At 47.1% G+C, this 121368-nt stretch overlaps 1 pseudogene; it reads left to right on the top strand.

Annotated features, from left to right (window-relative positions):
- The first annotated feature begins 4124 nt into the window (after nt 1-4124).
- On the top strand, nt 4125-81222 carry LOC118913589 (calpain-8-like; annotated as a pseudogene).
- The last annotated feature ends 40146 nt before the right edge of the window (nt 81223-121368 follow it).

Genomic DNA, 121368 nt, shown 5'->3' with positions numbered 1-121368 from the left:
ACTGAGGGGGGGGCAAAGTTCCCACCTTGGGGGACATGGTAGGGACCAGAGGCCACATGTAGTATTAGCAACTCATTGGTCCCCTGTGAATGTACAATGTTTCCTGGTGCTGGTGGATACAGAAACTAAGTGTTCTCTGATTTATGGCAACCCTGACCGTTTTCCTGGGACTCCTGCTGTGATAGATGGCTATGGGGGTAAGGCAATTAGACTGAAGAAAGCCCCAGTCCCATTGGGTATAGGGCATTTACCCCCAACGGAGTATACTGTGTACATTTCTCTCATTCCTGAATATATTTTGGGGGTAGATATCCTACAGGGCCTGTGGTTACAGACCACTGCAGGTGAGTTCAGACTGAGGGTACATGTGGTAAAGGCAGTTCTGAGGGGACATGCTAAGCACCCACCTGTAGTTCTGCCTATACCTTGATGAATGACATACTAAGCAGTATAAATTGCCTGGGGGTCACAAGGAAATTGGAGAAACTCTGCAGAAGTTGGAGAAGGCAGGCATCATAAAGCCCACTTGTAGTCCTTTTAGTTCTCCAGCGTGGCCAGTGAAAAAGCTGGACAGCTCCTGGCGTATGACCATGGACTACAGGGAATTGATCGAATAAAGTCACACCCCCTTTGCATGCTGCCATTCCATCTATAGCAGACATTCTGGACACCCTCAGCCATGATCTCAGAATGTATTGCTATGTAGTAGACCTTGCTAATTATTTCTTCTCTATTGTCATAGCACAGGAAAGTCAGGAACAGTTTGCCTTTACTTGGGAAGGCTGGCAATGGACATTCACTGTCCTTCCACAGGAATACATCCACAGTCCCACCATCTGTCATGGACTTGTAGCCCAGGACTTGGCCACATGGAAGAAACTGCAAGTTGTGTGGTTGTATCACTACATTGATGATATTACGCTCACATCTGATTCTCTTTCAGATTTAGAAGGGGCAGTTCCTAGGCTGTTGCAACATCTACAGGAAAAAGGATGGGCTGTGAACAGCACCAAGGTTCAGGGACCTGGCTTGTCTGTAAAATTCTTGGGGACTGTCTGGTCGGGTAAAACTAAAGTTGTTCCTGAAACAGTCATAGACAATTTACAGGCTTTCCACACCCCTACCACTGTGGTAGTCTTACAAGAGTTTTTGGGTCTTTTGAGCTCCTGAGGCATGTTCATCTCACACTTGGCACAAATTCTGAAGCCCTTATACTGGTTGGTATGAAAGGGCATCAGGTGGGACTGGGATGAGACATGTGCAGCCGCTTTTACTGCTGCTAAGCAAGCTGTCAAGGCCATGCAGGCCTGAGTGTAATGGACTCATCAAGGCCCTGTGAGCTAGATGTTTACGTAACTGAAGATGGTTATGGATGGGGTCTTTGGCAGTGGCTTGAACAGACACGCCAAACTATTGGATTCTGATCACAACTATGGAAAGGTGCAGAGGTCCGGTACACCTTGATAGAGAAGCCAGTGCTGTGTACCATGCCTTGTTGGCTACGGAGCCCATTGCTGAAACAGCTCTGACCAAGGTAATAACCACCTATCCCATTGTGGGGTGGGTGAGAGACTGGACCCAAAGGCCACGGAGTGGCATGGCACAGATGCCTACATTGGCCAAATGGGGTGCATATTTACAGCAGCACAGTGCTCTCTCTACTAGCCCCTTAAGTGGAGAACTCCAACACTTATTGGGGCCAGTGACCTATACTAGTGGAAAGCAGGAAGAACTTGTTTTTGAGCCACTGGAAGCTGAGAGTCCTTATCAGGAGGGAAAAGCCCTTATACCTGAAGATGCTTGGTATACAGACAGCTCCAACTGTGGGCAGCCCCTGAGGTGGAGGGCTATGGCTTTCCATCCTAAGACTGAGACAATGTGGATGAAGGATGGAGAGGGGAAGAGCAGCCAGTGGGCTGAGTTGTGGGCAGCATGGCTCGTGATCACCCAGAAGCCTTCTCCCATAGTTGTCTGTATGGACAGCTGGGCTGTCTATCGGGGCTTGGTAGACATGGTATCATGCCAACTGGATGGTTGGTCACTGGCCCTTTGGGAGCAAGAGTTGTGGCAAGATCTATGGGCCTCTGGTCAGACTAAGACTGTTACTGTATATCATGTGACTGGCCATTTGCCTTTGGCATCCGCAGGGAATGATGAAGCAGACACATTGGCCCAGGTGCATGGCTAGAAGGAAAGCCTGCCTCTGATGTGGCCCAGTGGCTACACCAGCGTTTGTTGCACACAGGGCAAAAGACAATGTGGGCTGTAGCACATCAGTGGGGCTTGCCATTGACCTTTGAAGAAGTCAGCAGAGCCCGGAAGGAGTGCCTTGTGTGCTCTAAGAGAGACTTATACTGAGTCCCGCAGCAACATGGGACAATAGTAAGGGGACCAATAGCCCTTGTCAACTCATGGACATTTCGACTCAGTGGAACAGACTATACTGAGCCTCTACCCATATCAGAAGGTAAGCCATGACTTGTGTGGACATGGCCATTGATTGCTTTTCCTGCATTTCATGAAGATCAGCAAACCACCAAGAGGGGCCTAGAGCATCTCTTTGCAGCCTATGGCTATTCGCAGGTGATTGAGAGTGATCAAGACACCCACTTTACTGGACATGAATTGCAAGGATGGGTGCAGCAATTAGAAATAAAGTGGAAATTTCATGTACCATATAACCCTACCAGGGCAGGCATGATAGAGAGGTACAATGGTTTGCTGAAATCTGGCCTGTAATCAGGCACTAATAGTCTACAGGGCTGGTCAGTTAGCCTATGGGCAGTGCTGCGGCATTTGAATGAGAAGCCACGTAGAGGAGCTTTGAGCCCTGTGGATATGCTAACACACCATGCTGCCTCTCCTATACAACTGTATGTGCAAACCAATGAAGAGTTATTGAAGCCAGGACATGGCTAGCAGAGCAACATCCTGCTGCCAGCCCCTACTGCATTAAACCCTGGAGACACTGTTGAATGGATGTGGCCCTGGACATTTTGACTCATGGACTGGTGATGGCTGGCCCTTCTGGCACCTTGGGGAAAGGGCCTGGAAGCTGGTCTCCTGTGTATTCCCGGAATAACAGCAAAGTTATTTGCTTCTACAGTCCTTGTTTCCTGGATTTGCCCCCTGGCTGCAGGTGCTGCATGACAGCTGGAATGAACATGCTTTGGACTTAACCTGCGGGACTTTGAACCTAGCTGAATCCTCTGGCTTGAGAATTATGATTGTGTTGCTGTTGCCAAAAAATAAATGCTTAAAGAGAGGCTTGACTTTGTCTAATATTCAGTAAAAGTTTTGTGAGTAATCTAGCATGGTTGTTAGGAATGAGTAAACAAGTGTAGAAACACATTTTGTGCTTAATGAGATTGTGCTGTAAAGTACATTTATTTAATCTGCCTAGGATGAATCCTCTGGCTGGAGGATTATCATGATTTTATTGCTGTTGCTATTGTATGTCATTAGTTTGGTCAGAAGAGGGGGAACGAGTAAATTGTAAGGTGAGATTTCTGGAGGGGTGGACTGTAGGTAAAATCGTAATATTTCCAGAATATCTCACCTGGCTTTAGTACATCTGCATATCAACAGGCGCTCAAGGGTGGAGAGAAGTATGGCTTTAGTGCATTTGCATCATTCTTCAGGGGTGGAGAGAAGTTCATCTCCATTTCAACAGGTAATTACCTGGGCAATGGAGAGCTCTGAGAGGTGAGGGGAAGGGCTGGTTTTGCTTCTGTTGGAGCAGGAAAGAGAGAAGGACCCAGTCTGCAGTTTGTAAACAATAAACAGATTTTAAACTTTATTGTTCCCTTTGACTAATTTCAGTTTCTAGAAGTATTTTGCCCTGGATTTCCTCTGCCCGGACTTACACCCACCTGCTCAGGACCATGTCCGATTCCTGGGTACATACTTGCCACCAGTTGCATGACAAGCCCTCTGTCTTGACTGTAGGGCTAATGGGAGGTAGTCAGGGCTTGCAGAGGGAGGGGATAGTAAAATGGCAGGGGCATTTGTCTGGCTAAGAGCCTGGGAGAGGCTTGGGAAGGCTCCCTGCCTCCTCCAGTTGTCTGCAGAAGGGGGTGGTGGGGCAGATTCACAGAAACTTGGGTACCTATCTGTTTCTGACTATGACTCATGTCCCCCTGGAGCCTCAGGTAAAGAGCTTGGTGCCTTCTCCCCTCCTTGTGGCCTTATAACTTCTATCCCAGCGGGCAGGCCTCCCAGAGCACAGAGCACCTCTGCCCTCTGGTGTACGCCATGGAGCCCATGCCACAGCAGCCCAGGTGGTGGGGGTGTCCCAGCAGAGGGCAGGAGTAGGAGGGCTTAGCTACAATTGGAGGGCTGTGAAGTACCTGGGCCAGGACTTCAAGACCTTGAGGCAACAGTGCTTGGATTCTGGGGCCCTGTTTAAGGACCCAGAGTTCCCAGCATGCCTATTGGCCTTGAACTACAGGGATCTTGGACCATGCTCCCCCCAAACTCAAGGTGTTATCTGGAAGTGGCTCATGGTAAGGGGCAGGGTGTGCTGCTGAGTGTCACGCAGGACAGTACGACTTTGCTTCTGCTCATGGACAGGGAGAAGTTATGGCTCCAGGTCCTAAGTTCCTGGAGCCCATATTTGGGAGCCTGTCTCTCCCCCCACTTTAAAAATCTTCCCAGAGGTGGTAAGGTAGAGAAGGAAGAGGGCTGTGGGCTTGGGAACCAGAAGTGTTAGGTTTGAAGCCTGGCTCTGCCTGTATGGACCCAGGCAGGTCAACTCTATGCGCCTGTTTTCTCTTCTGTAAAATGGTGCTGCCAGCACCTCCTTTTTAGGGTTGGTGTTGAGGACTAGAGACAAAGCTCAGAGCATAGTGCCTGGCGCAGAATGCAGGTGGTTATCGTGTAGGCCCCCAGCCAGTGTACAATGGAACAGATTAGTGCCAGATGGGATCAGCCTTGGGGTGCACTGTAACGTCATTGCTCAGAGGTGCTGGGCTGCTTGGGTCATGACTGTCACTGTTCTGTCAGGGCTGGTGTGGAGAGGTGGCATGGTGGGTCTGTGAATGCCGCAGGACTCGTGGGTGCTGGCCCTGACATCACCCACTGCTTGGACAAGATGGAGAAACACCTCCCGAAGCCTGGGCCCATGGCCTCCTACACATGACTCTGCCAAGAGATTTAACTGCAGGGAAGGAGCCCACCCTCAGAAAGTGGGTGTGAGCTTTGACAGAATCCCACAGTGTGTGCTGTTCTATATCTGCACACAAAGTCTCATGACAGAACATGCTCTGAAAGAACATGCTCACTGGCCCTTGGCTAGGGTGCCTTTAGTCTTTTAGAACAGGCTGGAAAATCAAGTCATGGTACCTATTTTCTTGGCAGTGGTTGAAAAGGGAGGATAAGGGGAGAGCAATTCTTTTGACATGGTCCCAGCCATCCCTTCACCCCAGCTATCTCTACTCCTTCTTCCTGGCCTACCAATTTTACACAGCCATTTCCACCACTGAAAATAACTCCTCTGCCTGGCCACCCTCCCTCCCACCAGAGCCCGCCTTGCCATCCCCCAGAACCCTGTGGGGTTACTCTGGGTGCAGGCAAAATCAAGGCTGGGAATCATGGTTTCATATTCTGATTTCAAGAGTTGACAGCCATGGTTCTGACAGACAGCCTTTTTGGCCTATGTTTGCACCACGTTCTGGCTACTCCCTGTGGGAAGGCGACTGGAGGGAAACTGAAGAAGAAGCAGAGGTCTTGGCTCTGAGGCAGGTGCCGGGAGGCAGATGCATGAGCACTGGCCCAAGGCTTGGACAGGATGCAGGAGGCTCTGGCAGGGACCCTGCCTCAGCCAGGGCTGAGGACAGAGGGGGCGATCCAGTGGGATTGGGGGATCCCAAGAAGATTGGGCAGAGGGATCTGGACATAGCTGAGGAGGTTCCGCTCTGTGACCAAGTTAGCTGTCTGCCCATGTTGCATTACTTTCCTTCTTCTGGGGCATGTGAAGTCCTTGCTCCTCAACTAGGTTGCCTGTTCTCCCTAAACGGTGCCTCCTGGCATCGCCATCCTGGAAAGCAGGTCATTTTAGCAGGTGTGCCAACTTGTGCCCAGCTGGGCTTGTGCATCACAGTACATTAGAGGATGCAGTTTTACCCTCTAAGATCTTACAGATTATTAAATGAAATCCTGAGCTGGCGAGGATCCGACTCAGGGGAGCCCCTTGGGACTGGGGGAGACAGCCTGTTCTCAAATGCTTCATTCTCTCCCAAGAGGCTCTTGGGGGACTGCAAGAAGGTTGGGGCACCCAGAAATGAGGCACCTTAGGGCGTTCACTTGCTGCTTTCTTCCTGCCCTTCCCCCTTCCTGCCCACTCTCCCCTCTTCCCTCTCTCCCTCTCTCCCTTTCTTTCTTTAATTATGGTACAATATACAAGACATAAAATCTACCATCTTAACCATTTTTCCCTTTTTAAAAATTAAGGTGTTGATATACACTCTTATGAATGTTTCACAAGAAAAACATTGTGGTTATTACATTTACCCTTAATAATGAGTCCCTCCCCATACGCCATTGCAGTCACTGTCCATCAGTGTAGTAGATGCCACAGAGTCCATATTTGTCTTCCCTGAGCTACACTGTCTTCCCCGTGACCCCACACACAACATGTGCACCAATCACGTACCATCTTAACCACTTTTAAGTGTACAGCCCAGTGCTGTTAAGAACATTGACACTGTCCTCTCCAGACTCCATCTTGCAAGACTGTCCCCCATCCTGCAATACTAACTCCCCACACCCAGCCCCTGGTAACCACCTTCTTTCGCTTCTGTGAGGGGGACCCCTCTAGGGGCCTCATATAAGTGGAATCATGCAGTATTTGTCCTTTTGTCTCATTTCACTTAACATAATGCCCTCGAGGTTCATCCATGTTGTACATGTGTCATGATTTCTGCCCTTCTCAAGGCTACTATCCCCCTGTACATACACATATATGGTATCTTTTTCTCTGCTCATCCATCAGTGGGCAGACAGGTTACTTCCTCCTTTTGGCTATTATGGGTCATGCTTCTATGAGCACGGCTGCACACGTGTCTCCTTGAGTCCCTACATTCAGTTTTGGGTGTGTACCCAGAAGTGGAGTGCTGGATCATATGGTAATTCTCTTTTTGATTTTTTGATGACCCACCGTACTGTTTTCCACAGCAGCTGCACCATTTTATACTCCCCCCCACCCCCAGTGCATGAAGCTTCCAATTTCTGCACATCCTCACCAGCATTTGTTATTTTCTGTTTTTTGTCGGTGGCCATCCTACAGTGTGTGAAGCCATAACTCACTGTGGTTTGCTGTGTGTTTCCCTGATGACTAGTGACATGGGGCATCTTTCCATGTGCTTCTTGACCATTCATATATCACTGGAGAAATGTCCACTTTAAAATTGGGTTGTTTGCCTTTTTACTTCACTTGCTGCTTTTGAGGGTGATTTCTCTCTTCTGTAGTGTTAGGGGCTCTAAGCTGCTGCCCAGGTGTGGCTTTTCTGCTCCTGCTTCTGACAAAGGTGTGAGTTCCTACCTGCCTCTGGGGAAGGGAGATGAGATGGCTGCAGTCACAGGTATGTTTGTTGCCACCTCAACTATCCATAGAGCCTGATAATTAGATGTTTTCTGAAATCATAAAATCTGGCACACTGCTTCTGCTGGGGTTTCTGCCTGTTTTTAAGCTGCTGAGTGAAAGATGGGACTGGGGTCTTGCTCCAGGGATTAGAAGACAAGTTTCCCGGCTGGAAGATCTCAAGGTCAGTCTGGGGTTCTCAGGATAAACTTTTGGCTGTTTACCATCCTGAGCATTTTTTTCTGATAGCATTGGACAAGAACAAGGATCCTCTCACACACAGAATGACCAGAGTTTGGGGCTGGCTGGGCTCTTAGCAGCCTTCTGTACTTGTTCCTGCTTCCCTGTTGTGCTTGGTCAACACCCAGCCCAGGTGCTGTGCTTTAAGGACGCCTGGTGCATGCAGGCCCTGGTGTGGCCCAGTCCATGACATTCTTCTCTGTCCACCTTTTGGCAGTTAAGCCATCTAGTGATCTTAAGGAGAGACACAGAGAGGAGTGAGGCAAGTCCACTGCGTGGTAAGGACTCACAGGACAGCCAACCCAAGCCGGGAGACAGGTCAGGGGCTGAGTGGTTGGGAGGACAAGGAGCGAGGCCTCCACTTGGGGCTTCTGCACTTTCTTCAGCCACTGCCTCTTGGATTAATGAATGTGGAATTTTCAATTTGCCCTTGATTACTGAGTGCAGGTCCTGTAAAGATGCAGCTTGGAGCCTTCGTGGAGTTTGGCTGGTTGGGGAGAGAGACAGGTGGGCCTGGGACAGGTGGCACAGTGGCTGAGCACTTGGCTTCGGGGTCAGGTGGGTCAGGGTCCTGGCTCCTCTGCCATTTACTAGCTGTGTAACCCATGGGTTAGTCACCAACCTCCCAGGACTCAGTTTCCTCATCTAGAAGTGGGAATAATCATTTTTCACCTTCTTGGGTTATTGGGAGGCTCAAGTGAGAGAAAGGGTGTGGCACAGTGCCTGGACCCTTATCAAAGCCCAGTCCTGCCAGCTGCCTGTTACATGAGGCAGACATGCAGAGGGCACAAATCAATATGAACAAAATGTATGGCAACTCAGGGGACAGCTAGGTTTGCCTGGAATTGGGGTGGGTTTGTTACTGCAGACGTCCAACCTGGGCTTGGTGAAAGGAGAGGTCATGATAGAGACCAAGGGGCGCCATGTGGAAGTGTGTTCAGAGTGGCAGTAGTCCAGTGGGATTAGAGAGAGGGAAACTTGTGGAAACAGAGATGAGGCTGGAAACGCCAAAGGGGCCAGAACTAGTGGGACAGGGTGCTGGGCAGAGGCACATAAGTCCTCGGCGGTGACGATGATGTGGGAGGCCAGCCAGACCTCCTGAAAGGCCAGCCAGACCCTCAGACATGTTCCACACCCTGGGAGCAGTGTTTCCTTTCCCGTTGCTGATGTCACTGAGAATGTGGGGCTAAGCCACTTCCTAACCGGGATTCTTTACGGATTCTGGGTTTCCCTGGTGCTGGTTCATCACAGGCTGATACAAGGCTTACGTAATGGTTTATAAAGAGTTTTGGGATCCTTGTCTGAGTAAAAAGCATTATACAGAAAAGACTTGATTGTCATTAAGAAAGAAAACAATAGTGTTTCGAGTGTGGGGGAGCCTGCTTTTCACAGAGGTCTGCCTCCTTTGAACCTTGTGGGCTGTCAATTCCCCAGTGTCTCCAATCTGACTTCCCCTGCAGAAGACTTTGGGAATGTTCCTTGGGCTCAATGCTGAGATGCCTTCTCCTCATAAAGCTGAGAACTTTCTGGGGTCCCTGAAAGATTCATACAACAGATTACTCTTGACATTTCTTGGCTGTTTTTCTTGGGAGGGCATTTTGAGTTATGTTAAAGAATAACAGGTTATAATGCTTTAAATAGTCTCTAGCCTTTACAAACCACTCTGTCTTCCAAACCATGCTCAAAACAAGTAGAACTTGGCAGACCTATTAGATCTGGGTCTAATGAGTTTGTATCACACAAACAGGGTGGCAGCTTGACTGAATTATGTAGCTTAGGGGAGTAATTTGGGAACATCATCATAGTCTAAAGTTGGTAATTGAAGCCATGGGTTAGATGTTGTCACCAGGAGAGAATGCTGAGGGCCGGTCATTGCTGTTATGGACTCAGCCAGGGTCTTGGGGGCTAGTAGAGTGGAGGAACCCTCAAAGAAGACTGGGAATGAGTATTTAGAGATGAGAAAGTTAGGAGCGAGTAAGGGTGCAGAAACTGAGAGGAGGGTTTCTAGGAGGGATGAGGAGACAGGATCAATGCAGAACAGCCAAGAAGATTGGAACAGAGCAAGCCTTGTTTGGCAGACAAGGAGCTAGGGAGGTAGAAGCCAGTCTAGAGCTGATGGAAGGATGGGTGATGAGGAACGGAAGAACAGAAATGGTGAGAGGGCTTTTACTGTGATTCTGCCAAACCCTGATGCAGTGTGCCCTCTCTCCTTCCTTCTCAATGAAGCAACTTTCTCCTTCCTTCCTCAAATAAAAGTCAATTGATTCTTTTTGTCTTTCCCATTTTACTGATTACTTTTCCAAATCTCTCTACCTTTTGTTCAGCAAGAGATGCCAGTTTGGAGTCTGGGAGCCCTGGAGCACCTGGTGTTAGAATTTGCAGATGCCACTTTGGAACACCTAGTTAGGCTGATGTGCTTCTATCTCAGTTTCCACCAGATTGCAAGAGATTGAAACAAACAGAGCTGAGGGTCCCTCACTAGAGGACCAACTCGACAACTCATGGGACTTGCAGGGAAATTATAAAGCTCTGTATGTGCTGAGAAAAGATGTGTGAGATGTGATAAAAATGAAGATACACATCAATGTGTTCTTATATCAAAAGCTTCTGGAGGATATGTAAGAAATGTTGACCTGAGAAATCTGAAGTGGAAGGAATTTTGGTTTTATGGCATTATTCACTGTTAGATTTTTAAAAACCATGTACATGTATTAGTTTTTCAATTAAAAACAAGTTAGTGAATTTGCACAAACGTACCGTTCCTGCACGTTTAGGTAGCACGTTTAGGCCGCTCTGGGTGGGTCTGCCACTGCCACAGGTCCAGGATCTGGTCTCAGGACCCCCAGCAGCTCACATGCCTTTAGCTGTCCTCCCACTCCCCATCCCCTGCTCTGGACCTGCCATCTCTTCACCTCTGGGGCGAAGGTGGAAATGTGCCTCCATTTTTGTGGTTGGATGGTCCTTGAAGTACCAGCCAGGGTATCAGCTAGCTTCCTCTTTGTCCTCGAGGTCATATCTTGTCCTCCAACAGTGTGGTGGCTGGGCAGATCCACCTCTCCTCTGAGCCCCAATCCTCGATCCACCTCAAGTCCTGCCTTTCCAGCAGACCTGTGTGGTCTCTAATAAGCCTTTGGGCATACTCCCCTTGGCTCCTGTGTATGTAGCCCATGTCCCACTGTCACGTGCTGGATTTTTTTTCTCTGGGTTTGCATGAATGTCGGTCCTGGTTTCCCAGGTAGTCTGACAGCACTTTGAGGCCAGAAACTATCCGTCCCCTGCCTCCATTTCACCTGCTGCCTTCCTTCCCCTGCTGCCATGCAAGTTGTCCAGTGTTTAGAAGGGGCCAAGAAATGCTGGCTCATGAACAAGACAGCACATCTAAAGAGTGCCTCACTGTGCCCAAGTGGCCAGTGAGCACATGCCACCTTGAGGCAGGTGGGGGGAGGGAGCATGGGTGGGATATACCATGGTGAGTTCTCTGTGGCCACCACACTTTCCGCCACTGTGGTTCCATCAGCTGTAGCTCAGCGGCATTCGGTGATTCACTTGCTGAGTGCCCGGAGTGCATTTTCTCAGAGTGCTTGGCCTCACTCCCACCCCGTTAGTGGGATGCTGTCTGAGTGGGGGGCTCACATCTTACATTCTCCTGCTACCTTCACCTTCCCTCTGCCCTCCATGCCACGTGCATAGGGATAGAGTGCTGGTCCCAGGGCCCCAGCTCTTGCTCCCCATCCTGATACAGAGCATGCCTGGGCCTCAGCCTCCCTCCAGGTCTGAAGTCTATGTGCTAAGGTTCCTGTGCCCTGATGCCACCTGCCAGAGGCACCGCCTGACTTGTGTTTTGTCTCAGATTGCCTTCAGGAGCCATGTCCCAGCCCTCAGTTTGTCGCTGGTGGAGCCACACACACATACATTTGCCAGGGAGGTCTGGGTGAATAACGGGGAGAGTCCTGTTTGTCTTAGGCGTGGGTGTGTGTGGTGAGTGACACAAGATCACATCGTTAGACCTCACGGACCCAACAGGAGACACCATGGTCCTTGGGCTCCCCCCCGGGAGATTTTCCACAGACTCCTTTACCCCCTTTTAATGCTGGAGTAAGGAGCCAGGGTTACAGGCATGTAGCAGATAAGTGGGCTTGCGATGTGCGACAGCCACATCCAGGTGGACATAGTGTGCCCTGTGGAATGGCCACTTTTATGTAATTATGGGCTGTAATAACAGATGTTTTTATAATTAGTAAGAAAACAGAATCTTATCTTCCTAACCAAGCTTCCTTTCACAGGCCCAGAGTCCTGGGAATTAGAACCTTTACCTCACGACCTTTCAGCTTCCCTCTGGTTATACTTAGGAAATAACTTGCTTTGTTTTGTTTTGTTTTGTGAGTTCTGCCTCAGATTTCAGAAACTGAGGCTCTCCTTGATAGCACCTTGGTGTCCATCTCATAAGCTGTCCTGGTCCCAGGGCTTCCCAGTTGAGTCAGTCAATGCTGATGTTTTAGGGGGCAACATGGCCTAAATCGAATCTGCTGGGCTTCCAAACCCCAGTGGCAGCTGCAAACAGAGCTGGAGACGCAGGCAACGGGGAGCAAATCCTCCTTGGGGAAAATCAGACAAAGAAACCAAATCTCAGTTGATGTTGACTCTCAGGAGCATCCCTCCTTCTTTTTCTTGCTGGGTCCAGCCAGGAAAACTTTTTCTCTTTGGCCTGCTGGAAACCCTTATGGTTTAGAGAATCACAGGGCATTTTATTTTAAATGCTTTCAGTGTTCTTTCCTATAATGAGTATAGCAAATATCCCCTTAACCAGAGTTCGTGGGGTGTGAGCATAAAGCAGCAAGAATTACTTGGGGTGCCACACGAGCATGCACCCTGTTCCCTGGGAACCTAAGCCTTTGTGTCAGGGCTCACAGAGGGGAAGTATCCTGACCTTTCTGTTCTCTGGCTCTGTGTACTCTGCCTTTTTATTCCAATCTGAATGTTTAACCCAATTTAGTATGTTTCAGGAAAACACAATTTTGAATCTATGCTTTTGATAGCTTCCTGTCACAGATGTTTTAACTTTGAAAAAGGTATTTAATAAGTGCCTTTAAATTGACCACCTTGGATAGATCTTCATTTGAGTCATTTTAAGCAAGGAGAGAGAGGGTTTCCAAAAAGAGGCTTGAGAGTTACCATGGTGAGTGTGGGCTACCAACAGGCAGGAGACCAGAAGTGCAGGAAACGAACCCAACTGACGCTCAGGGTCCAACTCACATAGGAGCAGTGGGGCCTCCTGTGGAGGCCACCAGGTTAGCCTGGGAGGGGGTCTTCAACGAACAGAGGGGAAGGGGCTGCAGAGCCCACCCTCTGAAGCTTACCTTGCACAGGCCGGAGGGCCTACTGGGACAGAGCCTCAGCGAGTACAAGGAGAGGCCTTGCAGCGCCAGGCCTGCAAGTCCGTGCAGAGGGGGAGGTGGGGGCGGGGGGCTGGGTCTTGACAGCCTGGTGGCCTGTGAGGTTTGACCAGGGCTGAGATTTGAGCAACGGGTGGATCATGGCCAGATCAGGAAAGATTCCTTCCCACAAACAGTGTCTTGTGGAACTTGTGGATCAGTGGGCGGCATGGAGTAAAGCTTGCTAAGCACTTTGTTGGTTTTTCTGAGTCCAACATAGAGCACTGGGGTCTACTCTAGGCTTAAAAATTTAATATTATTATTTTTTAATGTTGGTCCATGTAATGAAAATGACATCTCTTCCATAGCTTTGTGCTGCTACTCTTTTATTATTATTTTGAACACTCACTGTTCAAAATGAAAATGACTGAAGGGCGGGCAGGGAGAGATAGGTTCCCATCTGTCCCATTCATGCCATGTCACTGCCCTGTAACCATTAAAAAAAACCCTTTTGTTCATGCAAAGTCAAGCAAACCTAGATACATAGTCTACTTTTTATCCTTTCTTGCATGGAAGGCAGCATGCTGTTAACACTCCTTGGCACCTTGCCATGATTTGCTGTTATTTTGCTTAAGAAACTGTTTGGGGACCTTCCCATGCCAGCATATCAGGAGCTTTGTCCTTGCTCGGTGTACCATGCTCCTTGTGTGGGCCCCACAGCCATTGTTGTTGAGGGCACCTGAGCTATTTTCTCCCTTGCTGTTGTAGTGTTGCAGTGACTGCCCCCCATTGTCATACCGTGTGTGTGCGTGGTGGGCTCTACCGGGTTCACAGGCTCTTGTGACGGTGAGACCACCCCCCACCCCCAGTCCAGGGGAGCCTCCAAAAAGGAGGAGCAGTGGGACTGAGTGGCAGAAAGAAGGAGGTGTATCTCAGTGTGGGGCCAGGGGCTCACATTGGGCCACCCTATCCTCTGCTCTTTGACCTCAGGGGCTGTGCCACCTGTCTCCCACACCCACTACTTGTGGTGCTCTGGGAAACACCTTCCCAGAGCCCCTTTTCCCTCTGGGATCACCATTAGCAGTGTGCAGTTCAGCATCCCACCTGGAAGGGTGCACAGAAGGCCCCTGGGTCTTCAGCTGGCTGGTGACTCTTTACTTCACTTTTCACAGCTGCAAAGTGGATGTGATCAACCCCAGCTTGCCAGGTGGTTTTGATGAGTTGACACTCAGTTTTCTGTCCTCTGGGCAGTGGGTGGAGGTGGAGTGCAGAGCTATGGGGTCCTGACCGGGCACCTCTCTTGCCCTGTGATCCACGCTGTCAGGGGCAGAGCAGAGCTCCAGGAATGTCTGTGGAATCTTTACTCTGCCCTCCTAAGCCCTCTCCCTGTGGCATTACTTAGTCATCTGAAAGTGGAAGTGTAAATCTAAGGATCCAGGCAATTAAAGACGGTGGCGTGAGAGGTGAGACAGAGGCTTCCTCCTAAAATCATATATAATATGAAAATATAATCAATACAACGAAACCTCAGAGAGCAACAGGAAAGAGGACTGTGCCAGACAGCATACACCTGGAGAAAAGAGCAGAACTCACAGAACAGGGTAACGTACCAAAGCTGTGACCTGGCAGGACCCAAGCCCTTCTCCCACCCCAGCTCACTGGTGGGAGGAAGAAAAATGGAGCAGAGAGGAAGTGGAGGCCTGGGACTGCTGAATACCTAACTCCAGAGATCTGCTCTGGGAGCACAAACCTACATTTCCTGGTGCTTTCATGATACTCTGTTGATTAAGGGGTTGGAAAGCTAAGACAGGCAGAATTCCTGGAGAGACTGAGATTCCACCCACTTGTGGAAAGCAGGGATCCATATCCGGATGCTCTGGGAAAAAAGCTTATACCTGTGTGCTCGGCCCATTGGTTCAGGCAGTGGAGACAGGCATAGCAGCTGGGAAGCAGGAAACAGCTCTTTCCTCCCCCCAGGCACCAATACCACTCCCCTGTGACACCTGACATTGCTTCAGGGGCTGAGAAAATCTAGAGAGTAGAGCTTCTGGACACTAGAGGGTGCCATACACAAATATGAAATGCCAAAGGAACCTGGTCCAGAGTAAAATTAATATAACTCCTGAGAAAGATTTAAATGACATGGACCTTGTGACTCTTCCTGAAATGCTGTTCAAAATAAAAATCATCAACATGCTAATGGAGGTATGGAAAGATATCCAAGAACTCAGGAATGAATTCAGGTTGGAGATCCAATCACTGAAGAGCACAATGGAGGGTATTAAAAGCAGGTTGGATATGGTGGAGGAGACAATAAATGAAATGGAAACTAGAGAAGAGGAATACAAAGAAGCTGAGGCCCAGAGAGAAAAAGGAATCTGTAAGAATGAAAGAATACTGAGAAACTGTGACCAATCCAAACAGAACAATATTTGCATTATATGGGTACAAGAAGAAGAAGAAGAGAGAGAAAGGGATAGAAAGTGTCTTTGAGGAGGTAATTGCTGAAAACTTCCCCAGTCTGGGGAAGGAGATGGTCTCTCAGGCCATGGATATCCACAGATCTCCCAACACAAGGGACCCAAGGAAGACAAAACCAAGACACATAGTAATTAAAACAGAAAATATCAACAATAAGGACAGACTATTAAAAGCAGCCAGAGAGAAATAAGATACAAAAGAAAGCCCGTCAGGCTAACAAGAGACTTCTCAGCAGAAACCTTACAGGCCAGAAGGCAGTGGCATGATGTATTTAATGCAATGAAGCAGAAGGACCTCGAACCAAGATTACTTTATCTGACAAGATTATCATTTAAATTTGAAGGAGGGATTAAATGATTTCCAGATAAGCAAAAGCTGAGAGAATTAATCTCCCACAAACCATCTCTACAGTCTACATTGGAGGGATTGCTATAGATGGAAGTGTTCCTAAGGTTTAATAGCTGTCACCAAAGGTAATAAAATCACAGTAAAGAAAGTAGAACAGCTAATTACTAAGCAAATGCAAAATTAAATTAACTATCCCCAAAGTCAATCAAGGGATAGACAAAGAATACAGAATATGATACCTAATATATAAAGAATAGAGGAGGAAGAAAAAGGAGGAGAAAAAGAAAAGAATCTTTAGATTGTGTTTGTAACAGCATATTAAGTGAGTTAAGTTAGATGATTAGATAGCAAGAAAGTTAATCTTGAACATTTGGTAACCACGAATCTAAAGCCTGCAATGGCAATAAGTACATACCTATCAAAATCACCCTAAATGTAAATGGACTGAATGCACCAATCAAAAGACATAGAGTCACTGAATGGATACTAAACAAGACCCATCTATATGCTGCCTTCAAGAGACTCACTTTAAACTCAAAGACATACACAGACTAAAAGTGAAGGAATGGAAAAAGGTATTTCATGCAACTAATAGAGAGAAAAAAGCAGGAGTTGCAGTACTTGTAGCAGACAAAATAGACTTCAAAACAAAGAAAGTAGCAAGAGACAAAAAAAGACATTACATAATGATAAGGGGGTAAATCCAACAAGAAGATATAACCATCATAAATATCTATGTGCCCAACAGAGGAACACCTACATATGTGAAACAAATACTAACAGATTTAAAAGGGGAAATAGAATGCAATGCATTCATTCTAGGAGACTTCAACACTCCACCCACTCTGAAGGCCAGATCAACCAGACAGAAAATAAGTAAGGAGACAGAGGCACTGTACAACACATTAGAACAGATGGACCTAATAGACATCTACAGAACTCTGCACCCAAAAGCAGAAGAATACACATTCTTCTCAAGGGCACATGGAACATTTTCAAGAATAGATCATATACTGGGCTACAAAAAGAACCTCAGTAGATTAAAAAAGATTGAAATTGTACCTACCAGTTTCTCAGACCACAGAGGTATGAAGCTAGAAATAAATTACACAAAGAAAATGAAAAATACCACAAACACATGGAGGCTTCACAACATGCTCCTAAATAACCAATAGATCAATGACCAAATATAAAAACAGAGATCAAGCAATATATGGAGACAAGCGACAACAATAATTCAGCAGCGCAAAATCTGTGGGATGCAGCCAAGGCTGTGCTAAGAGGAAAGTATATTGCAATGCAGCCCTACTTCAAGTAGGAAGAACAATCCTGTATAAGCAGTCTAAACTCACAATTAATGAAACTAGACAAAGAAGAACAAATGAGGCCCAAAGTCAGTAGAAGGAGGGACATAATAAAGATTAGAGCAGAAATAAATAAAATTGAGAAGAATAAAACAATAGAAAGAGTCAATGAAAGCAAGAGCTGGTTCTTTGAGAAAATAAACAAAATAGATAAACCATTAGCCAGACTTATTAATAAAAAAAGAGAGTCTACTCACATAAACAGAATCAGAAATGAGAAAGGAAAAATCAGTATGGACATCACAGAAATACAAAGAATTATTAGAGAATACTATGAAAAATTATATGCTTACAAACTGGATAACCTAGAATAAATGGACACCTTTCTAGAAAACTACAACCTTCCAAGGCTGACCCAGGAAGAAACAGAAAATCTGAACAGACCAATTACCAGCAACGAAATTGAACTGGTAATCAAAAACCTACCTAAGAAAAAAACTCCTGGACCAGATGGCTTCACTGCTGAATTTGATCAAACATTTAGTGAAAACCTAATACCCATTCTCTTTAAAGTTTTCCAAAAAATAGAAGAGGAGGGAATACTTCCAAACTCATTCTATGAGGCCAGCATCACTCTAATACCAAAACCAGGCAAAGACACCACGAAAAAAGAAAATTACAGACCAGTATTCCTGATGAACATAGATGCAAAGATACTCAACAAAATATTAGCAAACCAAATTCAAAAATACATAGAAAAGATCACTCATTGTGATCAAGTAGGATTTATTCGAGGGATGCAAGGATGGTAAAACATTAGAGAATCCATCAACATCATCCACCACATCAATACAAAGATGGACAAAAACCACATCATCATCTCCATAGATGCTGAAAAAGCATTTGACAAAATTCAACATCCTTCCATGATAAAATCTCTCAACAAAATGCGTATAGAGGGCAAGTACCTCAACATAACAAAGGCCATATATGACAAGCCCACAGCCAGCATTATACTTAACAGTCAGAAGCTGAAAGTTTTTCCTTTAAGATCAGGAACAAGACAAGGATGCCCACTTTATCCACTTCTATTCAACATAGTACTGGAGATCCTAGCCACAGCAATCAGACAACACAAAGAAATAAAAGGTATCCAGATTGGTAAGGAAGAACTTAAACTGTCCCTGTTTGCAGGTGACATGATATTGTACATAAAAAATCCTAAAGACTCCACTCCAAAACTACTAGATCTAATATCTGAATTCAGCAAAGTTGCAGGATACAAAATTAATATGCAGAACTCAGTGGCATTCCTATACACTAATAATGAACTAGTAGAAAGAGAAATCAGGAAAACAATTCCATTCACAGTTGCATCAAAAAGAATAAAATACCTAGGAATAAACCTAACCAAGGAAGTGAAAGACCTATACCCTGAAAACTGCAAGACACTCATGAGAGAAATTAAAGAAGATACCAATAAATGGAAACATATCCCATGCTCATGGATAGGAAGAATTAATTTTGTCATAATGACTATCATGCCTAAAGCAGTCTATAGATTCAACGCAATTCCTATCAAAATGCCAATAGCATTGTTCAATGAACTAGAGAAAATCATCCTAAAATTCATATGGAACCACAAAAGACCTCGAATAGCCAAAGCAATTCTGAGAAGGAAGAATAAAGCTGAGGGCATTATGCTCCCCAACTTCAAGCTCTACTACAAAGCCACAGTAATCAAGACAATTTGGTACTGGCACTAGAACAGCTCATAGACTGGTGGAACAGACTAGAGAGCCCTGATATAAACCCAACCATATATAGTCAATTAATATATGATAAAGGAGCCATGGACATGCAGTGGGGAAATGACAGTCTTTTCAACAGATGGTTTTGGCAAAAGTGGACAGCTACATGCAAGAGAATGAAACTGGATTATTGTTTAACCCCATACACAAAAGTAAACTCGAAATGGATGAAAGACCTGAACGTAAGTCATGAAACCATGAAACTCTTAAAGGACAACCAGGCAAACATCTCCTGAATATAAGCATGAGCAACTTCTTCCTGAATGCATGTCCTCGAGAAAGGGAAACAAAAGCAAAAATGAACTCATAGGACCACATCAAACTAAAACGTTTTCATATGGCAAAGGACACCATCAACAGCACAAAAAGGCATCCCACAGTATGGGAGAATATATTTGTAAATGACGTATCCAACAGGGGTTAACATTCAAAATATATAAAGAACTTACACACCTCAACATCCAAAAAGCAAATAACCTGATTAACAAATGGGCAGAGGATATAGAGAGACAGTTCTCCAAAGAAGAAATTCAGATGGCCAACAGACACATGAAAGTATGCTGCACATCACTAATCATAAGGGAAATGCAAATTAAAACCACAATGAGATATCACCTCACACTAGTAAGGATGGCCAGCATTGAAAAGACTAAGAACAAGAAATGCTGGCGAGGATGAGGAGAAAGCTGGTGGGAATGTAAGCTAGTTCAACCATTGTGGAAAACAATATGGAGGTTCCTCAAAAAACTAAAAATAGAAATACCCTTTGACCTGGGAATCCCACCCCTTGGAATTTACCCAAAGAATACAATTTCTCAGATTCAAAAAGACATATGCACCCCTATGTGTATTGCAGCACTTTTTACAGTAGCCAAGATATGGAAACAACCTAAGTGTCCTTCAGTAGATGAATGGATGAAGAAGATGTGGTACTTATACACAATGGAATACTATTCAGCCATAAGAAAGAAACAGATCCTACCATTTGCAACAACATGGATGGAGATGGAGAATATTATGCTCAGTGAAATAAGCCAGGCAGAGAAAGACAAATGCCAAATGATTTCCCTCATTTGTGGAGTATAACAATGAAGCAAAACAGAAGGAACGAAAGAGCAGCAGACTCAGAGACTCCATGAATGAACTAGTGGTTACCAAAGGGTGTGTGCATGGGAGGGCAGGTGGGGGGCAAGGGAGAAGGGGATTGAGGAGTATTATGTTTAGTACACATGGTGTGGGGGGTCATGGGGAGAACAGTGTAGCACAGAGAAGGCAAATAGTGAATCTGTGGCATGTTGCTGCACTGATGGACTGTGACTGCATTGGGGTATGGGTGGGGACCTGATAGTATGGGTAAACGTAGTAACCACATTTTTTTTTCATGTAAAACCTTCATAAGAGTGTATATCAATCATACCTTAATAAAAATTTTTTTTAAAATCTGAGGATTCAAGCACTGAGACCATGGGACCACCAGGCTTGATATGGCATTTAGAACAATATCCCATCCTGAAGTTGTCTACAGGTCTTTATTGTCAAAGGACTTCAAAGTTTCATGGAAACCAGCCTGTCTTCTTCAGCTCCCTGACGCTGAGGAGTAGGCACACAGGTGTTTGAAGGCACTTGCAGATCCTTGGTAAGGAAACATGTCCTAGGGACAGACGGGGAGGTATTGTCCTGAGACTCTGATGGTGGCTTTGCACAAAGGGACCCAGGCAGGAGCCTCCACTCTGCTCCAGATCCTGTGGCCTGGGGACTCTGCTCTGAGGCCATGGCCCATTTTACCTGTGTAGCAGTTCCTGGTAACCTCACCTGCCACACAGGGCCACCGGTTAATCATGTGTGGGGTGACAGTAGCTAAGCATAAGGTTTGCCCAGGGCTTTGCCACAGGCCCAAAGCTAAGCGCTTTACGCAAGTCTCATTTTTATCTTCATAACAATTTTGACCAGTAGGGATTGTTATATCAACTTGCAGTGTAAATGGATTTTGCTAATGGCAGGAGGCAGTTCACAGGTGACCAATGTTAACAAGAGGCATGGGTGAAGGCAACGGAGCATGAGGATGGGAGGTCCGTGTGGCCTGAGGGCAGGAGAGGTTTCCTGGACTTGCTTGTGCGTCCCTCCAGCTGGTGGGGGGCACACATATGTAGGGTGGGGTTGAGGTGGCAGACCATTCACCCTGCTGCCTGTTCCTGGCTCTGACCATGTCTGCCCTTGAGAGATTACCTCACTGTTCAGGGCCTCAACCTTTCTCATCAGGAAAGTGGGGAATAAAACAGCCCTTTACAAGGTACAAAGCCTGAAAGATCAAACACAGGAAAGCCCAGTCTGTGCAGTGCGCTGTCCCAGCGGGGCTGTTGGCATGTCAGGGGCTCTCTTGGAGGGGAGCCTGGGGCCTGGACTGCATTGCCTCTCCTCTTTGTTTTGTAGCACTCACCCTGCCCAGAAGCCATTGGGTTACCTATGTAGTATTTAGCAGGGTTCTCTATGGACAATTCAAGATGTGCAAGGTCTGCAAGCCTGGAGTACACGTGGAGGAAGAGGCAGAGAGCTGAGGGTGGTTAGCAGAGCAGACTGACTGGGCTCATGGTTGCACCTGTGGGACTGTGGCCCCGGGTGCATTTCCTTTGGCTCAGAGCTGTCTGCCCAGGAGACGGTCAGGAGACCTGGGACAGCAGTGAAAACCCCTTCCAGGAGGCATTGCAGCTCCTGCTCTGAACTGGATATGGGAAGGCCGCTGGACCTGTCCCTTATCAGCAGAGATGTCACTTTCTGTAGGAGGCGTGCTGAGCGCTGGTCTCAGCCACTCCTCCAGCCTTGGGGCTTTGGCGCCGTCTGTGCTCTGAAGCCGCCTGGACCTTCCTCAGGGGCTCTGCCTAGGGAAGTGGGGAGCTAAATTTATTCCACTTCAGTTTAAAGCTTTGTCTGGTCCAATGAAGGAAGCAGTCCCATTAGGCATAACTTGGGCCATCTGTGTAACTGCCTGGTCTTCCACCCTCTCCTCTGGCTCCTTCCCAGCCTGGCACCCCCTGTGTTGTGTCGCCCTGACCCTGGCTGAGGTTCACTGCTGCACTGCACTGGGGCCTCTTGTCTTTCACTTGTTGAGGCCATAGGGGACCTGGGGGGGCTTCCGGAGAGCTGGGTGAATGTGTGTCCTGCATGGCTGCTGCTTCAGTCCCTGGAGGCTGCATGGTGCATGGCTTCTCATGACCAGAGTTTTCTCTGCATCCCAGGGGGAGGTCCTGAAGGCCCTTGGTCCTCTGTGCTCACTCAGCCTGTGCTTGCTCAGTACCTCTCCCTTGCTCTGGAGTTTTGAAGCCCATGTTTACTGCTTATCCCCACTTGTCTTCCCTGAAGCTGTGTTGGCAAGTGGGTCCAGGGAAGAGAGAACCTGGATTGCCCAAAGGGGAGCAATACTCAGGAAGTGCTCTAAAAATACATGTCTGATCTGCTGTTACATGCATACCCATGAATGTCCTCTATATCTTTTATGTCCTGATGTCCTCTCCACCCAATGGAGATTGAGATTTCTATACATTCTTATACACTCCTCTTTTTATAAATAAAAATTTGCCCAGAACCAAATGATTCTGTACAACAAACCATGAGGTACAGAGCCATTTTACAGATTGGGAAACTGAGGATCATAGGAATTAAGTGGCTGTAGGCCACCCAGCAGACAAGCAGGGGCCTGAGGTTCTAGACCAGGTTTTATGAGTCCTGAGCCTGTATCATGTCTGCTTCTCTAAGCTTGTGGTATCTCAAGGGCAGGGACCCCATCCAGCACATCTCTCTGGGCCCAGAGTCCTTGCTACATGCTGACGAGTTTGCTGACACACGAGGGCTGCCCCTAAACCTGGAGCAGAGAGTTCCAGGGAGGAGTGGGGGTCTGCAGGAGGTAGGGATTTGCTAAATGGTTCCAAGGGGACCAGGACGTAAGTGGAGGCTCCTGTCCAGGCTGTGAACATAACCAGTTTATTTCCTCCCCTGGGCGCCACCTGCAGGCACTGCTACTGGGTGGCGGTGAGGCAGCTTGTGGGGCACAGGTAACAAGGATCTCAGAGCAAACAGGAGCCCTGAAAATGCCAAGGGGCCATGTCAGAGCTGGAGCAGGAGCAGGTGTCTCCAGGGCTGAGCCTGGGAGTAGGCAGGGGTGTTTTGGGACGGAAGCTGGCCTGCTCATGTGGAGATCGATGGCTGTTCCTGCCATGTCATTGTGTGCCTTCCCTGCCTGAGCGCTGGGCTGCCATTTTTTTCTGCTTGCAGAGTCCCCTGTGGAAAGTGGGGCATGAATCCTCTTTGCTTTGCATTCCTCTCTGACTCTGCTGTTCTGCCAGTGTCCTGCCTTAGCAGGGCTCCTGCAGGCCTCCAGCGTCTGACCTCCACCTTCATTCTGTCCCCCACCTCCTACACTTCCTCCTGGGAGTTTGAGAAATTCCCTTAGGAATTATATATATATATGCACACACAAAGCCTGCGTTCGTGCTGGCTGTGGCTTATAATAGCACTCGTGTGTTTGGACCTTTAAGCTTTGACGTTGCCAAGTAAAGGGAATTTTTGAATTTAGAGATTTCTTTTTCTAATGAAGCCTCACTCAGCATTTTTGTCTCTTGGTGCACTTAAACTTTTCTCGGCAGAGCAGTGATGATTTATTATTGTAGTTGGGGTCTGTTTGCTCTTAAGCCCTGAGCCTATGTATGGATGCAATGGGTGGGGGTATTTTAGGAGGTTGTTATTTGAGTGGAATAAAAATCAGGTTATAATTTTAATAAATATTAAACCCGTTACATAGATAACTTGAATGAGGAGTCGGAAGAACAAAGCTCAGGTGGGTCCGTGACTAGTAGCCTCCCCGCTGAGTTCACTGGTTGGCTGAAGCCCTGAGCTACACAGTCCTCGCTGGAGGGTGGCTGGGCCGAGGCACTTGTCCAGCAGGATTAGTTCCCAAGTTTTTCTTATTTCCCATCAAATCTGCACCCAAAAGCCTCTTGGTTGCTTCTGGAAATTAAAATCATGCTAAAAAATCAAAGCTGTGTCCCCACTGAAAAGAGACCAATGCAGGAGCCACAGGCTTCAAGGCAGGTCGTCCAGACAAAGTGAGATATTTTGAGCAGTATTAGAAATGTCCTCCTGTGAGGACTCTGATGGGGAACACCCTTGTCTGGATCTGCTCCTTAGAGAGAGCAGCTTCATCTGGCAGCCCCTCACACCTTATGGGTCTGCATACCCACCCACCTCCTTGGACTCTGCTCCAGGAGAGTCGAGTGGACCCCACGGGATGTCAGGACTGAGGCAGGTGAAGAGAAAGCTCAGTTCTCCTCCAGCTGGACAGCCTTGTTTGACCTCAGTGGCCGAGGGACATCTCATTTCTGTGCCTTGAAGTATAATGGCTGACGAGCCTCCCAGGTGGGTTTGGAAGCAGCTTGGGCTGGGAGCAAGGCCATCCAGAGGGGCCAGGCTGCACCTTGTGACCAGGGCTGTGTGGCTCTGCACCAAGAGGCCACCTGCCTCAGGGTAGGCTGCTGAGCGGTCACCCTGTCAGCCCCGAGGCCTGTACCTCTGTGATTTGTCCCTTTTACCCTCTGCCTGGGAGGCAAAGGCCCCTGATGCTGGTGCAGGTGGAATGTGTCAGGTTCAGTGTGTGTCCTCGTTGGGCCCAATATCCCCACAGAGCAGGGAGATGCAGGTGCGACTGGGGAAATGCACAAGGACAGAATATGCTTCATGATTCTTCCTGTTGAATGCTTGTGTATTTCTATTCATTGGATGGCCACAGAGCGTCTCCTCTGTGTCAGCTACCTGCTGGAGCTGCTGCTGAAGGAATCCACATCCCACAGGAAGAGGTAGGGAGAAAGGGGAAGGGACAGGCATGCTTGGGTGTCCAGGCTGTGAGGAGGGGGAGGCTGGTGCGGGTTAGAAGCTGTGACCCAAATGAAGCTCAGGTCCAGTGTGGGCAGTGACTGAGGGTTTGGACCAAGGCACAGATGGTGCAGACAGCCCTTAGGACACACCCAGGGGAAGGGAACAGGGCCATCTGGGAGACCTCATGGAGAAGGGGAAGGAGTCAGTAGGTGGCACTGCACTGGGACTTTGCAGGCAGGTACACTAATGAGCAGAAGCTGGTGGGGGCAGGCAGATGGGACTTGGGCTCAGGAAAAGGCTGGGGAGGGGTGGGTTCACATTATGAGGGGTCTGGGTGCCCCGCCTGCAGCTTTTAGTTCATTCTTAGGCAATGGAGGAAATTGGAAATTTTGAAACAGAGGAAAGACATGGTCACAGGTGTTAAGGGGAGAAAGGCTGGAGGAGAGGCGCAAACCGTGTTATGTTGTTAACTCCTTGGAAACTGCCTCTTAATGAGATGCAGCAAACCCCGGTTGGTGTTCCACCTCACCCCCCTCACTACCAGGGGCCCATCACCTCTGGGCAGGTGTGTGTCAGTGAAGTGCAGCCTGGTAAGGGGGGCCAGGCCAGGCCGTTGCTGGGTTAGAGGTGTCTTCAGAAGTAAATGTGGGTGGGAATACAGGAGAGGGATGAGAACAAATTCGGGACAAGTGGTGAACCTCATTGCTGTGAGAGGCAAAGGCAGAGCAGAGGGCTTTCTGGGAGACCTGGTGACATCCTTTTGCAGCTGTTTGCAGCAGGTACTCAGAGGGCCGCATCTACCGTCAGACCACCTGAGTCTGGGAAAACCACAGGTGTGCACACCTGGGCAAGGTTCGTAGCTGCAGCCAGTGTCCAAAGAAAACAGACAAGGTCCTCACAGTGTCTCTAAAAGGTGAAAGAGCTTCCATCGGAAGACAGAGAAGAGATGCAGAAGTCTTTATGTGGAAAAGGAGAAGGCTGGGATGCACAGGCAGATTCTGGGGCCATTTGAATGGAGCGAATGGGAGAAACTCGTCACCACTCAGGCTCTGGGACCTTGGACTGTGGTGATACCGAGAGAGAGGCTGCTGTGGGACCAGTGAGATGCAGTTGTCACGGTGGGAGCTTCAAGGACCAGAAGACCTGGAGACAGGTGTACAGCATGCCTATAAGTGCATGTGAGCAGAGTGCATACCAGCCCTAGGATGCTAGAGCCACCGCGGCGGTTAAGGGAAGCAGGGGGTCTGGACCTGTGCTCAGTCTTGTGAGGTTGACACCATGAGGGACGATGCCTTCCAGGAAGCTCCACCCTGTGTCTTGGGCCTGGGAGGTCCTGACTTGCACAGAAAGGGGTTTCCTGTTTTCTTCTGCATTTGCTTGGACATCCAACATGACCATAACCAAGCCCGAGAATTTTTCTTCTGCTGCAAATTATGAATGCTAATCAATATCTCAAGAGTGTTGTAAATAAGCAGCGAAGTATCAAGGCTGCTGTGGTGAGGTGTAAAAGGGCCCCCTTAAACAGACACATGGAGTTGGCTCTTCAGGGCCATGTGGGGCAAGGAGCATGCACACACATGCACACGCTCACACTCACATGCACACAGACCGGTCTGCCAGACAGACTCACTGTTTCTCCCAACCAAGGGTTTAATCAGGGACCAAAGAGACAGATTTTGTTTCTTTTTCCCTTTCTTTCCATCTTCTGCTCTGCTGGCTGGGTGTTTGGAGATGTGAAATGGTCAGTGTCTGGAGAGTCAGGGGGAGCAGAGAACTTGGGGCTCATGCACATGACTTCCAAGGGGGCAGTGGTAGCTCACTGCTGCCATGACCCCTGACACCATCTGACCTAGGAGCTGGTGGTGTGCATGGGCTCTGGACTGAGCAGGACAGTGAGGGTCAGAGAAAGCCAGGGCCCTGCCAGCCTGGCCTGACCGCATGTGCCCAGGCCATGGTGCAGGTGACTGCTGGCTCCTGGCAGCCATTGCCTCCCTCACCCTGAAGGAAGAGCTGCTTTCCTGTGGTCCCCCCGGGACCAGGACTTCCAGAAGAACTATGCGGAAATCTTTCAGTTTCAGGTATGTGCCTTGCCTGTGGTCTTGGTTCAATGTTCCAAACTCTCAAGCCCCACCCCTAATTTACTGCATTAGAAGCTCTGGGCTTGAGGTGCAGTGGCTACGCTCCAACAGTCCCTCCAGGCAGTTCTGATGCACACCTGGGGCTGGGAACCTGCTTGAACACATCCACCTGTCCCCCAACTTACATGCCCGCTTCCACGGGCTGCTCTGGAGGCAGGGATGGATGTGGGGCCCACTCACCCAGTGTGGCCTCTGAGTGATGCTGGACTCTATGCTCCCTGTCTTCTCTGGCACTGATAAGCAGGACACAGACCTGCTCCTCCGGGAGCTTGGAGTTTGTTAAATGCCTGAGGCTGAACATTGGTCAGTTCAGGGTCTCTTCATGGGTGGCTGGGGAGACTGCCCTGGGGCTTATCTCACAGGTAGCCTGTCTTTCCCACCCCCAGCAGTAAAATTTTCTTGAGAAATTTTATCATGAATGGATGTTGAATTTTGTCAAGTGCTTTTTCAGCATCTATGGAGATGATCATGTGGTTTTTGTCCTTCTTTTTGTTGATGTGGTGGATGATGTTGATGGATTTTCAAATGTTGTACCATCCTTGCGTCCCTGGAATATATCTTATTTGATCATGATGTATGATCTTTTTGATGTATTTTTTATTTCAGTTTGCTAATATTTTGTTGAGTATTTTTTGCATCTATGTTCATAAGGGATATTGGTCTGTAATTTTCTTTTTTTGTGGTATCTTTGCCCAGTTTTGGTATTAGAGTTTTGCTGGCCTCATAGAATGAGTATGGAAGTATTACCTCTTCTACTCTTGGAAAACTTCATGGAGGATGGGTATTATGTCTTCACTAAATGTTTGATAAAATTCAGTGGTGAAGCATCTGGTCCAGGCCTTTGTTCTTTGGTAGGTTTTTGTTTACCAGTTCAATTTCTTTGCTGGTAATTGGTCTGTTCAGATTTTCTGTTTCTTCCTGGGTCAGTCTTGGAAGGTATATTTCTGTAGAAAGTTGTCCATTTCTTCTAGGTTATCCAGTTTGTTAGCATATAATTTTTCATAGTATTCTCTAATAATTCTTTGTATTTCTGCGGTGTCTGTAGTGATTTTTCCTTTCTCATTTCTGATTCTGTTTATGTGAGTAGACTCTCTTTTTTTCTTGATAAGTCTGGCTAATGTTTTATCTATTTTGTTTATTTTCTCAAAGAACCAGCTCTTGCTTTCATTGATTCTTTCTATTGCTTTATTCTTCTCAACTTTATTTATTTCTGCTCTAATATTTATTATGTCCCTTCTTCTACTGACTTTGGGCCTCATTTGTTCTTCTTTTTCTAGTGTTGTTAACTGTGAGTTTAGACTGCTCATATGGGATTGTTCTTCTTTCTTGAGGTAGGCCTGTATTGCAATATACTTTCCTCTTAGCATGGCCTTCGCTGTGTCCCACAATTTTGCGGTGTTGAATTATTGTTGTGATTTGTCTCCATATATTGTTTGATCTCTCTTTTTATTTGGTCATTGATCCATTTGTTATTTAGGAGCATGTTGTGAAGCCTCCATGTGTTTGTGGTATTTTTCATTTTCTTTGTGTAATTTATTTCTAGTTTCATACCTTTGTGGTCTGAGAAACTGGTTAGTACAATTTCAATCTTTTTGAATCTACCGAGGTTCTTTTTGTGGCCTAGTATATGATCTCTTCTTGAAAATGTTCCATGTGCACTTGAGAAGAATATGTATTCTGCTGCTTTTGGGTGTAGAGTTGTGTAGGTGTCTGTTAGGTCCATCTGTTTTAATGTATTGTACTGTGCCTCTGTGGCTTCACTTATTTTCTGCCTGGTTGATCTGTCCTTCAGAATGGGTGGAGTGTTGCAGTCTCCTAGAATGAATGAATTGCATTCTATTTCCCCTTTTAAATCTGTTAGTATTTGTTTCACATATATAGGTGCTCCTGTGTTGGGCGCATAGATATTTATGATGGTTATATCTTCTTGTTGGATTTACCCCCTTATCATTATGTAATGTCCTTCTTTGTCTCTTGTTACTTTCTTTGTTTTGAAGTCTTTTTTGTCTGCTAGAAGTACTGCAACTCCTGCTTTTTTCTCTCTATTAGTTGCATGAAATATCTTTTTCCATCCTTTCACTTTTAGTCTGTGTATATCTTTGGGTTTAAAGTGAGTCTCTTGTAGGCAGCATATAGATGGGTCTTGTTTAGTATCCATTCAGTGACTCTATGTCTTTTTTGATTGGTGTATTCAGTCCATTTACATTTAGGGTGATTATCGATAGGTAAGTACTCATTGCCATTGCAAGCTTTAGATTCGTGGTTATCAAAGGTTCAAGGTTAACTTCCTTGCTATCTAATTGTCTAACTTAACTCACTTAATATGCTATTATAAAAATAATTGAAAGGTTCCTTTCTTTTTCTCCTCCTTTTTCTTCCTCCTCCATTCTTTATATATTAGGTATCATATTCTGTATTCTTTGTCTATCCCTTGATTGACTTTGGGGATAGTTAATTTAATTTTGCATTTGCTTAGTAATTAGCTGTTCTACTTTCTTTACTGTGGTTTTATTACCTCTGGTGACAGCTATTAAACCTTAGGAACACATCCATCTATAGCAATCCCTCCAAAGTAGACTGTAGAGATGGTTTGTGGGAGGTAAATTCTCTCAGCTTTTGCTTATCTGGAAATTGTTTAATCCCTCCTTCAAATTTAAATGATAATCTGGCTGGATAAAGTAATCTTGGTTCCAGGCCCTTCTGCTTCATTACATTAAACACATCATGCCACTCCCTTCTGATCTGTAAGGTTTCTGCTGAGAAGTCTGATATTAGCCTGATGGGCTTTCCTTTGTATGTGATCTTATTTCTGTCTCTGGCTGCTTTTAATAGTCTGTCTTTATCCTTGGTCTTTGCCAGTTTTATTACTATATGTCTTGGTGTTGTCTTCCTTGGGTCTCTTGTGTTGGGAGATCTGTGGATCTCCATGGCCTGAGAGACCATCTCCTTCCCCAGATTGGGGAAGTTTTCAGCAACTACCTCCTCAAAGATACTTTCTGTCCCTTTCTCTCTCTCTTCTTCTTCTTCTGGTACCCCTATAATGCAAATATTGTTCTGTTTGGATTGGTCACAGAGTTCTCTCAATATTCTTTCATTCTTAGAGATCCTTTTTCTCTCTGTGCCTCAGCTTCTTTGTATTCCTCTTCTCTAGTTTCTATTTCATTTATCGTCTCCTCCACCATGTCTAATCTGCTTTTAATACCCTCCATTGTGCTCTTCAATGATTGGATCTCTGACCAGAATTTACTCCTGAATTCTTGAATATCTTTCCGTATGTCCATGAGCATGTTAATGATTTTTATTTTGAACTCCCTTTCAGGAAGATTCATGAGGTCTGTGTCATCTTTCTCAGGAGTTATATTAATTTTACTCTGGACCAGGTTCCTTTGGCATTTTGTATTTGTATATGGCGCCTTCTAATGTCCAGAAGCTCTACTCTCTGGAGCTACTCAGCCCCTGAAGCAATGTTGGGGGTTGCGGGGCAGTGGTATTGTTGCCTGGGGGGAGGAAAGAGCTGTTTCCTGCTTCCTGGCTGCTATGCCTATCTCCACTCCCTGAACCATTCATTGGGCTGAGAACAGAGGTATAAGCCTCTATGCTTTGAGTTTGTAGTTGCTATAGACAGATCTTTCCTCTGGCTGGCCTAATGCCAGGGTAGGGTTTGCCAGTTTGCGAGCCAGGTGGGGCTGGCTGGGAGAAAGGCTCAGTAGGCTGCGTATCACAGAGGGAGTCCTAGGAGCTGTGTAGTCAGCCAGGGAGCTGGAGAACTGAAGATCGTGAAAGCTCCCAATCTGCTGGGCAGAGTGCACCTGGACAATTTTTTCTACCTGTCATTTCTCCTGAGCAGTAAGCTCTGTGCAATCCTTGCCCCCTTAGCATCCCTCTTGTTAAGGGCTTCCTTGTTAGGAAGTCTCTCAGACTGCCCGCCTTTCTTTTGTCCAGAGCAGCCGGATATGGATCCCTGCTTTCCACAAGTGGCTGGAATCTCAGTCTCTCCAGGAATTCTGCCTGTCTTAACTTTCCAACCCCCTAATCATGAGAGTGTTATGAAAGCACCATGAAATGTTGGTTTGTGCTCCCAGAGCAGATCTCTGGAGTTAGGTATTCAGCAGTCCCAGGCCTCCACCCCCTCCCCGCTCCATTTCTTTTCCTCCTGCTGGTGAGCTGGGGTTGGGGAAGGGCTTGGGTCTGGCTGCATCACAGCTTTGGTACGTTACCCTGTTCTGTGAGGTCTGGTATTTTCTCCAGGTGTATGTAGTCTGGCACAGTCTTCTTTCCTGTTGCTCTTTCAGGATTAGTTGTATTAATTATATTTTCGTATTATATGCAGTTTTAGGAGGAAGCCTCTGTCTCACCTCTCATGCCACCATCTTTAATCCCTTCTTCCGGGCCACTCTTGCAGAAAGAATGACTCCCAGTGTCCTTTGGCACCTACATCAGGTCAGTCACATTCCGGGGCTGGTAGCACACAGCTCTGCCTGGAACTGCAGCCTGATTAAGAGGGTTTGCATGGTGAAAGCTGGGTTACCACCCTCATGGACTTATTCTCCACTCAGGTCTGCAGTGAAGCTGAAGCAGAAGCCATTACCAGTCAGAAGCTGGTCAAGAGTCACGCATACTCTGTCACTGGAGTCCAGGAGGTAAAATTGGGCAGGGGGAGTGACAAGCAACATGTAATGATATCACTGCAGGTCCAGGGCGTGCTTGTAGGGGGGACTCATAAATAGCAGGGGCAGGTGGAATGTATATGTGGATTGGAGATAGACTGCCCAGGTGCCCCTCCAGCTACCACCACCTATGGACTAGGTAATCCTGGACAAGTCCACCCCAGAGTCTCAGATACTTGAGCTGTAAAGTGCAGATACTACCAGTACCCAGCTCATAGGATTCATGAGGTTTAAATTAGGTGATAATGCAGTGGAGTGCTCACTGCTGGGCCCTGTCTGCTGTGTGCTCAGTCATGGCTCCCATCACACTTGATGGGAGGTTAACTATCATTAAATCTCTGAGTCAATCTTAGTCAACTATGAAACCAAGTGCAAGTTAAGGCAAACATGAACTTGTTTCATGGCTAGATTCACTGTTTATTCAACCACAGTGGGAAAAGTAGAGTAGTTAGTCAAGGCCTGAAAGCCTGGGTCAGCAGGAAATGTGTATGTGGCTGTTTAGGGACCCCTGGAAAAGTGGATGCTAATCCTCCTGGTCTGACCCAGTTGTGGGCAGCAGGACACAGTGATTCAGAGAAACTGATCAGACTCAGGAATCTGTGGGGTGCGGTGGAGTGGATAGGGGCCTGGAGTGATGGGTATGTTCCTCTTGCCCCAGCCCTTGCCTCCCTCTGCAGAAAGGAACCAGGTATGGTTACTACAGCACTCCTGTCCACAAATTACACAGCCTGTTCAGAAAAGAGCACTAAATGGCTCTAGGCTGGGAAAAGTGAGGCAAAATCCACTTAGCTGTGGCCTGTGATCCTGGATCCCTGCTCAGCATTTGCAAGTTTGGCAGCTCAGTGGAATCTTGCTCAATGCTGAGGGTTGCCTGGCCTCCACCCAGCCCGCTGCATGACCCAAAGATGACGCCACCTCTGAAAGTCAGATTCTTCCCACTCCACAAACCCTGGTCACTCCAACAAAGGCCAGCCCTCAGTGCTAAGAGGAGAGGACACCAAGAAAGTGGAGCTCCATCCTAGCAGCCTGCTGGCCCCCTAGGTGGTGATGAATGGAGGGGTGCTTAGCCTCCTGGGGAGCTCACTGGGGCAGGAATCACCCCATAAAGAGTTAGTGACCTGAGCAGGGAGAGGTTCCTGGGCAGGCCTCTCACCAGCAGTCAGCAATGGGGGCTGGTGCCTGAGGCCCCTTGGTGCCCTGGGGCTGCTGAATCCTGAAACCTGGGTGGCCATGGTGCAGGAGGCTGGAGGGAGAGGGGAGCCCCTCCATTTGTGTCAGCACTGTCAATACTTGGTGGCCCTGGGAAAGGAATTAGAATTTCCTAGTGCCATTGATGAAGTACCAGAGATGGGACGGTCATAATAATTACCCCCCTCCCAATACATCCCAAGCTGCATGTGTGCCCACTGGGCCGTGTGCACCTGGAACACCACTGTGCTTTGAAGGGAGCTTTACTGCATCTCATCACATGTGGTCACTGCTCATAACTGCAAGACCCTCTTCAGGTTGGTGGCAGAAAGGAACAGTGTCCTCAGATCAGCCTCCTGTGTGAAAGATGTCTCCTCTACTGCCGAAGGTCAAACAAAACCCATAACTACCTCAGTTCTGCCAACTGCCCAAAAAGATGTCACAGCCAAATGAAACTGAAACTCCAGATTTTGGCCGTGTGACCAACAGCTGTCTATTCAGCTCCTGAAAGGCCTAATTTCATGCTTCCCTCCCCCTGATGCCTCCCAATCTAAAGCAAGTGGGGACAGGGCCTGGGTGGGAGGTGGTGCCTGGTGAGGTGTGTGCCTCCACCTGGAGCTGCAGCCAGGATGTGTGCATCCTGTGTCAGTCCCCTCCCTGCCTCTGACCCGCAGATAGGGGGGGGAAACACGATGAGATATCAAAGATCTGAAAGGACCAGCCAGGGGACTCAAGGCTTAACAGTGCAAGAGTGGTGCTGAGAGGGCACCTCTCATATTTATTGATCAAATGGTTGTTAACAACAATAAAATTCTGTATAGGGGACTCAATACACAATCATTAATCAACCCCAAGCCTAACTCTCAACAGTCTCCAATCTTCTGAAGCGTAACAAACAAGTTCTTACATGGTAAACAAATTCTTACATGGTGAACAATGCAAGGGCAGTCCTATCACAGAAACTGTTTCTGTTTTTATCACGCATCATGAACTATTATTGATTGATGAACTATAAACAATCAAGTCAGATATGCTTATTCATTTGATTTTTATATTTGATTTATATGTGAATCCCACAATCCTGACTGTTCCCCATCCCCAAGGTTAGAGCCCTAAGCTCAGCCCAATGTCTAGTCAAGAAAAATTTTGGGGTCAGATTTAAAATTCTCCAAAGTGTCTCCCCTGTTCTTTGTTTATAACAAGCACATTCTGAAATTTGGTTCTGACCAGATGAATGTTTCAGTGAATTAAGGAGGCCCAGGAGGTCTCCTGCCTGTCCCTCAGGGTCCTGAGAGGCCTATGTGAGGCTGGCATGGGGAGCCCCAGTTTTTAGGGGGGTAGGGGAGCTGTCCCTGTGTTACTGAAAGTGTTCAGAGAAGGATTTTTCCAGGGTGACTCAGTCCTTCAGACATTGCCTACAAGGTTCAGGAAACCTACCTTTGTAAAGGCCAGGTAGCTGGAGATAGTGCTGAGCAAAGCATGTGGGTACTGCCACAGAAAGGCCACCAGCAAGAGGCCCTGGGGGGCACTACTTCAGGGAAACTGCCACAAAGGGGGGCCTGATTGTCATTCTTCAGGCACAGGAGAGGACCACATTTGCATGCTCAGGTGGTCAGACCCCTCATGGCATCTCCACTGATGACTGACAGATAAACCAGATGATAACTTGCTACCCTGTGCCAGTGGCAGGCTTTCGGGGACAGACACTCCCCTGTGTTCTCTCTTGGACTTCCTCATTCCTGAGACCAGGCACCTGCAGGGAGTGATCAGAAATGAAAAACTTGCCTGGAGAGTGAAATTCGAGCAAAGCCATGGCACAGTGTTCCCTCCTGTGTTGGGGGCCTGTGTCCCCTTCCCAGACACTGCTCCCCACCATGGTCTGAGAGCCTTTGTGCCTTCTGCAATTATTTTTGGGATTCCACCTCTGGCCTTTAGGGGGAATTTGGCTGTAGTAAACAGCTTGCACAGTACAAACTTTTCAGGAATGACCCCTTCTGTTTCATTTTATAAAAATTTAATCTTGTTATCTTTCCTGAATGCACCAGAGTGGGATTGCATAGGTCCCAGGCAGAGAGAAGAGATGGACATGAAGGCTGAAGATGGAGAGTTCTGGTGAGGGCAGTCCTGTAGTTGAGGGATCATGGCTAGCAGGGTGGGGGCAGAATCTGCAGGTGTTCCAGGAATGCTAGGTGTTTCCCACTGGGGGCCTTCATTCTCCCTTTCGTGCTGGCATCACCTCTGGACCCAGCTCTCTGCTGAGCCCTCTGGTCCCACTGTCCCCAGGATGTCTTTTCTGAATTTCTTGAGGCAGTTCTCTCAGTTGGAGATCTGCAACCTGTCCCCAGACTCTCTGAGCAACGAGGAGGTACGCAAATGAAACCAGGTCCTGTTCAGCAGCTGCTGGTCTCAGGGCTTCACTGCCAGGGACTGCCAGAACTACCCAGATGAGGGTGGGCTGCTGAGATCCCTGCTGGCTTGTCCTCCTCCCGCAAGCTCGGTATCTTTGCATGTCTGTCTTGGGGCAATGCCTTTTCACTCTGCTCTCTGGCTCCTGGGCATCCCTAGGAATCCCTGGGGTTTAGAAGCCAAGGCAGAGAGGGTGGACAGTGGCTCTGCAGCCCCTCAGCTGAGGTCTGAGCTCAGGTGACACCATTCTTCAGTCTCTGTTCAAACTGTTCCTGCTTCACCCACCGACCCCTGGCCCCAAAGACATGCTTCCTTGTACTAACTGGCACTTGGCGTCCTGTGCTACAGCCTCTGTTCTTTTCTCAGGCTCTGACTCTCCACACGCTGACAAGTGTCCTGCTGAGCTCTGGGGCAGTAGCTAATGGTGTGCTCAGGGGCACTGGGACAGCATCTGCTATTTCAATAGACGGCATCCATCAGAGCAGCCTTTCTGCTTTGTGTTTGTGGGGGTGGTTGGAGGTCTGACCATGTGGCGGGGATGGCCACACACAGGCCATGCTGGGGTCATGCCCTGCTCTTCTGGGAATCCCGGGAGCTCCATCTCTGGTGCAGACAGTCTGGTGCAAACACGTGGCTGCACTAACCCGGCCTTGTCTCATTACTGGTGGGGCTCCATTCCGGTTCTTGCAGATCACTAACGTACACACTCTAGGCTGCTCCTAGGTGAATCCTGGGGCAGCACCCTAGGAAGAAACTCTGAAAAACGACCTCACACTTCCAAGGTGGAATGAAAGATCGCACCCAGCTCTCTGCACCCCCACCTCCCCAGGCCTCATGTTGCCAGGGCCCCAGGGACACATTGACTTGAGGCCTGCTTACCTCCCATGACAGAGCTCACGCAGGGCTGTGCACAGTGTCGCAGATACCACTCATAATAAAATGCCATGTGAGTGGTGTCCTGGGCCTTGGTTCTCCTTCATGCAACTCCAATGGATATGAGCAGGTGGCAGATATGAGCAGGCAGCAGACGGTGGTGCTCCCCTCACTGACATGGGGCCCTGGGAGGCCACCCCCTGTTTGGGCCTGTTTTCCTTTTTTTTTTTTTTTTTTATTAAGGTGTCATTGATATACACTCTTATGAAGGTTTCACATGTAAAACATTGTGGTTACTACATTCACCCATACTATCAAGTCCACCCCATACCCCATTGAAGTCACTGTCCATCATTGTAGTAAGATGCCAAGGAGTCACTTCTTGTCTTCTGTGCTACACTGTCTTCCCTGTGACCACCCCCCCCACACCATGTGTACTAATCATAATACCCCTCAATTCCCTTCTCCGTCTCTCCCCACCCACCCTCCCCCACCCAACCCCACCCCTCCCCTTTGGTAACTGCTAGTGCCTTCTTGGAGTCTGTGAGTCTGCTGTTGTTTTATTCCTTCAGTTTTCTTCACTGTTACACTCCACAAATGAGGGAGATCATTTGGTACTTGTCTTTCTCCGCCTGGCATATTTCACTGAGCATAATACCCTCGAGCTCCATCCATGTTGTTGCAAATGGTAGGATTTGTTTTCCTCTTACGGCTGAATACTCCATTGTGTATATGCACCACATTAAAATTTTTTTTTATTATTTATTATTTTTTAATTTTGTTATCATTAATCTACAATTACATGAAGAACATTATGTTTACTAGGCTCTCCCCTACACCAAGTCCCCCCCACAAACCCCATTACAGTCACTGTCCATCAGCATAGTAAGATGTTGTAGAATCACTACTTGTCTTCTCTGTGTTGCACAGCCCTCCCTTTTCCCCCACCCTCCACATTATACATGCTAATCATAATATCCCCTTTCTTCTTCCCCGCCCTTATCTCACCCTACCCTCCCATTCTCCCCAGTCTCTTTCCTTTTGGTAACTGTTAGTCCATTCTTGGGTTCTGTGATTCTGCTGCTGTTTTGTTCCTTCAGTTTTTCTTTTGTTCTTATACTCCACAGATGAGTGAAATCATTTGGTACTTATCTTTCTCCTCCTGGCTTAGTTCACTGAGCATAATACCCTCCAGCTCCATCCATGTTGTTGCAATTTGTAGGATTTGTTTTCTTCTTATGGCTGAATAATATACCATTGTGTATATGTACCACATCTTCTTTATCCATACATCTACTGATGGACCCTTAGGCTGCTTCCATTTTTTGGCTATTGTAAATAGTGCAGTGATAAACATAGAGGTGCATCTGTCTTTTTCGAACTGGAGTGCTGCATCCTTAGGGTAAATTGCTAGAAGTGGAATACCTGGGTCAAATGGTAAGTCTATTTTGAGCATTTTGAGGAACCTCCATACTGCTTTCCACAATGGTTGAACTAATTTACATTCCCACCAGTAGTGTAGGAGGGTTCCCCTTTCTCCACAACCTTGCCAACATTTGTTGTTGTTTGTCTTTTGGATGGTAGCCATCTTTACTGGTGTGAGGTAATATCTCATTGTGGTTTTAATTTGCATTTCTCTGATAACTAGCGATGTGGTGCATCTTTTCATGTGTCTGTTGGCCATCTGAATTTCTTCTTTGGAGAACTGTCTTTTCAGCTCCTCTGCCCATTTTTTAATTGGATTATTTGCTTTTTGTTTGTTGAGGTGGGTGAGCTCTTTATATATTTTGGATGTCAAGCCTTTATCGGATCTGTCATTTACAAATATATTGTCCCATACTGTAGGGTACCTTTTTGTTCTATTGATGGTGTCCTTTGCTGTACAGAAGCTATTCAGCTTGATATAGTCCCACTTGTTCATTTTTGCTTTTGTTTTCCTTGCCCAGGGAGATATGTTCATGAAGAAGTCACTAATGTTTATGTCCAAGAGATTTTGGCCTATGTTTTTTTCTAAGAGTTTTATGGTTTCATGACTTACATTCAGGTCTTTGATCCATTTCTAATTTACTTTTGTGTATGGGGTTAGACAATGGTCCAGTTTCATTCTCTTACATGTAGCTGTCCAGTTTTGCCAGCAACATCTGTTGAAGAGATGGTCATTTCCCGATTGTATGTCCATGGCTCCTTTATCAAATATTAATTGACCATATATGTTTGGGTTAATGTCTGGAGTCTCTAATCTGTTCCACTGGTCTGTGGCTCTGTTCTTGCGCCAGTACCAGATTGTCTTGATTACTGTGGCTTTGCAGTAGAGCTTGAAGTTGGGGAGCGAGATCCCCAACCACTTTACTCTTCTTTCCCAGGATTGCTTTGGCTATTCGGGGTCTTAGTGTTTCCATATGAATTTTTGAACTATTTGTTCCAGTTTGTTGAAGAATGTTGTTGGTAATTTGATAGGGATTGCATCAAATCTGTATATTGCTTTCGGCAGGATGGCCATTTTGACGATATTAATTCTTCCTAGCCAAGAGCATGGGATGAGTTTCCATTTGTTAGTGTCCCCTTTAATTTCTCTTAAGAGTGTCTTATAGTTTTTAGGGTATAGGTCTTTCACTTCTTTGGTTAGGTTTATTTCTAGGTATTTTATTCTTCTTGATGCAATTGTGAATGGAATTGTTTTCCTGATTTCTCTTTCTATTGGTTCATTGTTAGTGTATAGGAAAGCCACAGGTTTCTGTGTGTTAATTTTGTATCCTGCAACTTTGCTGTATTCCGATATCAGTTCTAGTAGTTTTGGAGTGGAGTCTTTAGTGTTTTTTATGTACAATATCATGTCATCTGCAAATAGTGACAGTTTAACTTCTTCTTTACCAATCTGGATTCCTTGTATTTCTTTGTTTTGTCTAATTGCTGTGGCTAGGACCTCCAGTACTATGTTAAATAACAGTGGGGAGACTGGGCATCCCTGTCTTGTTCCCAATCTCAGAGGAAAAGCTTTCAGCTTCTCGCTGTTCAGTATGATGTTCGCTGTGGGTTTTTCATATATGGCCTTTATTATTTTGAGGTACTTGCCCTCTATACCCATTTTGCTGAGAGTTTTTATCATGAATAGATGTTGAATTTGTTGAATGCTTTTTCAGCATCTATGGAGATGATCACGTGGTTTTTGTCTTTCTTTTTGTTTATGTGGTGGAAGATGTTGATGGATTTTCGAATGTTGTACCATCCTTGCATCCCTGGGATGAATCCCACTTGTTCGTGGTGTATGATCCTTTTGATATATTTTTGAATTCAGTGTGCTAATATTTTATTGAGTATTTTTGCATCTACATTCATCAGGGATATTGGTCTGTAATTTTCTTTTTTGGTGGGGTCTTTGCCTGGTTTTGGTATTAGGGTGATGTTGGCTTCATAGAATGAGTTTGGGAGTATTCCCTCCTCTTCTGTTTTTTGGAAAACTTTAAGAAGAATGGGTATTTTGTCTTCTCTGTATGTCTGATAAAATTCTGAGGTAAATCCATCTGGCCCGGGGGTTTTTTTCTTGGGTAGTTTTTTGATTACCACTTCAATTTCTTTGCGGGTAATTGGTTTGTTTAGATTTTGTGTTTCTTCCTTGGTCAGTCTTGGAAGGTTGTATTTTTCTAGGAAGTTGTCCATTTCTTCTAGGTTTTCCAGCTTGTTAGCATATAGGTTTTCATAGTATTCTCTAATAATTCTTTGTAATTCTGTTGGATCCATCGTGATGTTTTCTTTCTCGTTTCCAATTCTGTTGATGTGTGTAGATTCTCCTTTTCTCTTAATAAGTCTGGCTAGAGGCTTATCTATTTTGTTTATTTTCTCAGAGAACCAGCTCTTGGTTTCATTGATTTTTTCTACTGTTTTATTCTTCTCAATTTTGTTTATTTCCTCTGTGATCTTTATTATGTCCCTCTTTCTGCTTACTTTAGGCTCATTTGTTCTTCTTTTTCCAATTATGATAATTGTGACGTTAGACTCTTCATTTGGGTTTGTTGTTCCTTCTTTAAGTATGCCTGGATTGCTATATATTTTCCTCTTAAGACTTCTTTTGCTGGGATTCACAGTAGTTGGGACTTTGTGTTGTTGTTGTTGTCATTTATTTCCATATATTGCTGGATCTCCATTTTAATTTGTTTTTTGATCCACTGACTATTTGGAAGCGTGTTGTTAAGCCTCCATGTGTTTGTGAGCCTTTTTGCTTTCTTTGTACAATTTATTTCTAGTTTTATACCTTTGTGGTCTGAAAAGTTGATTGGTAGAATTTCAATCTTTTGGAATTTACTGAGGCTCTTTTTGTGGCCTAGTATGTGGTCTATTGTGGAGAATGTTCCATGTGCACTTGAGAATAATGTGTATCCTGGTGCTTTTGTATGTAGGGTTCTATAGATGTCTATTAGGTACATCTGTTCTAGTATGTTGTTCAGTGCCTCTGTGTCCTTACTTATTTTCTGTCTGTTGGATCTGTCCTTTGAAGTGAGTGGTGTGTTGAAGTCTCCCAAAATGACTGCATTGCATTCTATTTCCTCCTTCAATTCTGTTAGTATTTGTTTCACATATGTTTTTGTGCTCCTGTATTGGGTGCATATATATTTATAATGGTTATATCCTCTTGTTGGACTTTGCCCTTTATCATTATGTAATGTCCTTCTTTATCTCTTGTTACTTTCTTTGTTTTGAAGTCTATTTTGTCTGATACTAGTACTGCAACACCTGCTTTTATCTTCCTATTGTTTGCATGAAATATCTTTTTCCATCCCTTGACTTTTAGTCTGTGCATGTCTTTGGGTTTAAGGTGAGTCTCTTATAAGCAGCATATAGATGGGTCTTGTTTTTTTATCCATTCAGTGACTCTCTGTCTTTTGATTGGTGCATTCAGTCCATTTACATTTAGGGTGATTATCCATAGGTATGTACTTATTGCCATTTCAGGCTTTAGATTCGTGGTTACCAAAGGTTCCAGGTTACTTTCCTTACTATCTCAGAGTCTAACTTAACTCACTTAGTATGCTTTTACAAACACAATCTAAAGGTTCTTTTCTATTTCTCCTCCTTTTCCTTCCTCCTTCATTTTTTATATATTAGGTATCAAATTCTGTACTTTTTGTCTATCCCTTGATTGTCTTTGGGGATAGTCAATTTAATTTTGCATTTGCCTTGCAATCAGCGGCTCCACCCACCCTACCATGGTTTTACTACCTCTGGTGACAGCTCTCCAACCCTAGGAACACTTCCATCTATAGCAGTCCCTCCAAAATAGACTGCGTACATGGTTTGTGGGAGGTAAACTCTCTCAGCTTTTGCTTATCTGGAAACTGTTTAATCCCTCCTTCAAATTTAAATGATAATCTCACCAGATAAAGTAATCTTGGTTACAGACCCTTCTGCTTCATTTCATTAAATACATCATGCCACTCCCTTCTGGCCTGTAAGGTTTCTGCTGAGAAGTCTGATAGCCTGATGGGCTTTCCTTTGTATGTGATCTTATTTCTGCATCTGGCTGCTTTTAACAGTCTGTCCTTATCCTTGATCTTTCCCATTTTAATTACTATGTGTCTTGGTGTCGTCTTCCTTGGGTCCCTTGTGTTGGGAGATCTGTGGATCTCCATGACCTGAGAGACTATCTCCTTCCCCAGAATGGGGAACTTTTCAGCAACTACCTCCTCAAAGACACTTTTTATCCCTTTCTCTCTGTCTTCTTCTTCTGGTATCCCTATAATGCGAATATTGTTCTGCTTGGATTCGTTCTCTCAATATTCTTTCATTTTTAGACATCCTTTTTTCTCTCTGTGCCTCAGCTTCTTTGTATTCCTCTTCTCTAGTTTCTATTTTATTTATTGTCTCCTCCACCATATCCATCCTGCTTTTAATACCCTCCATCGTGTTCTTCAGTGATTGGATCTCTGACCTGTATTCATTCCTGAGTTCTTGGGTGTCTTTCCGTACCTCCTTTAGAATGTTGATAATTTTTAGTTTGAACTCCCTTTCAGGAAGAGTCACAAGGTCCATATCATTTAAATCTTTCTCGGGAGTTGTATTAACAATTTTACTCTGGACAAGGTTCCTTTGGCGTTTCATGTTTGTATATGGGGCCCTCTCGTGTCCAGAAGCTCTATTCTGGAGCTGCTCAGCCCCTGAGGCAATGTTTGGGGTTGCAGGGGAGTGGTACTGGTACCTAGGGGGAGGAAAGAGCTGTTCCCTGCCTCCTGGCTGCTGTGCCTGTCTCCACAGCCTGAGCCAGTGGTCTGGTCACACAGGTATGTTTTTGTCCTAGAGCAGCCAGATATGGATCCCTGCTTTTCACAAGCAGCCAGGATCCCAGTCTCCCCAGGAACTCTGCCTGTATTAACTTTCCAACCCAGTAGTCATGCAAGTCTCATGAAAGTACCATGAAATGTAGGTTTGTGCTCCCAGAGCAGATCTCCAGAGCTAAGTATTCAGCAGTCCCAAGCCTTCCACTCCCTCCCTGCTCTGTTTCTCTTCCTCTCACAGGTGAGCTGGGTTGGGGGAAGGGCTTGGGTCCCGCCTGGCCACAGCTTTGGTACATTACCCTGTTTGCTGAGGTCTGCTCTTTTCTCCAGGTGTGTGCAGTAGGACGCTGTCCTCTTTCCTGTTGCTCTCTCAGGATTAGTTGCGCCAATTAAATTTTCTAATTGTATCCAGTTCTAGGAGGAAGCCTCTGTCTCTCCTGTCATGCCACCATCTTTAATCCCCTTGCACCACATCTTTTTTATTCATTCATCTACTGATAGACACTTAGATTGCTTCCACTTCTTGCTATAGGAAATAGTGCTTTGATAAACATAGGGGTGCATATGTCTTCTTGAATCTGGGGTCTTGTTTTCTTTGGGTAAATTCCTAGGAGTGAAATTCCTGGGTCAAATGCTATTTCTATTTTTAGTTTTTTGAGGAACCTCTCTCCATATTTCTTTCCACAATGGTTGAACTAATTTATATTCCCACCAGCAGTGTAGAAGGGCTCCCCTTTCTCCACATCCTCAGCAGCATTTGTTGTTCTTAGGGTTTTCAATGCTGGCCATCCTTACTGGTGTGGTTTTAATTTGCATTTCCCTGATAATTAGTGATGTGGAACATCTTTTCATGTGTCTGTTGGCCAACTGAACTTCTTTAGAGAATTGTCTCTTCATATCCTCTGCCCATGTTTTAATAGGGTTATTTGCTTTTTGGGTGTTGAAGTGTGTGAGTTCTTTATATATTTTAGATGTTAACCCTTTGTCAGATATATTGTTTACAAATATATTCTCCCATACTGTAGGATGCCTTTTTGTTCTACTGATGCTGTCCTTTGCTTTTTATTTTGATGTAGTCCCATTTGTTCATTTTTGCTTCTGTTTATCTTGCCTGACAAGATGAGTTTAGGAAAAAGATGCTCATGTTTATATTCAAGAGATTTTGGCCTATGTTTTCTTCAAAGAGTTTTATGGTTTCATGACTTACATTCAGGTCTTTGATCTGAGTAACTTTGGAGTTTACTTTTGTGTATGGGGTTAGACAATAATCCAGTTTCATTCTCTTACATGTAGCTGCCCAGTTTTGCCAACACCAGCTGTTGAAGAGGCTGTCATTTCCCCATTGTATGTCCATGGCTCCTTTATCATATATTAATTGGCCATGTATGTGTGGGTTTATATCTGGACTCTCTATTCTATTCCAATGATCTATGGCTCTGTTCTTGTGCCAGTACCAAATTGTTTTGATTACTGTGGGTTTGTAGTAGAGCTTGAAGTCGGGGAGTGTAATTCCCCCCAGCTTTTTTCTTCCCTCTCAGGATTGCTTTGGCTATTCGGGGTCTTTTGTGGTTCCACATGAATTTTAGAACTATCTGCTCTAGTTTGTTGAAGAACGCCATTGTTATTTTGATAGAGATTGCATTGAATCTGTAGATTGCTTTAGGCAGGATGACCATTTTGACAATATTAATTCTTCCTATCCATGAGCATGGGATGTATTTCCATTTATTGGTGTCTTCTTTAATTTATCTCATGAATGTCTTATAGTTTTCAGGGTATAGATCTTTCATTTTCCTTGGTTAGGTTTATTCCTAGGCATTTTATTCTTTTCGATGCAATTGTGAATGGAATTGTTTTCCTGATTTCTCATTCTGCTAGTTCATCATTAGTGTATAGGAATGCAGCAGATTTCTGTGTATTGATTTTGTATCCTGCAAATTTGCTGAATTCAGTTATTAGTTCTAGTAGTTTGGGGATGGATTCTTTAGGGTTTTTCATGTATAATATCATGTCATCTGCAAACATTGACAATTTAACTTCTTCCTTACCAATCTGGTTGCCTTTTATATCTTTGTGATGTTTGATTTCTATGTAGGCCCTACAGAACTATGTTGAATAAAAGTGGAGAGAGTGGGCATCCTTGTCTTCTACCCAATCTTAAAGGAAAAGCTTCCAGCTTCTCTCTGCTAAGTATGATGTTAGCTGTGGGTTTGTCATATATGGCCTTTATAATGTTCAGGTCCTTGTTGGGCCTGTTTTCTAACCTGAAAATGGAGTAGTGGTGCCCACCTTCAGCAGTGCTTTAACTGGGTGATGTCATGAATGTGATGTATTATTATTATTAGGGCCCATTATCTTCCTCCAGTTCTGTCATGGAGTAAACAAAATATGTGTGGGGATTGCAGTAATGTTGCATTTGGGAGAAATTCAAGTCTGCTCACCATTAGCAAGCTCTTAGAAAATGCATAGGAAGTTTGCATAGATGATTCTGGGAGCTCAGAGCCTCAGGGGTCCCTGAGGTGTCTGTACACATGGAGTCACCATCCCATCTGTGCTGCCAGCCAGCTTCCGGGAGGAGATGCATTACTCCTGCCCTCCAGTGATGATGTGAGTGTAGAAGATGACAGAGCTGTCTCCTATCGAGCCTGCAGACTTGCTTTAAAATCCACACATTTGTGCCCTAAATAAAAACTCTGGAAGTGGAGATTCTTAAAGATTGAAGCTGCATTAGTAATACTACTCTTAAGAAAATACAGTAATCAGTGGCTTTTGAACCCCTGTGAGTTGGACCACGTTGGACTTTCATTTAGCGGATGTAAGAACCCCCCTTCCTCAGGGGCATACCATCATTGGCCATTCAAATTGCTGAGGCCCTAGTGTGGAGACACTGGTCAGGCCAGCCTCTTCAACTCTGCTTTGCTATTGACTCTGTCATAGAGTGCTGGGTGCCCTTGGGTGACCCATCTGCCCTCTCTGTGCCCTGGCTTGTGCAGTCACTATTTCAAGAGATTTTTTTAACAAGTCATCTTGGACTCTTCCTGAAAGGGAGTTCAAAATAAAAATCATCAACATGCTAATGGAGGTACAGAAAGATATCCAAGAACTCAGGAATGAATTCAGGTCAGAGATCCAATCACTGTGGAGGGTATTAAAAGCAGGTTGTATGCAGTGGAGGAGATGATAAATGAAATAGAAACTAGAGAAGAGGAATACAAAGAAGCTGAGGCACAGAGAGAAAAAAGGATGTCTAAAAATGAAAGAATATTGAGAGAACGAATCCAAGCAGAACAATATTCGCATTATAGGGATACCAGAAGAAGAAGACAGAGAGAAAGGGATAAAAAGTGTCTTTGAGGAGGTAGTTGCTGAAAAGTTCCCCATTCTGGGGAAGGAGATAGTCTCTCAGGTCATGGAGATCCACAGATCTCCCAACACAAGGGACCCAAGGAAGATGACACCAAGACACATAGTAATTAAAATGGGAAAGATCAAGGATAAGGACAGACTGTTAAAAGCAGCCAGATGCAGAAATAAGATCACATACAAAGGAAAGCCCATCAGGCTATCAGACTTCTCAGCAGAAACCTTACAGGCCAGAAGGGAGTGGCATGATGTATTTAATGAAATGAAGCAGAAGGGTCTGTAACCAAGATTACTTTATCTGGCGAGATTATCATTTAAATTTGAAGGAGGGATTAAACAGTTTCCAGATAAGCAAAAGCTGAGAGAGTTTACCTCCCACAAACCATGTACACAGTCTATTTTGGAGGGACTGCTATAGATGGAAGTGTTCCTAGGGTTGGAGAGCTGTCACCAGAGGTAGTAAAACCACGGTAGGGTGGGTGGAGCCGCTGATTGCAAGGCAAATGCAAAATTAAATTGACTATCCCCAAAGACAATCAAGGGATAGACAAAAAGTACAGAATTTGATACCTAATATATAAAAAATGAAGGAGGAAGGAAAAGGAGGAGAAATAGAAAAGAACCTTTAGATTGTGTTTGTAAAAGCATACTAAGTGAGTTAAGTTAGACTCTGAGATAGTAAGGAAAGTAACCTGGAACCTTTGGTAACCACGAATCTAAAGCCTGAAATGGCAATAAGTACATACCTATCGATAATCACCCTAAATGTAAATGGACTGAATGCGCCAATCAAAAGACAGAGAGTCACTGAATGGATAAAAAAACAAGACCCATCTATATGCTGCTTATAAGAGACTCACCTTAAACCCAAAGACATGCACAGACTAAAAGTCAAGGGATGGAAAAAGATATTTCATGCAAACAATAGGGAGATAAAAGCAGGTGTTGCAGTACTAGTATCAGACAAAATAGACTTCAAAACACGGAAAGTAACAAGAGACAGAGAAGGACATTACATAATGATAAAGGGGTCAATCCAACAAGAAGATATAACCATTATAAGTATCTATGCTCCCAACACAGGAGCACCCACATATGTGAAACAAATACTAACAATTGAAAGGGGAAATAGAATGCAATGCATTCATTCTAGGAGACTTCAACACTCTACTCACTCTGAAGGACAGATTAACCAGACAGAAGCTAAGTAAGGAGACAGAGGCACTGAACAACACAATAGAACAGTTGGACCTAACAGACATCTACAGAACTCTACACCCAAATGCAGCAGCATACACATTCTTCTCAAGTGCACATGGAACATTTTCAAGAATAGATCATATACTAGCCCACAAAAAGAGCCCCAGTATATTCAAAAAGATTGAAATTGTACCAACCAGTCTCTCAGATCACAAAGCTATGAGACTAGAAATAAATTTAGCAAGAAAATGAAAAATTCCACAAACACATGGAGGCTTCACAACATGTTCCTAAATAACCAATGGATCAATGACCAAATAAAAGCAGAGGTCAAGCAATATATGGAAACAAATGACAACAATAATTCAGCAGCACGAAATCTGTGGGATGCAGCCTTTTGAGGAAAGTATATTGCAATACAGGCCTACCTCAACAAAGAAGAACAATCCTATATGAGAAGTCTAAACTCGCAGTTAATGATACTAGAAAAAGAAGAACAAATGAGGCCCAAAGTCAGTAGAAGGAGGGACATAATAAAGATTAGAGCAGAAATAAATAAAATTGAGAAGAATAAAGCAATAGAAAGAATCAATGAAAGCAAGAGCTGGTTCTTTGAGAAAATAAACAAAATAGATAAATGTCTAGCCAAACTTATCAAGAAAAAAAGAGAGTCCACACACATAAACAGAATCAGAAATGAGAAATGAAAAATCACTACGGACACCACAGAAATACAAATAATTGTTAAGGAATACTATGAAAAATTATATGCTAACAAACTGAATAACCTAGAAGAAATAGACAACTTCCTAGAAAAATACAATCTTCCAAGGCTGACCAAGGAAGAAACAGAAAATCTGAACAGACCAATTACTAGAAACGAAATTGAACTGGAATAAAAAACCTACCTAAGAACAAAACTCCTGGATCAGATGGTTTCACCTTTGAATTTTATCAAACATTTAGTGAAGAACTAATACCCATTCTTCTTAAAGTTTTCCAAGAAATAGAAGAGGAGGGAATACTTCCAGACTCACTCCATGAGGCTAGCATCACTCTAATACCAAAACCAGGGAAAGACACCACAAGAAAAAGAAAACTACAGACCAATATCCCTGATGAACATAGATACAAAAATATTCAACAAAATATTAGCAAACCGAATTCAAAAATACATCAAAAAGATTATCCATCATGATCAAGTTGGATTTATGCCAGGGATGCAGGGATGGTACAAGATTCAGAAATCCATCAACATCATCCACCACATCAACAAAAGGAAGGACAAAAACCACATCATCTTGTGCATTGAGCATTGACTCCCCTATACAGAATTTTATTGTTGTTAACAACCATTTGAGAGATTCCCTCACAAAAAAAAAGTACACACTTCCAATTGTAAAATAAATAAGTAACCGGGATGTAATGTATAGCATAAGGAATATAGTCAAAATATTGTAACAACTTGGTATGGTGATAGCTGGTACCTAGAATTATCATGTATACAAATGTTGAATCACTGTGTTGTACACCTGAAACTAATGTAATACTGTGTGTCAACTACCCTTCAATAAAAAATAATTATCTACAAAAAAAAAAACAACCACATCATCATCTCCATAGATGCTGAAAAAGCATTTGACAAAATTCAACATCCATTCGTGATAAAAACTCTCAACAAAATGGGTATAGAGGGCAAGTACCTCAACATAATAAAGGCCATGTATGACAAACCCACAGCCAACATTATACTTGACAGTGAGAAGCTGAAAGCTTTTCCTTTAAGCTCGGCAACAAGAAAAGGATGCCCACTCTCCCCACTTCTACTCAATATAGTACTGGAGGTCCTAGCCATCTCAATCAGACAACACAAAGAAATAAAAGGCATCCAGATTGGCAAGGAAGAAGTTAAACTGCCCCTGTTTGCAGATGACATGATATTGTACATAAAAAACCCTAAAGAATCCACTCCAAAACTACTAGATCTAATTTCTGAATTCAGGAAAGTTGCAGGATACAAAATTAATACACAGAAATCTGTGGCATTCCTATACACTAACAATGAACTAGCAGAGAGAGAATTCAGGAAAACAATTCCATTCACAATTGCATCAAAAAGAATAAAATACTTAGGAATAAACCTAACCAAGGAAGTGAAAGACCTATACTCTGAAAACTACAAGACACTCATGAGAGAAATTAAAGAAGATACCAAGAAATGGAAACACATCCAGTGCTCATGGATAGGAAGAATTAATATTGTCAAAATGGCCATCCTGCCTAAAGCAATCTATAGATTCAATGCAATTCCTATCAAAATACCAACAGCATTCTTCAATGAACTAGAGAAAATCATCCTAAAATTCATATGGAACCACAAAAGACCTCGAGTAGCCAAAGCAATTCTGAGAAAGAAGAATAAAGCTGAGGGCATTACGCTCCCCAACTTCAAGCTCTACTACAAAGCCACAGTAATCAAGACAATTTAGTACTGGCACTAGAACAGCCCATAGACCAGTGGAACAGAGTAGAGAGCCCTGATATAAACCCAACCATATATGGTCAATTAATATATGATAAATTAGCCCTGGACATACAATTTGGAAATGACAGCCTCTTCAACAGATGGTGTTGGCAAAACTGGACAGCTACATGCAAGAGAATGAAACTGGATTATTGTTTAACCCCATATACAAAAGTAAACTTGAAATGGATTAAACACTTGAATGTAAGTCATAAAACCATAAAACTCCTAGAAGACAACATAGGCTAACATCTCCTGACTATAAGCAAGAGCAACTTCTTCAAGAACCATCTCCTTGAGAAAGGGAAACAAAAGCAAAAATGAACTCATGGGACTACATCAAATTAAAAATTTTTTGTAGGCAAAGGACATATCGACAGAATAAAAAGGCATCCTACAGTACAGGAGAATATATTTGTAAATGACATATCTGACAAGGGGTTGACATCCAAAATATATAAAGAACTTACACACCTTGGCACCCAAAGAGCAAATAACCCAATTAACAAATGAGCAGAGGATATGAAGAGATGGTTCCCCAAAGAGGAAATTCGGATGGCCTACAGACACATGAAAAGATGCTCCACATCACTAATCATTAGGGAAATGCAAATTAAAACCACAATGAGATATCACCTCACACCAGTAAGGATGGCCAGGATCGAAAAGACTAAGAACAACAAATGTTGGTGAAGATGTGGAGAAAGGGGAACCTGGTGGAAATGTAAGCTAGTTCAACCATTGTGGAAAGCAGTATGGAGGTTCCTCAAAAAACTAAAAATAGAAATACCATTTGACCTGGGAATCCCATTCCTTGGAATTTATGCAAAGAATACAACTCATATTCAAAAAGACATAAGCACCCCTATGTTTATTGCAGCACTTTTTACAATAGCCAAGATATGGAAACAACCTAAGTGTCCATCTGTAGAAGAATGGATAAAGAAGATTTGGTACATATACACAATGGAATACTATTCAGCCATAAGAAAGAAACAAATCCTTCCAATTTCAACTACATGGATGGAGCTGGAGGACATTATGCTCAGTCGGATAAGCCAGGCAGAGAAAGACAAATGCCAAATGATTTCCCTCATTTATGGAATATAACAATGATGCAAAACTGAAGGAACAAAATGGCAGCCAACTCAGAGACTCCAAGAATGAACTAGTGGTTACCAAAGGGGAGGGATGTTTGAGGGTGGGTGGGGAGGGAGGGAGAAGGAGAGTGAGGGGTATTATGTTTAGTACACATTGTGTGTGGGATCAAGGGGAGAACAATGTATCACAGAGAAGGGACATAGTGGATCTCTGGCAACTTGCTGCACTGATGGACTGTGACTGCATTGGGGTATGGGTAGGGACTTGATAATATGGGTAAATGTAGTAACCACATTTTTTTTCATGTGAAACCTTCATAAGAGTGTATATCAATCATACCTTAATAAAAAAATTTTTAAAAGTCATCTTTGAGAATGAACAAAACAGCAGCAGACTCACAGAACCCAAGAATGGACTAACAGTTACTAAAAGGAAAGGGACAGGGGAGGATGGGTGGGAAGGGAAGGATAAGCAAGGGGGAAAGAAAGGGGGCACTATGATTAGCATGTATAATGTGTGTGTGGGGCACGGGGAGGGTTGTGCAACACAGAGAAGACAAGTAATGATTCTACAGCAGCTTACTATGCTGATGGACCGTGACTGTAATGGAGCATGTGTGACTTGATGATGGGGGGAGTCTAGTAACCGTAATGTTGCTCATGTAATTGTATATTAATGATACCAAAAAAAAAGTCATCTTTGAAATAAAGCAGTCTTTTAAAATATCCGTAGGTGGTGCAGCAGGCTCGCTTCTTAGCTGTTAATGATTACTTGTTGTGCATTATTAAACGGCTTCCTCCTGAGTGGGAGGGTGTCTCATCTGCAGGCTACAGCATCGAGCACCCGGAGGCCCTGGGCTGATGGACAGAGGATCAGCTTTGGGGCTGCTTCGGGCTGTGACCTCAAGCAGGGGCTTCAGGAGCCCCTCCAGAAGGGGTTTCCAGGGCCAAGAGTAGTTTTTGTGCCTGTGACCTGTCGGTACGGCCTCTGGTGGCTAATCTCCTCTGGACTTTGTCCTCTTCTGTCCCAGGAACTTGCCTCTTACCCAGAGATCTCTCTTCCTTGAGGGGTGGGTTTGTCTTCACAAGCTAGAAGCCCAGAAAGGGTGCATTAGCCATTCCCTGGGAAGACATGGAGATTACTCCTGGAGACCCAGTAGCCCTGGGACCACGGGACCTTGAACAGTCCCTTGTCAAGCATGTCAGGGTGCTAGTGGGCCAAATGGACAAGTGGATTCCAGGCTGTCTGCTGATGTGTGTGTGTGGTGGTGGGGGGCCGGTCAGGGAGAGAGGGCATGCCAGACTGCCTGTGAGGAAAACTGCTGGAGCCTGCCTACTGGGCCACGTGGCCAGTCATGCTTCTGGAGGGATGATGGTAGTCTCCCTTTTGTCTCATTCTTCCCCATCCCCTTGGCCCCTAGGGGAACCATCACCTTCCAGCCACTTACTGGACCAACCACCAGTTCAAAATCTGATTGGATGAGGTAGACGACTGCCAGGAGGAGAGCGTCGGCAAGCCCTGCTGATGGTGCCGCTGGGTCTGGGGCAGAAGAACTGCAGGTGACAGAAGCAGATAGGACAGGCATGCTTAGCATCTGCTATGCTGCCTACAAGGTACTCCCGAGCTGGGGTCATCTCTTTTGCACACGCAATGTCTTTAGTTGGGAAATTTTGGCTAGTAGTTGGAACACATCTTCCCTATTGCTTGGATACTCCTAACCGAGCATTCTTCTTCCTACCCTAAATGCCTCTTCCACTGACCTTAACTGCAGCCTGATTCCACAACTAGAGATTCACTCCTATGGCTTAAGTGTCTGCAGCTAACACTGGGATGTGTAGTTCATTAAACTCCCTCACTGAGGGCTCGGTGTAGCACACTTACTAGTCTCCTGCCAAGTAAAGGCTTCTTGGGACAGGAGCCAGAACATGGGGCCCATGAGGTGACACAGAGGTATGAGGGGCATTGGGGGAATGGAGGCTAGATGTGGAAGCCCCCTTCCTCCCTCCCTGGTCAGCCTTGAGGCACTTCTTGGGAGCATGTCCGGGATGAGGAAGCCACAGGGCCCTTTCCAGTTCTGGTGTCCCTGGGGTCACAGCTCGCTGCAGGGCCTGATCCATGTGCCAGTGTGCACTGGTAACCACCCTCTGTGGATATCACAGCCTCACAGGTTCATTAGGGCAAGGCCTTTGGGTCTTGACAAGCCTGGTCACAAACCAAGAGGAATCCACTTTTTTATACAGGCAGAGACTCCTTATAACAAATTCTGGATGGATTCATGGCAGCTGTTATATGATTTTATTAACAGTGAATTTCTTGAGAAAAAACAGTTCTAAGCAGGAAACCCAGAGCTGTCTGGAGGCCCAAGTCCTTGTAAATTATCTCCTGACAGCAGTGCTATAATAGGAAACCAGTGAGGAGAGGTGTGCTGTTGCTCACACTACCTCCAGCCCCTTTCTGCTTTGTTGGAACTCAGGGCTTTAGAGTTAGGGTGTGGGGTGTATGTGTATTTGTGCTGGAAGGTGGGGAATTAGCAAATCACTGCTCCTTGGTGGCTGGAGAAAAGAATTCCAAACATGCTCCCATCTCACACTGGCTTAGCCCTGCACCTAAGCTGGGATGCAAACAGCACCAGACCACCTACTATGTGCCTGGTGCTGAGATGAGACACAAAGGAGGAAGGCACATGGTCACCACTCTGAAGGAGCTATTAAAAAACAAAATTCAGCTGAGTAAATCTTAAAGATCTAATTGGCTTTATCAATGATTCATGAATCAGGTAGCCTCCCATCCAGTAAATACAAAGGGGCTCTGAAGAGCTGTACAAAATGGAAGGCGTTTAAAGGCAGAAGGGGCAGGACAAGGACATCACTAGCAGGGTCACCTTCATTTAGTGGACAGCAGCGGTCTGTCAGGCAGACCACCTAACTAGTACTGACCAAGGTTATCTGGTTTAACATCCCACTCATGGGAGACGCTGTAATGAAGTCAGGCAATAAGCCTTGGTCTGATGATGTGGGCTTAGGACACATGACCCCAGTTTGGCCTGTTGTCTCCTTTGGCTGCGTCTGGACTGGGAGGTCAGACACGCACCTCACTGCCTAGAGAGTGGTCTGCTGTGGCAGGAACCAACACTGTGTGCCGAAGTCTCAGTGGGCACAGTTTCATGGAGCCTGGTCAGGGCTTCAAGGATGAGCTGGATTCCAAAGGTCTTCACGTTTGGGAGAACATTCCAGCCAGGCAGAACCATGTGTTCCCTGCGGCTGGAAAGGGAGTGATGGCTTTGAGAGAGGGTAGCAGGTGGTGGGCATGACTGCAGGCGGGCTTCTCAGGGACTGTGGCTGCCGTCACCCACCCAGCTCCACCTTAGCCAAGCAGATCAGCAGAGCATTCTTTCACAGGGTTGTAAGCCAACACACTGAGATGGTCTTGTTGGCACCGCGTTTGCTCTCACAGGTAATACCTACACACAGCATGTCAGTTTTTCAGACGTCCAATTATAGCTGCCTATAAAATTAGTCTGTGGATGTGATCTGTGGGCCTTCTTAGGGTCAGAGGCATATAATCTAGAGCATGAATTGGTAAACACTGCAGTCTCAAAGCTAGGCTGAGGGAGTGTTTTAGGGTGTACTGGCACGTGGCTGCAGTGTGCAACGTTCTCTGACCCCTCTGGCTTGAACTGTCTGTGAATTGGAGTCTGGTTTGAGGCTGAAGACTTGACACTGCCTGAGAAGCAGCCAGTACCACCTGAAAGGCTCCAGGGCCCTGCTTGTCTAGCCTCCTTTCTTCCCGTTGCTATCTGCCAGCTGGGACAACAGGTTCATGCCAGCCGGTCCTGTTGTTTGCATTCAGGATCCTGCATTTCAAGGGTGACTGTCCCTTTATACCCATCTGTGGGTAAGGGCTGAGCTGCTGTCCTGCCTCACTGCTTGGATTTGTCCCAGGCAGTGGCCTGGCAGGGTGGGTTGGATTGGTGGCTGGCATGGCAGGTGTTTGGGTGGAAAGGTAGCTGTGAATGACGAGAGTCCCTGCCGAGGGGCAGGGAGGGGAGGCAGATGTTGTGAGGATCCCATCCCCTAGGCAGCCGGGACCTCTGCATGGGTGGTTGGCCTTGAACTGGAAGTCAGAGGTGCTGCAGTGGCCCTGGACTTTCACCTCTGCTGCTAATTGCAAATGGATGCTGGCTGATCCAAATTTTCCCCAATTTTGTGTCAGCCACAAGCAATGGACTTCCTGCCCTTCTGGTCAACAGAGCCCCTGTGGCAGGAATAAAGGGGGAGGATCAGAGTGGGGCGGAGCCCTCTTCCACCCTGGATGTGTGGGTTCACCTGTAGGAGTAAGCATTTCCACCACAAGGGACAGAGCCTCACTCCCTGGACTGGTGAGAATGTCTGCCAGCTCATGTGGCCAAAACATGGGATGGGGGACATCAGGCCACCAGGTCCCCTCGTCTGTCCCCTTGTGGTGTCAGGAACACTCTCCTGAGCTGGCTTTCTTCCGTGTTGTGACTCTTCAGTTGGGAAGCACTGAGGACTCTCTCCTTCAGCATGGGCTTCCTCCCCAGTGGCCAAGATTGCTGTCTGTCTGCAGGTGGGGAGGGTGCACAGGCACAAAGGGGGCCTTTGCACTCTCAGTGACCTGCTCTTTCCTCTGCCTGTAGGTCCCCAAAGGGGAATGTGAGAGCTGACAGAGAAATCCTTCCTTCAGTAAGAAAGCTTGGTTGCCTTCTGAGGTGGGCGCACAGCAGCATATACTTCCTCTGATGGCAGCCAAAGCCCCACGATCAGATGCCCATGTGATCCAGCAACCCAGTGCTCCTGAGAGTTAGTGTAGACAATCCTGAGTTTTACCGGCTAGGCTCCATGGAGGGGACAGAGACCTTTGCCTACCATATGTCTGGTGGTCTGATCTGAACAAGATGATTATAGCATCCTATTTACCTAGCCAACAGAAATAAGTGCTCTGAATGCCGATAAGAAAGGGAAGCACCAACTGTAACTATTAGCTCCCCACTTTCCCTGCTCCTCTTCTGTGATTTACAGATGAAGACTGTCATCTTTGTCATACTTACATCTGGGGTTTCCTCTGCCATCTCAGGCATCACTCAGCCAATCCCTCTGCCGAGGCTGAGGGCAGGAGCCCTGGGAAGCACTCTGCTGGGGGGTGGGGGTGTGACCGGCATGGCTCACTGTGAGTGCACCTGCTGTGGCAGCCAGCACAGTCAGGCCTGTTTCATTCTGGCCTTGCTAGAGACCCTTGGTGGGGCTCTATGACTGGGGTGCACCCCCGACCAATTATATCTGAATCTCTGGGGTGATTCCAATGTGCCCCCGGGGCCAAGAACCTCTGGCATGTCTGGGCTCCCTCAGCTAGAGGCAACCACACAATTCTGTGGGGTGCCTTTGCCCCACTGCCATCTTAGCCTACTTCCCCAGTCTCCAGCAGGCCATCCATGCAGCATGTGCCAGTGAGATCCCCATTCCTGGGCTTCAGCCACATCTGTTCCAGGGCCTCAGACTGCTGGTCTACCTGCCTGCAGGCTTGAAAATGCATGTGGACCATGGAAAGGGAGCATGCAGGATGTAGATCATGCAAAAGTAACCAAATGCAAACCTGGGTTGGGTCTGGTGGTGAGACAGGGACCGTGGGCTTAGACAGAGTAGGGTGAGGGCCTCCAGAAAAAGCAAGGCAAGATATTTACAGTCAAAGCAATGTAACAATGTAAAGGCCCTATGGAAACTCTGTGTTCAGCATTATGCAAAGTCAAGGTCACACTAATTCTCTAGGGTAAAGATACTAGACTAGGAATATAGACATCTTCAGTGAGATCAGTTAAAGGTCAAAAGGCCAGGAGCAACTTGGCCTGGAATGTTTGAGTGTTCTGCAAAGGTATCTCAGCAGAACCCATGACCTCACTGTAAAGAGCCCTAGCAAACAGACAACAACCCAGCTCACCTTGAGGGCAAGGCAGATGGTACAAGTCCACACTCCTAAGCCTTTTTTTCACATTCCCCCAAATCCTCAACTGCCTATAAATCCCCTAGACAACACACCACCCTGGACTCTCTTGTCCCCTCATGGTGTGAGCCAGGAGCTCTTTCCTCTCACTTTATTTCTAAATAAAAGCCTGTACCTTGCTCTCCTTCCTTGGGTGTTTGTGAAGCTTATTCTTAGGCTTCGTGAACAAGAACCCCGGCATTGGTGGCTGGTGGCTGCCGTCAGAAATGTCTCATTCTACAAGTGATCCCCAACTGCCTTCTGTGCCCTCATCATGTCACTGTGCATCCTGCCCTCTATAAGTGCTGGAGGGTCTTTGGTGGCAGTTCTCAAACTGCTGCCTCGGAAGCCCCTGGGGTCTTGTCAGAACATAGGTTGCTGGGCCCCACCCTGAGTTTCTGATTCTTTGGTTCTGGGGTGGGGCTTGAGGATTTGTAGCTCCACCCAGTTCCCCAGGGGTGTGCATGCTGCCTGGGCCCAAGCTTTGAGAACCTCTCTCAGTTGCATAGCCAGAACTAGGGGAGGTGTGAGGGCTGGGGCCTGTCTGGAGTCCCTGGTAGGAGAGAGGGGCCTGGCACTTGCCTCAGTCCCTTCAGTTTCACTCTGGCCTCCGAAGCAGGGCTTTTCCAGTCTGTCCAGCCTGGGTTCTTGCTAGAACTCCGCATGCCCCTCACCCTACCCAATCCAAATTAGTGGCTGCTTCCTGACTCCTCAGAACTTGTCCCTGGGGCCATGCCCTCCCCTTGCTATCCTCAGGGATGGCCGTTCCTGACACTTAGATCTCTGCACAGCCATGCTGGCTGTGCCCCAGCTCTCCCCTCCCCAGAGGATGACGTTTTGGAGACGCCATGTCCTGTGGCTGCCCTTGTAGCCAGGTTAGCAGGGCCTGGCTGGGGATCCCTGAGGAGTCCTGGCCAGGGAGTGGGGGCTGATGGCCCTCCTTCCTCCCCTGCTTAGCAGACGTGGGCTCCAAAGAGGGTCTGGTGACTGTGGGTGGACACTGCCCCCTCTGAGGTGGCATTCTGGCTCCAGGTCACACAGAAGTCATGTTACTTGCAGCTTATCAGGACCCACCCTCTGTCATCCACATGCTGATGAAGACTGATCACAAAGAAACAGTGCTATGGGGTGGGGGCTTAACATGGCAATTACACTGCTAGCACCTGCGTACTCCCCATGTGGGTCACAGGGAGACCTTCCTCTCCAAAGACAATAAATGCCCTGAGGAGGCCTGGCTGCAGCCCCTGTCCCCTCCTCCAGAGCTGCCTCCTGGGCCTCCTAGACTGACTGCCCTGCTCACTTGCACAGTCATTTCCCTGAAGAGTTGAAGGTGTGGGGAGGGGACCGGACTTAAGGCCCCTCCCAGGCGCAAGCCTAAACTGGGATCGATGCTGCTTCCCTAGGTACAGTGGCAGATGCGTCTGTTGGTGATGCAGAGGGACAGATACCCAGAGGGAAGCTGAGTGCCCTGGGGACCCTGCCACTCAGCTTGCATTTAGCAGGATGAGGGCCAGGGTCTGGCCAAGGATGGGCTCGAGGGCCAGGCCTCTAAGAGGGCCTGGCCCCCAGAAGGTGCCCTAAAGGCACTTGACTGACACATGTGAGTTCATGAGAAAACCCAAGGTCTCCAAATTCTTGTCCTGAGTCAAAAATCAATGATCCCTAAATCCGCACATGATCAAACCACTCTTCAACCTTCATCTTCCAGGATTTCAGGAGACACAGACTCTGTTGTGTTTTATAGCTGGAGAGTCACACAGATGAGCACCTGCACTGGACCTTCTTTCTGGGCCGCCAGCCCTCCGCCTGCTCTGGCACCTCCCTCTGCCTGCGGGAAGTCTCTGGCCAGGCCCGGCTGCCCTGGGGTGAGTACCTGGTGGTGCCATCCTTCAAGGATGGTGACTTCTGCCTGAGGGTATTCTCGGAGAAGAAGGCCCCGGTGCTGTGTGTGTTGCCTCGCTCCAGGTGGTGGGGGCCTGTGGGCCCTGGCTAGGCTGGCAGAGGGATGTGGGCTGATGAGGGCAGGGACCCTGTCATTGTGTGTGACCCAGCCTGACTCCCAGCTGAGGGTCCCAAAAGAAACTTGTGAAACACCACAGGCCCTGAGGGTCCCTCTGGATGTGTCCTCCTGCCTCCTCTGCTTTGGTCTGTAGGACCCGGGGTGGGGATGGGGATGGGGGTTTTCTTAAAAAAAAAAAGCCAAGGCTGGAGAGAAAGGGCACCAGGGTTAGAGGGTTTCCTCCCAGCAGGGTGAGCATGTGAGGCATCTGGGCCACAGCACCGCCCCTTAGACCCCACAGGCCACTCACACGCCATGCACACAGCCCCCCACAGACCACACATATGTACACACACCACACAGACTCCAGAGACCACACACAACCCACAGATGCCACATACATCATGCACACACACAGACCATGCATGTGTATGCATGTGCCCAGGCTGGGGTGCGTGGACTTGTTCCCTGGAGGCCATTTGGCAGGCAGCTGGGCTCCCTGGGGAAGGGGAGAGTAGGAACTGAGGGCTGGTGGGGAGAGAACTCCCTAGAAGAGGGTCCACTGGGCAAACATCTAGATTCCGAGAAGGGCCAGCTGACTTGGCAGCTCTTGTCTCTGTGGAAGCGGAGGGAGTCCCAGCTAAGGACTCAGCTTATGCAGCTTGGTGCTCGCAAGGCCTGAAGGTCCTGGGTGGGAAGCCAGTTCCCCAGGGAGCTAAGAAACACCTGAAGGATCTAGCTGTCAGCTGAGCTTTCCACATGCTCACATCTGGTTTCTTTCTTAACGTTTCAGGGAAATGGGGGACATGGTGTCTGGAAACCCACAGTAGGTACAGGTGCATCAAGCTCTGGCACGGCGGTTGTCGGGGTTCTTACTGGCTCACAGATGCTCTATGTGGCAAGGATGAGAGGGAAACTCATGCCAGAAATGGAGCCAAACCTGGGAGTGTGTCATCTAGGGGACTGGACTGCTTATCTGGGAAGGCTCCCTGGAGGAGGTGAATTTAGTACAGACTTTGGAGGAAGGAAAGTACAGTTTGAAGTGTGGGTTCGCCCACCTCACTCCCTTTGCCCTTCCTTTGTACCCTCAGTTTGCACCCTTTCTCTCAGACAACGTGTGTGGAGGCAGCACGGCTGCTCCATGAGTAGCATCTTGGGGCCACACAGTGTCCAGCTGGAGTGGGTCTATCCTGGTGTGATGCAGGCCCAGCTTGCACCACTCCATTCCATCTACCCAATTGGGTTACAGCATCTCTGCAGATGCTCCACGGAGCACCCCATAGCTGCTGAGTTTGAGTGCTCTCCTGAGTGGGGTGGACAGACATATTCTATTATTTGACATAAAGCTCTTATTCCTGCAGATGCATGAGAAGATACCAAATACGCATCCATCTTGCCTGGGTGTCCACATCATGAGTGTATCAGACAGAAATGTGTGCCCCATTGTCTGTTCTTTACCATACCAGTTACCCCCTGGGCTGGCTTGGTACCCAGCAGTTACGCCAATGGTCAGTAGTGCCCCAGCCTCGAGTTGGCAGGTGAGACCTGGCACTGAAGGCCCTTTCTGGGCTTTGGCTTTTGGTGATCTGAGCCAGTGAGAACCCTCCCTTCTGCCTCATGCAGGAAGATGCCAGCTCATCCCTCACTGCCCCAGAGGACTTCTTCTAAGCCAGGTGTGTTAGGCCAGTGGGCTGGTGTAGAGCATACAGACCTGAGTCTGCAATTCAGGGGGTAACAACTATCTTTCCTTCTCGTTTGTTTCCATTAAATCAACTTAAACCTGACCTAATGTCCTGATTGCACCAGGCTGACAGGAATCCAATCCCAGTCATTACAGGGGCTTCTCACTCCACCTGCATGGCCTTGGGGTTTTCTGAAACACCAAAACAATAGGAAGTCTCTTCCAGTCATGGTCCCACATTGGTCTCCCTTGAGATGCCCACTGTCTCAGCTCCCAGATTCTGTTCTAGGCCATTCTTGGGCTCCTGTATTAGGTCTGGGCTCGGAAGCTTTGGTGCACTAGGAGCCCCCAGGCTTAGGGCCCAGCCTTCCCTTCTGAGGTCCAGGCCGTGGCAATGCAGCCATCCAACAGCTCCCAGGATTCTAGGGCCCTGGGGATTTGAACTATGTCCCCTCACACACACACACACACACACACACATGGTGGTAATGTCTGCAGGGGACTTAGGATGTACAGGATATAGAAAGAGCCATTGTCTTCAAGAATTTCTGTTTTCCTCTCTCCAGAAATTCTAAATCAGTCAGACACTTGAAGGGCCACTAAGAATGGGGAAGGGAAAAAAATAAAGGGAGAGCAAAAATAGAAAATTACAGACCAATATCCCTGATGAACATGGATGCAAAAATACTCAGCAAAAAAAAAAATATTAGCAAACTGAATTAAAAAATACATTGAAAAGATCATACATCATGATCAAGTGGGATTTATTCCAGGGATGCAAGGATGGTACAATATTAGAAAATACATCAACATCATCCACTACATCAATAAAAAGGACAAAAATCACATAATCATCTCCACAGATGTTGAAAAAGCATTTGACAAAATTCAACATCCATTTATGATAAAACTCTCAACAAAATGGGTATAAAGGGCAAGTACCTCAACATAATAAAGGCCATATATGATAAACCCACAGCCAACATTATACTGAACAGCAAAAAGCTGAAAGCTTTCCCTCTAAGATTGGGAAAAAAACAAGGATGCCCACTCTCCCCACTTTTATTCAACATAGTTCTGGAGATCCTAGCCACAGCAATCAGACAACACAAAGAAATAAAAGGCATCCAGATTGGCAAGGAACAAGTTAAACTGTCACTGTTTGCAGATTACATGATATGTTACTTAAAAAATCCTAAAGAATCCACCCCAAAACTACTAGGACTAGTATCTGAACTCAGCAAAGTTGCAGGATACAAAATTGATACACAGAAATCTGTTGCACTCCTATATACTAATGATGAACTAGCAGAAAGAGAAGTCAGGAAAACAATTCCATCAAAAAGAATAAAATACCCGGGAATAAACCTAATGAAGGAGGTGAAAGACCTCTACCCTGAAAACTACAAGACCCTCTTGAGAGAAATTATAGAAGACCCTAATAAATGGAAATACATTCCATGCTCATGGATAGGAAGAATTAATATTGTCAAAATGGCCATCCTGCCAAAAGCAATCTACAGATTCAATGCAATCCCTATCAAAATACCAACAGCATTCTTCAACAAACTGGAATAAATAGTTCTAAAATTCATATGGAACCACAAAAGACCCTGAATAGCCAAAAAAATTCTTAAAAGGAAGAATAAAGTGGTGGGGGGGATTATGCTACCCAATTTCAAGCTCTACTATGAAGCCACAGTAATCAAGAAAATTTGGTACTGGCACAAGAACAGAGCCATAGATCAATGGAATAGAATGGAGAGCTCAGATACAAACCCACACATATATGGCCAGTTAATATATGATAAATGAGCCATGGATATACAATGGAGAAATGACAGCCTCTTAAACAACTGGTGCTGGCAAAACTGGACAGCTACATGCAAGAGAATGAAACTGGATCATTGTCTAACCCCATACACAAAAGTATATTAAAAATGGATCAAAGACCTGAATGTAAGGCATGAAACCATAAAACTCTTAGAAGAAAACAGGCTGAAATCTCTTGAATATAAACATGAGCAACTTCTTCATGAACATATCTCCACAGGCAAGGGAAACAGAAGCAGAAATGAACAAGTGGAACCATATCAAACTACAAAGCTTCTGTACAGCAAAGGACACCATCAATAGAACAAAAAGGTATCCTACAGTATGGGAGAATATATTCATAAATGACATATCCAATAAGGGGTTGACATCCAAAATATACAAAGAGCTCATGCACCTCAACAACAAAAAAAGCAAATAATCCAATTAAAAAGTGGGCATAGGATCTGAACAGACACTTATCAAAAGAAAAATTCAGATGGCCAAAAGGCACATGAAAAGATGCTCCACATTGCTAATCATCAGGGAAATGCAAATTAAAACTACAATGAGATATCACCTCACACCAGTTAGGATGGCCAACAACCAAAAGACAAATAACAAATGTTGGCAAGGATGTGGAGAAAGGGGAACCTTCCTACACTGCTGGTGGGAATGTAAACTAGTTTAATGATTGTGAAAAGCAGTATGGAAGTTTCTCAAAAAACTAAAATTAGAAATACCATTTGACCCAGGAATTCCACTCCTGGGAATTTACCCCAAGAATGCAGCAGCCCAATTTAAAAAAGACATATGCACCCCTATGTTTATCACAGCACTATTTACAATAGTCAAGAAACGGAAGCCACCTAAGTGTCCATCAGTAGATGAATGGATAAAGAAGATGTGGTACATATACACAATGGAATATTATTCAGCCATAAGAAGAAAACAGAACCTACCATTTGCAACAGCATAGACAGAGCTAGAGGCTATTATGCTCAGTGAAATAAGGCAGGTAGAGAAAGATTTCACAAATGATTTCACTCATCTGTGGAGTGTAACAACAAAGCAACAGCTGAAGGGACAAAACAGCAGCAGATTCACAGAACCCAAGAATGGGCTAGCTGTTACCAAAGGGAAAGGGGTTGGGAAGGGTGGGTGGGAAGGGAGAGAGAAGTGGATTAAGGGGCATTATGATTAGCACACATCAAGGGGGCACAGGTAAGGCAGTATAGCACAGAGAAGACAAGTAGTGACTCTATAGCATCTTACTATGCTGATGGACAGTGACTGTAATGGTTTGCGTGGTGGGGACTTGATAATAGGGCGGAATGTAGTAACCACAACGTTGCTCATGTGAAACCTGAGCATAAGATTGTATATCAATGATACCTCAATAAAAAATAAAATAAAGGGTAGACAAAGACACTCTTGGAATTTAGCTGTGCTCATGTGTAGATACTGTCAGCACATAGTATGATAACGATAAAGTAGTTCCTGCTTTTGCCCTGGTGCCTTACCACTTACAACGTGTTTTCACATATATTCCCTCAGGACAGCAGATAACTCCACTACAGTGAGAACAAGGACCAGGTCTTGTCCATCACTGCATGTTAGACACAGATACAGAACCATTCCTGGCATGTTCTGGGGATCCAGTAAATCTTTTTGAATGAATGAACTGTGAAATTCTGTATATGCCATGATATAAACACATCTACCTCACTCCCTGGGATCCAAAATTTCTGTGTGCAATGACACCCCTGGTGGCAGGGTGACTGTCCTGTACCAGCATGTGCCCATATTTGCCTGCTGTATGTACCCATGTCCATGGGCTGTATGTGTCCATATTGGCCTGCTGTGTCTGCCCATGTCCTCTTGCTCTGTGTGCCCATGTCCATGTGCTGGGGATTTTTTGGTATGCAATTTTATACCTTTTCTACCAGAATAATAGAATATTAGTCCATGTCCAGAATTTGTGGACTTACCACTAGATATTGGCATATGGTATATCACATTACATAAACAATATAATGTGTTTATTCTACAAACCACTTTAAAATCATATATGTGATGACAAGTGTTCATCATTTTTCCTTCTAAAAAACTTAGTTGGAGGGAGCCAAGATGGCAGCATGAGTAGAATAGCGGAAACCTCCTCCCAAAACCACATATATTTTTGAAAATACAACAAAAATAACTCTTCCTAAAAGAGAGACCAGAAGACACAGGAAAACATCCAGACCACATCTACACCTGCGAGAACCCAGCGCCTCACAAAGGGGGTAAGATACAAGCCCCGGCCCGGTGGGACCCCAGCGCCCCACACCTCAGTTCCGGGCAGGAGGAGAGGAGTCAGAGCAGGGAGGGAGAGGGAGCCCAGGACTGCTGAACACCCAGCCCTAGCCATCCACACTGGAGTGCAGACACAGTGCATGTGTGGGGTCCTAGATATGAGGGAAACAGGACAGTAAGACCTGTGAGTGGGTCCCTGCAGCAGGCACCCCGGGGACAAAGATAAGCAAGTGCTTTTTGGAAGTCTTAAAGGGACAGGGACCCCACAGCTGGATGGAAGTGTCCTGGGACACTTAGTCCAGCAGCAGGGAACTCCGGGCACCCTAAACCCCTGTATAGCAGGGCAGCTCAGAGGCCCCTCACGGAGATAAACAGCCTCCCGGCCGTTCCCCCTCCAATGCGGCTCCACCATATCGGAGCAGAGCCCGAGGCAGGCCACGCCCACAGCAACAGTGGAGATAAACTCCATAGCAGCCAGGCAAGAATCAGAAGCCCCGTCCGCATGCAGCTGCACAGCACAAGCCACTAGAGGTCGCTGTTCTCCCAGGAGACGAAGGCCACAAACCAACAAGAAGGGAAGTTCTTCCAGCCGTCTCTCGTGCTAGCTCTGCAAACTATCTCTATCGCCATGAAAAGTCAAAATTTGAGGCAGACAAAGATTACAGAGACAACACCTGAGAAGGAGACAGACCTAACCAGTCTTCCTGAAAAAGAATTCAAAATAAAAATCATAAACATGCTGACGGAGATGCAGAGAAATATACAAGAGCTAAGGGATAAAGTCCAGAGGGAGATTACAGATGCCCGCAGGGAGATGACAGAAGTGAAACAAACTCTGGAAGGATTTATGAGCAGAATGGATAAGATGCAAGAGGCCATTAATGGAATAGAAACCAGAGAACAGGAATGCATAGACGCTGACACAGAGAGAGATAAAAGGATCTCCAGGAATGAAACAATATTAAGAGAACTGTGTGACCAATCTAAAAGGAACAATATCCATATTATAGGGGTACCAGAAGAAGAAGAGAGAGAAAAAGGGATAGATAGTGTCTTTGAAGAAATAATTGCTGAAAACTCCCCAAACTGGGGGAGGAAATAATTGAACAGACCACGGAAATACACAGAACTCCCAACAGAAAGGACCCAAGGAGGGCAACACCAAGACACATAATAATTAAAATGGCAAAGATCAAGGACAAGGAAAGAGTGTTAAAGGCAGCTAGAGAGAAAAAGGTCACCTATAAAGAAAAACCCTCAGGCTATCATCAGACTTCTCAACAGAAACCCACAGGCCAGAAGAGAATGGCATGATATCTTTAATGCAATGAAACAGAAGGGCCTTGAACCAAGGATACTGTATCCAGCATGATTATCATTTAAATATGAAGGAGGGATTAAACAATTCCCAGACAAGCAAAAGTTGAGAGAATTTGCCTCCCACAAATCACCTCTACAGGGGATTCTAGAGGGACTATTCTAGACGGGAGCACTCCTAAGACTAAACAGATGTCACCAGAGAAAAAAAATCACAGCAAAGAAAGCAGACCAACCAAATACTAACTAAAGGCAAAAAGTAAAATCAACTACCAATGAAAAGCAGTTAAAGGAAACACGAAAGAGCACAGAATAAAACAACCAACATATAAAGAATGGTGGAGGAGGAATAAGAAGGGAGAGAAGAAAAGAATCTCCAGACAGTGTATATAACAGCTCAATAAGTGAGCTAAGTTAGGAAGCAAGATACTAAAGAAGCTAACCTTGAACCTTTGATAACCACGAATCTAAAGCCTGCAATGGCAATAAGTACATATCTTACAATAGTCACCCTAAACGTAAATGGACTGAATGCACCAATCAAAAGACACAGAGTAATAGAATGGATAAAAAAGCAAGACCCATCTATATGCTGCTTACAAGAAACTCTCCTCAAACCCAAAGACATGCACAGACTAAAAGTCAAGGGATGGAAAAAGATATTTCATGCAAACAACAGAGAGAAGAAAGCAGGGGTTGTAGTACTAGTATCAGACAAAATAGACTTCAAAACAAAGAAAGTAACAAGAGATAAAGAAGGACATTACACAATGATAAAGGGCTCAGTCCAACAAGAGGATACAACCATTCTAAATATATATGCACCCAACACAGCAGCACCAGCATATGTGAAACAAATATACTAACAGAACTAAATGAGGAAATAGAATACAATGCATTCATTCTAGGAGACTTCAACACACCACTCACCCCAAAGGATAGATCCACTGGGCAGAAAATAAGTAAGGACACGGAAGCACTGAACAACACAGTAGAGCAGATGGACCTAATAGACATCTATAGAACTCTACATCCAAAAGCAGCGGGATATACATTCTTCTCAAGTGCACATGGAACATTCTCCAGAATAGACCACATACTAGGCCACAAAAAGAGCCTCAGAAAATTCCAAAAGATTGAAATCCTACCAACCAACTTTTCAGACCACAAAGGCATAAAACTAGAAATAAACTGTACAAAGAAAGCAAAGAGGCTCACAAACACATGGAGGCCTAACAACACGCTCCTAAATAATCAATGGATCAATGACCAAATCAAAATGGAGATCCAGCAATATATGGAAACAAATGACAACAACAACACTAAGCCCCAACTTCTGTCGGACACAGCAAAAGCAGTCTTAAGAGGAAAGTATATAGCAATCCAAGCCTATTTAAAAAAGGAAGAGCAATCCCAAATGAATGGTCTAATGTCACAATTATATAAATTGGAAAAAGAAGAACAGATGAGGCCTAAGGTCAGCAGAAGGAGGGACATAATAAAGATCAGAGAAGAAATCAACAAAATTGAGAAGAATAAAACAATAGAAAAAATCAATGAAACTGAGAGCTGGTTCTTAGAAAAAATAAACAAAATAGATAAGCCTCTAGCCAAACTTATTAAGAGAAAAATAGAATCAACACACATCAACAGAATCAGAAATGAGAATGGAAAAATCATGACAGACTCCATGGAAATACAAAGAATTATTAAAGACTACTATGAAAACCTATATGCTAACAAGCTGGAAAACCCAGGAGAAATGGACAACTTCCTAGAAAAATACAACCTTCCAAGACTGATCAAGGAAGAAACACAAAAGTTAAACAAACCAATTACAAGCAAAGAAATTGAAATGGTAATAAAAAACTAACCAAGAACAAAACCCCCAGGCCAGACGGGCAAAACTGGACAGCTACATGTAAGAGAATGAAACTGGATCATTGTCTAACCCCATACACAAAAGTAAATTAGAAATGGATCAAAGACCTGAATGTAAGTCATGAAACCATAAAACTCTTAGAAAAAAACATAGGCAAAAATCTCTTAGACATAAACATGAGTAACCTCTTCTTGAACATATCTCCCTGGGCAAGGGAAACAAAAACAAAAATGAACAAGTGGGACTATATTAAGCTGAAAAGCTTCTGTACAGCAAAAGACACCATCAATAGAACAAAAAGGTACCCTACAGTATGCGAGAATATATTTGTAAATGACAGATCTGATAAAGGCTTGACATCCAAAATATATAAAGAGCTCACCCACCTCAACAAACAAAAAACAAATAATCCAATTAAAAAATGGGCAGAGGAACTGAACAGACAGTTCTCCAAAAAAGAAATTCAGATGGCCAACAGACACATGAAAAGATGCTCCACATCACAACTTATCAGAGAAATGCAAATTAGAACCACAATGAGTTATCACCTCACACCAGTAAAGATGGCTACCATCCAAAAGACAAACAACAACAAATGTTGACGAGGTTGTGGGGAAAGGGGAACCCTCCTACACTACTGGTGGGAATGTAAATTAGTTCAACCATTGTGGAAAGCAGTATGGAGGTTCCTCAAAATGCTCAAAATAGACTTACCATTTGACCCAGGAATTCCACTTCTAGGAATTTACCCTAAGAATGCAGCACTCCAGTTTGAAAAAGACAGATGCACCCCTATGTTTATTGCTGCACTATTTACAATAGCCAAGAAATGGAAGCAACCTAAGTGTCCTTCAGTAGATGAATGGATAAAGAAGATGTGGTACATATACACAATGGAATATTATTCAGCCATAAGAAGAAAAAAAATCCTACAATTTGCAACAATATGGATGGAGCTAGAGGGTATTATGCTCAATGAAATAAGCCAAGTGGAGAAAGACAAATACCAAATGATTTCACTCATCTGTGGAGTATAAGAACAAAGAAACACTGAAGGAACAAAACAGCTGCAGAATCACAGAACCCAAGAATGGACTAACAGGTACCAAAGGGATAGGGACTGGGGAGGATGGGTGGGTAGGGAGGGATAAAGGGGGGGGAGAAGAAAGGGGATATTATGATTAGCATGCATAATTTGGGGGTTGGGAGAAAGGGGAGGGCTGTGCAACATGGAGAAGACAAGTAGTGATTTTACAACATTTTGCTATGCTGCTGGACAGTGACTGTAATGGGGTTTGTGGGTGGGACTTGGTGTAGGGGAGAGCCTAGTAAACATAATATTCTTCATGTAATTGTAGATTAATGATAACAAAAAAAAAACAGAAAGAAAAGGGGGATTACTCCCTAATAGGATAAAACTAACTCTAAATCAGTGATTAATGCATGCTTTACATATCCTTAATTTTGATCTTTTAAAGGGTGTCAGATGATCAGCTATGGAAGTACATTTTTCTGATAATATTCCTTTCTTTTAATAAAAAAAAAAAGCAGTTACTGTGTGGTGATCTCCAATAGATTCTTCACAGTGGTATAAAGGTCATATCAAAGTGTGGGCAAAGGGTTTGTTTGTGTTTATACAGAGGATCAAAGCCTAATTTGGCTACCCAGAAAACCAATTAAGATACGATATGAAGAAGAACTTCCAACATCAACATCTTCTGGAAGAGTCATTACAGAAGGTGATCATCAAAAAAACTTCAACAAAAATCCTGGCGCTGTTGCAGTTGCAGCTGCATTCATCCCACCAGTTCCTGAACTTGCCATTGGAATGAAGAAGGAGATATCTAAGCTGGCCTGTGCATACAGTAAAACAACAAATTTGACTGGATCTATACTGTCAGAACTCAACCAAGAATTAGGAGAAGTGCAAGTTGCAGTGCTCCAAAATCGTGCGACTATAGACTATCTACTGTTAAAAGAACATATGGGATGTGAACTGTTACCAGGAATGTGTTGTTTTAATTTGTCTGATTTTTCTCAAACTATTCAAATTCAGTTAGACAATATTCCAGCATATCATTGATAAGTTTTCACAAATGCCTAGGGTACCTAACTGGTTTTCTTGGTTTCACTGGATATGGCTGGTAATTGTAGGTCTGCTTTTGTTATGTAACAGTATTCCTATTACGTTAATGTGTGTACGCAATTTAATTAGTAGTTTGTTAAAACCTATACATGCTTATGTTACTCTACAAGAAGATATGTCAAAGAAATAATCAATCCTCTCATGTTTTCTTCCGTCTGCTACTTCTATAGCTTTTCTTCTTCCTTCCTAATTACAACCCTTTAGTAGAATTTGTGCCTCATATTGAAAATTACCGAGTATCATAATTCTTCCAAGTGGTAAAGATACCTCAAGACAAATGCTGGGCATAGAAGCCACAGGGCATAAATCTGCAAAGAAGTAAAAAGCTAACCTTTTCAAAGAATATTGCTTCTCTCTCACTTACCAACTTTACATTTCCCTGTATGGCCCTGGAAGATGACTGGTTAGTCAGAGACGGGTAAGATTCCTCAAGGGAGGAACAACCTAAGACAGGCACAGTCGCAGGGGGGTCATCAGGTGAGAAATTGGGGATCAACAGAGGTGAGGCTTAGAACCTTACCCCCCCTGTTTTGAGAGAAATCTTCTGCATCCGTGGATGTTTTGTTGCCCTTGTCTAGCTTGTATTAACACATAGTCTCCAGGCACAGACCTGATCATCTACATTTGCCCTCTTACAGCACTAAATTATGTTTTCTACCTTTATCTTGCATCTACCTACCACTTCAGCATTTTATTTAAAAAATAATAATAATAATAAGGGAGAAATGTGGGATTCACATATAAATCAAGTATAAAAATCAAATGAATAATCATATCTGACTTGATTGTTTATAGTTCATGATGTGTGATCAAAACGGAAAGTTTCTGTGATATGACTGCCCTTGCACTGTTCACCATGTAAGAACTTATTCACTATGTAAGAACTTGTTCACCATGTAAGAACTTGTTCATTATGCTTCAGAAGATTGGAGACTGTTGAGAATTAGGCTTGGAGTTGATTAGTGATTGTGCATTGAGTCCCCTATACAGAATTTTATTGTTGTTAACAACCATTTGATCAATAAATATGAGAGATGCCCTCTCAAAAAAAAAAACAACTTAGTTGTATTTTTGGATTTTTCTCATCATGTACGTAAACACTATGATAGGCACCAATGTGCCCACAATATGGAGGAGGAGATAGAGCCCTGGGGGTTGGACAGTTGGAATGTCTGCCCCAGTTGTCCTACTCCTGTGTGGTGGGGAATCTCATAGGTTAGAGCCAACTCCTGGCTTCAAATGTTCTAGCTGTGCTATCTTGGCTGTTACTTCACTTTTTACCTCAGTTTCTCTGTCTTTAAGATGTGGATAGTAAGAGACTGACCTCATAGCATAGTCATCAGTATTAAGTGATGAAGTCCATGTGAAGCACCTGGCAGGTGGCAGGTACTCATCAGAGCTAAGCATTATTGCTGCTATGTGACTCTTACCAGTACAGGGTCATCAGCATATTGAGCCTTTGTACTTTTCTGAGTGATGAATTTGGAGGAAATTGATTTGGCTTTCTGGGAACTCTTCAAGACATCTGGGAAACATGTCACTTTCCCCATTCTGCCTGGTGGTGACAGTTGGGGGGGGTCATCCTATTTTGGATGGAGTCCATTGTCATATCAGAAAGTCTCTGGACAGAATCATTCATATAATGACTTGTAATTTTCAAAGGACTTGAACATACATTAGCTGCATTGCTTCTCAAAATGACCCAGTAACAGGCCTGTTAATTTAGTATTCTAGCTGAGGAAGTGGGTGCTCAGAGCCCTGAGATGGAATGAGGAGTGACCGCCCTGGGGTTGAATCCAGTCTTCTGGCTCCTCTTGTTACTTCCGTCAGGCCGTCATCTTAACCAGCTTGTAGTCATATTGCTGTTTGAGTTACATGAACACTGATGAATGCTGAGAAAATACATATCATCCTACCCCAAATATTCATGCAATTTCTGGGGCTCACAAACTCCCTGCAGGGCATCAGTGAATCCCTCAGAAATCCACCTCCCAGACTGATTCTCTGCTAGCAGTCTCTGAAAGCAGTTCAGGCTGAAGCCAGAAATTTGGGGTTGGTGGGGATCCCATCCCCACTTCAGGGAGGAAACCCCCAGACCCTTGCACTGCCTTCCCCTGGACTGTGAGCAATGTGGGCCTCAGGCCTCCTGTTACAGCCATGTGTCCCCACCCAGCAACGCTGGGTGCATTATAGGTGCACAACAGATACCACGAATGACGAACGAAGGTGTTTTAAGTCTTTAGTGACCCCATCCTAACTTGGCAACTGTGTTTCCTTTTAGCTGCATCCTGGAGAAGTGGGTGGAGAAGACGGCAATGGCCTGTTCAAGAGCCTGTTTGGGAAGCTGGCAGTGAAGGTGAGTGGAGGGCAGGTACAAGCTCCCAGAAGGTCAGGAGAGCGTTCGCTAATGCCTTGTCACATTAGCCTTCATCCCTGAGTGTCTGTTGGGGCAACTGGTCTCAGGGCTGCTTCCCTGACACCACCGGTCTTAAAACTGGGGCCTTTCCTGCACTGCTGGGGAGAGTAATTGTGGTCCCGAGGCCACTGTTCTTGCCGCACTGACTGGCTCCTGAGAAGACAAAAAGTGCAAACCTCTGGTCCTGCCCAAAGCCTGTATGTCTGCAAACTGGCCTTGTCAGGTCAGGGCCCGGACTCAAACGCTGGGCTGTGGAGCTTCCAGACCAACAGCCTTTTTGGAGGTGAGAGGACTTGCTGGCCCTGGGCTAGGCCTTGGGTGGACGCTCCTGTCCTACTGCCTCACCTGTCCTGGGGGAGGCCAGCTCACCAGGGCTGGCCCACTGGGGTGCTAGGCTGCGGAGAGGGGCTGTGCACTCCCTGCTCCTTCTCCATGCTGTCTACTGGGTCCAGCGTGGCTGCAGAACTACAGGAACCAAAAGTCAGAGCAGACTGGGGACCCCGAGGGTCACAACCGACCCCACAGGTTAGTGAGTGCGCAGCTTCTGAGGGGAACTAGACTGGCCAGCAGGCTGTGGATGCTCTTGGTCCACGTGGTCTGCTAGCAGAGCACCACAGGCTGTGGAGGCACAGACATTTTATTTCCCATAGATCCAGAGGTCAGAAGTCTGAGATCAGGACCCAACAAGTCAGGTTCCAGGCTGTAGACCACCAACTCTTCACCATGTCCTCACATGGTAGGGAGAGGGTGGGGGGCTCTCTGGGGCCCCTTTATAAGAGCCCTGATCCCATCACGGGGGCCCGGCTCATGACCTCCTAAACCCCCCTCACCCGCCCACTGGAGATTGAATGAGGAGAACAGACATTCAGTCCATAGCACAAGGAGAAAAGCCATATGCTTCACCTCCAGGGATGCTGAGGATGAGTCTCTAGACTCAAGAATGGAATAGAAGAAAATACGTCAGAATCCTTTGCAGAAAATAAAACCTGGGAACACAGTTCTTTTGCTTAGCCATTAAAGGAACCCTTGCAAAAACAAGTGAATTTCTGTTTTAGATGAATGCTCAGACCAGTATTTTTACCAACAAAACCTTGTTGCATTAGCTGCCAAGGGGTCATATTTTATTAAGACCATCAAGAACAATAAAAAAATAAAAGCTCATCCTTGTGCAGGTCTTCAGTACCTGATCTGTTCTCTCCTGCTGTGTGGGGCAGATGTGGTCAGTCTCCCTGTTCTGTGGGGAAAGGGTCTGGCACAGGGGGTTAAGAAGCAGTCTGGGGGCACAGGACTGTGAGAAGGACAGGCCAGGGCCTGAACAAGACTCTCACATTCTGTCTCTTTCCTGGCAGGCCAATGGGGGCCGTATTCTTGGCCCGGAGGCTTTGCAGAGGGTTGCCAGGTCATATTAACAGGACCGCCCATTCTGTGCCTGAATGGGGGCATGCTGCTCGGGGCAGCTCTTTTCTTACCTGCTGCGGTAGAATTGCGAGGGCCTGGCTGGTGGAGGGTGGGAGAAGTGAGCCTGTCTGGGAACAGGGACAGGCGATAAAACCACGCACTTAGGGGGAAGTGACATGGCTGAGGTCACATGGTAAGGGGCAGAGTCACATTGGGATCTGGATTTTAGTTCTTGGCACCACATTCATCCTCTGGGCTGAGGTCTGTCCTCCCTCTGAGAGCCAAGGGATGTGAATCCTATTTGTCTAAGTCCCTGCTCCCAGTTTGAGAAGGGCGGCTGTGGGAGATGGCGGGTGGGGAACGCAGGTGTCGGTGGGGGGATGGTCTGAGGTTTCAAATCCCAACTCGCCACTTGGTAGCTGTAAATCTTGAGCAATGATATCAAATGGGAATGACAAATTACATCATGTGCATATGTGGTGTTCAGCAGTTACAGAACTACGGCGTCCTTGACTCTAAGGCGGATGCATAGGTGTTTCGGGGCTCTGAGGATCCTGCACCTCGGCTGCCCATGCCAGCTTTGTTTGTCATTCACCACACTTTGTTTTTGGCCTAAGCAAGCCCAGGAAAGGCAGTGACCCCGGTGTGGCTGCCTTCTTGGGGTGTCCTGAGCTCCTGCTGTTAACCCACACTTTCTTCCAGGCTGTTGGGACCCCAGAGAAACTGAGGACTTGAGTTTTAAAGGTGTCACAGCGTTTTGAGACCACAGGGTCCCTGAACCTGGTGTCTGATTCTACATTAGTTTCACATCTTAAAAAGCTTGTCAGGGCCTGATGTGACTTACATTTCAGTTTCTTTTTCTAGGATTCTGAGATCAGTGCCAATGAACTCAAGACCATTCTGAATGAGGTGTTTTCCAAACATAAGTACTTCTTTGCAGGTTTCCAGAAAGTTGTGGGAGCCTGAGAGGTGCTGGGCCAGGTGTGAGGGTAGGACAGGCATGGGACCAGCACTGCAGTTGGAGAGAGGGGGTCTCTGGCCTCTGAGTCCCAGGGTGCTGGTTCCTTCCGCAGAGAGCATGTCCAGGGGGCTGGAGGGAGGAATGCAGTAGGGATGACCCTGGCTGTCCCAGACACGTCAGCTCCCTATCCTCAGGCTTTAGCAAGCTCTGGGGCTGCCAGAGGCTGCATCTGCACCCTAGGGGCAGGCTTGCACCCCAACTGACCCCAGACCCACATGGGCTGGCTAGAGCTGTCTTCTTCACTGGCCCAGGGTTGGGCCAGTTTCAGTGTTCCAGTGGTTGGGTGACGGGCACGTTCAGCCACTGCAGCAGGACAGCATGGTGAACAGCAGTGGGGACCCTGCCTCCTGGCCCCAGAGGCAGGGCCCAGGCTGAGCTGCTTCCTAGGGCTTGGAGCCCAGGCCAGCCTGGATGGTCTCATGCTCCTGGCTGCAGATCTGCCTTTGCTAAGGAAGAGGGGAGAGCTGCAGGCTGTCCAGGTGTGGGCAAGATGTGAGTGGGGCCAGGGATGGCTGCAGCCCTGGGACATGTCTGCGATTTTGCAAGCAAGGCTAACTGTAGCTGTTGGAGCAGTATGTGGTGGTCACAACTGCGGGCTGTGGAAGCAGGTAGCCCTATGTCCTGTGATCTTGAGCAAATTATTGAACATCTCTGGCCTCAGTTTACTTATCTATAAGATGGGGATAGTGATGATATCTCCCGTATGAGGCTGTTTTGAGGAACAGGTGTCCAGTGCTCACGAGGCCAATAAGAACTCATGATCTCTTAAGGACTACTGTGTGCACAGCACTGTGCTAAGAGCTCCCCTTGCATTCCCACTCCATCCCCAGCAGCCTCATCATTGTTCTTATCTGCACTTGGTGGAGGAAGAGACCAAAGCTCAGAGATACCAGTTTGCTGAAGTCCCTGGGCTTGTGGGAAGCAAGCTGAAGTTCAGACGTTGACCCCCAGTGCCACTTCCCGAGCTCCAGGGGTCCATGGGCCTCTGCCCTCCTCCCTGTGTGGAGATAAGGTTGGCGGTATACTCTGGCTTGGGTCTGTGCGGTTGTTTCAAGGGATCCTGCTTCCCGCCTTCCTTTCTACCTGGATATTTAGGAGCAGACATGAAGTTCTCAGTATGCGTGAGGCCATCTCTGTTCTGTGGTGAAGAAACTGAGGCTGTTGTGTTTAAAGGCCATGTCTGACATCCTTTAACTCAGGGACAGCAACTGTGTGGTGTGTGATCTTCTCCCGTTTGCCCCCAATGGTCCCACTGGAGAAGCTCCTCCCGCCTGCCCCTGCCCCGTCCCTTCCTGGCCCTGGTCTGTCTTACCAGCCCTGTGACATCCACTACTAATATTTCAGGATTATCAGGCAAGATAAAACCCATTTGTTGTCTCTGACCCAGTTCAGTGCTCTATGTTGTTGAGTGTGTAAGAGTTTTTGGGAGAAATGGGGAAGGTTAGGGTATTCTTGGTGGAGAAGAGGTTCTATGAAGGCAGAGGGAGGAAGGCCCAAGCCCATCCTTAAAACTACCCCCAGGTGGGTCCAGGTCACCACTCTCTGAGGTGCTGAGGTAAAGGCGAGTCAGACTTGGAGGTCCTTTGGAGGGTCCTCCCCAGCTCCCAGGGCCTCAGCCTGGTGACCTCTTGGGCAGGGGGCATGACTTTTATTTGCAGAGGGTCCCTGTGCGTGTGCGACCTCACTGGCCCATCAGTGGTGGGGACCATGTGATCCTCGTGGCCCTAGAATTGGTGCTGGGGCTCTTCAGCCCAGAGTCCTTCTGTGAGGCCTGCATGGCTAACAGTTTAATTCATGGGCCACAAAGAACTGTGAACTGTTGGCTCACTTTGCTGCAAGCTGTTCCTTGATTTTTGAATCCTTCTTTCCAGACCTGCCTGTTGCTGCAGTGTGCATCGGGAGGTGCCTTGTCATCCCTGTGTAACTGTCCTAGAGGCCTTGGCATATCCCATGGCTCCATGGGGACTGCCTCTGTCATTCTTCAGGAACGTCTAGTCCACAGTCTGGATGGAGTGGGCTGCAGTTCTGCACCAGGGTACAATTTGGGTACAGTTTGATGGGTTTAGTGTATTCACAGAGTTATGCCAACACCACCCATGTTAGAGCATTTTCCTCATCCCAAAAAGAGACCTTGTGCCCCTATTACAGCCACTCCCCATTTCCCTTACAAACACTACTCTACTTCCTGTCTCTAGATTTGCCTCTTCTGGACATTTCATGCGAATGGATTCAGACAATATGTGGTCATTGGTGACATTTTTGTCACTTAGCTGGTGTCTCAAATACTATGCGGGCGTCAGTGCTTTGTGCCCTGAGGTTTTCAAGGCACAGTTGCCTGAATCCCTTCCTGGAGATGCAGACTCATCAGGTGTGGGATAGGGTCTGGGTCTCTGCGGGCAATTCCCTCTGGAGTTGGGGCTCCCCCACTTACTAGGTGTATACATTTGGACAATTAACTAAATGCTTGGAGCCTCAGTTTCTCCTCCTGGTAAATGGGGCAGCACGTCGCTCCCATGGCTACTGTGAGGCTGGAAGGAGATACAAGCACATGCGGGGTGGCCAGACCCAGAGCCCAGCTCCCTGTGTTTGCTGCTGTCAGGATGAGCTGGCTGGGTTCTTAGCCAGGATCTGAACAACTCAGCCTGGATCATGCATGCAGGAGCACAGGCTTTCTTAGGGGGTGAGGTTCCCCTTGGTGAAGAATATGGGAGTGATGGTCTGTTTCAGAATTTTAATGTCCGTGCTATAGCACACAGGTGCCTGTTGATTAACTGTGATGGTTGAAGAGAGGGCAATGTTTCATAGGACTTATCTTCACAAGGGCGGTGTCCCAGGGCTCTGGAATCAGCAGTGAGTGGCTCGGAGCTCCTTGAGGCTCACTGACCAACACACACAGCCTGTGTGCCTGAGAATCCCAAACCCGTGCTCCTGATGATTTTCTGATTACCATTTTGTCATTCTAACCAGATAATTATTTCAGTCACCAGTTACAGACATTTGAATCTGTAAGTGAATCTGAGATCATATTGCTCAACCCTCTCAATAGCACAGGAAGCCTAGGTGTTTCTCCTAATTAATGATATTGCTCAGAGACCTCCTGGCTCATGCCATGCCCTCTGCTCCCAGCTCCATGCCTGATGTCAGAGGAGGCCTGAGTGTTTGACTCTTTAATCCTTATTTGCATTTGTTTCCCACCAACCCTTGCCACTGTTCAGGAAGGACAAGAAGGCAATGTGAGCCCTTAGTGCCCACCTCTTCACTGAAAGCCTGCTGTTGGGCCGAGGGCAGAGGGCAGGCACTGACCTTATCTTTGTTCTGAATTCTTTGGGGGCATCTTCTTAAGGGTGTTCCTGGCCTTCTGAGGAGGCAGTGGATGGGAGGAAAGTAGTTCTGTCAGGGGCCTTAAACTCAACCTGGAGGTTCTCTCCTGCTCTAGATCTTTCAGGAAACTGATCACAGCCACTTGGGGACCATCGATGCTCATGTGATGGGACAGCCCTCAGGAGGGCAGCTGAGGGCACGTTCTGTAGACAAGGGCTTGGGACCCAGATAGCCTTATTTTAAATTATTCTTGCTGTGACGACTGCCAATGATCTGGCACTGGGCATCAGTGTGATAGCAGAGATTGGCAGACCCTCCGCTATCCAGGGATCCTGTGTGGCACAGCACTCCAGACCTCTCCAAGGACTCCTTTACTGGATGGCAACAGCAACCACAGGGTGAGCTGTGCAGCAGGGAAGGAGTGGTTGCCACCTTCTGGGAACCCCTGCAGTGGGGGCCCCTGGTGTTCTGCTGAGGTGCTGAGCCCTCCTGTCCACCTGTGACCCAGGCCATCTGCCCGCAGGTTTCACCCCCAATGACCGTGTGCAGCAGACCATCGCCATGCGGTATGCAGGCAGCAAACTTGGCATTGACTGAGCCGGCTTTGTGGCTTGTGTGACCCGCCTGGAGGCTCTCTTCAGTGAGACCCATTTCTGCCTAGGTGCAGGGCGTGGTGGGGGCAGGGCTGGGGCAGAACCAGGCAGGAGTCTGTAACAAGGCACCAGGAGGGCAGTGGAATCTCAGGGGCTCAAGGAAGTCCAAGCAGCCTCGCCCAAGATCAGAGGCTGCCTTTTTTGGAGACTTAAAAAGCTGCCCTCAATATAGTGAATAATATTATAACAACTTTGTGTAGTGACAAATCAAAGCTATACTAATTGTGGTAATCATTTTGTAATGTACATAAATCTTGAATCTCTACTTTGTATACCTGAAACTAATACAATGTTGTATGTCAACTATACTTCAATTAAAATTAAATTTTTTTAAATTAAAAAAAAAAAAGCTGCCCTCTGCACTGTTGTACACCTACTGTGTGTAGTCACTGAGCCAAGGTGAGTGAGTCCTAGTAATGGCCCTTAAATGGCTTAGTTTTTCTTCATCTCCATGCTCCATGGGGATCACATTAAGAGCACGGGCATCTCCCAGGGAGGGGATGGGGTTCCCCTGGAAGGCAGTGGTGTTCTGCCCCCGTGGGCTGCCAGCTCATGCTCAGGGGTCCTGTTAGGGGGAAGGAGATCCCTCCACTGAGGGTGGGAGGTGGTAAGTTCTCATGGGAAAGGGCCAGGCAGTCAGAGACATAGCTGAGGGGCAGGGTTAGCCACAAAAGGGGCAGTGCTGTCTGTCCCCAGCGCCTGTCAGAGGACCTACAAGTTCCTAGAGCTTCTGAGTGTGGACATGGCATAGGGACCATTTCTGCTCACTGTTGGAGGTTGGTCCATGTGGGCACGGGAATGTCTGCTGCCAAGTCACCCACCTAGGCCCTGGGCTCAGGGCTGCCTCTTCCAGTCCTTGCAGGTGGCTGGGAGCTGGGGGCACAGGGGAGGGAGGGGTGCGAGGTGGGGAGCAGACAGACCCCGGTGGCTCTCGACAGCTCGAGGTCCAGGAACATCCCCATCTAATTCCATTCCTTCTCTGGTGTTCTAGAACTGTTCAGCCTTCTGGACAAGGACCAGAAAGGCACAGTGCAGTTCTCTCTGGCTGAGGTGAGTGGTGTGAGTGAGGGACTGCATACTGGCATTGCTGACAGGACTGAAATTCTTGGATGGCAGAGGTACTGAGTGGGGCTTATTCATACCGACCTGCCTTACTTCCATGTGAACCCAGTGCACGCTCTGTGGCAGGCATGTGGGAGGAATGGCCATCTGTTCTGTAGTCTGTCAAGCATTTTTATTAATTGTTATTATCATCTTAAATTTAAAGCTGCAGCTACATTTCAAATCATTTCAAAGATGCATGTTCTTTTTAAATTGGGTGGAATTGTGGGGGATGTGTACAACTTTTAGTGTCTGTCTTCTAGGACCAGATGTCTCAGATTGAAATATAGACAGACATCAGAAACAGAAAATTAAATTGCAACAAGGTAGTATCGCGTTCGCTCCTTGTGGTGGTGACGACAGCGATACGTACACAGACCTGGTTCACTTCAGTTCTTTATTGTTGCTCGGAAGGTCGGGAGAAGGTGAGTGAGAAGAAGCAACAGCCGGAGGGAGCGAGTGAGAGGAAGAATGAAAGGAGAGAGAGAGAGAGAGAGAGAGCTTCTCTTTCCTGCTTATGCCTTATATAAAGGAAGCTGGCCTATGGTGATCAAGATCATGCGTGACCTTTAAGCTGATTGGTAGCATGCCTTCTTCATGAGTTGAGCACGAGCGCGGAAGCATGGGGCAAGCCTATAGGAGCAACTTCCTTATGCTAATGCCACCAAACAAGGAAGGGTGGCGCCCAGGAAGCGGGCGCCATCTTAGGGCGTTGGTCAGCTACAGTGGAAGGGCGGTGTTCAGCCATAGTGGGACTCAGCCTCGGCCATAGACCGGCCCCTACAGGTAGAATGAAGATGCAAAATAAGTGGGTGTTTTACTAGGTACAAGTCACATGGGGTCTATGCAGACAACACCGTGGCCCTTGCCTGTGGAAGGCTGCATAGCAGAAGCCTTACTGGGGCCGTGAGTGTGGCAGTGTGCTTAGAGTCTGACGCCCTCCACTTGCTTCCAAGGCAGAGGACCTGGGGGACAGGTTATTCCTGGCCCTGCCAAGTTCCCTGGGCATAGCCACTTTGTTTTCTTCTCTAAAAATGGAAATGTCCTGAACCCATTTCCAGTGATCTAGGGCAGGCCTTCCCAAAAACATGTTTGTGGATGCCTGCAAGCACCGGTAGTGCTGGACCTGTAACTGAGCACCTGTGTATGCAAGAATATATTACAGTAGGCAAACACAAGTAATTTCTATTATCTGTAAGTGTATATATTATGTGTAAGTAGATAATATATAAAAATATACAAACATACTATATTAAATTATATATAAAATATATGTTACATTAATATACATGATACACAGACACTCCTGTGTTTGGAAAGCTCTCTCTCAGCTTTCCTAAGCCCCATTTCTGCAGTGCCTGGCTAGGGGTTGGAACTTGGGCAGGAGCGTCCTAGCCTACCCTATGGAGGATCGGCAAGGTCACCCTGGCGTCCTGCAGGGGCTGTGCTCTGTGGTCTGACCCAGGGCTTTGGACATCGGTGGGGCTCCCTGCCAGCCTGCCTGCCTCTTTTCTCCCTCCTTTACAATTTTGTGCATCTTCCTTGCCTGTCACTGTCCCCTGAGGTCTGACCCCCCCGCCTCCGGAGGAGTCTGAAGAGATTTTCAGCAGCATTTAAGCCGCTGGGCCCAGTGAGGAGACAGAAGTCAGTACAGCTGTGGGCTGAGATGGTTCCTGCCTTTCTCTGGTGACATATGATGTGGGGGCCTGCCCGGGGCTTCTCATGATTTTAGCAAGAAGATACTTCCAGGAAATGGCACAGCCCACAGCTGGTGAGAGATGGAAATGTGGGAGAATTTCCTGGAGGAGATGGCACCACCCTTGGCGCTGGTGTGAGGAGGTCGGGAGAGGAGCAGGTTCCAGCCCCCAACAGGGTGTGGCCTGACTTGGAGGCAACTTCCTCACTTGTCACCTGGAGAAGCTGCTGTATGGCTGCACCACCCATCAGGTCCAAGGTAGTTCTTGCAGAGGGCAGTTCTTGCCTGACAAATAATGAGAGATGAAATGCAGGTCAGGTTAGTTTTACTTACAGCCAAACACAAGGGTCTTTTTTGTTGATAAGAAAATAGATGTCACAATGTCCTAATGGGTAGACGGGGCAGAGCCGGCAGATGCTGAAAGTGAAGCAGAAAGGAGGGTGGATGTCTGAGCCTGTTTGGGCTGCTGTGCCAAACACCACAGACAGGGCCGTTATAAACAAGACTGTTTCTCAGGGTCTGGAGGTGGGAGTCGAGGTCCGCTGCAGCACAGTGGGGCTCTGTGAGAGCTCTTCCGTCATAGCCAGCAGCCTGCCTGTTGGACTCTCACAGGAAGGAGAGCAGAGGGGAAGCGAGGGCTCCTGTGGTTCTCCATGGGCATGACCCCACCTTGGGGCCCATGCTCAGGACACTGTTCTAATAGCTCCCTTGTTCCCCCACCTCATATCAGCATATGGGGGTGTGGTTTCAATATGGCATTTGAGGGAGACACAGCCATTCAGCCAGGACACTGAGCTCCTGGAAGGAAAACATACATGCATGCTGACCTCTGTATTAGTCTGATTAAGGATTAACTTTCTACTTCCAGAAGCAGAATACAATGCTGTCCCTGTAGGAGTGTGACTCCTGTCGGACACCGGTCAGCTTTGATACTGCACTCAGTTCTCCCAAGGCTCAGAGGGAATAGGGACAGCCCCTGGCTGGAGGGGGAGGTGACAGCCCTGACGTCTCACCCCTCAGGGAACCTCAGTGTGTCTAGTGGTGGAGAATGACATGCATCTGTTGGCAGCCTGCAGGTCCCAGAGGAAGCAGGGTCCTTGTCCTGTTAGGGGTATGAGGGAGCTTCTGGCAGCAGAACTCAGCAGGTGTGTGTCCAGCCCCCCTCAGGCTGCTGGGCAGATCACGCAGACTGCCCCTATCAGTCCAGCACATGCTCGCCTGAGGCTTGTTGACCAGGGACAAGTCCCCACCTGACCCCATTCTTTAAAAATAGAGTGCTACAAACCAGTTCTCCCTACACTTTGTAAGAATGAGAATAAGTTAGCATAAGAGTAGCCATCTTAAGGGCTAGAAGCAGTTTTCTGAAGTTGTGACTTAAAAGAAAAAAAACTGGAACTGGGTAAGGCCTTGGAAAACAAGTTAATCATGAACACCGGGATGGGGGCAGCTGTAGCCTTCAGTCAGCTAACCTTGGTCAGTTAATCCTACATACCAAGCTTATCGTGCAGAACCTCCCTAACAATTGAGGAGTGGTCTTACCTTGCTCTCGCTTAACCCCAGGATGTATGTCTTGCAAAGATAATGTGCAGCTGTGGAAAATTACTAAGAGTTAAGTGTTTTGAAAATGCTATATAAACCCTTGGTTTTGAGTGCTCGAGGTCCTTGTTGAAACCCGCTGTGTCGGGCAGACACTTGGACCCCAGCTAGCTGGAATAACAATAAACCTCTTGCTTGTTGCATCGATCTGCTGTGGCCTTCGTCTCCTCACTGGGGGGGAAGCGCAGACCGGAATAAGGCCGTTGGGTCTTACATTTGGGGGCTCGTCCGGGATCGCGTGCCCCCCCCGGAGGAACGACAAGCCAAGGATCGGAGGCTTGCCCTGGCCAGGTATTACTGTGTTTGTGTCCGTGTGTCTCTTGTCAAACCTGTAAGAACGTTCTGTGTTTAATCAGAAAGTGCCTTGCCAGCTGGTGAGTGCACCCAGTGTTTTTGTTCGCGAACAAGCCTGAAACCTGTATAAAGCCTGTGGGAGCTCCAATCTGTGTCTGGGTCGGCATAGACTTAGACGGACGCGCTGGCAGGTCGCCGACCAGGGGTCTTGGGAGACGTCCCTTGCCCCCGTCTGGAGGACGAGGTCCTCATCTGTGAGGAAAGTTGGCTGCCACTGCAGTCTGACAGGCCCTCAAACCTGTGGGAGCTCCAATCTGTTTCTGGGTCAGCATTGACTTAAGTGGATGCGCTGGCAGGTCGCTGACCAGGGGTCCTGGGAGACGTCCCTTGCCCCCGTCTGGAGGACGAGGTCCTCATCTGTGAGGAAAGTCGGCTGCCGCTGCAGTCCGACAGGCCCTCAACTTAACTTTCAGGTTTGTCTCCGCAGCCGCGGCAGATTCTTCTCTGTAGGCGCCTGGTTGTTGTTTGTCGTGTTTGTCTTAGTCTTTTTGACAGAAGAAATGGGACAGACGCAGACGACCCCCTTGTCTCTCATGACAGACCATTTTTCTCAGACGTTAGGGAGAGAGCTCACAATTTGAGCACGGACATCAAGAAGAGAAAATTTCGTGTTTTCTGCACCTCAAGTGGCCATCCTTTAATGTTGGCTGGCTGCCGGAGGGAACCTTATCATTATGTCTCAGTCTGTAGGTTTGTGTGTCTAAGTGTGTAAATAAAAATATCTTTCTACCTCCGGATGGTATTAATGAAATTGATTTAAAGACAAGCGCTTGTGAAAATTGAGCATTCTAAAACTTCCAGAAAATCTGATAGAAAATGTTAAGCATTAATGCTAATTTGGGTTTGCCTGAGGCGGGCATGTCATTGTGGTTATCAGCTGCCAAAGTTTACTTAAAGTCATTTAAGTTGATGTTACCAGTTAAACATTTCAAGAAAATGCTTGAAGGAAAGCTTGACTTTGTCTAATGTTTAGTAAAAGTTTTCTAAGTAATCTGGCATAGTTGCTAAAAATAAGTAAACAAGTGTAGCAAATAAACACCTTAATAATAATACTGTATTAATGTATAACAGTGTGTATGTATGCAAACAGCTTGAGAATTTTTGTGGTAACCAAAATTTTTAAAGTTTGCTAAGTTATATAGACATATTTTGTGCCTAATGAGAAATTGTGTTGTAAAGCACATTTCCAAAAATGATAATATATGTTCATAGATGAAGAATGCTAGTGTAACAGTTTACGGTGGCCTGTTTTTCAGTGTTCACTGAAAGTTAAAGTATCAAATGATTTTAAGTTCTAATAAAAACTACTTAAATAAAGAAAACATTTCTCTATGCTAAAAGATGTATGTTTTAATAAGAGAAGGTATAAAGAATGGAAACTCGTCTGCATGCTAAAGAATGTGTTTTTTGATAAAAGAAAGTGGCTTTGTTCTAAAGTGCAGCTGTTTGTTAAAGAGGGACGGAGAACAGAGACAAAGAGAGAGCAGTGTGGTGCAGCAGCGGGGTGCCTTATGTTGTAGCGGATCCGCTCAGCCTGTTGCTTTGGAGGAAGGTCAAGATGTTTAGAGATAAGGCGGGACAAACCCCGGCAAGCCCAGGCATAATTCTCACCCGTTTATGTGCTTGAGACCATGGGGCAAATGAAGAATAAATTACTATATTCTTACAGATATAGTCATGCTATGTGAAATTAAAGCAAGTGAGTCTTGATATCAAGTGCACAGCAAAATTAGAATTGTTTCCAGTTAAAAAAACAAAACAAAAAACAGTTTTCTTTAACTGTTAGTCTGCTCTTAATGTTGAAAAATTGTAAAGAGATCTCTAATTGTTTTATCAAAGCAGTTTCTCATGCTTAAAGTCTCAGTGAGTTGCCAGAATATTTTTTTTTTAAATGAAATCTTAATATTAAAAAGACTAAAAGCTAAAGTTTGTTAACAACTGTGTAACCTTTATTTGCCTTTGAAATATTTTGTTATTGAAAACGATTGCATGGCATGAGAAATTGAATTATTTAAGTTAACAAACCAAAATTTATTCTTAAAAATTAAATTGTGTAGAATCTGGACAAGATTATGTTTCTCCCAGAAAAACAGGTTTCACTGTAAAAGTTTAGATGGACAAACATGTGACCACTTTTGAGAAAGGTTGTAATAGATTTTTTTGAGAACCACCAGGTCTTCTTGTTTAATTTATATGCTGTAGATATGTTTTAAAAAACATGGAGGACTCTCCATATTTTTTTAATGCAAATGATCTTATAAGTTGCTATGCAAATTCTATTAAAAGCTCTATCTACTATTAAAGAGTAAAACATTCTTGAAGCTTTCAGGGAAGACCTGTAGACTTAAGCACTTTCTCTGCTTTTTTGTATCTGGTCTTGGACACTTATGCTGAGTTATGTTCTTATTATTTTCACTGTTTGTAAGCTATTAATTGTATATAATCTTTAAACCATCCAAATATCCAGCATACCTTTCCATGTCACCACAACCCACTATTGATGCCATGAATGAAATAGCTGGTTAGAAAGCCAAAGGTCATCATTTCTCAATCCGTCAATGAAGAAGTAAGATGCCTGATCTCTTTCATCTCAAAGCATATTTCTGGTCAAATCTGAATATCTGTGTGAAAGAAAGAGACATTTAAATTTGAGATTCTGCTTAAACTTTTAAGTTGAATTTGACTATAGCCATATTCATTCTTTGTATGTATCTCTAACAGGTCTTTTGTATGCCTGGTGATATTATAATCTGCCTTGAGTTTGGACAGTTCTTTCAGCTAAATGTGAATTCTTATTGTAGCTTTTTTCCCCTCCTGAAGATGAAAGCAGAAAAATCTACCATCTGCTACCATTCTCTCAAGAATGCTTGGTAACATAGATTATTTTGACTTTGTATATATTGTCTTTAAAAACTGACAGCAGCAGTTTCCCCTGCTGCCCCACCTTTTTAAGATATCTCGTTTACTGTGCTGGGTATATAGACAATAAATGTGTAATGATAGACAGTTCTAAAAGAATTAAATGCAAAAAAGTGCTTTTACCTCTAGTTAACTCTGATATTTTCCAGAGGGCCCCTGGAACATGTCAGAAGAATTTTTTCTCATTAGAGAAAGTATTTGACTAATTTGGCTTATTTATCTGATATATATATATATATTTACCAAGAAAGCACTGTCAAAGAAAATGCTAAATTTTGTTACTGAATGTTTTGTATTACAGAAATATCAGAATTTCCTTATGTCAACTGTCTTACAGTGAGCTGTCGTCAGATCTTTGACCATTGTCATTTGTAAGTTTTTTGTCATTTATAGTCACTGTTTTGTTGTTCCTGGACTGGTAAAGAACTGGATTTCAGCAGAACAGGTATTAGTTACATAAGATTACATAAACTAAAGAAAATAGTTTTGTGTCTTTTTGTTTCGAATGTTGCTGATAGTGTTTTGAGCTTGTTCTCTTAAGCTGACAACAGTTTAGTAGATGGCTGTCTTTATAAGCAGAATTGAGACATCCTTCTCTCTACCTGATCCCTACAGAGTTTAAAAACTTTTAGTGACTGTTTTTGTATTCCATGGCAGTATGTTTATTTGCACGAGTTTAGTAAGAATCTGCTTTCCTTGTGAGAAGACTAATTAAGAACACTGGTTGTACTGCCAAGGCTTTGGCTGAAATGTCATACCTGAGAGACATGTGCATAGACTTAGATGTGAACAACTTTAAAGAACTAAGATTGACTTTATAAAGCCAACAAAGCCCCTTAAAAGAACTAGCCTGGTACCTTGCTTGCAGAGTTCCCAGCAGCCTTACCAAGTGAGTAAAGAAGGTCGCTTCCTGGCAGGTGCAGAGACCTCAAGAAGAGAAAAATTCATCCAAATCTACAGGTACTGCAGGCAAAGCCTGATGGCAGGTCTGGCTTGGCTGTCTAGCCTCAAGAGGCCTTTAAAAGTTCAATCTGAAGTTCCTTGCAAAAAGTTCCAGCAAAGCATATTTAAAAGACCCTGTGTAATCAATTGCTCTTCTTGCTGCACTTGTGCAAATAATCAAGCCAGCTGTTAATTATTTTCTTAACCTGGTTACTTCTAATAAAAATGAAAGTAATTTTAAAGTATTATTTCAATAACGCAGCCTTCTTCCAGAATAGAAAATCCAACTCCAGATGTTGGTACATAACCTAATAACACAATTTGTTTTATCTTGCCTAGAAGCCACAAAACTGCAAATAGTAATAGAAACGAAACCCAGAATAGAAGCGCCAGCCTTCTGAGGCCCTCTCAACTGACCAGTGATAGAGACCTAGCTGCACCCTTTACCGCGCCCCCTTCTCAGCATGAAGCAGCCAGAGCAGTCATCGCCCCTTTTCCCTAGCAGCAGCTAGAGTCTCTACCTGTAGAAGAGAGAATGAGACAGGGACCATAGGCTTAGACAGAATAAAGTGAGAGCCTCTAGAAGAGGCAGGGCGAGATATTTGCAATCAGAGCAATGTAACTACATGCTGGAACTCCCCCCTACTGGAACTATGTTGAACATGGAACTCTGGAATCATTCTTCAGTGAGATCAGTTAATGTTCCCCAGATAGAGAGGAGTAGCACATGTTTTGTTATGCTAGTCATTTGTAATCGTGTATGAGATTCGCTTTAGAATACTGGAGGGCCCGGGCCTGTGTGCTGTCTTTCCTCCTTCAGATCTAAGTAATCTTGCAAGCTGAGCAATTGACTTAGCATGCAGACCCAGCTGTAGACGGCATAGTAAAAAGCAAGGTTCTTTAGCAAATAGACAATATCTCAGCCCACCTTAGAGGCTGAGCATGCAATCTTTTGACGTGCACCCGAACCAAGGCGCCAGTGTCCCAGAGAGAAATCAAGGAAAGAAATTATCTTTAATATTCAAAGACCCCTTCCCCGTTACCCAGACTGACAACCGCGATTTATATAATAAGTTAAAAGCTCTCCAGGCAGTCCAAAGGGAATTGTAGACCCAACTAAAAGCAGTCTACAAGCCCGGCACTTCAGAAGCAGCCCACCCGTCCCAAGTTAAAGACTTTGTGTTTGTAAAGTGACACCGAGTGCAGACCCTTGAGCCACGGTAGAAAAGACCCTACTTAGTGTTACTGACCACCCCAACAGCAGTCAAAGTTAGTAAGATTGCCACCTGGATCCACGCATCTCATGTGAAACCCGTTGTCTCAGCCGAGACAGCTGACGACCATCTCACGTGGAGAGCCCAACCTACTGAGAATCCTCTCCAGCTTAAAAATCACCAGAAGACCCCTAAAGTGACCAGGTGCGCGTCCAGAGACACCAACGCTGTTTAGCTGACCCACACACCGTTCTCAAAAACTATTCCAAGATAACCACGTCAGCTGGACAAAGACAACCTTCAAAAGCTAAGACTGTGCCGTTCATATTGTGCCTTTCCCCTATTGCACTACCAAACAGATGACCTCTAATTTCATGATTGAAATAGTTACAAGAAGAAGAGGGGAATGTAAGAATGAGAATAAGTTAGCATAAGAGTAGCCATCTTAAGGGCTAGAAGCAGTTTTCTGAAGTTGTGACTTAAAAGAAAAAAAACTGGAACTGGGTAAGGCCTTGGAAAACAAGTTAATCATGAACACCGGGATGGGGGCAGCTGTGGCCTTCAGTCAGCTAACCTTGGTCAGTTAATCCTACATACCAAGCTTATCGTGCAGAACCTCCCTAACAATTGAGGAGTGGTCTTACCTTGCTCTCGCTTAACCCCAGGATGTATGTCTTGCAAAGATAATGTGCAGCTGTGGAAAATTACTAAGAGTTAAGTGTTTTGAAAATGCTATATAAACCCTTGGTTTTGAGTGCTCGAGGTCCTTGTTGAAACCCGCTGTGTCGGGCAGACACTTGGACCCCAGCTAGCTGGAATAACAATAAACCTCTTGCTTGTTGCATCGATCTGCTGTGGCCTTCGTCTCCTCACTGGGGGGGAAGCGCAGACCGGAATAAGGCCGTTGGGTCTTACAACTTCAAATACACGTGGCTGCCTAAAGTTGAAGTGCTGTGACATAACCAACTTGTAACAGCTAGTTTTAGCTCTTGGCCTACAGGCTTCAACTACTTTTGGGGATAGTCTGTAACTAAAAACATACAGAGTCATCACAAAATGGCATTGACTCAGGTGTCTCAGGTCCCAGGTGGGGGCTCTCCTGGGGACTCCTTACCAGTGCAGCCCGTGAGGCAGGCAAAAGGCCCCAGCACCTTCTCATGGGAGAGTTGGCCTCTTCTCCCCTGGATTAAGGCAGTGGGTGGAGCTGTGTTTGCTTTTCCCTGTGGCCTCTTCATTGCCCCTGGACTTGGCTGCCCTTCAGGAAAAGTCCCCCCCGCTGGATCGGTGGCTCCTCAGGAAGGCCCTGGCCCCTGCATCGGTCAGAGCTCTGTGCACATGTTGCTATGTGACCATACCTGATGTCTCCCTGCAGCAAGGAGTCTGTGAAGGACCCCAGGCCTAGCACAGTGCCTGGCAGGCTCTCGGTGAATGAAAACAAAATCCTCCCATCTGCAAATGAGGAGGCTCTGTGGGGCATGTGCCTCCCTGTGTTTCCCTGGAGAGGGTGGTGGGCACAGGTCTCTCAGAAGCCAGGATGGGGTAGCTGCTGGCATACAGATATGTTAAAGCTGCTGCTGGGGTGCAGACTGGGGACAGGGAAGGTGTGACAACTGGGGGGCCCCTGCTGTGCTGTCCCTCTCCTGGCTCCTTCCACCTGCAGCAGGAGCAGAGGCAGCTATTGCTTCAGGGGGCACTCTGTGATGGGGGCCTTGGATTTGTGCAGAGAATTCCTGGGGAGCCCTCAGGGTCCCTGCCTTCTGGAGGGAGAACACAGCTCAATGGGACGTGGAGTCAGCCTGGTGAGATAGTGGGCCTGTGGTGGGGTGGGTGGGGGTGGGGGGCCTGCCCTCCAGGCCTGGATAGCTGGGTCAACTTGCCCCTTAAAGGGGCCTGTTTGCAAACACCTGCTACCACAGAGCCCCCAGACTCAGCTGAGACCTTGGGCACAAGGAAGCTGATTTGGGGGTGGTCAGGGGCTCTGGCTGTGCTGGGTGACTTCACCGCAGCCAGGCCACCTGCAGCAGGTTCCCTGAACTTCCAGCTCAGAGCCATGCATTGGCTTTCACCTCACATCACTGGCCCAGGCAGGCTTTCTGAAATCATGCAGGAAACCACAGAAGTAGCCCTGAGGCAACAGCGGCTCTTCCAGTAGCCCGCCCAGCCCTGGGGGCCTTGCTCTGGACCATGCGCTCTCCACTCCCGGCCGCTCTTCTGAGCTGGGCCTGTGGGACCCCAGGGCACAGTCTCCCCTTCTGGGTCCCTTGTGCTCCCCGCCTAATGGGTGGACTTCTCACTTGAGGCTCAGACATCACTTGTCTTCTCAGCTTCAGCTGCTCCAGCCCCTATCCTAATTGCTCTGCTTTGGGCCACCCCAGCCCACCCCAGCTCACTTCCCTGCTCTTCTTCCATGGGGGCCTGATCCCTGATCAGGATCTCCCCTCAGACATCAGTCCTGACCTTTGGTTTATGGAGGGCTGATCTTGAGAGTTCACATAATCAGAGCGGACACTGAGTCACCCATCGAGCTACCTCTGCACATCAGAGAAGACGGCCTCCAAAAGGCCTTGCTCAGGGGACAATTCTATGCCACCTGCTTTACTCGCAGTCCCGTGCCACAGATGGTGTGACTATGGGGGCCATCTGTGGTGCAGCAAGGGTAAGGGGCTGCCCTGCCCTCAGTCCTGTCTGATGTGCAACATGCCCTACCCCAGCATGGTCTCGGTCCCCTCCTAGCACAGGGAGAAAGGCCCCCGGGAGAGTGGCAATCTGAAGTTTGCACACTGTGAGAGCATGCTGGCTCCTCTAAGCTGGGGAGGCCTGGGCTGGGCTCTCAGTAGGTCAAGCATAGGACTTCATGTGGGTGGAAGTGAGGTATCAGACATTGTTCTGGCCACTGCGTTACTGAAGGGCTGGTGCTCCTCTGTGTTCTGCTGTGCTTGGGCACAAAAACTTTTTGAAAAACAATTGTTTATATTTACATTTTTATATTTGTGTATTTATATTTGGTAAGTTTATTTCTGTTCAAATCACCCTATTGTTTATTATTAAGTTACATGTAATGTATAAACTATTTACATATTTATACATTGTTGATATTTATATAAGTCTGATGTAAGTATAAAACTGTATATTGAAGCTCCATGTATAATCAATCAGATTGACCAAGTTTTAACATTCACCATATCTGTTTCTTCAGTTTTTGCTGAAGTAAAGCACAGATATTATGACATTTTACCCTATGTGGTACACGCTAGGCAAGGACATTTTGTGACACAGCCACAATGCCATTTACCCATCTTAACAACGTTAACAGCAGTTCTTTAATCACATCTAGTAGCCAATCTATATTCACGTCTCCTTGGCTAACTTCAAATGACTTTTATGGTTGGTGTATGTGAGTGGGGATTCAACCCAAGTCCTTGCCTCGCCCCTTTTAATCTAGAGCAATCTTCCCTTTCATGAATCTGCTCTGCCTGCTTCTCAGTTGGATTGAATGTCAGGCAGATTGCCTGTCCCCTGCTCCTCCCAACCCCAGGGCTGAACAGGATGGCTGCAGGGCGACATGGGCTGGTCAGGGTGCCTAACCGTCCATCCCTGAGGTTGCTTCCTTGGGGCAGAGTCTCCTGCCCAGGCTGGTTGTCCAGGATGGCTGCGTCAAGTCCCCTCTCAGCCACACCTGGACTTAGGTTGCCTTCTTTCTCTGAGCCCAAGAGCATCTCCTTCTAGTCCTCCCTCCCCTGGGGCTCCTTGCTCCCTCCAGGAGGCCCAGATTTCAGGGAGAAGAGCCCCAAAAGAGGCTTTGCTCAGGCTGCCTGGTTCCCTAATGTTGAAGGGCGCACAGCCTGGCCACCTGCTGACAACACAGAGAGTGAACTCCAGGCCTCAGTGAATAGGAGGAGCCTCCCCTGGAGCAGAAGGCAGGAGGGGGGCAGAGGGTGCGCTCCTGAGTGCTGTGGTTTCATGTCATTCACCCAGTTAAACATGAATCACCTCCCCCTCCAAGCATGTTTCTATAGATTCCCTAAACTGTCAGCCCATCGCCGGTTCCTTTGCCTCAGTTTCCTCACCTGTAAAATGGGGGTAACAACACAGACCTTCTAGGGCTGTCTTAGGGACTGGTGGGCGGCCGCGTGCAGGCACTCAACAGAGTACCCATTCCCTGGGAACTAGGCCAAGAATGTCAATAATACGGCTTGTCGCTGCTGGAGGCAGAGCTCGGTCTCTTACATGGTTTGAGCTTTGACTGCTGGGCTTCCCTTCAATCCCAATCAATTTTAGGCCCAAGACAGAGAACCTAGAGGTTTAGCCAGACCCTGGTGATGCTGTACCAAGAGTTCCTCTTGGCCCGTGGTAGGGTGGCATTTGGCCTGGTCTGATAGCACCTGCCCTGGGGGCATGACAGAACCAACTGAGTTCCCACTGAGGGAAAATCACAGGAAACAGGCCTCTGCAGATGCCAGAAGACACTGTGGCCCTGTGCATAGTGTAGGCCTTCAATTTCAGCCATTGAATTGAATCGAATTCAAGCAAGGAAGAGAGGAAGAAGAGATGAGAGACATTATCTGGTGATGAAATTCAAGATAAAACAATTAGGTAGTCAGGACTGTCCTGCGCTGGAACCCCACAGACACACCATGGGTGTCTCTAGTGGGCCCAGGGCTCTGTTTGACCCCCAGGCTCCTCCTGGCCGCCTGCAGTGGAATCTCCCCATCATCCTCTGGCAGAGGGGCAATTCCTCTCAGTAGTAAGCCTGTGAGCGTGTCTTGCCCATCAGCTGCATGTCAGGCTCAGTGCTGGCCCTGGGAATTGCAGGGATGGGATGCAAAGGTGAGTAGGCCGGGTCCCTGCCTCCAAGGACCTTATGGCTAATGGGGGGTGAGGGGGAACAGACTCATATACACAGAACAATTTGATACAGCATGCATCCCTGCTGGAAGAGGGGTACAGAGAAGTCAGGCCCCAGGAGGAGAGAGAGTCTAGTGCTGTCTCGGGAAACAGAGGGCTTCATGTGGATGGATAGGGATCTGACAGCAGGAACTTCATTTGCTCATTCAGTGCATATTTGTTAAATTTCACATTCCTGGTATAGTATGGCACTGGGCAATAGGAGGGGAAGATGTTGCAGATGCAGGGATAGGCATGAGGAAAGGCAGAGCATAGGAAAAGGTAGCTCTTTGGAGCAGCCTGGGCTTTTCTGAGGATTTAGAGCTGTACTGTGGCTTTGTGGCTGTCACTGCACCCACAGGACCCTCTGGGCCAGTAATCAGCAATCCTCCTGTTCGCCCATCTCTGTGCCATGACCTGCTGGGGTATTTTCCTTCCTACCAGAGGGAAGTGTTTCAGGCTATTCCCCAGAGAGGGCAGGGTCCTTGGCCTTCTGAGGTTCAGGCAGTCATGTCCTCACCTCCCAGAGTGAAGAACAGTGTGAGGGCCCTTTATGGGGACTGTCCTTGTGAGGCCAGGAACATGCCCTTGGTAGCCGAAAGGTCATCCAGATTCTGATGGAGCACAGAAGGCTGCACTTCACTGCATTCTGGATACACTCATTGCTAATTAATTTCTGAGTCACACACAGTGCGCTTCCTCATCACATAGGGGGAGCATCAGCAGCTCTGAGGGGGCTGCTAGCTCCTGTGCAAGTGTGTCTAATGCTCTCCCAGAAACGAGGGCAGGAAGGGGAGCAGCGGATCAGGTGGGAGGGGAGATGGGTCAGCTGGGACCTAGACGTAAAGCCTGGTGCAGTCTTCTAGTCTGGGAGGCTGGCTGTCATCTGGGGGCCTCAGCGACCCTTCTGGGAGACATGTAGCTGTCTGTGGGCTCAGATAGGAAAGGCTTCCTTGGGAACCCTGCCAACTGTGCAAACATCTACCAGAAAATGTAAACAATGACAGGAGACGTGATGCAAACTAATTATGGTCCAACGGGTGGAAAGACACTAGCTGACTGGAAGCAGGTGGCCATGGGGTCCCTGAAGGTGTGCGGTCTGGCCACTCTGTAGTCAGTCCTATTTTCAGAGCTCCCTGGTGTGGAGGCCCCATGAGGATGGGGGATGTTGGGATAATCCCCTGCTTCTGGGTGGAGGGGGGTAGGCCCTTTCTCCCATTGTCTCTTTGGCTGTCATGGGCCCCTGAAGACAGCTGCTTAATGCCTTTGCACAGGGCTGCCTGGGGACCACAGAGCCTCTTGGCTTGACCTTTCTTTGGGCATATCCCTCCCTTGGGTTTGGGAAGTGGCTGTTTGCACTGCAAAAATTGCTAAGCAAACATTTAAGGAATAAGGGCTTTATAATGGTGAGAGTAAACACTGAGAAGCACCAGCTATTATGGAGCATAAATATTTCAAAAAAAGAGGAAAGTACTGGAAAAACTGCTGCTTGTCTTGAGCAGGCCTATTGGTGACCTGCTAGTGTGTGAAGGAAGGGCAGGGACCTGGCCCCTCACACTTCAAATTTTGGGCTCCAGCTCTCAGATGTAGGCCTGCAGATGGCTCCTGAGAGGCTGGGTGCCCAGTTGCTTTCAGATAAAACGTGGATTTCCTCTTCTGGATACTTAGAAAAGTAGAACAGATGGGGGCTGAACCCCTAGAGGGGCACCTCTGCTGTGCCTTAAACTGCAGCCGGGCAGGTTGCTCCCCTGCAAGGATGGCGGAGAGGCCAAAGGGGAGCTGACAGTCCCCCAGGGCACCCCAGACACTTCACCACAAAATGTAACATCTGGGCTGGTGTCAAGGGCTGCCCAGAAGGTGAGGATGTACCCACTCCCCTCCCCTGACTCACATGCACACCACTGCCTGTGTCTGCTTAGCCCAAGACTGGGGCCTTTTCTGAGTTCCTTGCCTGGTGGGCCCCGCAGCCTCTCCCTGGGGGTAGAGTAGTGGTTGTCAGTCCAGGTCCTGAAACTTACTGGTTGCTGGCCTGGGCTGCCCTCTCCGAGCCTTGGCAGAGTGAGTAGTGAAGACCCTCCCACGTCAGGCAATAGTGAGGGTTACAAGCCATGGTTTGGGAAGGGCATGGCTGGGGAGCTTGGTTCTCTGTCAGCACTGTCACCCCATCTCCACTCACTGAGCCAGCTGGGAGCCGGCGCTGAGGTCCTCACCCTGTTCTCCTGGCCTCCCTGGGCTCTCTCCTTGGCCTGGCCTCCTTCCACACCCTTGCCTCACATCCCATAGGTCCAGGAAGGGTAAGGGTTCTGGGGATCTCTACCTCCCACTGAAAGCCACCATTGCTTTGCAGAATGGCTTTAGGAATGATGCATCTCATTACATTTCAGACCTGGTAGGACTTTGGAAACCACTTGCTGCCCTTCAGGTCCTCCACAGCAGCTGCCTGCCATGGGCCTCCAGCCCTGGGTGGAACCAGAGGGCACGCACTGCGTGAGGAGTTCCTCACTAAGGCAGGGGAGGACATGTACCTAACCCTGTCTACTGCTCAGGTGCTGGGGTAAATGTCTCGGGGTAGACTTTGAACTTGCTGAAGGCATTGGGAATTTCTGGTTCTCATGGGGGTCCTAATTGGGGTCAGAGGTTCACAGTGGAACTGCCTGGGGAGATTTTTGAAAACACATCCTCCCGTGCCCCACCAGGGTGCTGAGAATCTTGGTGCGGGCGTGTGTGGGTGAAGCTCCCGGTGGGGGATGCTCAGACAGTCCTGCCCTGCTGAGAAGCCCCAGCCATAGCTGGAGAACAGGAAATCAACAGGGAAGACGTCACAGTGGGGGCTGCGGCTGAGACCACGAAGCAGTTTGTGTGATTTACTGTTTAGACTCATCACACGACATCACCTCTGTGCACTGTCACGCTCTGGAGGCAAGGCTGGCATATCTCCACTTCACAGATGAGGATGTTGAGGCCAGGTAGACAGGTGTGTACAGTAAACAAGGATGAGCAAGCAGCCACCTCTGCTGTCCACACGGTTGTGGCCCCAGGCCTGGGCACGCTGAGAGTGTGACCAGTGGGCCTGTGGCCATGGCCAAGTGTAGGTGGGGACCCTTCAAAATGTGTATTTAAAAGGAAGGCATTTTAAATGCCTTTCTGCCTCTTCACCAAGCACACCTTGAGGAGCATCCCTTTCTTTGTGTGATGCCATTGTGGGCAGGGTCATCATAATTTCTTAGGATGGTTTCTGGGGTTAGACCACAAAGCCCCAGAGCTCTGCCTGCCAGGAGTGGGCAGCTGCGCCACATGGCTTGGCAGTGGGCTTCACACCCTCGTCAAAGTTCTCAACAGCAAATGGGTGTGTCCAGATGCCTCTGGTGTAACTGGAGCCCAGGAGCCCAGTAGGAAAACCTACACCAGCTCACAGTCAGGGTTTGGGCACAGAGAATGACCTGTGGGATCTTCCTCAAAGTTGGGGGACTTGGAAGAAGGCACAGGGAGCCTCCAGAAGGTCTGTGGGGAGGATGGCCGCAGCAGCTGTCTGTTGGAGAGAGCAGTGAGGGAGCAGCTGTGGCTGGCCTGGCCCCTCCCTGAAGTGGCATCACTCAGGAGGGTGAAGGGCAAAGGGCTGGGCTCAAAGACAGAGCCATCCCTGGGCACCCAGCAGCCCTTCCAGAGCAGCTGCTCAGACAGCGAGGACTGAACTCTCCTGCACTGGGCATGAGGAGGCCTGGCAAGAATCCCAGGGGCGGCTGAGGGGGAGGCTGGGTGCAGGCGCACGGACAGGAGGCAGGTGGACAAGGGCCCCTGTGAGACCTCTCCCATTCCCCACCTGCCAAGCCTTCAGGAGGCAGTGGCCAGACCAGAGTTCATCTCCCAGAGCACTGGAGTCTCTGCTAATCTAACAAGTAGGGCTTGGGGCAGTGGCTGGGGGCACAGCAGGGAGGGGTGCAGGCGCTGGAGTGGAGCTTATTTTGAGCCGCTGTTGTTGAAGTTCAGGCTGCAGCAGTGGGTGGGCCATTTATCTGCATGGGTTGTTGCAGCCCAGAGCAGTGGAACTGCAGATGTGGAGGGTGGCACCCTACTTGCTGACACTCACTGCCAGGAATGTTGGGTGCACCCTTCAGTTGCCCTTCCAGGATGAACCTCTTCTCCAGGTCTCAAGGTTGAGTCCTCTCTGGGAACCACCTTCAGCCAGGACCATGTCCTCCTCGGGGAGGGAGAGATGACCCGTCACTGGGGTTGGAAGGCCAGCCCCTGGCTTTACACAAGGACCTGGGAGCTCCATGCAGGTCTGCTGGAGACTTCTGCCCAGGAGCACTGGCCCAGGTTTGCTCCCTCTGCCATCCTGTGTCCCCAGCTGTCTGGCCATGGTTTCGTCCCAGGAGCACTGCCCCATAGCTCCCACCTGCTTAGCTGTTCCAGAGTCTGCTCAGGAGCCTGAGCTGGGGGCCTACCATTTGCCCATCACCATGATGCCGGGGTTCTTGTTCACGGAGTCAAAGAATGAACTTTGCAAACACTCAAGGTAGAAAAGCAAGGCAGAGGCTTTTATTTAGAGATTAAAGCGAGAGGACAGAGCTCCTGGTTTAGGCCAGGAGGGGACAAGAGAGCCCTGGGGTAGTGCATTGTCTAGGGGTTTTATAGGCGGTTGAGAGACAAAGGGCTAGGGTCCCTGCTAAATGGTCCCAAAATGTTAATCTTTGAAGAGACATTAAGTTTCTTATTAGTCTTCCTGGTTATTTTTAAGAAATTTACTGCTCTGATTTCCTCCCATGATAGTAGCTTCCTTTTCTGGGAGCATAGCACTCAAGACTGCCTGCTTTGCTCCCAAGGTGGGCTGAATTTGTTAAAGAGTGTGTTAAGAAATTTACTTTTTAATAAATTGAGTTTTAAAATGCAATCTTATTTTCAAGATGGAATCCTTCCTGTTTGTTTTGGGCTTGCTTGTTAAATTGCCCAGGTGGCAAATCACTTGCCCAGGAAGAAAAGCAGCACCTGGGTAAAGTCAGAAAAACAAGCTGGGCCCCCCAGCAGGCCAAAGCAAATCCCACAATGGATTATCTTGCTTTGTTTTTTCCAGAGGCCCTCACCCTGCTCTGTCCAAGCCAACGGTCCCTGTCTCAACTGCACGGCCTCCCAGATGGTTTGAGGAAGGTCAACTGGAGACTCCACAGCCAAGAAAGGCCTTCCATCTGAGTTCTGCCCAGGGCACATGTTCAAGGTTTGGAGACATGGTCAAAACACAGAAGAAGCCCCTGGAGGGAGAGTCACAGTCCCTGGAACCTGTCCTCTGTGTGTCCTCATCCCTGTGCAGAGTCTTCGGAAAAACAGAGATTGGAGTCTAGTCTGACCCAGAGACACTGGGACTCTTTTGGCCCAGATGTTGCTGGCCATTCCAGACCCACTTCCAGCCAGCAGGCATGTTTTATGAAGATTTGTACATAGTCTGGCCATCTTGTCAGGGTCCTCTAGAGAGACAGAATATGCATACGTGTGTGTGTGTGTGTGTGTGTGTGCACATGCGTGTGAGAGTGAGAGAGCAAGAGAGCAATTCAGTGTAAGGATTGATTCACACGAATGCAGATGCTGATGAGTCTGAACCAGCTGGCCAGGTGGCCAGCTGGATACCCAGGGAGAGCCACTTGCTGCCCAAAGGCCATCTGTGGGCAGGTGCCCTCCTCCTTGGGCAGGCCAGTCTTTCTCTTACGGCTTTCAACGGACTGGATGAGAGGCACCCTCGGCATGGAGGCCATCTTCTCAAAGTCTGCTAATTCAACATCTAAAATATGCCATCGTGGACATACATTTACCACCATGCCATCCCTTTCATAGTCTCTGATCATTTTAGGAATCAGCCTTGCCCTCAAGCACCTTAACAAACATCTCTCACATGCATGCAGAGTGCCCTCAGGTGAGAGGGCTCCACCAGCCAGACCCTCACTGGATTCCTATGTCTCTACCTTCTCTTGAACTCTGGACCTTTATGATCTATAGCACTCCAGTCACCAGGGGCTTTCATGCCATTGGGGGCAGGGCTGGGGAGAGATATGAAGTTTCTGTTTGGAAAGGTGAGAAAATTCTGGAGATGGACAGCGGTGATATTTGTATCACAATGTGAATGTAATTAATGCCACTAATTTACACTTAAAAATGGTTAAGGTGGTAGGTTTTATAGTTATGTATATTTCACACTAAGTAAGTAAATAAACAGTTCAATAAAACACTAAAATACTACTGAAAGGCTGTATCGGTGCTTCTTATGGCCCTTCCAGCTCTCTGCCCTCTGATGTCTCGCACACTTGACTTTGGAGAGGGTGAAAGGGAGCAGCCACCTTGTCTCCCCAGGCATGGGGGTGGCAGGCAGGGGTCCCGAGCCCCTGGTTACCAGATAGGCAGACCTTGGCTTTCTCCAGGAAGCTGCTCTGGCTGCTCAAGGAGGGGCTTGGAAGCCAGAGCAGAAGTGAGCAGCAGTTTTCACGAGGCTAATTAGCCGAATGTGTTTTTCTTGCATGTATCTGTGTTTTCAGATTAGGTTTTGTACAAAGAGGATATTAAAGCAATTAGACTCACAACTTTGGGTAGACCTTTGAGTAACCAATAAGTTACTTCTTATGGGCGCATCCTAGTCAGTACCACTATCCTTTACCTCAAATGGCACATCTCTGCAGCCCCACAGGCACCAAGGCTCCGGGGCTAGCAGGTTTGCAGAGCTCGCTGGGGACGTAATTCTGGAAACAGTTCCTCCCGCCTCAGAAAGCCTGTAAGGTTGCAGACAGGAGGAACTCCCACTGCTCCAGTCAGAGCCCTGTGACTCAGTCAGAGCAGATTCCCTACCACCCCCTATGCCTGGTGCCCCCTCCCCTGCCCAAGCTCACTGTATACCCTGAGTGGGGGCTTTTCTAGCTCATCCGGAAAGGAATCCTCTTTGGCACTGAACTGCCCCCACACCTGTGGGTGGCTGCTATGGCCATGTTTCTAAGCAGTGCTCTGTCCCCAGCCACAGCCAGGTGGCCTTGGGGTGCAGTGCACTCTGACCCTGAAAAGGCCATTTCAGAAGCGAGGCTGGGCCTGATTCTGCAGGGACCGTGAAATAGAAATACGGGGGGAAAGTTTCAGCTAGTGTCAGAGTTCTTCTGGTGTGAGCTGACAGAATCTAACCCTGGTTCACTTAAGCAGAAATTCAGCAACGATAATACTTCCAGCTGACACAGGAATGAGAGGAACTGATTCAAACACAGAACAGTGGGACCCCTGGGCTGCCACCAACATGACCTGTCCAGTGGCTGCCGTGTGTCTTCCTTCCTAGGAGCAGGTCTGCAGGAGAGGATGGCCGGCTCACTTGGGTCAGGCATCTCTGTTGGCATCATTGGTTCTGCACAGGGACAGAAATAGTTACGGGGGCTCACCTCTGAGTTGTAGGGGTTCTTCTCAGAAAAGGGGAGACTCTATGGGCCTGACAATCCCCTGAGAGGTGTTTATGAAGGCAGCTGTGGGGACAGAGCACTGGAAGGCTGCAGCACAAGGAGAGGGAGAGGAGGGGCCCAGGGCCTGGCCAGAAGCAGGTGCAGGACCAGGTAGGGGGATGATGGGGACAGCCTCCCTTTCTCAGGAGGCTCAGGACCATCTGCCACCACATCTCTGCATCCATCCCCTGTGGCCACCGTTTCTGTGACCCTATCCTGGGTGAAGCCATTGTGAGCATGCTATTTTGTTAATTTCCACAGGAGGAGACTTAGCCACCTATATCTGAAGGCACTCGTGGACCTGAGCTGAAGGAAGGCTTTGCTCTAATCTGACCACAGCCATTTGGGGGCCGCACAGCTGGGGCTGTTGTGAGCTGAAACTTACTCCAGTGCCTTGGCTCCACCAGGTTCCTGGGGACAGAGCATGAAGAGCTCCACCATTTCTCTGGAGGCAGGGTCCCGAGAGCACAAAATACTAAGCGCACAGCTGCCGACTCTGGGGTGGAGGAGCCTAGATGTTGCTCATACTTCCTGGCATCTCTTACTACCTCGCCAGTTTCAGGCTCAGAAGGCATGTCACTGAAACTCTCTGCAACCTACCTGTCCCTGAGAGAATGGTGCTGGGAGGAATCGGGACCAGTGCAGCCAGCCTCAGGCAGTGGGCCCAGCATGTGGAGGCTGGCACCGCAGGCTGTGGGAGGGTCGTCAGGCAGAGGAACAGAGGGCGTGTGTGTGCGTGTGGCTCAGGGCTGATGAGTGGCAGATGCGTGTCAGGCAAGGTGTCAGAGCTGGCAGGTAGTTTGAGCGAGGCTTGAAATTGGCAGGTACGTTTTCACTTAAGATCCCGAGGCTGTGCCTTGAAGACAGGAGAGCTGCACGAACAGGGTGCAGGCAGCCGCTGGTGCAGAGGCCAAGGTCATCCAGGCATGGAGGACATGGCTCCAGGGGTCCTGAGCAGAGTGGGCTGGACGAGGTGAGGGCTAGTCTCTGGGGAGCTGCTGTCATGTTGAGGGGTCTGCCTCTGGAGTGGAACCCCTCCCCACCTCTTCTCTACTCCAGCTCAAGCCAAAGGTGTGACTTGCAGTCAGAGCAACCCTAGGACAGATGTCCTTGGCCATGGCCACACTGAAGGTCATGAGGAGAGGAGCCACAGGGAATGGGCTGGCTGTGGGTCCCCTCCTGGTGGCCAGCGCTGGCTGGGAGCTTGGGATTCCCCAAGCAACAGTGGGACGGCACTCACTAGAGTGCTCATCAGCAGTGCTGCAGGAGCAGAGGAGGGGCACAGACTCCCATGGCCCTCCGTGCTGCCAGTCACGGAGCCTTTCTCAGCCTTGCACATTATGCTGTATGATAGGGCTGCACTGTTTACTCCTAAGTACAAAGCAGGAGTCAGGTGGTGCTGGGGCCACAGCCCCTCAGGCCCAGAGTGAGTGCAGTCCAGACCAGCTGGATCAGGCCCACGAGGACCCCAGACCTGGCAGGTGTTGCTGACACCAGGGCTTATTTTGTATTTTCTTAAACAGCTTTACTGGGGCATGATATAGCTCACCCTTCAAAGTGTACCATTCAGTGGTTTTAGTGCCCTCATAGGGCTGGGCAGCCACCACCATGGTCAGTTTTAGAGCATTTCCTTCACCTTGAAAAGACACTCTGTGCCATTCAGCTGCCAGCATTCCCCTCAGCCTCCCCAGTCCTAGGTAACCCCTAACTGGCTGTCTACCTGTTCTTGACTTCCACGTAAATGGAATAATAATATAATTGGTCTCTTGTCTGGCTTCTTTCTCTTAGTATAGTGTCTTCAAGTTTCATCCAGGCTGTGGTAGGATTAGGGCTTCATTCCTTTTCATGGCCGAATAATATTCCATTGTATGGATGGACCACATTTTGTTTACTTGTAAATTGATGGACGTTTGGGGTGGTCCACTTTTTGACTATTATAAATAATGCTGCTATGAATATTTATGTACAAGTTTTTATGTGTATATACATTTAATTTCACTTGGGTATGTCCCTAGGAGTGGAATTGCTCAATGAAACAGTAACTTATGTATGTTTGAGAAATTTCCAGGCTGTTTTCCATGGTGGCTGAACCATTTCGCCTTCCCACCAGCAGTGTGAGGGCTCCCATTTCCTCATGTCTTCCCTCACACAGTTGTTACCTGACTTTTTGATTCTAGCCCTCCTAGTGGGAAAGCAGTGGGGTCCTATGTGGTTTTGAATCAATGCCCAGCATCACAGGTGGGAGATGTTGGCTGGAGTTGCCAGGCAGACCAAATGCCTGAAGGTGGGTGGGCAGTGACGGTGACAAATTTCCAAGTGTTCAGTCCCCTGAGGGCAGGAGCCTAGCCAGGCCCAGAGAGATAGGAAATTGGGTCACTTCCCCTCATGGAAGCAGAATGGGTTGGAGCTCCAGTGAGGTGGCTGGACTTTAGAATCAACAGAGAATCAGAGTTCATTAGGGAAATTGAGGCAGAAGCCCTGCCCAATGGTGGCCAATACCCAGCAGATAGCTCCCCTCTGTACTCCTGCTCCCATGGACATCACTGATCAATAACCTCATTTTTCCTTCCTAAGGCAGAAACAGCCTCAATAGGGTGTTCTAGGCAGCCACCCCAGTGGATAGGGCTTAGTATAAGGCCCTTGTCACCCCTGGACTAGGCCCACCAAGGGTGGGCCAGGGAGGCCATGACCCAGGAAACACTTGGGGCTCAGAGTCCAGGAGAGCAGACAAGTGCTGGAGCCACTGTGCATGGGGCTGCGTGGTGATGCTCCCTGCTGGTCAGGCCTGCTCCAGATCTGGGCAATAATGCTGAGTAGCATCAGGGGATCAGGAGAGGCTGAGACGGACTGCTCAAGGGTGAACAGAGGAGGCCGGTGATGTGACAGTTGTAAGGGTGTGGTGGTCCTGCCACAAGGCAGCTGTGGACCTGTGGGGCCATCGGACTGCAGGAGGCTAGTGGTGGGCCTGGTGCATCACTGGGCAGTGAAGGTGCCAGTCAGGACAAGAGCTCAGCCGGCCCCAGGGCCAGACACTGAGGCAGTGCAGGTGAGGGAGGATAGGCAGACCAGGGCAGCTCAGGTGTCTGGAGTATGGTCTTCTTGGGGTCAGTGGTGGACCAGGCAAGTTAGGCACAGAGCTCAGATATCATCTGGGTCAGTCTGCAAAGGGCAAGTGCCAGAAGTACATCTGGATGGGGCCGGGAAATGAGAAGGAATTGGAGAAAGGGGCTGCGGGGCTGCTGTAGGCTGCCAAGGACTGGGGAGATGTGTGCCACAGCAGCCCCTTCCTGCCTCCCCTGGGGTCAGGAGCCCAGCAGCAGGGACAGTGAGCGACAAGCAAGGAAGAGCTCTGGGCTGGGCGGGAACTGTGAACCAGGAATAGGGGCAGTGCCCAAGAGGAAACGTAGAGTTTGGAGGAAAGAAAGTTCCAGCAGAGAAAGTTTCTCGAACACAGAATGTTGGTGGCTTTCAAACAAGCAGTGGCTGACTGCTTTGCCTGACTCTCTTAATTCACAAAGCAAATATCTGGCCAGAAAAAGTCAGATAGAGGCATGCTGTATGCTCAGAACTGGTGTCTTTGGAAGAACAGGTGAGGAATGGGGATCTCCAAACCCCAAACGCCATTTAAGGTGAAATGGCGACTGGGGTAGGGATTTGGGAGCAGCAGCAGCAGTTTTGGTACCATTCCTCCTGCTTTGGTGAACCTATGCTGCACAGGAATGGATGTGATAGACATTCTGGTAATTCTTTAATATGGCTCACTGGACCCAAACACAGTAAGGGATTTGCATGCTCTGTTGCAGTGCCTTTTATCTGAAAAATAATGTTTCAGGAAGCAAAACTAGAACCTAGAATTTATGCCTTTATTTATTCATCTATCCAGCCAAGAGGAACTGAATTACCAGCCAGGGATCTTAAAGGAGACCCTGCCCTCCAGAAACAGCAATTTTTTTCTGAATTCAAGTTTTGAACTAACAGAAAAATAAGAAAAAAAATAAGGCAGATGGAGGCCAAAGCATCACAATTAGTGTTGATTGGTCAAAAGACATAGCTTGGAGTAAGAGCAGTGGGCTGACACCCATCTTCAAGCTGGACAAATTGGGCCACAGAGGTGCTGGCTGCCCTGGGTGTCAGGAGCAGTCCGGAGGAAAGGGGAGGGCTGACCAAACCCAGGTTATTCTTTCCAACACCTCTAATGAAGTAAAGCTCATCTCCCATACAGGGTAAGCAAGTTAGGAGAGAGAAGGGCAGTGGCAGGAAGGTCACACCTCCATGTGGGAGACCTTCAGGAACAGGTAACAGTTGTTTCCCCCAGACATGCCATGGGCTGCAAATAATGCCATTAAAAATGGTTAGCATTTACTGAGTAGTTGTCTTGCCAATGGGTCTCAGCCCTGGGCAAGTTCACTATGGATTCAGTGTGACCAAAGAAATGACAGTAGAATGTTCTTGGGGTCAAAGGGTTATACCCAACTTTATTTCCATGGTGCCAGGTCAATCACTAAAATCCCATTCACTCAGAGCAAGTCTGCATGCAGCAAGCCAGTCTCTGCCTCTGGGCCTCTCTGCCTGCACAGCTGTCCTCTGGTCCTCTGTCCTCAGTGCTGCCACCACTCTAGTGTCTCTGCTCTGCTCTTCTGCAGCTTTGCAGTCATGCCACTGTGTCGCTCAGAGCACTGGGTGGAACTCTTTATATATAGAGTCAATAGCAACATATTGCCCACACATGTGTAGTGAGTGAGCCAACCACGGCCAGGTGAGAATCCTGGCCACAGTAACTTTCATTTTATCGCCAGCAGTTAACACGTGCCAGGCATTGTAAGCACCTTTATGTCTCTGTACAATTTAGTCTTCAGAACAAACTCACAGGGTAAACACTTACAGTGTCTATTTTACAATGAGAAGTTGAGGTACAGAAAGGGTAAGGAACCCATCCAGGGTCATGAAGCTTAGAGGAGGCACAGCTGGGATTTCACTCAGGCAGCCTGACCCCAAAGCCCCCTCTTAGCCTCTGATACACACAACACAGGCCTTGGCTCAGAGTTGTGGGGAGATAATACGGACTTGTAAACAGCCGCCGTATAAGCTGGAGGGTGAGAGTGCAGACAAAGGGCCCCGATACTGAGAGAAAGAAGCTGTTGGCTTGGTGGCCCAGGAGGGCCTTGTTATCCAGGGATAATTGGTTCTAAGAAAAGCTTGTTGAAACAGAGGTCTTAACTAGCTAATAGTGTGCAAACAATGAGGGACTCTGTCATGAAAAATCATATTAAAAGTATAAATGAAATTATTTTGGATTTACCACAACTGAAGTTATAATTACAATATTCATGACTTTTTAGAATGAATGAAAACTGAATCCAGGGTCTGATTAGACAGTATTTTGCATAATTGGCAAACTAAACTGCAAGACAACCTTCTTCACTCACCTTCGACTTGCACAGTCTAATAAAAAAGGTGCCTTCCCCCCAGAATGTTCACGCTTTATTGATTGTCCAAAGGCCTCTCCCATCACTCCCTCTTCCCAGAACCCTTTGACAACCCTTCTTTGGTTGTTCTGTGTCATGACATACTGGAGGCTACTTTTCCACCATCACTTTCCTGACTTCACGAAAGTCACATCTTTCCTAAGACCTCATTAAACTTTGAGGTCAATTCAAATGTGTGCACAGGACAGCGTGGGTGTATGTGACAGCTGCTGCTGTTGACTATGGCCCAGTGGAACTACCTTTATTAGCAGTCTGTCTTGCCAATGGGTTTCATCCCTGGGCAAGTTTGCTATGGATTCAATGTGACCAAAGAAATTGACACCAGAACGTTCTTTGGGGTGAAAGGGTTTATTACCTGGCTTGTTCTCCCATGGTAGGTTGAGCACTAGCATCTCTGCCTGGGAAAAGCTCTCTATATAGCACAATAATGGCTTATTACCTAAAGGTGTGGAAGTGGTAGCCTAGCAACAGGCCAGTTACATCATCAGGTGGTTGAAGTTCAGTGAGGATGCTGTCCATAGGAACCCAACTTCCCCACACTCCACCCCTCCAGGATTCTCACCTTACAATCTACATGCTTTCAATCTTCCACATGGTCCCTGTGTGAGAAAGCTGGAGCACTGTAACTGGATTCCACAGTAGCAACAGAAGATAAAACTTAGAGATAATAACAAAAATTATAATAATCCTCAAGCCAGAGAAGATTCCTAATAAAAAAAATTATAATAATCTTCAAGCTAGAGGAAGTTCCCAATCCACAAAGACTTTAGGGGCAATAAGACACATGTTTTAATGCCACCAACATAGGCAAATCTTGTCCATCAGGTAGGATACATGCAAGAGTGGTCCTGTGACAGGACTGTAGCAGGAAGGGGGGTCCTTCCAGGTCTAGTATACTATACTTTTACTCCTCTCCCCGTGGGGGTTACTGAAGGGTCTATATATAGTGCTACTGGAGGTGCATGCACTGGCCATAATGATAAAACAAAACTCCCCAGTAAGATGATCCTAGCTTCTGGCCATTCAGGACATATTACTGTGATCTTTAGCAGCCACTCTGCCATTATTCCAGGAATACACAGGAGGCCAGCTTCCAGGCCTTGTACCCAAGGTGCCAGGAGAGCCAGCCATCGTTGGTCCATGTGTTGAAAGGTGCAAGGCCACGTCCACTCAATGGAGTCTCTGGGGTTCAGTGCAGTTGGTGCTGGCAGCAAGATGTTATTCTGGTGGCCGACCCTTGGCTTCAGTGATCCTTCCTTGGTTTGTATTTGCAGTTGGATAGGGAAGACAGCCATATGTGTTAACATATCTATGGGGCTCATGGCTCCCTTTCAGGGTCTCGTTCAAACACCATAGCACAGTCCACAAGTGGACTGACCATTCCCGCAGACTATTGGTATCTGACTTTAGTCTGTATTTTAACAAGCCACTGTGCCTCTCTATCATGCCTGCTGTGGAAGGATTGTATGGCACATGAAACTTTCATTTGATTCCCAGCTGTCACACCCATTCTTGCAGTGTATGTCCAGTAAAATGGGTGCCCTGATCACTTTCAAATACCTGTGGTCAGCCATAGGCAGCAAAGAGATGCTCCAGGCCTCTTTTGGTCATCTGTTGGTCTGCACAACAGGTAGGAAAAGCAACCAGAAGTCCAGTAGCTGTGTCCACACAAGTCATCACATACCAATATCCTTGTGACACAGGAAGAGGCCCAGTCTATCTGCCACCTGATGAGGGGTTTAGGCCCCTTAGTTATTGTCCCATGTTGTTGTGGAACTTGGTGTAAGTCCCTTTTGGAGCACACGATACACTTGTGCTGGGCTCTACTAACTTCTTCAAAGGTCAAAGGCAAGCCCCACCAATGGGCTACAGCCCACATTGTCTTTTGCCCTGCATGCAACAAATGCTGATGTAGGCATTGGGCTACATCAGAGGCAGGCTTTCCTTTTAACCAACATATCTGGGCCAATTTATCTGCTTCACATTTCCTGGGAATGCCAGTGGCAAATGACCTGTCACATGGTACACTGTAATTTTAGTCTGACCACAGGCTCATAAGTCTTGCCACAATTCTTTCCCACAAAAGGGTTGGTGACCAACCAGCCAGTTGGCATGGTACCAGGTTGATAGCCACAGGGTCAAGCCCTGATAGACAGCCCAGCTGTCAGTGCGACAACTATAGGGGAGGGCTCCTTGCTGATCACAAGCCACACAGCCCACAGCTCTGCCCATTGGACGCTCTTCCCCTCACCATCTTCCATCCATATTGTCTCAGTCTTAGGATGGTAATCTATGGCCCTCCATTATGGGGGCTGCCCACAGCTGGAGTCATCTGTGTACCATGCATTTTCAGGTATAGGGACTCTTCCCTCCCGATAGGGACTCTCTGCTACTAATGGTTCAAAAGCAAGTTCTTCCTGCTTTTCACTAGTATATGTCACCGGCCTCAACAAGCATTGGAGTTCTTCACTCAAGGGGCTACTAGAGAGGGCACTACGCTGCTGTAGGTAAGCACCCCACTTGGCTAGTGTGGGTGTTTGTGCCACACCACTCCTTGGCTTTTGGGTCCAGTCTTGTACCCACCCCAAGATGGGATAGGTGGTTATTACCTTTATCGGGGCTATTCCAGCAAGGCATGATACATGGCAGCCAGTTGTTTTTCTATCAAAGTGTATCATACCTCTGCCTGTTTTCAGAGCTGTGACCAGAATCCAATGGGTTGGCGAATTTGTTCAAGCTGCTGTCAGAGACCCCAGCCATAACCATCTTCAATGACATGAACGTCCAGCTCACAGGGCCTTGATGGGCCTGTCACACTCAAGGCCTGCATGGCCTTGACTACCTGTTTTGCTGTAGTAAAGGCAGATGCACATGTCTCATCCCAGTCCCACCCGATGCCCTTTTATACCAACCGGTATAAGGGCTTCAGAATTTGTGCCAAGTGCGGGATAAACACTCTCCAGTAGCCTAGAAGACCCAGAAACTCCTGTAGCAATGCTACAGTTGTGAGGGTAGGAAAGGCCTAGGCTTTTTCTATAACTGCTTCTGGTATCACTTTGGTCTTACCCAACCATGCGACCCCCAAGAATTTGACAGACAAACCCGGTCCCTGAACCTTGGTGCTGTTCACAGCCCATCCTTTTGCCTGTAAGTGTTGCAGCAGTCCAGGTGCTGCACCTTCTAGATCTGAAAGAGAATTGGAAGTATGGCATCATCAATATAATGGTACAGCTGCACTGTTGGCAGTTTCTCCTATGTAGCCAAGTCCTGGGCTACAAGTCCATGACAGATGGTGGGGCTGTGGAGGTATCCCTGTGGAAGGACAGTGAAAGTTCATTGCCGTCCTTCCCATGTGAAGGCAAACTGTTCCTGATTTTCCTGCTCAATGTCAATGGAAAAGAAGGCATTAGCAAGATCTACCACATAATGATATGTTCCTAGTTCACAGCTGAGGGTATCCATCAAGCCTGCAATAGAAGGGACAGCAGCATGTATAGGGGGTATGACCTCATTCAGTTCTCTGTAATCCACAGTCATATGCAAGGAGCCATCTGGCTTCTTTACTGGCTACACTGGGGAATTGAAAGGACTATGGGTGGGCTTTATAATGCCCACCTTTTCCAGCTCCTGGAGAGTTTCTCCAATCTCTTTATGCACTCCAGGTAGTTTGTATTGTTGGGTATTAGTCACCCACCGAGGCACAGGCAAAGCTATGGGTGGGTGCCTAGCATGTCCCCTCAGAACTGCCTTAACCACACATACTCTCAGTCTGAACACACCTGCAGTGGTCTGCAACCATAGACCCTGCAGGATATCAATCCCCAAAATATACTCAGGGATAGGAGATATATACACGGTATACTTCTTGGAGGGTAGATGCCCTATTCCCAAAGGGATTTGGGCTTTTTTCACTCTGATAGCCTTACCCCCGTATTCATCTATGATAGTGGGGTGTCCTGGGAAACTGCTCAGGGTTACCACGAATCAGTGAACATTCAGCCCCAGTGTCCACCAGAGCCAGGACACATTGTATGTTCACTGGGGACCAATGGATAGCTATTTCAACATGTGGCCTCCGGCGCCTCCCTGGTCCCTCAGGGCAGATACCTTGACCTTCCCCTCAATCAAACCGTGTTCCCCAATCACCTTCCTGTGTGGGCTCAAGTGAGGTTGGCTCTCTTTCCAGCAGGAAGTTTTGCAGACACACAGGCCGGACTTGTGGCTCTGTCTCTGACCTCTGCCTCTTTGGTCTTAATGGCTGGAATTGCTCCTCTGGTTTCAGTTGTTGCCATAGCTCTAGTAAGATCCTATTTGACTTCCCATCTAATTTCCTTCCATCTGCTCCTGCCCGTATTAAATCACCCCACACCTGGGTCCTCATAACCTTCATAGGGCCTTGAAAATTCTTCTTGTGAGTAACAGGTCTTATTCCTTTCTTGGTTCTCACTGCTTCAGCCTCTCCTAAGTCTGCTACTGTACTTAGGTTGTACAGAGGAGGCACTCGGGGGAGGGGAGATGCCCTAAGTGTGGGGAAAGAATGGCCCCTAGAGACCCAAAGAGGGATGTAGGAGCCATTTGAAATACAATATTTCTCATCCCAGTAGTGAAAATCTCTTCATCTGGGCCACAATTCACTGGACTATAGATGGCATTTCTTATGCCTAACTCTCATAACACCTGTTGGAGTTCAGCATACATCTGCTGTCTAACAGAAGAGGATGGTAGATCACATGGATTTGGCCACACAGCACGAAGTGCAGCCAGAAGCCAATCAAGGAGGGAGTGACACCCTGGGGTCTGATGTGCATTTTGTAATTGCTGCCTAAAGGAAGGCTGCACTGTCAGGGAAGACAGTTTACCCATCCTAATCCTGACAGAACAATTCCATATACTCCTAAGTCCCACAGCCACCAGCTAGGCCTGAGTATAGGGGCAGACCACAGACTGCTCCACGACCTGGGGAGGAGGCTGCTCCTCTACTTGGGGAACTTTCAGCTGCTGAGTCTTTATTTTCTTTACAATCACTGGGTGTGCTTTCAATACAGGGGAACCAGTGCCTATGGCACCACCCCTTCATCCTTCCCAAGCTCCTCCATTTCTGGGGCTGATGGCACCTTTCTCTCCCCTCCCCCGAGTGCCTCCTCTGCTACAACCTTTACCTTTCCTACTGTGCCTCGCAGCAATGTTACCTCAGTCTTCAGAAGGTCTCTTACCTTCAACTCAACGCTTCTCAGCTGATGTTCTTGTGCCACCTCCACCTGTGCTTCCCTCAGGAGTTCGTCTTTTTCCTTATGGCCTCCTCCTCCTTCAGAACACCTGGCAGCAATGCCATCTCGTCTCCAATGGCACCTTGCTGCCAGTGCTCTTGTGCTGTCTCCTCTCATATCAGTGCCTTCACTTTCTTCAGGGAATCCACAGAAGTTTGCCGCTCACATTCTCGTGCTGCCTTCTCTTGCATCTGTAGGGGCCGGCCTACGGCCGAGGCTGAGTCCCACTATGGCTGAACACCGCCCTTCCACTGTAGCTGACCAATGCCCTAAGATGGCGCCCGCTTCCTGGGTGCCACCCTTCCTGGTTTGGTGGCATTAGCATAAGGAAGTTGCTCCTATAGGCTTGCCCCATGCTTCCGCGCTCGTGCTCAACTCATGCAGAAGGCATGCTACCAATCAGCTTAAAGGTCACGCATGATCTTGATCACCATAGGCCAACTTCCTTTATATAAGGCATAAGCAGGAAAGAGAAAGAGAGTCTCTCTCCTCTCATTCTTCCTCTCACTCGCTCTCTCCGGCTGTTGCTTCTTCTCACTCACCTTCTCCCGACCTTCCGAGCAACAATAAAGAACTGAAGTGAACCAGGTCTGTGTACATATCACTGTCGTCACTGCCACAAGGAGCGAACGCGTTATCTGGTGCTGAAACCCGGGAATTTTTCTCCAACCACCCAGAGGAGAAACTGGCCGACGTGGACGCCATAGAGCTTCTTACCCTGAAGCAGTACCAGTGGACTCCATTCGGAAGGATCGTTCGGGAGGGCACCTTGAAAGAGGAGGGTGAGTGGATCAACAAGCAAAATGAAAGTAAGCAGCCGAGGTGGGGATTTATATTCTGTCTGTTCGTCTTGTTCATCCTTGTGCTTATTATTGTGTTTGTTGTTGCTAAGTATGTTAGATGAAGTAAGGACGCCAGTGAAAGTTCGCGGGATAGCGACGAAGCAAGGAAAGTTCGTGGTATAGAGACGAATGTAAATTAGTGATAAGAGTACCCCCTACCTATAGACATCAGGAGTATATCTTAATCTCTTCACTATTAACATGGGGTCTGAAGGGTCTAGACTGAGAGCAGAAGAGCCTTTAAGAGCACTCCTGAGGGCCAACGGAACACCATTAAAAACAAAAACCGCAAGGGCTTTCCTCCACACGGTAGAGAAGCATGCTCCGTGGTTCCTAGATGAAGGAAGAATCACTACCCCCATGTGGAAAAAGTTAGGCGAGGATCTGCGCAACGCAGATCGTAGGGAGCCGCTCCCGGCTGGGACACTCCCCATATGGGGGCTGGTTAGGAGCTGCCTAAAGGAGAATAAACCTAGTTGTAGAGAGACCATAAGGGAAGGAGAGGAGGTTCTTGAGGAAGTGAAAGAAGAAAGAGCCTCTGCGAGAGCATCTGAAAGAGGATCTACACAGGGGGAGTCCTCTGATGAGGAAGAGGACCAAGAATTATCAGGAGAAGAGTTAGAGGCTAGGGCTGCTCAGAGAGGACATCAGCCCACATTGTACCCCTCACTGAGCCAACTGAGAATAAGCAGAGAGGAAGGAGAGACTAGTTCGGCCCCTCTCCCCAATAAGAGCAGTAAGGTAGAAGAGATTGTGCCAACCGCCCCAAATCATCCATTTTGTTCTCCAACCTATAGAGCAGAGCCACCCCCTTACCAGAGTTACTCATGTTGTGGTGGCCAGGGGTGCCAAGAACAACTGGGCAAGAATAGATGGAGGGAATGGCTAACCATGGAGGGGAATGCAGCCTTCCCAGTAAGAGAAGATCCAAACACCCAGCAAAGATACCATCAAGCCCTAGATTTTAAGCTTGTAAAAAGCCTAAAGGAAGCTGCCACCACCTATGGAGTGCAAGCAGCGTTCACTGTGGCCATAGTGGAGTCATTAGCCACTCAGAATCTAACACCAGATGATTGGGTTAATGTAGCCAGAGCATGCCTTACTGGAGGTCAGTACCTGCTATTCAAAACTGCGTGGGCAGAGCTTTCACAAGACACTGCCCGGCGCAACACTGCCGCAGGGAACAATCAGTGGAACCTAGAGATGCTGATGGGCACAGGACCTTACTTAGGACAGCATAATCAGATAAATTACCCGCCTGCAGTGTATATGCAAATAGCTACAGCAGCTGTCAAGGCCTGGAAAACACTCCAGGGCTCTGGTGATTTACAGGGTCAACTATCCAGAGTACTCCAAGGATCAAATGAGCCTTACGCAGATTTCTTGGCGAGACTGATGCAAACTGCAGGCCATATATTTGGAGATGCTGACACAGCCATGCCCCTAGTAAAACAGTTGGCCTATGAGCAAGCAAATAAATGGTGTAAAGAAACTATCAGGCCTTGGAAAAATAAAGATTTAAATGTGTACCTCAAAGTTTGCTGAGACATCAATGATAGTGTAGTGCAAGGACAAGTGATAGCCACAGCCATAACTCAGGGACTGCAACAGGCACGTAGCAGGGGTACCCCTCCCGGGGCATGCTTCCATTGCAAGCAGATGGGTCATTTAAAGCGAGATTGCCCGAAATTAATCGGAGGAGGAGCCAGTGTGACCAACATCAAACCACAACCGAGATTATGTCCCAGATGTATAAAAGGAAACCATTGGGCAAGAGAGTGCAGATCAGTAGTAGATGTGGAGGGATGCCCACTACCTCCACAGCAGGCAAAAAATGGGAGGCCGGGCCCCCCACCTCAGGGCCCTCAAATGTATGGGGTGATCCAACAAATTCTCAGGACACATTTTCATCTGACAGATCAAGGATCCAGCTTGGAGTTGAAGAACCAAGGAGAGCCACCGCAGGGAGCGCAGGAGTGGACATCCGTGCCACCACCAGACTCGTATTGACACCCCAGATGGGGGTCCAGTTAGTAGAGTCAGATTTTAAAGGTCCATTACCTAAGGATACAGTGGGACTCCTATTGGGCCGGAGTTCCACAACCAAAGCAGGATTGATAGTACACCCAGGAGTTATTGACCCAGATTATGAGGGAGTAGTAAAGATTATGGTCTCCTCCCCAAGAGGCGTTACAGCCATCAATTCTGGAGACCACATTGCTCAAATTCTTATGCTTCCTAGTAAGCATAGACAATATGGACATAAAAACATGAAAAGAGGTCAATCAGGATTTGGATCATCTGGGGCCCCTCTGACCTGTTTCACAATGGAGCTGGGAGACAGGCCTATGCTTGTCCTGAAGATTAGAGATAGGAACTTCTTAGGACTATTAGACAGACACAGGGGCAGATCGCAGCATTATAAGGGAAGCTGAGTGGCCTAAAGATTGGCCTCTAAACCGAGCTGCTCAAACTCTAAGAGGGCTGGGCATAGCTCAAGCCCCATTATGTAGTGCTGCCACACTCCCCTGGAAAGATCCGGAAGGGCATGAGGGAGTAGTTCAACCTTATGTGCTGAGCATACCGGTGTCTCTCTGGGGAAGAGACATACTGACCCAGATGAATCTTAAACTAACAACAGAAACCTTCTATAGTAATCAGGCAAAGTCCATTATGAGGAAGCAGGGCCATACAGGGACCGGAGGCATAGGAAAAAACTTGACTGGCAGAGAGACACCCATCCCGCTCTCAGGAGTGGTACCCAGTAGGATTGGAGGCCCAGGACTGGGTTTTTCCTCGGGGCCATTGAGGACAAGAACTAAAAATACAATGGCGATCAGAGGAGCCCATGTGGGTTCCTCAGTGGCCCCTTACTAAAGAGAAAAGGGAAGCAGCCCACACATTAGTGCAAGAGCAAATTGCCGCAGGGCATCTTCAAAGTTCTACTTCCCCATGGAATACATCCATATTTGTCATAAGAAAGAAATCAGGAAAATGGAGATTGCTGCATGATCTAAGAGCTGTAAATAAACAGATGATTCTCATGGGATCAGTACAATTAGGTTTACCATTGCCTATGGCCCTGCCAAAAGATTGGAAGACCATTGTAATAGATATCAAAGATTGTTTCTTTTCCATCCCTCTTCATCCTGAGGATTGTAAAAGTTTCGCCTTCACGGTACCAGCCGTCAATCATGGTCACCCAGATGAGCGGTATGAATGGAAGGTGTTGCCACAAGGCATGGTGAATAGCCCTACTATGTGCCAATTGTTTGTACATAAGGCCCTGGCAGAAGTTAGAAAAAGGTTCCCTGAAGTGATTATCTATCATTATATGGATGATATTCTCTTATGTCATGAAAGGAACAGTGTAGTAGAAGAAGGCCTCTGCTTCTTGCAAGAACATTTTAAACAATGGGGCTTAGAACTAGCACCAGAAAAGGTACAGGTAACTTGTACCAAACAGTATTTAGGAATAAAATTGGAAAATACTATTGTTAGACCATTAAAAGTGATCATAAGAACAGATCATCTAAGCACCCTCAATGATTTTCAAAAACTCCTTGGAGATATAAATTGGGTAAGGCCATTCCTAAAGCTTACAGATGAAGAGCTCAGTCCATTATATGAGACACTGAAGGGCGATTCTGATTTATCATCTCCGCGCTCTCTCAGTAAGCAAGCCAAGGAAGCCTTGAGCCTAGTCCAATCCCGCTTGCAGCTTGCCCAGGTAGATAGAATAGACTATGGCAAATTGCTATTCCTTATAGTGATACCCAGTAATAATAGCCCAACAGGGGTACTTTGGCAGGAAGGGCCAATTCTCTGGGTATATCTGGCCCACTCTCCAGGAAAAACATTAAGATGGTATCCTCAGAGTATAGCTGATTTGATCATCAAGGGAATCAGGACAGCTATAAAAACATTTGGGATTCCCCCAAACATAATAATAACACCTTATACTGCTGAGCAGATTGAATGTCTTACTGCATGCTGTGATGCATGGGCTGTTGCTTACAGCATCACCAATGCTTCCTTTGACAACCACTACCCAAAACATCCTTGGCTACAGTTCTGCCTAAGGGTAATGGATATCACCCATACCACAGGTATTCCCTACAACCCTCAAGGGCAACGCGTGGTAGAGCGCACCAACCTGACCCTTAAAAATGCTCTCTATAAACAAAAAGGGGGAATAGGGACAGACTTCAGATCCCCCAGAGACAAACTTAACATCATATTATTCATTTTAAAGTTTTTGACATTGGACAAAGATGGCCACAGTGCAGCAGAGCGGCATAATCACCGTTCCAGGCCTAAAGACATGCCCGCAGTTATGTGGAAGGATGTATTGGAAGGATCATGGAAAGGCCCGGATCCAGTGTTAATCTGGAACCGAGGCTGTGTTTGTGTTTTCCCACAGGACCGAAACAATCCCATCTGGGTGCCTGAACGCCTGACACGGAGAGTGGCAAGACCAGAACTGAAAGTGCGAGATGCCGACCCCACTGATGCTGATCCTGCTACTGATCCTTCAGCAGGCGATAGCGGAACCCAGAGAACTATGGAGTCTGGTGAAGGCTTGGCCTCTACCACTCCCGGTGACTGAAACTGCACATACCTTTCCTGCCTTTTTCTCTACCAATAGTACAGCAACATACCTATGGTACTTAGACACAAGAGAGATTTTGGCATTTCTGCAGCCGTTGCCATAGCCGTGGCCGCCTCGGTGGCTGCTGCAGCCGCAGCCACTGCTGCGTTGACTATCTCCATTCCCACGGCATGGACAGTGAACCACTTGTCCGAGGCCGCAGCCAATGCGATGATGACTCAGCAGACCATCAACGGACACTTGAAGAACGGGATGGCCATAATGAACCAGCGTATGGACCTCATTCAAGAGCAAGTAGAGATTATGGGACAAATGTTGACTGTGGGTTGTGTCCGGTCTTATCCAGGGCTATGTGTTACTGGCATTCCTTTTCATAACCTCTCTAAAGCTGCCAATCTGTCCAGGGAATTAGGCAAGATGTTATCCACCAATTGGTCCAGTGAGTTTGACGTGCTCACCACTCAGCTATGGCTAGAAATATTGAATGTTAGTTCCCAAAAGGTAGAGGCGCTGTCTGTAGCTCAGTTTGCTGAAGCCGTGCTAAATGCCACCAAAGCCTGGTCAGGCATGGGTGTTATGGGTATATTACTCCTTGTAGGTCTTCTTCTACTTGGGAGAAAAGTCTGTTCCATGCAACGGCAACATCGGGAAGTGCGGATGGCTCTGGTGCAGGCCATGGCAGCTGTAGAGGAAGGCATCTCCCCTAGGGTGTAGCTCAATATGTTGGACCAGTAGTCAAAGACGGGTAAGATCAGGAGGTACGCATACCAACCTAAGACAGGGCGCAGACCTTAGCTGTCTGTTGCCCTATGACGGGTAAGGATGCTGCGCCTCCCTGACAACCTAAGACAGGCATGGTCCCCGAGCCTCATTGTGTTAAAAAACAAAAAAGGGGGAGATGTAGGGTCTGGCCTACGGCCGAGGCTGAGTCCCACTATGGCTGAACACCGCCCTTCCACTGTAGCTGACCAACGCCCTAAGATGGCGGCCGCTTCCTGGACGCCACCCTTCCTGGTTTGGTGGCATTAGCATAAGGAAGTTGCTCCTATAGGCTTGCCCCATGCTTCCGCGCTCGTGCTCAACTCATGCAGAAGGCATGCTACCAATCAGCTTAAAGGTCACGCATGATCTTGATCACCACAGGCCAGCTTCCTTTATATAAGGCATAAGCAGGAAAGAGAAGGAGAGTCTCTCTCCTCTCATTCTTCCTCTCACTCGCTCTCTCCGGCTGTTGCTTCTTCTCACTCACCTTCTCCCGACCTTCCGAGCAACAATAAAGAACTGAAGTGAACCAGGTCTGTGTACGTATCGCTGTCGTCACCGCCACAAGGAGCGAACGCGATATGCATCAATGCCATTTCCCTTGTCAGGGAATCCATAGAAGTTTGCAGCTCGTGTTCTTGTACTGACATTTCTTGGGTCTCTTCTGTAGACCTTTTTAATACTGTGAGAAGCAGCCAACCCACAGTCCCTGCTGCCTCATGGGCACTCTGTTTCTCAAAGGATCTGCTTACTATACCAAGGGCCACCCCTACAGCCTCAGGTGTCACCTCCACTTGCCTCCAGTACTGGGGTGGGGCCCAGTCCTCTAGAAGGCAAGCCACCTCAGACCACATATCGTTTGGGGGCTGATCCACTGTTTCCCCATTCACAGCGGCAGCCCACTGAAGCACCCCTCCCATAAAGGCAGCCTGTCTTTTTCCTTGGTCAACAATGAACCCTGTTGATTTTCACCAGATGTCTTGCCAATGGGTTTCAGGCCCAGGCAAGTTCACTATGGATTCAATGTGGCCAAAGAAATTGACAGCAAAATGTTCTTTAGGGTGAAAGGGCTTATTACCCGGCTCGTTCCCTGGGTAGGAGCACAGGGCCAAGCTCTCTATATAGCACAATAATAGCTTATTGCCTAAAGGTGTGGAAGCAGTAGCCTAGCAACAGGCCAGTTACATCATCAGGTGGTTTATGTTTAGTGAGGATCCTGGCCATAGGAACCCCAACTTTCCCACACCATCCTTCTAAGATGTCCCCATGCGACAAGTCACTGGGCAGCACAGATGGGAACCCATGGAGAACACATTCCCTGTACACAGGAAGGCCTTGAAGAGGAGACAGCATTTGTGCTGTACCTTTGGGAACAAAGTATTTGGGCACTCGGAGACCAGGGCAGGACCTTCCAGGCAGAAGATGGTCGGCAGCAGGGGAAGCAAGTTGTCAGGAGTAGCAAATTGATCTGAAGGTGGTACAGAACAGAGAAGGGGACACTGGGGAAGCAAGGTTTGGAGCCAGGTCATGAGCACCTGGAGGCTGGACTTGACTTTACAGGCAGTGGGGAGCCACTGATGGCTTTGATGTGAGCTCAGAGTGCAGTTTGGCACACGTTGCAAGTTCAAAAACAATGTTGAGAAAAGTTGTTATTAGGAATGATGGCTGCTGTAACAAAACCCGGTGGTAGATTACCTATGTACAAACCCTAAAACTTCCTCTTTTTGAAAAAATTTTTAATTAAGGTATTATTGATATACAGTCTTATGAAGGTTTCACATGAAAAAACAATGTGGATACTACATTTACACATATTATCAAATCTCCCCCATACCCCAATGCAGTCACTGTCCATCAGTGTAGTAAGATGCCACAGATTCACTATTTGCCTTCTCTGTGCTACACGGAACCCTAAAACTTTCTTAAGAGTTTACAGAAACAAAAGACCACCTCCTTCAGAGTTTCTTGTGATGGATCTGAGTTTTATATTGAAATTGTCCTTTGCAGAGGGGACAGAGGAGCTCTTTTTTACACTAACTTAAATTTTATTCAGCCCCTGTACATCCCAATGTGCTTTCTGAAGCTGTTACTATGAAGTGTGAACATCTGGCCTCTCTGGCTGTGGAGTACCAACACAGTGCATGAGGCTTGCTTCCATATCTAACTGAAACCATGTGTATTCCAAATTTTGTCCCCACTCATGGTTTGGTCTTCCCCTAGCAGAAGCCTGCAGGTGCCAGCCATCTGGTACCTTCGGGTACCCTGCAGGACTCCTGAGGTGCAGCCATTGACCTTCCAGCTCCTCAGCCTCTAATTGTGATGACTGAAGATCTGCAGACTCCCTCTCTCTTCTTTCAACAAAGACAAAGTTGTCCCCAGAATAAGATAGGATTTGCAATATGCATCTGGCAATGCTAATTCCCCCTTTGGTGACTTTCCAGTGAGGGAAAGGAATGAAAACAATGATGCTAATTAGTTTACATGAACCAAAATTGTGTCTGGCTTCTTTATTTTTTTTTTTTTCCTTTCCAGAGGTCTTAGCAGTACAGAAGCAGGTTATTCAGATTTCACTCCTGTTTTTCAAAAATTAAAAAGGGCTATGTTACTTTAGTATAATATTCTGGCTGCTTGATAGAATTATTAGCGAAGATTTTAACTACTGAAATTAAGCAATCATAAAAAGATGATTTAAGGAAAGCCATTTGAATTCTGGGCCAGGCTGTGTGCAGACATTGCAAGGAGCTGTAAAATATGCTGAAGTGTAGTTGAACAATTAACACAATTGTACTTCTGCCCAAGGGTGCTGTGCTCTAATGACTTCAAGTTCCAAGTAAATACCTGTTCAAGGGGCAATAAAGCAAGCTTCTGAGGGGGGCAGTGCAGTGGATTTCCTCTTCCCAGGTACTCAGAGTCTGTCTCTCCTGGAGGAGTCCACTGTGACCTCACCTCCGACAGGGAAATAACTGGTCTGCTCTTTTGTTGAAGAGGGTTTGTGGTGGTTAAAACGGAGTCAAATTGGGGAGTGATGGCTTCAGTATAAGGGAGACAGATGTCTCCTTTATTCCCATGTGATGCAATGACAGGTGGGCATGTGAAATTGCACACAGAGAAGGGTTTGCACCCCTGAGACCTGTAGAACCTGATTCTCAGTGGGGGGCTGGTGAAGCTAGACCTGTCCCCCAGGCCCCCCTTGTCCTCCCACAAAAGAGGGGCAGACATGGTGACACTGGCTGTTGGCCCTGAGTACCCACTTGGGCCATCGGAATTATTTGAATAGTGGCATGGCCAGTGGGAAGTAGGAAGGGCCAGGGGCCTGAACTCTTTTTTTTCTTCTCAGTTGTATTCCAGCCCTCAGGTGTAAATTCTGGCTTCCCCAGTTAATGCTGCAAGGTTTCCTGCTCATAAAATGCTCCCGGTTCCCTGGTGCCCCCTTTGGTGTGGCCAAGATGCCAGGACTGCAGTGATGAGTTCAAACTTCCGTTTCTTTCCCACAGATCAAGTCAACTGATGTTGACTGTGGACCTACTGCGTGTGAGACCCTGTGTTGGGCTGGCATTGTGGCTGTGCTGCCCTACTGC

This window comes from Manis pentadactyla, chromosome 9 (genome assembly GCF_030020395.1).
Source record: "Manis pentadactyla isolate mManPen7 chromosome 9, mManPen7.hap1, whole genome shotgun sequence".
In the NCBI taxonomy this organism is placed as follows: Eukaryota; Metazoa; Chordata; class Mammalia; order Pholidota; family Manidae; genus Manis; species Manis pentadactyla.
The sequence above is the reverse complement of the archived record's forward strand: the minus strand, read 5'-3'. Positions and strand labels throughout refer to the sequence as shown.